Source organism: Phocoena sinus, chromosome 17 (assembly GCF_008692025.1).
Source record: "Phocoena sinus isolate mPhoSin1 chromosome 17, mPhoSin1.pri, whole genome shotgun sequence".
NCBI lineage: Eukaryota > Metazoa > Chordata > Mammalia > Artiodactyla > Phocoenidae > Phocoena > Phocoena sinus.
In genome coordinates, this window is record NC_045779.1 from 3,311,209 (window position 1) to 3,455,387 (window position 144,179).

A 144,179-nucleotide genomic window follows, 5' to 3' on the forward strand; every position below is an offset into this window, starting at 1 on the left:
TGTATGTGTTCATTTAACACAGTGACTCTGTCCTGGAAATAGACGCTAGCAAATATTACCCTTGAGAACATTCACTTCCAGTTACTTTATAACTGGCTGGCATTTTCCAATATAAGGTTCACTATTTGGCCTCTCATATTACGTTAAGTGCACACAAGGGATGCACTCACGTGCTCTGCTCAGAACCAGCCTGCATCCCTCACCAGGGGTCCAGGAAAGAAGACAAACGTGCTCTGCACTACTGCTCAATACTAGTCCCTGAATACTTACAACCAGGCAGCCATCACTTAATGAAAACTGGACTTTAAAATCACCTTAATAGTTGGGAAAGTAGAACTTTTTAAACAAAAAGTAAAGCAAGCATCAATATCTAAATAAAAATAACAAAATGTGATACATGATTAATAACAAGAAACTTTATTGAATTAACAAATTTAAAAATGGATCACTTAATTTAAAAGTGGGACTATTTTAATTTTATCCTTATTAAATTCATTCTTTCAAAAATGCACGTCATTTTTCAAATGATAAAAGGTTACTCTGTGACCTGACGAAGTAGAGGTGGGATGGTACCACTGGGCCAATTCCTCTATGTGGGGTCTGAACATGGACTTTTAGATGTTGTTTTCTCTATTATATCAAACTGACCTGCAGTAAGCAGTGGAGAAGAGGGAGCGAAGGGGAGTGCAAAGCAGGTACTCAGACCTCTCTACAGAGGTTTGAGAGCGCAGACAGAGCACAATGAAATGTGGACTTTGTAACAGTGGCCTTAAGATGTGCTAGACCAAGTGTGAAAATCATTTTTTCTTATTCCTAACAAAACAGATGGCACACACTTAACTGTAAGGTCCTTCCTGCAAATAAGCTGCATTACAGCCCACGTATTAGTCTGTTCCACAACCTCATTCTTGTGTGACAGAAAGAGAGTCAGGACAGAAATGTGCTCCATTAGTCTCCATACGGAAAGGCCACAGCGTTAATGACTTATATAAACCTTAAAGTCCTCGGTCAGCACAGATTTCCAAATCAAAGTTAAGTCATGAACTGTTTATAAGAACAACACTATCCTAAAATGCTAATGTTTTCTTCCCAGTATGTCTTCCTACAAAACGAAAAAACGGTCAAAAGTTTTCATTCTTTGCCTGAGCTGGGATTTAGGAAAAGCCTACTAGACTACAACAATGTTCTGCAAAAGTAAAATACACTACAAAGTCAAACAGGTAAATAAACAACAAACCAAACTGATTTCAACAAAGTCAAGTCATGTTTCCAAAAGTAAAATCTATTACGAACAAGTAATAAACATGTACAAGAAATTACAAGAAATGAGGATCACAGTTAGTTACAAATGCAAAATAATAACTAATTATCCCAGACTTGTGAACATAATAATTAAAATCAATTTCATATGCTAGTTGAAATATTATGTACAATTTAGATAAGCTGGTCAAGTATTATCTGAATACACACCATGTTTGATAAACTTATAATTACATTACCTCTTCTCCTCTTTTAATATTTGCAGGTACATGCCAATATAGGAAAAAAATGTAATTTCCATTTGTGTATTAACTGAGAAGAATAACATTTTTACTGTGTATGTTTCAGACTGTAAAAAAGTTAAGGTACATTTTCCTTTAAGAAGGAAAAAAAAAAGGTAAAAATAAACTGCCAAAAGTTTAATATCAACTTACTTATAAAAGTGGAAAAAAAAAAGTTTTGAAACAGATACCATACAATTATCATGTGGTCTCCTTACTGCTCTGAAACTACAGAAGGCATTTAAGGAAGGGATCCTATGTCAAAAACAGAGACTAACCCAAGGGATATATGTTACTTTAAAAATCTGATTTGCAGGAAAACTAGTTGGTTGGCCTAGTCTTAAAGCTAATTACAAAATCCATTTTCTTAATGGTCCAGGTGTTTTGCCAATTCTTCCAACTCAACAGAACTGTCAAAAAAGAAGAAATATTTTGTGAGACCTTTAAATACAGACAATGGGGTGTATCCCTTCCCACATTTAACACAGCATACACCTTAAATTGCTAAAGAAGGAGGCATTTCTAAAAAAGATGCTGTGTTTTCCAGACATGAATAGTCACCTATATTAAGTGTTTGGCTCTTCCAACTTAGAATTACTAGGAATACATAAATAAACAGTATAAAATATTTTCTTAAGTACCTCTCTCCTTAATTTCAGGTTAAAAAAATTAATTCCAAATTTGAACTTCTAGAGTAAGCCACCGAAGGCATCAGCTTTCTACATTAAATTGACTTTTCTTAAATCCAACAGAACTGTCAGCACTTAAGCAGCCAATTGCCTGTATTCAATACAAACTGCAATATACCCAGTCGTCATCATCATCATCATCATCTTTATCATCACGAGGCATCATGTAAACAAATCCAAGAGCCCTCTGGAAAAGCCAGATTTGCCCAACAGGACTGAGAAAAATGAACATCCCTCTCTTAGACCAATTAAAAAACCTGCCAACTCAGGAAGGGAGACACTGTTTCAAGCCATGAAGACACTCTCAATACCATTAATCTCCCGGCCCAGAACAAATCTTTGTAATAAAATGTGTACTGTCCTCAAGCCCAGAGAGAGTGCCGAGAGCCAAAGTCTCACACTATACTCGTGAAGGATATTCTCCCATTGTCTGCCTTTTAATTCACTTCTGATTTTCAGAAAATGCTTTAAACTATATGAATAATTCAAAATAAGCATTAGACTAAAAAGTCTAATGTAAGTATAACTTAAAAAAGAAAAGAATCTTACACAAATTTCACAAAAGCTAATAAAAACAGCCAGCATTTTTGGTGCACCAACAATGACCAGGCACTTTAAATATATTATTTCTACCACTCACCACACCCTGTAACGTGGGTCATGAGAACATCACGGTTTGGTAACACTAAGTGGCAAAGCAGTTCAAAGCCTGTTTGGCTCCAGGGAATATCTTCCTACCGTGTGAGCCCCCCGAGTCCCACACTCCTAGTATCCCCACCTCTGTCTCAGGTATGATGTGTAATTCTTCTCTCAATTTTAACTTATATTTCTGTGGCTCACAAAAATCACTCAAGAATGAATCATTCAAATAACCTAACTTGCCTGTGTGGGGCTAATTCAAGAGAACACAGGCCGTACAAAGGAAGGCTTAGTGGAAAGCCTACGAAACCACGGCGGTGCTCATCTGGATTTCCTAAAATAAACACTAAAACCATCGGGCTGGATTTCAGCAAGGCAGAGTAGTTTTTCCAGAACCAAAGTCTATAAAGACAAGCCATACACTTGTGCAGGTTTTCCGGAAGAACAAGAGTGGAAGCAGCTGGCTGGATACAGTAGATACAGGACTGTGACGCTGTAATGCACAGTTAAGATTCAATCCTGTCATTTCTGCAGCAAGACGACATGAAGGTTGGCAAATTAAGTCAACCTCTTTATTTCTAGTAGGACGGCAAACAGTACGTTCCACGACAGACGCCAGCCACGGCCTTGCCCAGCACTGGGCAGCGTTAGCACGTGCACACGCCGGGGCATCCAGGCAGCCCCCGAAGCAGACCCGAAGAGACCAGCCCATGGAGAACCACCCCATGTAAACAGGTGAGACGGGAACCCCAGGAAGCATGTACCTTCCACCGGTTTCCACACTCGTTGCAGACAACAAACGTTGTCATCGGTTCATCAGCACTCCGCGTTTGGACCTGCAGCAAAGTTGGGTGAAAAATACTACTTTTCACAATACTACAAAAAGTCCAACCTAATTAAGAACGGTACCACAGTAAAATGTATAAGAGCTCGAAACAAGCTCAGATAAGCGAAATAATGTCAAACAAACACACGTTTCCAAACTTCATTTTTCTAAGTCCTTGTCTTTTCATCTTTTATCTGTTCATCTAAAGGCACACATTATACTACTGATAAATGGCTAATAAATATGAAAATTTTTCATCATAACTAAGAAGCACAGAAATGTTAATTAAAAGACATATCAATTTTCTCTTACAAATTAGCAAGGATGTAAAAATTACAAAAATATTTCATTATGACAAATATAAACTGCCACCAACCTTTCTAAGTCAGGCAGCAACAAGAGCCTTAAATACCCATCTTCTGTGACCTAGGAACTTGATATCTGATCTATCATAAGATGGTAATTAGAAACACAAATAAAGATCTGTGTGCAGCTCAACATCACTAATCATTGGGGAAATGCAAATTAAAACCACAAGAAAATATCACCTCACACCTGTTAGAATGGCTATTATCAAAAAGACAAGAAAAAGCAAGTTGTCAAGGGTGTGGAGAAAAGGGAACCCTTGTGCACTGCTGGTGAGAATGTAAGTTGGTGTGGCCGCTGTGGAAAATGGTGTGGAGGTTGCTCAAAAAATTAAAAACAGAGCTACCATACAATCCAGCAATTCTGCATCTTGGTACACAGCTGAAGGAAATGAAATCAGTATATCAAAGAGATTATCTACACCCATGTTCTCTGCAGAATTATTCACAATAGCCAAGACATGGAAACAACCTAAATGTCCTTCAACAGATAAACGGATAAAGAAAAAAATGGCATAAATTCACGATGGAATATTATTCAGCCATAAAAAAGAAGGAAATCCTGCCATTTGAGACAACATCGATAAACCTGGAAGGCATTATGTTAAATGAAATATGCCAAACAGAGAGACAAATACTGTATGACATCACTTATATGTGGCATCTTAAAAAAAAAAAAAGCTGAATTCACAGAAACAGAATAGATGGGAGGACATGGGAAGATGTAGATCAAAGGGTATAAACTTTCAGTTATAAGAAGAATAAGTTCTGAGGATCTAACATACAGCATGGGGACTATTTTGTTAGTGTAGATCTTAAGCATTCTCACCAAAAAAAAAAAAAGAAAGAAAGAAAGAAAATGTGAGGTGATGGATGTGTTAATTATCTTGATCTTGGTAAGCATTCCATGACGTATGCGTATATCAAAGCATCATATTGTACACTTTAAATAAATACAATTATATTTGTCAATTATTTTTCAATAAAGTTGGGAGGGGAGATCTGTGTACAAGGATGTTTGAAGAGTATAAATTGTGTAATAACACAAACACTGGAAACAACCTGAGCATCCAATAGGGAAATAATGAGATAAGTTAGAGTCTACCCATCTGATGGAATATTATACAGCTATTAAGATGTTTATAAAGGTTTAAAAAAACAAACAAAGGAAAATGCTTACACAAAGTGAGGAAAAGTATATAAAACAGTTTACAGTATTTAGCTGCAACTAGGTTTTTAAAAAATCCACAAAATACTACAAGCACCAAAATATAGATCATTGCCCTCTCTGGACGGCAGATTAATGAGTGATTTTAAATTTCTTGTTCATACTTTTCTGTATTTTCAAAATTTTCTATAAATAGGTATACTTACAGAATAACAAATAAACTAAACATTATTTTTATAAAGTGCTTAATTTTCTGTCAATCAAAAAATGCAACCCCCTAAGTCTCTCTAGTAACCGGAAACAATTAGTTGTTCTTTAAAGGGAAAATTTTGAATTTAGTGGATTACAGACATAGCACAGCCTATTTAGCAAATGAAATTAATGACAGTGAGAAAAAGTTTTTTCACATATGCACATACAATCAAAACAACTATAACACAGCTCTTTTCAGCGGTTCGAGAACAAAAAGGAAAGTCAGTCACATCATATATGATGTGATAAATGAAGATAAAAGCCATCAATATGTTGCAAAAAAGGAATAAATATCTGGAAACCAGTCAAGCTAAAAGTACCCAGGCTCCGAGTGAGGGAGAGCAAAGAACTTTCCCTAAACTACATGATCCTGCCAAATAAAAAGAATTGTAGCCTGTTTAGACACTAACCAATAATCCACTGCTTTTTAGCTTAGAGAAAAAAAACATGGCCATTTTATTAAATTCTATAATATTTAATCAATTTCGGTTTGTACAGCTTTCACAGTAACAATTCCTATGGAAGTGTAACTATTTCAACTTATTTTCAATTAACTGGAATCTGCTAGTATTAAGAATGCACTGTTATACTTAAGAGATATCTCCTCTCAAAAAATATCAAAACACTGGTAATTATCTTTACTACTTGTTTTGAAATAGGAGTTGCAAGCATTCTTAGTATGAAAATAAGAATCTATAAACAATCACAAACCTGTGTGTAAGTGCAGTTCTTCTTCTTGCATTTGCCACATGTGAACAAGTCCGTCTGGGTCCCACCTGTCTTGGCCATCTGATGCTCTCTGATGGCTTCTTTGGTCAAGTTTTTCCGCATCTCTTTGAGCTCATCACTGGCCATCTCCTGTTCGGAAGGTGGCAATACCACTCAGTTACGGGCATCTTCTATACATATGTGGAATGCTTTTTACACTCCCTTAGTTTAATACTAACAAGATCAAAATCAACTTTTAAAGTCTTAAAAGTGAAAAATTAATATTTTTCCTCAAAGAACTCATAAGAGTTTGCTTACTCTTAAAATTTTTTCAAATACTTATAAGTCTGCATGTGAAAACTGGATTTAATTACTGCTCAAAGGCTTATAAACAATGTAAGCCTGTAGCAATGAGCACCTCTAGTATCCAGACTATGGTCTCTACTATTGCACCCACCCCCCAACTACCGACAAAGGAACCAGAGGCCTCTGGAGGAATGTCTCGTTCCAGTTCTGAGTCAAGAAAAGCACAAGATAAGTCAGAGTCATCTTGTGCCAGAAAGCACGGAAACTACCTGACTACTTTGAGTGAGTCACACGGACAGAGGAGCTACATGCAGGAGCTCCCACTGGCCAGAGAGGATGATTTCTTCAGCCAACAATATGACTTACGGAAAAGACCAATCCCCACTGGATAAATAAGAAGTCACAAGTCCGTGACGACACTTAAAAAAAGAGAGCACAAACATTTGCAAGAATGGCAACAAAAGCCCCCACTGGCAGTTAGTAGGGCGCCAACTCCTCCTTCTGATAACTGTTAGCCAAAAGGAAAGAATTACACATTCACCCTGCCTTTCCTGTTCTAACCAACAGTGTAACCAAGAGCCTTCAACTCAGGGAAAGTGCTTATCAAAGAAATCTAGCTAATAAATGTGAAAGGAATGACACAATTTCAGAAATCTCTATTTTGCAACTCCTAATGAAATCACCAATTCAGTGGATGAACACACAGATGAAAGGCTGATGGAGAACTTTACAACGGAGGGATCAGACTGTCACTACACAAACCCCTGATCAATTTCCGCACCCTAAGAGTAGAGCAACAAGACATGTGTCTCCTGATGTGATGCAATATGAAATAAGAAGGACCACTGATGAAATATTTATGCAGGAAAAGTTAAACCTGCATGTAACCAAGCCTATAGAACTAGCTTCCAGTTCACAGAAAATGAAGGGGACAGAAAAGTTAAATAACATCATGAGGAAGAAACAGGCAATTCATACTGTGAGATATACAAGAGAAAAACTGGTCTCTTCAACAGGTTAATGTTATGAAAAATAGGGGGCAGGAGAAGAAAATGCTTTAGAATTAAATATGTACACACAAAATCTTAAGAGACCAAACTTAAGGTAACATCTAGACTTTGGATCCTGATACAAAATAAATGAACAATCGAACATAATATGAACATGAACTAGGTATCAGATATACCAAGGAATTATCATTAGATTTGTTACATGTCATGATGACAGTGTAGTTACATAAGAAAAGTATCATATTTTTAAAGATATCTCTCAAGGACAGAAAGGTAAAAGGATATAATGTCTGGAATTTGCTTGAAAATAATTCAGGGGAGGGCTTCCCTGATGGCGCAGTGGTTGAGAATCCACCTGCCAAAGCAGGGGACACGGGTTCGAGCCCTGGTCCAGGAAGATCCCACATGCCGTGGAGCAACTAAGCCCGTGCGCCACAACTACTGAGCCTGTACTCTAGAGCCCATGAGCCACAACTACTGAGCCCGTGTGCCGCAACTACTGAAGCCCACGTGCCTAGAGCCCGTGCTCTGCAGCAAGAGAAGCCACAACAATGAGAAGCCCACGCACCGCAATGAAGAGTAGCCCCTGCTCTCCCCAACTAGAGAAAGCCTGTGCAGAAACGAAGACCCAACATAGCCAAAAATAAATAAATTTATTAAAAATAAATCAATAAATCCTGGATGTCATTTCTAAAAAAATAATAGTGATAATAATAATTCAGGGGAAAAGAAAGAAAACAAAAAAAGGGATAGATGAAGAAGGTGACTAGTTATTGAAAATACTTGAACCTTAGGTGATGGATATATAGGATTTCATTATACTTTGTTCTCTACTTTGCGACAGTTTTAAATTATTTTAATGAGGTTTTAAAAAATGAATTTTAAAAATATAACAATTTTTATTAGCTATATAGAAAGACAAATTCACTGTCTTGGATGCTTAGTCAGATAGTGAGACTGCAGACACACTGCAGCTATTATCTACGAACAGCTACATCTATAAATAGCAGACAATGAATTCCATTTTCTCCACCATTTTCTAAATAAATATAAGGAATAGTCAATAAGATATAACCAACTTTATAGTATTTAACCATGAAAAGAGCTTAGAGGTTACAAAGTCTGTTTGCAATTAGAGATTTGACCCTTTGATTCTAAATGGATCTACAATAAGTAAAAAACACTTTTGTTTTTAGACAATAATTGATTAAGGCAATCACCCAAAGATCACGGCACAGTTGTGAAAGGAACAAAATACTGAGGCCAACAGATTCAATCACCTTAAGTATTTGTCTGGTATACTGTATATATAAGTATATTAGAATAGCTAATAACAATTTATTAATATGTAGTATTTATACAGTACTTTATGATTTAAATAGACTTTACACTTGATATCATGGAATACTGTCATAGAAATGTACAAATATACTCACCTCTGCCGTCATTCTAGCAAATAAGTCAGGAGGAATATTCCCACACAGCACATTTTTCCTTAAATTTGGATTCTTAGCATCCTTAAGATTTGATATCCTACTTCGTACTCTATTTTTGTATTTCATGTCCGTATTCCTTATTTCTTGATAGATAGGTACTAGGCCATTAAGGAAAAAAAGGTTAAGTTATAAAGGTAAGATAACTTTTTCCTATTCTGCCCCAATGAGAATTCCTGAAATTTCTAAGCAGTGTTTCCAATTTAGATTAAGTTAACAATAAGGCACTGTTTCTGCCTGATTTCTTGATCTGTAACTGGCAAAAAATAGTGATCATACTTTCATGCTATGAATGAGCAATACTTTCTCAATGTTTAAAGCCAAGCAAGACACAAAGTAAAAGGGTTTCAAAATGTAACTCAGATATGCAATCTGAGTGAGAAAACTTGAGAATTAAGAGCTTGAACTTACATATGCTTTCCCTTGCCCAAATCTGCATTCTACCAAGGATCCTAAAAGTCTCAAGAAGACTACACAGGGACTTCCCCGGTTGGCACAGTGGTTAAGAATCTGCCTGCCAAGTCAGGGGACATGGGTTCGATCCCTGGCCCAGGACGATCCCACATGCCGTGGAGCAACTAAGCCCGTGAGCCACAACTACTGCACCTGCGCTCTAGAGCCCGCGAGCCACAACTACTGAGCCCGTGTGCCACAACTACTGAAGCCTGCGCACCTAGAGCCCATGCTCCGCAACAAGAGAAGCCACTGCAATGAGAAGCCTGCACGCTGCAACGAAGAGTAGCCCCCGCTCGCCGCAACTAAAGAAAGCCCACGCGCAGCAATGAAGACCCAACGCAGTCAAAAATAAATAAGTAAGGGCTTCCCTGGCGGCACAGTGGTTAAGAATCCGCCTGCCAAGTCAGGGGACACAGATTCGATCCCTGGCCTGGGAAGATCCCACATGTCACGGAGCAACTAAGCCCGTGAGCCACAACTAGAGCCTGTGCTCTAGAGCCCGCGAGCCACAACTACTGAAGCCCACGGCACCTAGAGCCCATGCTCCACACCAAGAGAAGCCACCGCAATGAGAAGCCTGTGCACCGCAACGAAGACCCAACACAGCCAAAAATAAAAATAAATAAATTTATTTAAAAAATCAAATCAAATCAAAAAAAAAAGGCTACACAGCACCCTGGAGGGCCTTCTGAGAGAAAATCTTTCACAGTAGCCCTGAGGGATCATTTCCTCCTTGGCTCAGCAAGAAGCTAGTTTAGCAGGTGGCTTTCTCAAGAGAACAGGCAACAGCAGGGGCCCGGCTCCAGAGCAGCTCCCTTTCTAACAAGGCCATTTCCTCAACCAGGACAGTTCCGCAGTCACACTGTCACCTAGATATTCCCTGTTCTCTGGACCCACGTGTAAGACCCCTCCCTCTCCCAGAGCCCTTCCCAAGGCCCCCAGCATGAACACACTCCTGTCCAGGATAATGAGCTCAGGGGATTGTATACGCTTTGCTGAGTACCCCCAAAGATGAAACCCTACTTCCCATTTACTAGCATGTGTGTTTTCCATGCCCTTCTGCACTTCAACTGAGATGCTACGTTCTCAATTTGCAAGGCAGAAAAATAAAAATACTATCAGTACTATGTGTTTTACTTTTGAATGACAGGAAAACAAGAATAATAAAATGACATGGATAGCCCTCCCCTTTCCCATCAAAACAATCAAGATAGAAACTGAAGAATAAAACTTTGAATTCTTTACAGGAAGAAAAAATAATCTAGCGGATTTCTTAAAACAATTATGAATATATACGCAAAGGATATCTTCCTCGATTTGAGATCCTAATTCTTCCTCATCAGCTCCAATAGCGATGTAGTCATCTAAACACAGGCACAGAGAATTGTCATGAAAAAGTGATTATAACACATTAAAAGAAAATTTCAATACAGGGTCAGTTAAACTGTATTCCTATTTCTTCAACCCCACTTGCCCTGTACAAAGAATCCTTTCAGTTTAGTTTCATTAGAGTCTTGTCTCTCTACTACCCACTATGCTCCTCCTCTGGATTCACCTAATGTCCAAAGGGCTCCTGCATGGATGACTCCTTATCCCTCAGGAGTGGGGAAGTAATGCATCCAGCAGGCAACTCCTCACTTCACAACTCCATAAATTCTCGTTGCTCCAGCAGAGAGTAGAGAAAGTTATAAAGAACTGTCTTGTCTCCTGTGACTCAGGCTTCAATGCCAAGAAACCATTCATTTCATCTGCCAGTCACATATATGGACAAAATCAGAAGACTCCTATGCAAATATTAAAAGGGATAGAAGGAAATAAAAAGAAACTAGGAAAAAAAAGAAAAAATATATAAAGAGACAGTAAAGGAATCAGAGTAGAAAGGGCAGAATAAGGAGAAAACTAGGTCATACTAACTGTGGTTCAGTACGATAGAAAAGAGAAGGGATGAATTTGTATAGAAGGGTAAATATTTCTATACATGAAACTTTTAAAAGCAAAATTTTACATAAGAATGAGTACCTCCATGTTAAATTAAAGCTCCCATATACAACTCAAGATCTCTTTTCCACTTTAAAAAAAGTAGGAAATGAAATTATGAATATAAAACTTACTATATGTCATACTAACATTTAACAATGGGACCCAAATACAGTATTGTTAACTCCCAATCTTGAGGGTAGAGTACTTAGTTTGCAGATTAAACGTGAGGAGAAAAAAGATTGCGAAGAAAAGCTTAAATTACTACAAATCAGGGGAAACATCCACATATTAGAAGGAACCTATTTCTCAGAAATACACAGTAATAAGCAGAGGTCCAGTTTGCACCCTCCTCTCTGCCATCAGTAACTCCCATCACAGCAAGCCCTCCCTGAGCTGGGCATTGGCGAGCAGCTATCATCAGGATCCCACCGGGAGGACAGAAACAAGGAGGTGGACAGGGCGGCAGTGGCAGCGGTCAAATGACTGACCACCGAAACTCACGAGACGTACGCAAAACTCACCTCCCGTTCGGAGAGCCGCAGCGAGCATCTCCCTACACTTTAACCGCACAGAATCAGAAGTGCTTGGTGCCCGAGGAAAAGATGAAACGTAAGTGTCTCGGGCATTTGTCTCATCCTTTCTGCTGCTTACGTTGCCACTGGAGCTACTGAAGTACACGTACACGCACACACACACACCAAAAAGAAGTCAGGAAAACTCTCTTAAAGTGAACATCGTTACTATCACTCTCTAAAAACAAAAATTGGGGGCGTAAATATATGAAACTGTATTTCAGTGACTTACATGAAAAAAAAATTGCCTGCATATAGATTAAAAAGAAGTTAAAATTTTAGTAAAGATGACACAAATCTCATGTCTTTTATTTTTTTTTAACCTTGATCATCTTTTTAAACATTAAACAATATTTTTCATACAGAAAATACACATTACAGCTCAATACAACAACTGCAAAGCAAGGATCTTGGTTATAACAGGGGTAAGGGGATGGCACCAGAAAATATGACCGCTCTCGACCAAAAACAGAGGGGAAAATGCTTGAAAAACCCTGTTGCAACTAGACAACCAGGGAGGTTTACACATACAACACCCACTTCAGGATAAAAACCACGTGTAGTGAGAAGTAGTTGTGAAAATACAACAATGTCTCTTAATTTCTCCCCAGAAACATCAATTCAATCAGGACAGTTGAGCAATTTTTCCAGTCAACCTAATCATTTCCACTACTTCTGATTAACTTCTTACATTAGATTCTTAGCAAAATACCTTGCTGACTGGTTTCAGCTAACTTTATCCCAGTGCAGATTTCTGCCACAAACCTTTCCAGATGAAGCCAGCCCTCCACCCCACGGATGTGAGTGGCCGCGCTCGCAGACAGCCCACGTGGGCAGGGCGGCCGCTCTGCAGGCCTTCAGAGTCCTGCGGCCCGTCTCCCAGAGTGCCGTCTACACACAGGTCTGTGTCTCCCGCCACCAGCCCGAGCTTCTCACGGGCAAAGGTGAGCATTCACTCAGTTCACTCCTCTCTGTGCACCGGGGCACAGCACCCAGCTTTCAGCGCACACCAATGAGCACGCCCGGTTTACAAACGCCACTCTCGGCTCCTTCAAGGACGAGCTCACTCTGTATCCGTGGCCCAATGCCTCGCTCACCCCTGGGAGCTGCCAGGAGGACGATGGGCCTTCTCTCCCCTCACGTCACCACCTCTGGCGCCACTTCTGACATTCTAAGCAGCTAACCGCACCACTTTCTCCTTAAATCCTTACACCAAGGCGTAAAACCCTTCTCACCTGCAACTCACTTAGATCTAACCTTCTATCTTCCTTTAGATGATACCTCAGACTCATTTCTCCAATATTTTACAATTTTTCTTCACTGTTTGAATGAGTGAGAGTGTGTGAGAGTGTGTGTGTGTTTGTGTGTGTGTGTGTGTGTGTATGGAGATACCAATCACTTACCTCGTCAGACTTTGTACAAAATAATCCTATGCTTTTGTAGAAAGGCTCTATCCCTAAACTTCAATTACTTAAAACTGATGAAAATATACTAAGAACTTACGCCTCCTTCAATGTCTATTTAAAATATTTGTCTATACCTTTATATATTATATTCAAGGCATTAAATCATTCATTACTTTGAATGTAACACAACTGAAAGCATGTGTTAAAAAAATCCATAAATTATGGCTTGTACTTTTCAAAAATATCAAGGTCATGAAAGACAATGACAGACTGAAGCATTACTCTAGATTAAAGGAGCCAGATATGATAACCAAATGCAATGTGACCCGAGATGATATTTTGGGAAATTATTTTTCCTTTGCAACAAAAGATATTATTGGGACACATGGTAAAATATGAATAAGGTCTGCAGATCAGTAAAAAGTATCATATTAATGTTAATGTTCAGATATTGATATCTGTATTGTGTCTATCTGTGAGAAAATGTCCTTGTTCTTAGAAAAGACACATTGATGTATTTAGCATTTAGGGGTATAAAGGGCATAATGTCTGTAAAGTATTCTTGTCTGGTTCAAAATAAAACTCGTGTGTATATTCATTTATACACACATATGCAAATACATATATAAATATCACTGGGGCAATTTCAGAGTTCTCTGAACTATTCATACCATTTTCTAAAAGCCCAAAATTATCTCAAAATAGTTAGAAAAAAACTGAATAAATTTTATTAACAACTGGTGTTTAACTCTATCTTTAGCTTACCTTTTTTTATCATCAAGTTAGTTAGTACTTCTACATAAAAAAACAGTGTAGGGGATATTAATCACAGCTGATTAATAAAAAATGAGGAGTACATTACCAATCTGGGGAAAATATTGAGAAGTAAATGGAGTTAAAGTAGGTGGCCTAAAATGTGCGTGTGTGAGAATCACCTGAAGGGCTTGTTAAAACACGTGGCTGACACCACCACCAGAAACCCTGGTTCTGTAATTCCAGGGTAGAGCCCAAGAATCTGCTTTTCACAAAGCTGCCAGGTTTGCTCCTGGGGACCACCCTTTGAGAAGTACTGCTCTAAGTCAAAGTCAAGCCTCCCAAGAACAGAGGGTATGTATTTAATCTACTGAATACTAGGCACATCCCTGATCACGTCAGCATGGGGACACGGCACAGTTCACTGCATGTCACAGGAAAGAATAAATGCAAAGGCCTCTTAAGTGGCAAAGGAATAACTTGAACTCTTCATTACTGAACACGTTTTAAGTTCTTACAACAAACAGCTAAATTGGGAAGGAAAACAGAACCATGAAGAGGAGAAACAGATTCAGGGACAAAAATATCTAAAACAGAAATGTGGCAAATGAAGTAACCACATGAACCCTAGTCACCTAGTCAGTCCCCCCACTACCACCTCTCCCAGTGCCACCCCAGGGCCCACCCAACTACACTCGCCAAGTGCAATGTAAATCATTTCTCTTTTATGTAGTATCTTCTAACTCTCTTTTAAATTTCCAAGAAATCTTATAAGAAACCTTAGATATTTGGCTATATACATTTATACTGATTCCGTGTGATTGGAAAAAAGAAAGAGGAGTACAGACATGGGATCAGAAGACCATGGAGGAAGTGACAGTCAAATAAAACTATGATCTTCAACATAAATGAGTTTCCATAAAGTGAAATACCTTTCTTCTCTTGCTTCAGGGCTATTCTGTGATGTAACTGCAGTATCTTTTTTCTTTTCTTCAGAGTCTTTATCTGTTGATGGTCCATCTGAAAATTTATGAAATTCCTAAGTTGTTAGCACTTGTTTAAACAAAACAAGACAAAACAAAACATGGGACTGCTACATGTTATCAAGCTATTTATGCAACCAAAAAAATCCCCACTAAAATCCTAAGTTTTTAACAAGTAAATGAAGTTTATGCAAGCTACTCTATTAGCATATGTACATGGGTGCTCAGTCGGCATTCCCAAATAAACTCCTTCATCTGGTGGGAACCATAAATTCATACGCCAGTGGTAACATAAAAGGGAGAAAATTATTCAGAACAAGGGAAGGAAGGAATATGGCAAAACATTAGCACTATCATTTAAAATACTGAAAGTGCAAAGCATATACAGCTATATCGTTTTGATAATTTTTCATGAAGTCAAAAAATTTGAGGTGGTACTCAAAATACAAATAAATATTTCAGGGATAGTAAACAAAGAACATTTTCATAGAATATACTTCAGAATTATTAGTTAGGCCTACCCAGCACCTCCTCTACCTTAAAGAATCTGTAAACTAATACAGATTATTAATACTAATAGAGCACAAAGCTTTAAGACTTAAGGAAGTGAGCAATTAGGCATGGGGAAATAAAGTACGTAAAATAGGCTGGGTCAAGGCAATACTTCAGCACTGAAAAGAAACATTCATGTTTAAATCAACCAAAACAGCCTTGAAGCTAGGTTCAGAAAATGTTTGGATCTACTGTGTAACCCACTTTGATCTACATTTTGATCCCTACATGAGCTACATAAATAAGAACTACATAAATAATTCCATTCTCCACATCCCTCTGTATAGAATACAGAAGAACAACATCCAACTGTGTGGCAGGACCACCTAGGCAACTCTAAGCATGACCTCGTGCTCAAGCTCCCATCCTAAACCATTCCATCCAAATCTCTGGCGGTGAGGCATGAGCGTCACCAGATGACCTAATACACCAACCTGGATGACAGTGACTGACCGAGAATGGTCCCAATCACAATTCTAGAACTTCACTTGTAAATGTTAGGGTGACCAAACCTGAAACACAATTCAAGTCCCTATGACACACATCAGTTCTCATACACCAATTTTATTGCCCCTTTTATTCTATAATTCCCCTGGAAGGCCTAAAGATGCTACAGTATTGTGAGGTAAAAAACAAAGATCAATAATGACATTACAGAATATAGCAAGGACTAAGACGTATTCCCAAAGTTAACAGGTAGAAAGCTTCGTAAAGGTGATATAACCAGGTGATACTGTCTAACAAGCGTCCAGTGATGGTGGGGGAGCAGTAAAGCAGCTCTAGTGCAGTGTGTACTGGGGTAGTCCTCTGAGAAGGCAGGATAGTAGAGGTATGACCAGTCTTAAAAACATTCCTACTCTGCAAACAGAGTGCCGTGGGTAATAGAGCAGAACCCCGGGGAAGTGCTCCAGCGCTGGGCTCAGACTGTCTGCAGATCACATCCCACCCTGGCTACTCACTACCAATCCAGCTGCGCACAAGGTGCCTATCTCTCAGTGCCTCGGCTGCCTCATCACAAAATGCAGGTTACAATAGCACCGAGCACACCGGATCATCAGGAGAACTAAACGCACTAATACAGGTCAATGCTTGGCATATCTTTTTTTTTTTTTTTTTTTTTGCGGTACGCAGGCCTCTCACCGTTGTGGCCTCTCCTGTTGCAGAGCACAGGCTCCGGACGCGCAGGCTCAGCGGGCCATGGATCACGGGCCCAGCCGCTCCACGGCATGTGGGATCTTCCCGGACCGGGGCACGAACCCGTGTCCCCTGCATCGGCAGGCGGACTCTCAACCACTGCGCCACCAGGGAAGCCCAATGCTTGGCATATCTTAAGTATTCAAAACTGTGCTACCTGGAAGCAGTAGCTCTTCCAGAAATCTAGCTAACAATCTAAAGAAAAAGTTTTAAGCAGAGAGAGATTCATCACCCAGTAGATTATTCTAAAGCCAATAAAAATGAGCTATGATGATGGAAAAATACAAAAAAATTCCACTAAAAAGACAATAAGGGCAGACACATACACACTCACATGCACCACTGTGTGCACAAAGACACATCTCTTTTGAACCACTGGAAAATGAGTAGCAGATACTATGCTCCCTTATCCCTGAATACCTCACTATGAATTCCCTAAGAATAAAGAAATTCATGTATATAACCACAGTAAGTAGATCCAGCAATGATACAAGATTGTTTACCTACCCACTGACCTTATAAAATTCCGCCAATTATCCCAATAACGATCTTTATAGCAATGTTTCCTTCTGGTTAGGAATCCAATACAGGATCATATATTACATTAGTTTTCTTAAGATTAGACTTTCTAAATTTTATAGGCTTTACAATTTTTGGTTCCTAGTTTCCAAGTTCTTGTAAGTAACAAGTCTTTTATTATTACTATTGCTGTCTATGAAATTTTAAAAGCTTCGCTTTTTCTATTTTCTCTTCCATATAAGGCTGATAACTGCTAGGGAAATGGCTCATTCCAGGGCTGGGTTAGATAAGTCCAACATATTTTGTGATGCCAGAATGTCAGAAAGAGATTAAAAAAAAAAAAAAAACACACACAACTGAAGGGAGCTTGTCAAAGGGACACAGGAACCAGTTTGAAGGGGTGCCCACTGGTCAAAGCTGGGACAATATAAATACCAAAATAAATATGAACAGTAATGGATTATAATCCATTATATAGAATAAGAATCCACGTGCCCACACTAATAATAGAAAAAGAACTGGGAGGTAAAAGGAGGGTTCTTTCTTATAGAATGATAACGTATAAATACTGAAGAAGTAGAAAAGCTAGAAAATCATAACTTTGCAACTGTCACTGTAAAGGGTGGTTACGGCAACAATCAGTGGGTACTAACCGGGGCTGGGGGTCCGATGGGGAACAAGACGGTTTCAGGGTCTTAAAGTGACCACCACAGAACTCCTACTAGACACAAGAGGAAAAATCATAAACGATGCAGTGCACACCTCGGCTGGGTCTCAACCTTAACACCACCCTGCCTCTGCACGTGATACCTGGGAAAGACACAACACACGTATGCAGTACCTCAACTGTGGATGTGCAACCAGATCTAGTCATGAGAAAATGCCAGATAAACCCCAAATAAGGACATGTTATTAAAAACAAAGCAGGGAATTCGCTGGCGGTCCAGTGGTTAGGACTCCGCAATTTCACTGCCATGGGCTCGGGTTCAATCCCTGGTCAGGGAACTAAGATCTCACAAGCTGTGCTGTGCAGCCCCAAAAAACAAAACAAACAAAGAAACAAAAACCCACACACAACAACAAAGGGGGGAGGGGGGAGGGGCATGCGTTCTTCAAAAGTCAATGTACCAGAAGAACTATTCCACATTGGCAGACTAGATTACATGGCCCTGGACTGGGTCCTGTTCTGGAGGAGAGAAAAGCTGGAAGGGTCATTACTGGGACAACTGACAAAACTGCAACATGCACTGCAGAGTAACGTACTGCATCAATGTTAAATTTCCTGAATTTCCTGTATTATGATTACATAAGAAAATAAACTTGTTCCAAGAACACACACACTTAAGTATTAAAGAGTAAGTAAAGCATGACAGAGGCAACCTATTCACAAATGGTTCAGAAAAAATATGTGTGAGAGTATATACATACAGAGGAGAGAGAATATGACAAAACAAATACGGCAAATGTTAAAAATTAATGATCTAGAAAAAGGACACGTCGAGTTATTTTTATTATTCTTGCAAATTTTCTGTAAGTTAGAAAACTATTTCAAAAACCTTTTCCGTAAGTGTCACACCTTCCCCCTGGAGGAAAATTTTCTTCTTAAAGAGGCAATTCAGTTGTAAATGTTGAAAAACAAGAAAGCTAAATCTGACTAGTTTAAAAAGTAGAACCCTCAAGGAAGTCAGACTAAAGCCGCCTCCCATACTATAGGGCACTGATTTCAAAACATCTATATTCATTAAGAGAAAAAAAATACAACCACCCAATGTCTGAAGAAACCAGAACATCATAAATGTATGTAATGGAAGATCGATTATACCTAATAACTTTTTCCAGGATTTGATGAGGGACTTTGCTAAAGATGTAACTTCTTCATCTGTGCTCTGCTTGCGAATAGCATTCACTGACATTCCGATTCTTGTGGACTGCAAGGCAATGACAAAAAAATACGTATAAGCGATTTTATTTCAGGCAATTCATTGTTTCCTTTTCTTCTTTCCCAGATGCCTGTTTCCATTTTAGAACAGAAAAAAAAATCAATTATCTGAATTCTTTTAGTAGCAGACTGTAGACTTAAGACACAGACGTCTTCAACTCAAACATTAGATGCATCAAGGTTCTCATCACTGAGACCTGCAAGCATGTAACCTGCTACTAAAGTAAGGCTGGTTAACTAGCACAACGAAATCAGTCTTTCCCACAAGAGAAGAACAGAAGATAAAGTGTCTGTGTTTGTACACAAGGCAGGCTGATGCAACCACGGCTAACACACGCACTTTGCTTCTCTACATTCTCCTACAGATTACTCTGTACACCGCCTGTTGCAACTTGTAAGGACCCCCAAACAAATACCACCACCCATAGAGGTTTAAACACCAGCACATAATCACAGATATTAAGAATGGATGTCACAGAACACAGATAATTTGACTGTGGCAACACTACATGCCCAGGGTTATGCTGGGAGCGTCCATATTCATTACCCTTCCTAACAGCCCTTTAAAGTCGAGATCATTATCCCTATTTTTAAAGATGAACAGACTAGAAGTATCAATAAATAACTGCCCAGCATCACACCACTACTAACTGGCAAAACTGGATTTTAATCCAGGTCTGTTACCTCCAAAGTCCATGCTCTTTCCAACACATCAACGGTTTTCAAAATTTCAAATTGTACTTAAAGAACACAAAGGCAATGACAGGCCAATTATGGATGATAAATTAAAAATGGTAAATTTAGGGGCTTCCCTGGTGGCAGAGTGGTTGAGAATCTGCCTGCCAATGCAGGGGACATGGGTTCGAGCCCTGGTCTGGGAAGATCCCACATGCCACGGAGCAACTAAGCCCGTGTGCCACAGCCACTGAGCCTGCGCGTCTGGAGCCTGTGCTCCTCAACAACAGAAGGTCGCGACAGCGAGAGGCCCGCGCACCGCGATGAAGAGTGGCCCCCGCTCGCCGCAACTAGAGAAAGCCCTCCCACAGAAACGAAGACCCAACACAGCCAAAAATAAATAAATTTATAAAAAAAAAAAAAAAAAAAGGTAAATTTAGTAAGTTCAGGTTGTAGAAAGTAGACAATCTTTCAAAATATGGATATGGAAGAACAAAATAGTTAGTGAGAAAATAAAAAGAGAAGGGAACCCCTGCTATAAACTTTAAGGCCGAGAAATAAATGGGTCCTTAAGATTTCCTTTTAAATTATTCAAAGTACTCAACAAAGAGAATCGGGACAGTTGCTCAAGAGTCTAGAATATGTGTCTGGCTGGAGTGCTGTGTGTTCTCTCTTCGAGAGCTGAGCAAGGCGGATGAAGGTGCCACAGCAGAGAGACACAGGGGACTCATGACTCTAAAACTCCAAGATGATTTGAGATTAGTGTTTTGGGGATTTTTTTTCCCACAGAAAGTGGCTTCTTTCTTGTAGAAAATAATATGTTCTTAGAACTCCTTACAGTGAAGAAAAGACTTTTAGAACTTTAGAATGTTTTAGAACTTCTCTAAAGCACTACTTTGTTAGCTGGTGTGGCAGGCACTTCAATGTAGAAAACCTTCCAGAGGCAGGCGGCACAGCTCAGTCTCGTGGTCTCTGAGCTGCCCCACAGGATGCTGCGAACGTGCTGACTGCTACCGCCCTGATGCCTGTGGCACCCCTCCTTCGACAGCGCCTGACCCCTGCCTAGAAGAAAACCCAATTTTGGCATGAGTGGAGGAAATAACTTGAGTCACTAATACAGTTCTGGAGCTTGGGATCAACATGGATTGGCAAAGAAAATGGGACTTTAGGAGGTGGTCAGAGGCGAGCAAAGGTATAAGGAGATTATGAACAAACCGTGTGCTGTAGAGTGACTGCTTTTTAATTATCACATAACGTTCTGATCACTAAAGAGACCAAACCTAAGCTCTGCTTAAAACCTAAGAAAACCCATAAGGAGAACACAGGGATCTGTAATAAACATGCTCACCTAAGGGAGGGATTGTCCAGTCAAGAATAATGAGAAACGAGGCTGTGGAGGTAGAGTGAAACACTAAGATTATTTGAGTAAGTTTGTTTCTTCCTTTTAGGAGGTATTTTGGGAAGAGCAGAAGAAAGTAGAAAGAGGAAAGGCCTATGAAGCTATCCGACAACACTGCTCTAGGATATAAACTCAGCTACACAGCAGAATCTACATCTGTTTCACAGGCATCTCAAAACCCAATGGATCCAAAATTATCCTTTATCTCTTTACCCTTCCACCTTTATTTCCTTCTCATCCCAACCTCACCACATTAGGTTTTCCTGAATTTTGCTTTACTGTAAAATGGCACCATCTACCCAGTCACCACGGCAGACACCTCAGTCATCCTAAACTCCACCTTCTCCTTCACCCCCCCATCTGGTTGGCTACCAATTCTTGTAGGTTGTCCCTCAATAACAAGTACCCCTTCTCTCCGCTCCTACTGCTACGCCCTTAGTTCAGGCCCTCATCACTGCTCCCTGAGCACCTGCGTCAGTCAACAAGCTTCCTGATTCTTCCTCCCTGCAAACCTGGGCACGCACTCCCCCGCCCCCTGCCGCCGGGCAGGATGCTCTCAGGACCGCAGCTGCAGCCTGCATGCCAGCCAGCCTGTGTCTTCAACCCTGCATCAGACTTCCTCCACCTGAACAGGTCGCACTGCTTCCACATCCTGCTTTCTCTGCTGGAATACCCTTCCCGGTCCTATCTGCCTAGGGAGAACCTATTCATGTTTTGAAACTCAGTTTACACTTTATCACCATATGAAGGCTTTCCTGAGCCTCCCAGGTTAAGGAATCAGATTAAGAAGTAAACTTCTTTGTGCTTCTTTCTTGCCCTACCTATAACAAACACAATAAATCCCCCACATACAAACCTTCAAGTTGCGAACTTGCAAAGATGCGAACGGGTGTTCGCATGTCCAATCACATAAGTTAGTTCTATTTGAGGAGGCACTGTTAGTTTTTGAGGCACAGGACCCAAACGCAGAATGGTACACGAAGGTTGCAGAGGCCGTTCAGAATGCAATCCAGTGCTACCATGTCATCTATGATGAGAAAAAAAGAGCTACTACCCAGACACCACTGGACCGTTTTTTCAAGAGGGTAGATAGACTCGAATCCAGCAAGGAACCAGAACCTGTGCCATCAGCATCAGGCATGAGTGAAATGGCAGGTCGCCCTCCGTCTGCTATTGCTGACGACCCTTCAGCTCTACCATCGCCCGCCTCCTCTCCTTCCTCCAGTCAGTAACTCTTCCTGCCTGTTCACTTGATGCCAGCCCCTGGATGCCAGCTGTTATACCGTGCTACTGTACTTTCCAAGGTACTGTACTGTAAGATTAAAAATGTTTTCTTTATTTTTTGTTTGTTTTTTAATGTATTATTTGTGTGGAACGTATTATAAACCTATTACCGTACAGTACGATATAGCCGATTGTATTGGTTGGGGACCTAGGCTAACTCTGTGGGACTTACAAACAAATTACACTTATGAATGAGCTCTTGGAACAGAACTCGTTCGTATGTAGGGGACTTACTGTAAATCCTATACAGACGTCTATCTGGGCAACTATACCTTTCTGTTTGTTTACATGGCAGTTTTCCTCTACTAGACTTGAAGCTCAATGAGGGGGAAAGACCATATTTTATTCATCTTTATAACCCCAACACAATTTCTAATCCTAATAAAAACTCAAATGTTTGTTATATAAATACATAAACTTTCCAAGGAATGAAGCATATAAAAAAATCCAAAGTGTGTTATAAATGATAATCCTACCCAAACTCCACAGCCTCTATAAAACTACCCATCTCTTAAACAAACGCTGAGGTTACTGTTGTTTTCCATGTGGCTATCCCCACACAGAACTGCTGGGATAAGGCCACATCTAGGTGGTAAGGTACGGACACAAACTCAAGGTTATTCTCAGAGCTGATTTGCCAGAGCTGCTGATCCTTGGACAGGATATCTGAACTGAGAAGACAGGACTTAATGACTTGCTTCCCTTCTCCTTCTTGGTTCTATTCTTAGAGGAGGCATTCTTAACCTTTTTCCCACCATGGATCCCTTTGGTAAACTGAAGCTTAAGGACTCCCCCTCAGAATGCTTTTTAAATGGATTAAATAAAATACATAGGATTACAAAGAAAAGCAGTTATATAAAGTTACAAAATGTTTTCTTAAATGTGATACAGTAATATATGTGCTCCTTTATTGAAACATTTAAATAAGATCTAGCGTAACATATAAGAGCTACCATGATAACGGGCAAAAACACGCCTCAGTATATCTGAGGTTAAAATATCTGTGATTTCTTTCAGTTAGTCATAAATACTAATTCAACTGTGGTTTACTGCCTTCATAATTGAAAGAAATGCTCAATTTCAGTTAGATATTAGTGAAAACACATATGATTTTTTTTCCTCAACCACGTACACACCCCTGTCACCCTTCCCTAAATTCTGACTTAATGGAATGGAAATATCAAAGGCGGCACTCATGGATAATAAGAAATGTGTAGTAGAAAATAGCCAGATTCATCTCACAATTCAGCTTCCTTTTTAACATTGTGACTTGTGTTAAAGTTGTATTTTTATGTTTTAGTCCTGCTGCAACATTAAGACTTGAGTAATGACTCTACACAATGACGACCAGACACCCGACTGTGCACAGGGCAGGCCGGCGCTGAGAGAGGGAGAAGAGCGAGCGACCCTTGCACCCTCACCCTCAGGCCAGCTTCACGCAGCACAGCTGGCGACCGCAGATCCAGAAAGGGAAATCTGGGGAGATCAAGTCAGGGCCAAGAGTCCAACTTCCTTTCATAGTGAGTTTCACTCCCACTATCAACCTCGGAGGGTATGTTTTATTCTTCCTGAGAAAGGCAACATTTTTCTATAATGGTAACTTAGTAGACTACTGATTTACGTTACCATCTCAAAAAAACAAGTTAATAATGTTTCACCATAACAGGAAAATACAAAAATACCTATTCAAAAATTATGATACATATTAACACATACCTGTAATAATTCCAAGGTCATGGGAATATTCTTAAGCTCCTTCAGTAAATCCAATGCTCCAGCCTGTAAAATAAAATAATTTCAAACTGAATTTCCCAGATAGTAAAGCTAGGAGTAACTACAGATCTAAATTTATATTTTCCTATCCACAATTCACTACGGCTCACTTATTCATGTGAGGAGAATGGTATATAGATATATAGATGAGAGAGAGAAAGAGTTTTCCAAACAGGGGTTGCAACTCACTAGAGGATCATAAAAATGCATTTACTGGGTTATAACCCACACCTAAGTGTTGTTTTGTGAAAGTTTACTTTCACCAGTATTTGTCTATATGTGCCCCAATTACAAATATAAAACGTTTCTTACTGTGGTGGTACAACACACCCCAAAATTCATGGAGGGCAGCTGCCTGGGGACGTGGGAATGGCGGCAGTGGGGAGGGTCCCCAAAATGCCGCAGCACCTCCAGCATTCCCGAGGGGCATCACTTCCCTGGAATTCTCACGAGGCCCCTGTACCTCGCTGCTCAGTCACAAGAACACTGCTGTCTACCTGATTCTTGCAAAGCAGTGAAAAGCAAATTCTAAAAGGAAATCCAGTTAATATCTGCGTTAAGCTCGCAGGCCTGTCCACTGCCAGGTGCCACCTAGAATCAAAGGCTCCCACGTAGCTGAGGAAGACGGAACAAACCTGGAAGCTTTATGGAGAGCGCTAAGGTTAAAAGGGGAGAAGCAACAGCGCCACCTGCAGCTTGTGGCCAACGTTCCAATCTGATATTCACTCCCATCGGCCATATTTCAGCTCCTCTAATACACCCACTTAATCAGTCATATTTCGTTTAGTCTAATAGTGACTTAATGTACTATATTTGGACAAATCATTATTCTACATACTACTAACAAAAAAACTATTAAACTACGGTAAACTTTTTTATCACCTCTTTTTACTTTCACAATTCCTTCAGACTTGGAATTTTTATCATGTATCACCGTTTACATACAGAAAAAGAAAAATATAATCAAAATTGGCTAAGGCAGTTCTAAAACTATGTCTCACTCAGAGTCTAATGCTTATAAACTGTTCACTGACTCAGATTCAATAATATGTCTTTAGCCCACAAGGAGTTGTTATCAAAACACTAGTAACGCAACACTTCACACAAGAATCCATAAAAGAGCTCAGAGCCACTAGCTCTCTGTGGGCACTGAGGTGCACGTGGGGCTCACTGCCTTCGCCCCCGCTTCTCTGCTACCATTTGGTCCCTCGAGGGTCGAAGAGCACTCCACTACTTTCTCAGATTTGCTTCCAAGCCACTGACACCCGTTCCGCAAATGTCGATGCTGGGTTTGATGCTCTGCCTGTGAAAGTACATCCCAACGGCCATCTGGCCAGCAACATGTGTAACTCATTCTGCTTTCTGAAATGTTAAAATATGAAAACTAGCACCCTACAAACCCGTGAAACACAGCACACCCAGGGAAAACAGAAAGCCCTGCAACACATCCCTCATATGCACCCTAAAGGAAGAAACAAGCATGGAACCTCATGGTATCAGTATATTTCTTAAATTTAAAATCAAGCAGAGGTTTCCAGTCAGATAACTTTTCCATTTAAAGTCGACAGACTTGGCTGTAGAGAATAAAACAGTATTGACTCTTCTTCTGGCCACAAACAGAGACATCATTTTAATTTAACCCAGTACCTCATAAATAAAAACTTAAGTTCAAAAGAAATTACGAAACAGACTATTATGAAGGATGTTAATGATCCACTGCTTACAGATTCCTTCTGATCATAAAATTCTATAATTTTTCTTTAGAGGCAACTAAAAATAGTAAAACATTAGAGTTGTTAAAAAATAAAACACTGGGCTTCCCTGGTGGTGCAGTGGTTGAGAGTCTGCCTGCCGATGCAGGGGACACGGGTTTGTGACCCGGTCCAGGAGGATCCCACATGCTGTGGAGCGGCTGGGCCTGTGAGCCATGGCCGCTGAGCCTGCGCGTCCGGAGCCTGTGCTCCGCAACGGGAGAGGCCACAACAGTGAGAGGCCCACGTACAGCAAAAAAAAAAATAATAATAATAAAAATAAAACACTGACTTTAAATTTACTATTAATTACGAATTTCTATAGGCATGACATTTTTGTGAGCGAGTATCTTCAATCCCGTATCTGCACATCTCCAAACCAAAATCCTTCGAAAACCAAAAGACTTCTCATTTCTCACAGATTTTCAGTAAACTCACTTGGCAGCAACATCTCAACAGTTGCATAAAGCTATTTATGTTCTACTTATCCCACTTAATGCGAAAATGCTGCATTTCACTACAGAAATGCTAATATCTGATTACTGGGAACTTCCCAGATCTCATTGAGGATATTATGAAATATATGATGTTTGTACTATATCATCTTTATAAACCTGAAAAATTTGGAATTCTCAAATATATCAGACTCTAAAGGTTTTGATTGCGAGATTGTGGGCCTGTATCCTTATCTACCATAGATGTTTTTCTTCTACCCATGTCTCCATGGTCTTTCTGAACGATTTCTGACCTAGGATCAATTAAAAAGGAAGACAGGACTTCCCTGGTGGCGCAGTGGTTGAGAGTCTGCCTGCCAACACAGGGGACACAGGTTCGAGCCCTGGTCTGGGAAGATCCCACATGCCGCGGAGCAACTAAGCCCGTGCACCACAACTACTGAGCCTGCGCTCTAGAGCCCACGAGACACAACTACTGAGCCCGCGTGCCTAGAGCCTGTGCTCCGCAGCAAGAGAAGCCACCGCAACGGGAAGCCCATGCACAGAAACGAAGAGTAGCCCCCGCTCGCCGGAACTAGAGAAAGCCCACGCGCAGCAATGAAGACCCAACGCAGCCAAAAATAAACAAATAAATAAATTTATAAAAAAAGAAATAAACAACTATGATGATCTGTGTGAGTGAAAAGCGCAAAAAAGAGATGATCGTATATTAATTCGGTGACAAAAGCTTTTGAGTGTCACTGTGTGCCAAGCGCTGTGTTAAACACTTTACATGCAGTATCTCATTTCATCTTTACAGTAAGCCCTACGGAAGAAGGGAATCTTATCGTCCCCGTTTTACAGAGGAAATTAAAGCCCAGGTAAGTTAAGAAACTTGCACAAGGTCACATGATTACTAACTTGAAAAGGTGAGATTTACCCCATTCTGTCAAAGGACACTTATTGCCTCTCAACAAACACCCAACTAGCACCATATGCCAAGCTATGCTCTGTGTTGAGGACACAGCAATGTGCACAACAGAAACCCTTTCTGACCTCAGCGAATTCAAAAATAGGCAGAAACCTTTGAGCATCTACTTCAAACCCTCAATTACACAAGAAAAAAACCTTAAACTCAGAGAAGGTAAGTGACTTGCCCAAGGCCACACTGATGGGTAATGTAAAGGGACAAGAATCCAGTTTCCTGACCCTTACACCACTGCTCTTTCCATTCTATAACCCCTCCCCCAACCCCCGTGGCAGTTCCGCTCTGTGAACTCCGATGAACAGCATTATCAAACAGTCCGCAATCATCACCTGCCTCTAAAGGTCAAGTCTACTAGATTGCAACATCTCCTACAGACAATGATGCAAGAGAAAGAAAGATCCTACCTTAACTTCCAGAGTCAAATTTAGTTCATAGTACTGGCTAAAAAATAAATAGCCACCACACTACCATGTTACATAGGTGGTACTTCTACTTGTTATCAGAAAGAAGTACTTTTATAAAATATGGTATACTGAAAACCCAGCATATACAAGACTGTACAGGATACAAAACTTCTCTTCAAAGAGATGTAAGAGAGAAGGAGCAACATGGAATATACAGTTAAGAACACGGGCTATACATATATGGTTGATCTAGATTCAAATCCATGTTCTGTCATTTCCAAATTATAAGATATTGGAACTGTTACTTGGCCTTCTCAAGCTTCAGCTTCTTTATATGTACATGAGCATAATACGCCAACCCTGAGTAGTTAAAATGGTCAAATGAGGTAATGTAACACATATGAAGTTATCAAATTAGAGTGCCTAAGACAAAGGAGATGGTTGATAAGAGGTATAAAAGATACAAAAAATTATCTGTTTCTACCATAACAATATTCTCAAAAAGCCATAAAGCCAGCATTTTAAGAGAGCATTATTTAAGCTCAATCAACTCAAAAACAATTCTTACTAAGAATTATGATGAGATTTTAAGGTCTAAAAAATTAAGATGCTACTTATTTTTTTAAAAAGGAAACAAATTATAAATATTTGAGTTACAGCTCAGCAACATCACTATAAACTAGGAAATATAAATTTACTATGTCGCCTCAAATTTGTAGTTATTCTACACCAAAAGCACAAGCAACGAAAGAAAAAAATATATAAAATCAACTTCATAAAAATTAAAAGCTTGTGGGAATTCCCTGGCAGTCCAGTGGTTAAGACTCAGTGCTTTCACTGCAGTGGCCTGGGTTCAATCCCTGGTGAGGGAATGAAGATCCTGCAAGCCACGCAGCGTGGCCAAAAAATGAATAAATAAAAATTTTAAAATAAAAGCTTTTATTTTTATTTTATTAAAGTATATTAGTGGTTGGGGTAGATATGGTGACGACATAATGGGTTACTTAATGGACAGTTTCTATCTGGAGTGATGAAAATGTTCTAAAATTAGATAGTGGTGATAGCTGCACAAATCTGCAAATATATTAAAAACCACTGAATTGTGTACTTTAAATGGGTGAACTGTAATGTACAGCTAAATAAAGCTGTTATAAAAGATTGTGCAGTCATTCTAAATTTCGATTTATGCTAATTAAGCTAACCCTGATATGGAAACCAAAGTTTTCTTCCTAACCCAGGTAATAAAGACTTAGAAATGTACATATTTCAGGTATCCCTGCTCCTAGGAAATTCTAACACCTAGTTTCAGTTTCTTTCTCTGCAATTTAATTCTACTCAGCCCTAAGCCTTCAGTGCAGAAAAAATACACAAACCTCAACACCCCACAAAATGTGTCTGTGAGCTTGAAAATTCTACGCTCTCACCTGACTCCTCTTTCTACAGACTAGTGCTATAAATCCTTTACAAAGATAACCCAGAAGGTTTTTTAGCCTTTACCATATCCTAGGCACTGCCAAGAATTTCATATTCATCTAATCTTTACTAAACTATCTCCAATTCACTACCAAGAAAAACATTTTAGAGATGTTAAGAAACTTGCCTAAGACCACTCAGCTAAAGTTCAGAAGAGCCAGGATTTGAACCAAGATTAGGAGTCAAAGACTTGCTTATTGATAAAGTCAAAATGACAAGAAAAAAGCTATGTAAAAAACAGCTAACACCCTGGGGCTTCCCTGGTGGCGCAGTGGTTAAGAATCCACCTGCCAATGCAGGGGACACGGGTTCGATCCTGGTCCGGGAGGATCTCACATGCCGCGGAGCAACTAAGCCCATGCGCCACAACTACTGAGCCTGCACTCTGGAGCCCACAAGCCACAACTACTGAGCCTGTGCTCTAGAGCCTGCAAGCCACAACTACTGAGCCCGCAAACCACAACTACTGAGCCTGTGCTCTAGAGCCCGCGAGCCACAAGTACTGAAGCCCACATGCCTAGAGCCTGTGCTCCGCAACAAAAGAAGCCACTGTAGTGAGAAGCCCACACACCGCAACGAAGAACAGCCCCCGCTCGCCGCAACTAGAGAAAGCCCGCGTGCAGCAACAAAGACCCAACGCAGCCAAAAATGAATAAATAAATTTTTAAAAAAACATTATTTAAAAAAAAAAAGCTAATATCTGAAAATTTGGCACTAATTCACATGGTTCATCATGGCCTCAAAACGTGTACTGTTTAAGATCAAGTACACACGTGGGGCAACACCCTGGGCAGTACCAGGTCAAGATATTGTTGGGGTATTTAGGGAAACCCGTCTGCCCCACGACAGCAAGTGCCCTGGTCGTACAGTTGTACCCAGAGAAGGTTCAGATACAGATGCAAGGTCTTCTAGAGATGCTGTAGTTGAACAGAGTAGTACTGGCTTTGAAGCAAAATAGATTTAGATTCACATCTTCATTTGGCCTCTTTGTAGCTATTAGGCTTAAGACAATTAACTTTCTAAATACTTCATTTCCTCATTTTTAGAATGGAGATAATGCTTATCTCAATAAACTGTCAGGAATAAATGAGATAAGGTAGGTAACTTAGTAGAATGCCTAGCTCAGAGTAATAGCTCAATAAATGGTAGCTGTTTTATTATTACTTAAAAGTGACACCTACGGTTTTATTAAAACAATATCTAATAACAGCACTTAAACTTCAATTCATAGGACAACTATTACTTTTCAAGCAAAGTTTACTTTTTCACAGTATCAAAATAATATAAAAATTAACTCAGAGAAAATCTGGAAACCACACACACAAAAAAGAGAAACAAATCTGCCATAATCCTAAAATGCCCAGAATGACTTCTGTTAAATTACTGAACACTTAAAAAGCTATTTATGGGCTGCTGATGTGCTCTGGAGGGCAGGGAGGGAGAGTCATTCAGACCATTTCCCTTTCTCTATCTCATTTGCCTATATGAATTTCTGTAAGACAGGAAAAGAGAGAAGGAATAAAAAGTAAAAGAGCCAGTCAATTTTCCCTTTCTCTTGGGGGGGCAAGTTTTTACATTGAAGTTTTGCACTACTAGAAACGTAAGATTTGAGAAGAACAATGAGCCTGGAGGACTATCTTGGAGCTTATCCTCATTCTCCTGCGGGCGCATTATGTGTTTATAATTTGAGAACTGCACACAAATACAAAGTGGTCTTCTCCATACTTGCTCACTAAGGAATTCCTCATTTCTAGGAAACATCTATTTCAAGGAAAGGAAACAAACAAAAACACCTAGTGCACTATATGATTAAAAGGTACACGTTTTATAGCCTGAGTTCGAGAAAAAAATTACCCAAGTAACAGCCTTTTTCCCTAGGAGCCAGCTTCTACTAGGGGAGTCCAGGGTTCTCTAGGCAAAGAAAAAAAACTTGCCAGTTTAACCGGAATAACAGAAACGTTCAGCCAATCAAATACACAGAACTCATCACTTGTAGTGAGGAATGAAAGGCCTGTATCAACAGAAAAAATAAATGGCACAGGCAACGTCTGGAACAGAAAACAAACAGGAAATACTTAAAAAAGCCAAAATTGCAAATACTGATTAACAGGGTATGAAATTACATGCTGGGCAATGCACCTGCTAAAGGAAAAGAGGAGCCGACTACGTCTGAAGTCTTAAGAATTCAGTGTTTAACACGACTTCTGCATGCTGCCCAGCAGAAAACTCGGGTCCCGGCTTAATCCACAATGCACACTTCATTTAAGGAGGTGAACTGCTTCGTCTGATTCAGTTTCTTATTCTGTAAAATGAATGCAACACAGCTGTCGTGAGTCCCCAAAGAACTCTGCACAGATGCTTTGTAACTCCAAAGTGCTGTGCAAATCAGAGCGGCCCTTTTCTCCTTCACATTGGTTTGACTTAGAATTCCAGAAGTTTAGCCGAAAATAGACGACTCGGAAGCAAGGGGCTGCAAGTGGCCCACACAGGTGGACAGAAATGCAGGAACTGGAGCACCTCATACAAACCCCAAGAGAACACGTTCACATGAACACGTTATCAGTCACAGAAAACGCCGCTGGTATCAACCGTAAACCACTTAGAGAGGACCAGCAACGACGTGGGTCCAAATCCAGCCAGCAGCACAGCCTCGCCAGCGCGAGTGCCTTCAACACAGCTCCTCGCACGCCGCGGCCTACCAAGATCCACTTGGTCAAAAAAGTTTAGCAACTTGCCAAGCACACTGGCATAGTTTACCTTCTTTTAATTGCTAAGCAAACATGCAGGGTGTCTGAGACAATCAAGGGAATGTTCAGCCTTCTTCAGGAATAAGATCCAGGAAATTCACATTCTGCTTTAACAGTTTCGCGTCTAAAACTGATCGCAGACCTCTGTCTGATGTTGGTTTCTCGATGCTGGCCAATGAGCCCGGAAGAGAGAACGAGTTCTTTCAAACAGGGAGGGCTCTCTGCACTCTTCAGCTAAACCGACGAGGCTTTACCACCGTGACGTTTAAAATAATGAGGAGCATTATTGCCTCGATGGAGTTTACCAGGCTGCGCTAATCACGAGGGGCCTCGGGCGCCCAGGGCGGGTCCCAGCGCCGGTGGCCGCGGGACCGGACGCCCTCCCCGGGGGCCCCCCAGGACCCCTGCCCGGGACGCGGCCGCGGGACAGGACGCCCCCCCAGAACCCCTGCCCGGGACGCGGCCGCGAGACAGGACGCCCCCCCCCACAGAACCCCTGCCCGGGACGCAGCAGTGGGACAGGACGCCCCCCAAGAACCCCTGCCCGGGACGCGGCCGCGGGACACGAAGCCCCCCGCCCAGGACCCTCTCCCCAGAGCGCGGGCCTCGCCGCCGTCACGCGGCCCCCGCCGCGCTCACCGCGGGCCGGGAGCCCCCTCAGGCCGACTGGCCCCCGCCCGCCGCCCGGCCTCCCTCCGGCCCGCGCCGCCCGCCGCGCTCACCGCGTTCTTCTTCTGCACCATCTTGTCCATCTTCTTGGCAATGCGGACCACCTCGTCCTCCATGGCTCCGGCAGCCCTGCCCCGCGCCGGGCCGCGGGGGACGGGAAGCGAGCGGAGCTGGCGGGGCGGCGGGTGAGCCCAGGCGTCGGCGAGGGCCCTCAGCAGGCCTGACCGAGGCGCTTCCTCACTCACGGAGCCCGCGGCAGCGGCGGCAGCGGCTGAGGAGGCGGCGCTCCTCCCCCGCAGGCAGAGCCAATCGAGCTCCGCGCGCGCCGAGCAGGGGCCTCCAATCGACAGCGGACCAGCTGGGCAACGAGTCCTCCGGGCCGCAGGGCTTCGCCGGCTGTCGTGAAAGTGGGCGGGCGGCGCGGCCGAGCTTTGCGCGCGCTCCCTCTAGCCCCGCCCAGCCCGCCCAGCAGACCCCACCCCCTGTCCCCAGTCCCCCGGTCCCCCTTCCCCGGGCTGTGGCGCCCGCAGAGAGCCCCGGGGCGCCGAGCCCGGCGGCTTTGGACGCTGGAACATGGGCGGCTTTTGCAGTCAGTCGGAACCCCAGCATTTTCCCCGCCGTCGACGGCTGCCTGGAAATCAGATTCCCCATCCCCCTAAATAGACCTTTATCGTAGGAATGTGACCATTGTAAGCGCTTCCTCTTTAAAGTCGTTTGTAAGCGCCGTAAAGCCGGAGACCCAATCTTGTTTGTTTCCTGACTCAGAATGTTGGCCGCAGTACCTTGAATACAGTTGAATAATAGTTGACAGGAACGTTCTCATCAAAGAAGTTAATAAAGGCATCTCGCCTGCTCTGAAGGTCAGTGAGGAAGTTGACGTCCTAAAGAGTTATGACTAACAACATAAAGCCAAGGTAGAAAATTGAAGTTATCAGTACTGGAGAGTATAGGCTCCTTCAATAGGTCTTTGCCCAATTAACGCCCTTGACTACCATCTCGTGCAGTTTGCTGACCTATCCCCACACCCAATTTAACCATCATTAGTCAAAATTCACCACCTAATAATGTTTTTTCTATACTATGATGTAAGGTTTTGTTCTACCTCAGTTATTTGGGGGAAAGAGTAACTTGAACCATGTCCCTTTTTCTTTATTTCATTTATTTCTTTTCATCTTAAAATTGTCTTTTTATTATTGATTCCCAACTTAAATTGCAGTAAAAATATACGATTGCAGAGTTACTGGTTCTAAGGTATTTATTGAGATTTGTTTTATCAATTTTTAGAAATATTCTATGTGTCCTGAAAAAGAATGTGTATTCTATAACGGCAGATGTGAAGTTCTATATGGGCCAATTAGCCCGAAATTAATTTTATTGTTCAAATACTTATACCTCAGTTTGTTGTCCACTTGATGCATCAGTTAATAATGAGTATGTACAAATCGCCATTTATGTTTGTAGATTTGTACATTTACTCTAATAATTGTCATTTTTGTTTTTTTCCAAAGAATCAGCTTACTATACTTTCACTGTGGTAAAATACACATAACATTGTCAAATGACAAAACTGAAACAATTTAGTGATGAATCTGATGTGCTTTATCCAAAGGAAAACAATCCATGGATTGGGGAGTACCTTGCCTCACAAGCAGTGGTGCACTTTTCCAGGGGTGTTGGGGGCAAGGGTTAGTTTTATAGAGCTTACAAAAGGCAACCTGGAAACACTTAATTTTGTTAAAATGGCAATGATAAATCTTCATGACCTTGGATTTCGCAATGGTTTTATAGGTATGACACCAAAAGTACAAGCAACAAAAGGAAACAGATAAACTGGACTTTGATAAAATTAAATAGGTTTGCACATCAAAGATTGCTATCAAGAGGAGAAAAGACAGCCCACCAAATGGGAAACAATATTTGCAAATCATATCTGATAAGAACCTAGTGTCCTGGACATATAAAGCAGTCTTAAAACTCAACAACAAAAAGACAACCTGGTTAAAAGTTGGGCGAAGGACTAGACATTTCTCCAGATGTATAAATGGCCAACAAGCACATTAAAATATTCTCAACACAATCAGTTAATAGGGAAATGCAAATTAAAGCTGCACGAGATACCATTTCACATTCACTAGGATGGTTAGAATAAAAGTATGGATAAAAACAAGTGTTGACAAGGATGTGGAGATAGTGGAACCGTAGTACAAATCTGGTGGGAATGGCATCAAAATTTGGGTGGGGGGAGAGATTTGCCATCGTTCCTTCAAATATTCTTGCTGCCTCTCTCTTCTCTCCTAGGACTCCATATACTTGATGGGTTCCCACAGTTCTCTTAGGCTCTGTTCATCTTACATATGTAAGATGTAACCATTGGAGAAAACTGGGTGAAGTGTACACAGGACCTTTCTGTACTATCTTCATAATTCCCTGTCAATCTATGAATGCTTCAAAAGAAAAGTTGTGGGTTTCTTATATACAATGGTAGGGATGATAGAAGTTGAAATATTCTATGGTTCTCCTATTTTCGGAAAGTAGATGAGAAATAGTCATTCCATTTAAATATTCACAACGTAAGGCTAACTAAAAAAGAATACAACGATATGTAGCTTCCAAACTTGTAGGGGTGGGGATGAAATAAAGCTCAATTTTTCTGCATCCTCACTAGCATTTGGCATTGACATTATTTTTTATTTTAGCTGTTCTAATAAGTATATAGTGATATTTCATTTTGGTTTTTTCACTTCCCTAATGGTTTAGCGATGTTGAATGTATTTTCATCTGCTCGATTACCATCCGTGTAGCCTCTTCAGTGAGTATCTCTTCATGTTTTTTTGCCTATTTTCTAATTGGATTTTTTTTAACTGTTGAGTTTTGAGAGTTCTTTATATATTATAGGTACTGGATATGTGGGTATGTGGTTTGTAGATATTTTCTCCCAATCTTAATTTGTCTTTTCATCCTCTTAACAGGGTCTTTGAAAGAGCCAAAGTTTTAGATTTTGAGGAAGTCCAATTAATTTTTTTCTTTGAGGTATTATACTTTTGCTGTCTTATTTAGAAACACTTCAAGCCCTAGATCCTGAAGATTTTCTACTGGGTTTTCTTCTATAAGTTTTGTATTTGATGTTTAAGTCTATGATTCATTTTAAATTAACTTCTGTATAAGGTATAAGGTTTAGTTCAAGGTTCACTTCTTTGGCTTTGGATGTCCAATTGCTTCAGCACCATTTGTTGAAAGACTATCATTCCTTCGTTTAATTGCTTTTGTACCTTTGTCCAAAACCATTTGGCTGTGCTTGTGTGGGGCTATTTCTGCTTTATTTTGTTCATCTATGTGTCTCTCTCTGCCAATAACACATAGTTTCGATTTCTGTCACTGTATAGTAAGTCTTGAAATCCAATGGGTTTCTTCCACTTTCTTCTTTTTCAATACTGTTTAATCTATTCTGGTTCCTTTGCCTTTCCATATAAATTTTAGAAAATCTTGTGTATAGTTACAAGAATCTTGCTGGGAGGCTGAGAGGTATTGCATTAACTTTTCTATCCATTTGGGGAGAAGTAACATCTTTACTATATTGAGTCCTCCAATCCATGAACACGATGTTTGTCTCCATTTATTTACATCTTCTTTGATGTCTTTCATCAACATTTTATAGTTGTCAGCCTCCAAATCCTGAACATTTCTTAGGTTTACACTTAGGTACTCTTTTTTCCTTTGGGGCAATTATAAGTAGTACTGTATTTTATATTTTGGGTTTCACATGTTCGTTGCTAGTATATAAAGTACAACTGATTTGGGCAGGTACTTCATTTTTATCGTGTTTCAGCTCCCAAGTTAGTATTAGTTTCACGCAGTCGGTTTTGTTTAGTTACCCAAATGTTTACCACTCTTTCCCCATTCTTTGCATCTCTCCTTTCCTCTGGCTCATTTTTCTTCTGAAAGAACACCTTTTAACAGTTCTGTCAGTATTCTTTTTCTCATACACTTTCTATGTCAAAGTGGTTTTCTTTTGCCCTCACTGTGAAATGAGTTGACCTCTGTAGAAGTTCCCAATCGTCCTTTTCTCTCCCACTTTGATGTTATTCCATTACCTTCTGACCTATGGTGGTGTTTTTCTTAAGTGTTCTGTGTGACAGTGAAAGCAGGCTCTCTCTGGTTGCTATTAAGATCTTTTTCTATGGTATTCAGTTTTGCTTTGCACCATGAAATGTCTCTTTAGAGACTTAGTAGTTTATTTATACTGTTAGTAACATTTTTCTTCCTGAGTTTGAGATTTCTTACCTTTCCTGAAGTCTGGAAAAATGTCAGTCATTTTATCTTCATGTATTGCTTCTCTCCCATTCTCCTCTCTCCTGCAACTTCCATTAAACTTTATATTGGACCTCTTAATTTTACTTTTCTAGTCTCTTACCCTTCCCTTTTGCTTGCTGGGATTTCTCCTGAGTAAATTCCTCAGAGCTTTCTTTCATACACAATTTCACATACACACACGTCTGTTGTGTCTAATATGCAGGGTTTTTTTAAAATATTTATTTATTTGACTGTGCCACGTCTTAGCTGCGGCATGCAGGATCTTTAGTTGCAGCATGTGGGATCTAATTCCCTGACCAGAGATCGAACCCAGGCCCCCATAGTGGGAGTGTGGAGTCTTAACCCCTGGACCACCAGGGAAGTCCCTAGTATGCAGTTTAATTCATCCATTTGAATATTTTTTGTAGGTCAGATATTACAACTCAAAATCTGAAGAACAAGGAGTATGGGGTTTCAGCTTGGGAAGTTGATAAAGTTCTGGAGGTGGATGGTGGTGACCGTTGCACAACAATGTGGATGTAATGAATGCCACTGAACTGTATAATTTTAAAGTAGTTAAAACTGTAAATTTTGTTATATTTTATCACAGTAAAAAATCTGAAGAATAAAAAAAGCACATCCGGGCTTCCCTGGTGGCGCAGTGGTTGAGAATCCACCTGCCGATGCAGGGGACGCGGGTTCGTGCCCCGATCCGGGAAGATCCCACATGCCACGGAGCGGCTGGGCCCGTGAGTCATGGCCGCTGAGCCTGCGCGTCTGGAGCCTGTCCTCCGCAACGGGAGAGGCCACAGCAGTGAGAGGCCTGTGTACCGCAAAAAAAAAAAAAAACACATCCAAGGCTGGCCTTCTCCCCTCCTTTCCTTACCTGCCTCATCCTCTCCCCCATCCATAACCACTTTTATTAGGTTCTTCTTTGCATCCTTCTCGCATCTGAGGTTTTCTTTTAATGCAAAGTCTAGCCAAGTCAAATATATGGTCTTATTTCCTCCCCTTTGTTTTTTACCTTATTTCTTCATCAATAATGTATTCTGAATCCTTCCCAAATTAATACAGAGCATCCTCTGTATTAATTCTTTTTTTATAGCAGTGTAACAATCCATTGTGTAGGCGGAGGGTAGTTTATTTAGCTGGTCCACTTTTATCCCACGTTGGGTTGTTTCAAATATTTTACCATCATAAATAATGCTTCTCCATTAAGATTTTTCACTTGAGTGGTTATTTTTCACTTCTAGACGTTTTCTTTTTCAAAGCTGCATTTTCTTTCTTTCTTCTTCTTTTTTATATATTTATTTATTTATTTTTGGCTGTGTTGGGTCTTCATTGCTGCGGGCGGGCTTTCTCTAGTTGCGGCGAGCGGGAGCTACTCTTGGTTGCGGTGCGCGGGCTTCTCATTGCGGTGGCTTCTCTTGTGGCGGAGCGCGGGCTCTAGGCACGCGGGCTTCAGTAGTTGTGGCACGTGGGCTCAATAGCTGTGGCGCACGGGCTTAGTTGCTCCGTGGCATGTGGGATCTTCCCGGACCAGGGCTCGAACCCGAGTCCCCTGCATGGGCAGGCGGATTCTTAACCACTGCGCCAGCAGGGAAGTCCCCAAAGCTGCATTTTCTGATACTGTGTCCTTCTCACTTGTCTGCTCTTTTCTCTGGCTGGTTAACTCTCTCATAGCATCTATCCTTTTAAAGTTCCTGAGAGCCCAACGATCCCTTTACCTCTTGTGTCATCTCGTGTTCCCGTGTAGGCAGTTCTCTCATAGGCTTCATCCTTTGGGGGTGCTGAGCTCACTTTTGGCAGGGCTAAATTAACCAGCCTGGGTTGAGAATGTCACTCTCCATAAAGCATCTGTTTGGGGACTTCCCTGGTGGCACAGTGGTTAAGAATCCACCTGCCAAGGCAGGGGACAGGGGTTCGAGAGCCCTGGTCCGGGAAGATCCCACATGCCACGGAGCAACTAAGCCCGTGTGCCACAACTACTGAGCCTGCGCTCTAGAGCCCGTGAGCCACAACTACTGAGCCCACACGCCACAACTACGGAGCCCACATGCCTAGAGCCCATGCAGCGAGATAAGTCACCGCAATGAGAAGCCTGCCTAAATAAATAAATAAACAAATAAAAAGAATCTGTTTGCCTCTTCCAGGTGCCCGAGGGTCAGAGCCAGTCTGAGGAAATTCTTTTTTTTTTTTTTTTTTTGCCTTGTCTTGCAGCATGCTGGATCTTAATTCCCCGATCAGGGATCGAACCCAAGCCCAGCAGTGAAAGTGCCGAGGCCTAACCACTGCACTGCCAGGGAAGTCCCCAAGGAAATTGTTGATATTAACTTAGAAGCTTATGTGTTTCCAGGCCACATTAATAGTACACATTCAAAATCCAAATATCTACGAGGACAAGCTTCTGGTTAAACAAATTCAAGTGAAGAACTCCCTTCTCTCTCATTCCGAGCCCAAGCCAAAATAGACAAGCTTTCCCATCACTTCCTGGCAGTCAGACTTTTTTCCAGTTCATACGACAAAGAGCGCAGCCCTTAAAAGGGTGAGTTATTTCTGAGACCCCAAGTCAAGTGTGCCGTGTGGGTTTTAGGTCCCTTTTGAGTTCCCTCTAGGTACCGCAGGATGCAATTTCTTTAGGGCAAGCTGATTTTTACCCTAGTTTATTTAGCATTTCTAGGTGTTTTGAATTATATGAAACATAAGTTTGTGCTGTATTTATTTAGTTATTCATTTATTTATGTTTAGAAGCATTTAAATTACCTCACAGGGGCACAGGGCAAGGCAGGGGACCACAGAGTAATTAAGGCACATCATTTTGAACCCTGGCTCTTACACATAATAGCTCTGTGACCACAGGCAAACAGTTCATCTCTCCAGGGATCAGTTTCCTCTTCTGTAAAATGAAGCTAAGGTTGATGTGAAGGTTATATGAGTAAAGGACAGTACAGTGCCTGCCTGGAATATATTAAGTACTTAACGAATAAACAAATTTTCACTTTTTAGTAAATTTTACGAATAAAATGGTATGTTGTTAGGAGGGCGTCGTGTATCTACTTCTAAAAAGTAGCAATAAGGACTTCAGCAGTAGGCAAACCTCCCAATGACTCACATACATAGACACCGTCGTTACCTGTCGAGACGTAAACAATACCATGCTCTGACCGCATCTGATTGTGAACCAAGAGTTTCAAAAGGATGATGAAATCAAAGATTATCACGTGAAATATGATGCTGCTGTAAAGAAGGATGAATGTAAAAAAGAGCTGAAGCTGACGAGAGCATTACAGTACAGAACTCTCTTACCACGAGGGCTACCCCAAAATGGAACAAGCAGCCTCACAAAAAGGGGAGCTGCCACTTTATTCAAAAGCAGAAGCTGAAGGACTGCTTAAGAGGCAGAACAGACGGGACTCCTTCCTGGGAAGAGTTAGAAATCAGCAGTGAGATAAAAGGAGAAGAAACTACTTGGATAACTGATTTATGACACGAATTTTTAAAAATCCCATGAATACTACATGGAAGGAAAAGACAGAGCGAAACACCAAACTTCTTAAATAGGTTAGGAACACTGAAAATCAAACTGAAGATTTGTTCAGCCTGTTAATAACACTGAGGAATAGGAAGCCTGGGCCCCGCCTGGAGAGAGCCAGGCGGGGGCCACACCACCATCAAACTTCCCTCTCAATGTGTGTTCCTGGGATTACACGGTCGCTTTCCTCCTTTTCCTTACAGACAGCCATTCCAAGGAAACGCAGATGTTAAAAATCATATTCCAAAGAGCCAGTCACAGAAAAGTCAGAATTACATTTTATTTCACATTGATAGAAACTGTGAAAAAGATTTACATCTTCCCACGTTACAGCACATTTCAATGGAATATATTTCTTGCCATAAATTAGATCTTGCTGATTTGTGTAAGTGAAACAACAGTTTACATTCTTCAAGATAAAAGCAAAATGACTTAGTAAATGATTGTTTAAAAACTGTAAATCCAGACACAAACGTATGGCTTCATTATTAACGTCCTACACTGTCCATACGAAATCATTTCCATCATCAAGTAGCCCCCATTTATAAAGATGCGCTCCTAACAGTGTTCTAGTCGGTTGGAATACAGCAGAAAAATTAACAACAGTCCAGAAATATCGGGCGTACATTTTTGCTACATGTTAAACTGGGTGGTAACTACACCATATGTACTGAGTTCTGACTAACTTTTATTACCCATAAACTTGTTTTCAAATAATGTTAACCAATAATCTGAAAAATCTATTTAAAATCAAATAATTGCTACTTTCATGTTTGCACAGAAACTAACTTAAAAAGATCCTCTCTGACTACAGTGAAAATTGCAAATAAGTCCACTGGCAGATAAAAGTAAAGCAAATTTTTCAAATGGATTGTTCATTTCCTACAGCGATCGGTTTCAAACATATGTGCAAAATAAGTAAACTAAAACTCTACGCTGAGGAGAATCCTCTTAGAGCAAATCACCTTGGAAATTACGGTTCGTAAGATCAGTCTTAAATATTTCGGAACATACTAGAATGTGACCTAATTACTCTTTCAGTTAATTACAGAAAAATACAACCACAGAATTATCCTCGTTACCTGTAACTCTGCAGGCCTAAGCTGCAGACAAAGGTCCAGTTTAAGAAGTAGTGTAGAAACTTTGAAGGGATGCCTGGCTTCTTTCTACAAGTATGAATACACTTTCAGTGCCATCACGTCTGTGATTCAGAATGTCAAATTACAGCACGTACTGACAGCAGACGTCCATGGCAAGTAGGCAATACTTGGTCTGTTATGAAGGATAAAAAAGAAGAAAGAACACTTTTCTCTTCTAGAGAGGAAAAAAGAGTATTAAATAGAAATTATATTGAGGAAAGAGAAACCTGGTCCCCAAAATAAGAGGGCCATTAATTGAAGACAGCAATATTTCTTTTTATTGACACTTAGAAGCATTATCCCTATTATTAGGAATAATGTAATAACACCTCATTCTTATTATGCATTATAATCATTAAGTACATATGAACACATATATAAAAATACAGATACTGCATGGTGACTAAGTAATTTGGGAATAAGTCCAGAGTCTTAAGTCACAGCACGCATAGACTTTTTATGTCTTAACTGCTCATTTATACCTGAACAGGTTTTCATTAAGCATACTAATAATTTTCAAGTGATGTAATAAAAAATCTGGTTACGGTATTTTATTATTTTGCTGAATTACATATGAGAGAAAGAAGCTAGCTGCTTCACCTATTTTAATACTAATATATTCTGGATCATGTTATACAAATACATACATAGAAACTTAAAAGATCGTAAATTTCCCATGAGGAGATTTATTTAGTCTGTGTCATTGGTGTGTATTTGCAAAACATTTTAACACTGCAAACATCAGAGGTTTCAAGATCGGGCACAGAAAAAACTTTATACTCTATGACAATGATGCTGGTGTGCGCTGCTCCACAAGGCCTCTTAGTGACGTCAATCAATAGGAGGTAGGAGTTTATCGATGAACTGCTTGATATCCATCATTTCCTGTTTGGAATAAAGGGATTATTAATATGCAGTTACACAAATCAGAAATTAAATACCACTAACTAAAACCACATTTTTACTACAATTATATAAAAAGTGGTGAAAAAGAAATGAGGCACCGATAGAAATTAGAAAACATTTCCCACAATTATTATCGTAATTCAATGATCACTCTCACGTATTATGAAGTCCTATGAAAATGGTCTGCATTTGCACTGCTTGAACAAAATAAAGCACTGGGGGTGGCGGGGGGAGAGGAAGGGGGTCTAAAAGTGACAATAACTACACAGAGAAGACTTGGTATGTACACAACTGCCATCAACCAAGTGTCCGTGCCCAGCTTCTAACACTCCCTCATTAGAATGAGATGCGAAATCAACAGTACCAGATGCTTTGTGCCTTTCCAAAGGATTCACACACAACCAGCCAGCTGAGGCTGAGGGGAGCAGGTCCCCAGGGCAGGCCTGGAGAGACGCAGAGGTGAATCCACCACAGAGGAAACTGCTCGACACCTCCCGCGTGTGGCCCAGCTTTCTCACTTCCCTCAAACACATCTCCTGCTGCCACCGCTAGACCCACACAGGAGCACGCAGGAACCTTCACCCGCATCGCCTCCTCACTCGGGAAAGAAGGCACGGCACGGCGGTGGCCTGTCTCACCCGCCGTGTGGCCCCCACTGCGACCCCACCTCCTCCAGCCCCATCTCCTGTCCCTTCCTGCCCCGAACCGTCCGTCCAGTGTTCTCCAGTGCGGTGAACAGTCTCATCCACACACACACAGCCGCCTGCGTCTGCCCCTTGAAGCCTCAATGTGCTGACTCAGAGGCACCGAGTCTGGAGTCCTGGCATCTGTGTGTTTGTTAAGCTCCGGGGGGCGGGGGCGGGGTGCTTTGAAAATCACTGCTCTGGACCTTCAGCCCCTCCCTCCTGGTACCCGGCGTGTCACCCTTTCTGGATTCAATGCATCATCAGGGGCTCAACTATGTTCTCAGTAATGCCTAGAATCCCAGGTTCCCCGTCTTTCTGGATAAGTCATATTACTACCTGCCTTCTCTGTCCCAAAGCAAATGATTTCGCCAGGCTGACAGGTGCAAAAAATGTTAACTTGGACTGTCTCAATGCTTAGCAATTGATTTTTATTCTAGTCCTTTTCAAGCCTCCAAACCTATCCTGACAACCCTCATTCTTACGATCACCCGTCTCAGTTTTTCAGAGCACTTTTAAAAAACTTCTAATATAACACATATCACATTCTGCTTTCTAAATAGTTACTTGGATAGATATCCTTCTCCCTATTCAAAATTTTCATTTTAAGTAAACTACTTTAGATTTTAACAAAGAAATGATTTTATTTGTCCTTGAATTATTTACAGTGTTTACATGTCATAAGAAATTAGTGAATGTCTGTTGAATTAAGTTGCATAAACTTTGATCTAAGTCCTACTAACCTATGGTTCAATGTGAATTCATTAATTAACTTCTTTAAATCCCCAAGCAGTCAAATGTTATTTATCTTAAAAATATCACATGCAAACAGTTGCAGACGTGTCCCTATAAGCACTGCTTCCAAACACTTACCTGTTGACATGAACTGTGCATCATGCCTCCATAGGTTTTGAAGGTTACATTGGCTGGATTTACCAATGTCTTTAGCCTTTCAGCAGTAAGAGAACCAAACATTAGGGGAACTAAAGGATCCGAATCTCCATGGCACTGAAGAATAGAAATGTCTCTATTCACGCCACTGATAGGACCCTGCAGAGAACAGAACAGGACTATAGGGTCATTTATCCAAGCGTGTGGCGCGTTATGCTCGGCACATACAGGTGCTTTTGCTCACGCGATAGGTTATCTTTGGCCACAGAAATAAAATTCCTCCCATCCTTATACCCCCCCATCTCTTTATTTAGACTTTTATAGGACATATGATTACCCTGCCTTGTACTGTATGTTTTCCTAATGAATCAGTTCCTTGAAACACATCGTATCCTAATCATATGTTCGGGTGGCTGGACACAAGAAGTATGTTTTAGCTGAGTCATGTTCTTTGCAGCTCTTATTTGATTCTTCCATTTTATTTTTTTTTAAGAATGTGTATTTAATTACTTACTTAATTAATTAATTTTTATTTTTGTCCGCGTTGGGTCTTCGCTGCTGCATGCGGGCTTTCTCTAGTTGCAGCGAGCGCACGGGCTTAGCTGCTCCGCGGCACGTGGGATCTTCCTGGACCAGGGACTGAACCCGTGTCCCCTGCATTGGCAGGCGGATTCTTAACCACTGCGCCACCAGGGAAGTCCCTCTTATTTGATTTGAATAAGAAAGTTAATAAACAGCACTTACTATGTGCAAGACACCAAAGGGTTACTATATAGTGATAAGAAAAACCCCCTAGGTTTAAGGATGAATTTGAAAATAAAATAACGCCCGCATCCCCCATGTGTACTATATATTGCTTTATACTGTTGAGTATTTAGAAATTATATTCTACACTAGAATTCTGCCACCAAGCAATGAACATACTGGGCATTCAAAAACATCATTTCTATGTGTAAAGAATAGCCCTAATTTTGATATGTATCTTAAAATGTACCAAAGACTTCAAATACAGAATTTATGACAGTAAGGACTTGCTTCCTCCTTCCCTCTCCCTCCCTTTCTTCCTTTCTCTTTTTAAGGGCTCATTTCTTATTCTATTCCATGCAACCCACGGTAGAGACAGTGTGGTATACAGGTAAAGCCTAGCGATAGTACATCACAGAAGTCTACGGCAGTTCTTTTTAAAAACGGATGACTGATGTAGACTACGGGCCTTGAGTGACACTGACGTGTCACGGTAGGTTCACTGGTTATAACAAATGCCTCCTGTGCTGTGGGATGCTGATGGGGGAGCTGTGCGTGGACAGGGACGCAGGTATATGGACACCTTCTGTACTTGCTGCTCAATTTGTTGTGAACCTGAAACTGCTTTAAAAAAATTAAATTTATTAATAATCATAACGTGACGGTGTCCTGAACATCATCTGCCATCCCTCAGCTCAGTGATGCCGCGCTGCAGGCATGGGTCAGGCACCTGTGGAAAGGAAGCCCGCAGGGGCAGCCAGCAGCTGAGAGCGGTGACGCCGGCCAGCTTCTGCTGTGTGGTCAGTGCCGTGTACAGAGATAAAGCTCCTCCCTGGAAAGACAACACGGAAAGTCAGCGGGACACAACTTCTGCCGGCAGCAACGGGACTGATTCTTGTTATCAACACCATTCATAAAAAAATTGAAGCGGGTGGCTGATGCCCAATACAATAGGCAAACTGGTAGAAATACATGCACGCCCCGCCGCGTCCACAGGACCTGACTCTCCACGGTGAAGACCGTCGTGAGACCACAGCGACTGCCCAACCAGCCAACAGCAGAGCCCGCTGCTGCCCTGACAATGCCGTACGGAAGTTCCGAACTTATAGTTACTATTTTCTTTGTTTTGGCTGCACCATGCATCATGTGGGATCTTAGTTCCCCAACCGGGGATCCAACCCACACCCCCTGCAGTGGGAGCGCGGAGTCTTAAGCAGTGGACCACAAGGGAAGTCCCCTAGAGTAACTATCTCCTCCTCAGCAAACACGCAGGACCAAAATCTGGTCTTAAACTGGTATTACTTTCCAAAACAAGAACTCACGAGAAGAAGCCCACGGCGGACACCTCTGGAGCACTGGCCGCCGGCTCACAACACCCGTATGCTGGGGCCTGCGTGCCCTCTGACCCGTGCTGTAACCAAGACTGACTCTGCTCCCCTCCCAAGGACGACCCCACCGTCTACTCAAGAACGGGAACCACTGAGGGATCCTTGAACATGGGGTGAGGCTGAAGCACCCCCGACCCAGGGACCAGGACAGATGCAGTGGCGGTCAGGAAGCTGCCGGCACAGCCCCTGTGCTGGGGTCGCTTTGTGGGAGTCCCTACCCTGATCTCACCCCACCGGGATTACAGGGAAGTCTGCAGGGCTCGACCACTGGGAATCTGTGACAAACAGAGGGAAGGAATTCTCCTGTCTTCGACCTTTTTATTCCATTGCTCATCTGCTCCTGGGAAGGGGACTTACACCTGCGTTTAGGCAGAGTTTCGTTCAGAGAGGTACAGAGTGTTAACTCAGGCCTAACTGCATGTGTACTAGTTACTTTAGAAAAATACATTCCAGGTTCCAATCAGTTTCCTTAAAAAATTGACTTTCAAGACATAATCTATAGGGTGAAGGCTATCACCGAAGAGAGAAAACTAAAAAAGGAAAAGAGCATGACTCTCTAATTAATCAATCATTATTTCTGGTCCATTCAAACTTAATTCAGCATTAACAGTAAGCAATGTATCAGATTCTATAACATCTTCTAAAAACAGGACTCCTCCATAGAAAAACGATTGAAACTACAGACTTCTAGATAAATATACTGATGACGCTGACATATCACCCAAACTTTTATCTTACCTGAGAAAATCCTCCCAAAATAATTCTGTTAGAAGGAATGCCATTCTTCACCTCTTGGTCTATCAAAGCTTTTACTAAAAATAACATAAAAGTTAAATCACCAATACTTTCCAAGTTAAGCCCACTGATATAATTTAAATAGGAAAAAAATTAATAACAGAAAAGCACAAAGTACATTAAAGGTCAAAACAAGTGAAAAACTTGGAGCACTCTATTAAAATACAAAACTAGAATGGATTTTCAAAAACTCAGATTTTGTAGCTGTTACTTAAACTATTCAATTATTTGTTGCATAATCTGTAAACAAGTTTTTTCTCTCATCAACAGATGGATACGGATAGTCCTTTATCCATGGTCCATTCTGCTCATATACATTTTACAGTTCTTTCTCTTCAATGAACCATAGGCATTTGTACCTAAAAGCTGTTATTTTAAAATCGTAGGTAGTTAAGTAGTTTACATGGTTTGTGACTGACGGTGTTTAAACAGTTCACTATATTATTTAAAAAAAAAGAAAAGAAGACACAGTATACTTTTCCCTATAGCCAATAAACAATGCGGGAGAAAAATCAAATGAATTCTTTTGTTTCTGCAAAATACTCTGACGTGCATCATTAACTGTTTTACTTGATTAACTCCTAGAATTTCCTTTTTCTTTATAATACTATGTTTTTGATAACTGCACCTTTTATAAATTTATCTCCTCTCATTTTTGACATATGTGTAAGTTTCATCTTCTTAAGATGAAACTTGCCAACTCTATGTTTCCTTTTTACCAAAAACCTGCTTTTATTAGAACACTGCAAAAACCCCAAAGTCCAAATTAAACGTTTTTTTCTTTTTGTATAAATTTAGTTCTTAGTTAGAATAGGCTGAAAAGCAAGGGGTACCCTGATGAGTGTGTGGAAAACGGGCTAGAGTAGAGGAGAGGAGTAGAGAGGTGAAAGCCTTGTTGAGAAGCCTGAGGCTTTATTGAGGGGGAACCGCAGGGCCTGGGCGGGAAAGGAGACGCAGGTGGGCAGCAGCAGCCCTGCACTGGAGAGGGGAAGGGAGCTGGGGCCACTTTCCCTCCGTTTCAAATGGCTTCACTCCTCTGGTTACACCAAGCGCTGAGATAAAGTTAAACCAGGTATGGTGACCGCAGTCAGCTGTGGAGTGACGGGTCCTGATTCCAAGCCCTGGACGCACCCCAAGCTCTTTCTTCTTTGTTCACGGGCACATCTTCCCGGCCCCAAATGGAGACACCCCTCATTCCTAACTCTGGGTCTCAACCCGATTCTCTCCAATCAGACATCACGTCAGACACGAAGAATGCCATGGGCCAACCCTACCCGGGGAAGGGACTTTCACCCTGCAACCCACTGGGCCTGGCCGTCTGCTCCACAAGGCCCACCCTCCCTATGTTCCCGGGGTCTGACAACCCACCCCCAGACCCGACATGAGCTCTATTATATGTTGACAAAACCCTAGCTCTAGGAGTGTAGCTTTGATCCACTTTTCGATGGTCCTAAAAGTCAGTGTCCTTGGTTTGACATTCCTTAATATCCAATATGTTTTGAATGCATCTTCCCTGTCTTAAAGTTAAGAGTTCTTCTAAAAAATAAAAAGATTTTTAAAAAGGAACCTACCTACCGGTTTTGGTTTTTAAACGAGTTTTGAAAATTTCCAACAAATGTAAAAATAGGAAGACCGTGCAGGGTTCCCTGGGTACCTATCACCTCACGTCTGTAACGAACACCTCACAGCCAGGCCTGTTGCATCGAGGCCACCACGTCATCACCCAGGTCATGAGGGAGGCCGGCCTGGCCACCACGCTGTCTACTTGTCAATGTTGCAGTACATACGGGTCAAAGACACACGTGCTTCTGGGCATGGGCTAAAACCAGACCTCTCCCGATAAGTTAGTGTTCTTTATGCTTTCACCCCACAAGTAAGCGGGGTTACCATGTTCATAAGCGAGGACATGACTGGAGACCCTGCAAAGCAGAGCTCATACCATTACAGGAGTGCCCAGTGAGATGATTTATAGGAATCGCCTGGCAGGTCCAGTAGTGTTCGAGCAGGGGCCCCTCACTAAAACTAACCATTACCATAATTTTCATTATATATCATGACATCATTTGTAGCCTTATCTATGTCCTTATTTCAAATCTCTTTAATGACCATAACTGGCCACAGCCATCAAACATGCTGCGAATTTCTCCACTGGCCTATGTCAATCAAAGCAAAACGACGCATCCGACAGCACTCAAGCCTGACAAGTGCCGTTCCTCCCCACATGCCTCACCTTCACGGGCCATAATTAACGAGTCAAACAAGACAGTGAGCCGTCAGAAAGGAAGGACAGCACCACCTGCGTTTAGATAGTATGTACTATTTCATCAACAACAATAGCACGACTGAATCTACTATAAAACTTCCCTTACTTACCACGTTCTGCTGCCTGTTTAACTCCAGTTTCATCTTCCTGTGAATCCGGTGAGAGCCCAATGATGTCAAACCTGGAAAATAAGGCAAAATTCTAAAAGATTCCACATGCCACAACTAAGACCCGGCGCGGCCAAAATAAATAAATATTAAAAACAAAAAACAAAAAAACTGTCTCTGGAGGCCAAACGGTCAACTTAAATGCGTGAATGTGACATCCTGTAAGTTTCCCTCACACCAACTAGATACAGATTGTATTAAAAAGTCACAGTACCACATAATTTTAAGGTAGAAACACCTGGAGAATGACCTAGTCCAACCTGACACCTGACAGGAGTCTCAAACCACAGCCCTAAGATCTTTGGAATAAACTCCAGCCCCTCACTTCCCTCCTAGTGCATCGTAAGTCAGCCGTCCGGAAAGAGCTACTTCACCACGGCACCTGCGCACGCACGGCCCACACCTACTGCACACAGGCCACCTCCATCCACATTCTGCAAAACCCGTCACCACGCACTGCAGCGACCTCAAACAGGAGGCTGGGCGGCCCTCCTTTGGCCCCGACTACCTCGCTACCCGCTCGGTGCTTCCACTATGGTCTCGAGCAACGTGAGGTAGAAACTTTGCTTCTGGATAGGAATTCTGCCAGAGAGGGAAGGTGGAAGAATCAAAGGTCAAGGTAGGCAGGAACCTGTAAAAGTTGCCAAGCAATGTCCAGCAGATAAAAACGAAGGTGCAGGGTGGGTCAGAGGTGAGTGGGAACAAGCAGAGGACAAGGTGGCGACAGGCTGGAGTCCCCACGAGGCCTCAACAGGCAGTGCAGAGACGGGGGAGCAAACTCACAGGGGGAACAACTACGCTCGACAGTCAGGTCTGAAGTAAGCGCCTTCAGAGATGGAACAGTTCCAGACGACAAAGCCCAGGGGATGCTGTGGGTGCCTGAAGCTGAGAGAGGAAAACGTCAGCGGAAAGAGAAGAGTCCAGGAAGTGACAAGCCGGTCAAGGCTTGTGAATGGGTCACTGACATTGGATGCCATAGTCACCTGAAAGGTAAGACGGTGGCAGGAGCTAGAGGGGAAAGGGAAATAGGAATCAGGTGTCAAAGTCATCAGTTTTGAACAGACCTGACGGCAGAGTCTCAGAGCAGCAGGAAGAAAGCATGGTCTGTAAGTGGCTCAGAGAACAAAGAACCGACTGTAAAGCATACAGGGAATGCCTGACATCATGAATGTCTTAAGAGGGCTCAACAGGAATTGCTTTCCTTAAAAACTGGCCAGCTCTCCAGGAAGGCAAGAAGGTGGGAGGTGGAGAGGCCGCGGCTTCACCAGGGTGGATGCCACACGGGCGCACGAACACGTTTGGGTACTGAAATCAACAAAGGTTTATCAAGCAGTGAGAGGTGCTCTCTGCGGTATCTCTATCCACCCACTCTCTCCTGTTTCTCTACCTGTTGGTGCAGCTCCTTAAGCTCCTTAAGATTTACCCCAAATCTAACATATAAAGCCTGAAATAGTCGAATAAAGGTTAAATTTATATAACTTTGCAACTTAAAAATAATTAAAAATTGCTATACGCAAAAGCACTTCTGATTTTAAAAAAAAGTATAAGTAAGAAGTTCTTATTGAATAAGTGAAGTCTTACTTACCAAGAAGGCATGGCCATGTTCATATTTAATGTTACAGGCATAACCGGTCTACATGGGGAAGAAAAAGAAAAGGAAAAATAAGTATAGTATACCAAAGTACAAAACCTGATAAATTCCATCAACTGAAGATGATTACTTGAGGCTCTCACAAAGTTGAATGCTACAATTTGAATAGATGAGCTGCTTCACTGCACGTACACCTGCACAATTCTGTTCTCCACGCCCTCCAAATGGTTCTCAAGACAGAGCCGCAGCTGGAAGGGACTAAGCTTGGCGAATAAACAACATCTTCCTTCTTCAACATCTTTATTTGATACTTTCAAACCAGACACGAGAAGGAAAACAGTAACCAAGACAGATGGAAATTTCTGAGACTCTGACTAAGGGCCTAAGGATACAAGCAACTTACTGCACAGGAATGGTGGCATCAATTCCCATAGGCTCAAATTACATTTTTGCTTATTTTCTAGTTCTTAGCTATGTACCTGCTTGTTTAAGAGACCTCTAAATAAATAAGGGAAATATAAGTCTTGCCTAAGTGTCCATTATACCCAACTCAATTCTGTGATGAAAAACTTGCTGGACAACCTGAATGCAGCTAGGTACAAAAGGAAAGAAAAACAAATACACTCTAACTACATCTCACCACCATCCTCCTGACTCATGAAACAAGTTTACCTTAGAGGTCACAAAATCTTAGCAAAATTTCCATGAAAACATAAACTTCCCTAGGTTGGGAAATAGCCTTAAACTAAATTCAATCTTGGAGCCAATAACAGTGTAGCAGAAATTCCAACACCATCAAGAATTCTGTCTTGCAGACACAGAGAACAGACTTGAGGACACAGGTGGGAAGGGGAGGCTGGGACATAGTGAGAGAGTGGCATGGACATATATACACTACCAAATGTAAAATAGATAGCTAGCGGGAAGCAGCCGCATAGCACAGGGAGATCAGCTCGGTGCTTTGTCACCACCTAGAGGGGTGGGATAGAGAGGGTGGGAGGGAGACGCAAGAGGGAGGGGATATGGGGACATATGTATACGTATAGCTGATTCACTTTGTTATAAAGCAGAAACTAACACACCATTTTAAAGCAATTATACTCCAATAAAGACAAAAAAAAAAAAAAAGAATTCTGTCTCTGGCATGAGTCAGATTAATAAGGACACCGCAACCCCTTCAGGATAAAAAGAGGGGGGATGTTTTCTTACATAATCTCGTATTTTTCCTCTTTCACATTTATCGACTCTGCTGCTACGACCACTTCCAAGGATGAATTACTAAGCTATCAGCATGTATCTCACCCCACCTGTTTCTCCATGGCTACTGCTTCTCAGCACACTTTGACCTAAGACTTGTTCATCTTAGTGATTTTCTGAGTTTGCTCAAAACTTACTAGTTTCTTTCTGACACAAACAAATGTCTTCAGAATTCAAAACCAAACCTAACAGTCTCCAGAGTCTGTGCTCTTTCCACGCTGCATCACATTGCCTCTAACTGATCAAATTTAGGCGTGTTTTCAAGGTAGTAGAGATTTCTCCCGAACCTGATAGGTAAATCCCCTTCAGAGACAGCTCATGGATGTCCTGAGAACTTAACAGGCACTTGTACGTCTACAAAAATTTTTCTGGCTGTGAGTTCAACTGATCTCCAAGAGAGCATTATTTTAAATTTCTCAACAAAAAAGATAAGAAAAAAATTCAACGTAACCAGGACACATTTTAGTTTCATGGAACTTACTAATCTTTATTTTGAAGCTGAACATTTAAAAGATAAAAATTAATTATATTCAAATGCTTTGCTGGAAAAGTAAAGCTATCACGATTGTTCCTCTCCAGACTCTGAATCCCAAGCCTGAAAACTGAAAATACTTACGCGTGCGGGCAGATATATTTGATGTGGGCGCTTCTGATAGCCGCAAAGGCTTCTGCCCACCCATGCCTGGTGGAGAAACCATATGAATAACGCCATTAGATATTGCTTTAAATTCCAGTAAGTTAATAACAGAAGAGTAAATCTGTGAGGGTAAATTTCAACCCCTTAAAAGACCACTACCAACCTAGAAACAACCCAAAGCTTATGATTTCAGCTTCACCTGCGGATAAAAACGATCTCTCGTGATTCCTGAAGAGCAGTGTTTTCTCTTGCATATACTTCACTGGACTTTATAATTTATAAAATACATTTTTTAATCTCTTTATAACTTCCCAACAATGTGCCTAACAAAGTAGGCAAGACAGATGATATAATTCATTTTATATGAAGAAAAAATTCTCAGAGGAGTAAAGTAAAGCAGCTGTCTGATATTTCTCCATGCTTACTACACCATTAAAAATAACAACCTTATGGGGCTTCCCTGGTGGCGCAGTGGTGAAGAATCTGCCTGCCAATGCAGGGGACGCGGGTTCAAGCCCTGGTCCGGGAAGATCCCACATGCCACGGAACAACTAAGCCCGTGCGCCACAACTACTGAGCCTGTGCTCTAGAGCCCGCGAGCCACAACTACTGAGCCCACGTGCCGCAACTACTGAAGCCCAGCACGCCTGGAGGCCATGCTCCACAACAAGAGAAGCCACTGCAATGAGAAACCCACACACCGCAAGGAAGAATAGCCCCCGCTCGCCACAACTAGAGAAAGCCCGCGCACAGCAACGAAGACCTAACGCAGCCAAAAAAAGTTGAAAAAATAACTTTAATTAACATTCTCTCCTTATGCATATATGTACATATATATGTTCAAAACAGAATATGAGACGTCATCAAAATCCTTCTGGCCAGAAATAAACAGTTAATCTTTCTACATATTTCCTTCCAACTTTTTCCATGCATATCACTTGAGAAATAGATACAGATTTCACAAGAATGGGATCATACTATACATACATACAGCTCCCTGTGTCTTTACACTTGACATTACACCTGATACTTTCCACATATTACCTCTATTAGAGGGTAAAATAAAGGTAACTTAAGACCTTTTTGGATTAAGTAGTTTTGAAATAAATGTTAAATGCTTCTCTATTAACTACTTCTCTATTCTAATCCGCCTTCCCCCAAAGTGTTAAGGAAATACAGAAAAATTAATAACATTTTGAACATTAACACTTATGTAACACTGCTCTGAGTCAGGCACTATTCTTTAAGTCATATATGGGTGCATGCATGTGCGCATGTGTGTTTCCATGTGGGTTCGTGTGTGTGTGTATGTGAGACTTTAGTGTGAAAAGTACAAAACATGTTGAAAGAAATGAAAGAAGATCCATATAATGGACATCCTGCGCTCTGGAAGACTTAATATTCTTCAGATGGAAGTGCTCCCCAAATGGACCACAGTCAATGCAATCTCTACGAGAACCACAGCTGGCTTTGCAGAAACTGACAAGCTAACTCTAAAATTCATTTGGACACTCAAGAGACCCAGAATAGCCGATCTTGAAAAAAAAATATTGTTGGAGGACTCACACTTCCCAATTTCAAGTTACTACAAAGCAACAGTAATAAAGATTGTGACACTGAAAAGACATACAAATCAATGAAATAGATTTGAGAATACAGAAATAAACCCTCACATTTATGGCCAGTTTATTTCTGAACAGGGTGCTGAAACAAATCAATGGGGAAGGAATAGTCTTTTCAACAAAAGTAACTGGAATAAGTGGAAACCCACATGCAACAGGATGAAGCTAGACTCCTACCTCACACCATGTACAAAAATTAACTCAATATAGCAAAGACCTAAACGCAGGAGATCAAACTATAAAACTCCCAGAAGAAAACATGCGAAAATCTTTGTGACCTTGGACGTGGCAAAGGTTTTTTAGACGTGAAGACAAAAGCACAAGCAACAAAGGAAAATACTTTAGTAAGTAATAAACGAGTAGGAATCTTGGGTTCTAGCCCCAACTCTGTCTCTATCTAGAAGTGTGGCCTCAAACAGTTCATTCAGTCCAGTGGTTTTCGAAAATGTGGTGCCGTCTGGGAACTTGTTAAAAAGTCTGAGTACACTGGTTCCTCGATTCCAGCCCAACACCACAGAGTTTTTCCTAGTCGTCCCCCTCCCCGTATTCGTAATTCCGCGAGAAACCTGGCTTCAGCTCTGGCAGCTCTGGGCCAGCAGTGCAGGTTGGGACCTGCCTCCCCACAGGTGCCCCACCCATAGTCATGTTTCTTGCGTGGGAACACCCCCTCCCCTCACAGCTGACCGTGACACCGGAAAGCACAGCTCTGACGAAGGGGAGCGGGGAAGGAGAAAGCCAGGCCCTCTTCATGGAAACCCCTCCCTCCCCTCCGTATATTCCAGGCGTCGCTGGTCTGTATTGCCCACCTGTGTGAGATTTTTCTAGGCCACATTGTGAAAGTTTACAAAACAGAGTTTCAAAGGCAGAAGTGGTTAAGTGGGTCAGATCTTACTGAGAGGTCAAATAAGGAGAGGATTGAAAATAATACTGTAGACTGTCAACAAATAAATACCAAATGAAGGAATTTTTTAAAAGAGCATTATTTGGCAACCATCACAATAATAGATCCAGACAGCAATCGTTAATGGGTGCTAAATCCACAGGTGAAAAATTGGTGAGAAACAGATATTTTCATAAAATCCAAGTCTCTCCCCACAAAACACTTTTTAAGTGCAATTATATTTATTAATTTTACTGTGGAGAAACCTGGCAGACACTACCTTAACCAGATAATGAAACACAGTATCATCAACAAAGGCGCAAAAATCAACACAGTGTGGTCCCAGGACCACCACGGCAACCTCTGCAGTGTCCCTGCCGAAAGGGAGAAGTCATATAAACCCAAACTGAGGGACATCCTACCTAGGAACTGGCCCATAGGGGAAGAGTGTCAAGGTCACCAAAGACAAGAAAATGGACTGCTCAGGACTGAAGGAGCCTCAGGAGACGTGACAGCTCAATCTAACTTGAGATCCTGACCCATAAAGGACACCACTGGGTCAACCCAGGGAAACGCAAGTGGGGCTGGTGGATGTGATGGTAGCTTCAGATCAGTGTTAACGGCCTGATTGACGGTTACACCATGGCTACGTGGCCATGTCCTTGTACTTACAAAATACACACTGAAGCTCTATGGAGTCATGAGGCAACATGTCTGCAACTTATTCTCAAGCGTGTGAGAAATGTTAACAACTGCGTAATCTGAGTGACAGGTAGAAGGACCTCTAAATACTATTTCTGCAACTTTCATGTAAATTTGAAGTTATTTTAAAAGTAGTAGTTAAAAATTTTACATGACAACACACCGAGGGAATGTAACTCTCGAAGTAAATCTATGAGTCCAAACTACACAAGTGGGGAGGGGCAAGCTAATAGACATCAAAGGAGTGGCAGGATTAAAAAATCACATCACAGTAACAACCTACTCCAGCAAGAATCATCCACAGACGCGAAAAATATCAGGTGAAAGTCTGATGTACGATTTGCATCTCCCCACGACTCACTCTACCTACACAGGGAGAATAGGTGCCTTAGAGAGACGCAGAGGAAGAAAGAGACCACCTTTATCACGTGATCCAGGTCGGCATCAGTAGTGGAAGGGACGGTCCCACCTGCCTCCTGACGTGATGCAATGAACAGGCCGTACCATATACATGGTGTTCGTATCAAAAATGCACAAGCTGAACGTCATCGTGAGGAAATGTCAAATAAACCTAAATGGAGAGACCAGCCTGATCCCTGCAGAAACGTCCATGTCACGAAGGCCAAAGAAGAGCCGAGGGACTGTTCCAGATTAAAAGAGACTGAAGAGCTACAGCAGCTCAGCGCAGTGCGGCTGGGATGGAAGTGCAGGCGGACGGGATTACTGCAAAGGACACGACTGGGGCAGCTGCCAAGGTCTGGTAGACGACAGACTAGACCGGATAACAATGTTAAATGGCGCTGAATCTCCTGAATTTGGTAATTTTCTGTGGTTATGTAAGAGACTCTGCTTGTTCTGAGGAGATACATGTTGAAGTCTGGAAATAAAGAATCATGGCATCGGCAATTTATTCTCCCAAGTTTTGGCAAACACAGTAGCATATTCGATAGAGATCAGTGAATCTGAGTAGAAGGTTTTAAGGAATCTGTTTTATTCTTGCAACCCTTCTATAAATTTGAAAGCATTTCAAAATAAAACAGTTTTAAAAGGCTATCAAAAATAAATATGTATCTCTGGGTTGTTCAACTGTTTTTCACTCTCTTCTCAAGCATATTTGTATTTGAATTTTTTTTTACAAGACAAATGTAACATTTTCATAATCATAAGACAAGCTGTTTTTATTTTGGAAGGAAAACTGATCTTATGCAATATAGTTTGCACTAACACATTTTATTATACATGTTATGCATAGAAACAATTTTGTGGTCAGATGTGTTTCCTGCAGAACTTTCCAGAGCTTTAAACATGCTAGTGCATACCCAGTAAATCTTCTAGAGGAGAATATGCCGTATCATATTTCCTAGACACTAAGATAAAATCTAAGTGGCACCACTGACAAAAAGCCTTTTATATATAAAAAAAAAATCACCACCACAATAAACACACATATCGTAAGATGAATACCCATCTCAGTAACATAAAAATGTGGGGGAAATGACATATTAGAATTGAGAAAATATAGAATTATACAGGGTCCCCCAATCTTATTTGGCCATCAGAGACTTTTCATGAGAACACAGACTGCAAGACCCAAGCTCCCAGACAGCACACCTTGGCTGGTCCTGCAAAAAAAGAACCTTAACCAAGAAAGGCAAAGCTGCCCATTTTCATAGCTGAGTCGCTTAATCCCTATCATCCTCTACGGTAACCTGACAAAAGAACTTTAGTGCTCCAAAAAGTAACTCAAACATTGAATTGCCACTTGTCAGATCGGCTGGTTCTGAATTTCGTCATGTGCTCATGGAAGCAATCTAGCGTCAGCTTTCTTTGGTGCCATCCCCCAAAGTAAATACTGTCAGAACTGGAGACCTCTAATTCTCTATATAAACTTAATTCTTAGTCAAGATGTCATGGCTGCTCTTGGTGTTTTGTTTTTTTTTTTTTTTTTTTTTTGCGGTACGCGGGCCTCTCACTGCTGTGGCCTCTCCCGTCGCGGAGCACAGGCCCCGGACGCACAGGCTCAGCGGCCATGGCTCACGGGCCCAGCCGCTCCGCGGCATGTGGGATCCTCCCGGACCGGGGCACGAACCCGCGTCCCCTGCATCGGCAGGCGGACTCTCAACCACTGCGCCACGTGGGAAGCCCCGCTCTTGGTGTTTTTAATCTCACATTGTTCATTTTTTTCATCACTTTCACTCTTAACTTTGGTCTAAAGAATCTGGCTAAACTGGGGTCCACAGAGAATCTGTCTACAACTGAAGATTTTACCCCCGGACTGATTCTTCAGACCCTGAACCTCTCTTTATTGGGAAAGTTACAGGTGAGCTAGATCCTCCCTGGGTCTCAGCATCAAGAAGGGTTTGGTGATAAAACAGAGCTCCTCTAAAACCTCTGTTTAGAAAAATAAATAAATAGTAAAGTAAGTCTGTCCTTTTCATAGGACTACCTGATGGCCAGAAACAGTCCTATAACCTTTCCCATAACTCCATGCAAGGCATGTGTCATGTACCTCTACTTGGAAGGCATAAAAGGATATTAGGAATCACTTTCAAGAATTAATCTGGCCCAGTGCCTCCTTGCAAAGATTTAATAGTTTCTTGGCTATCTTATCAAAATTTATCTTCACTTTTCCTCTAATTCTTCAATTTTGTAACAATGTTATAACAATAATTTGATCGAAGTTTCAAACAGATAACAACTGATTTAAATTTTAAAAAGCTCTCAATATAGAAAGAGACTGAGTGAAAGATAAACCATGTGGCTACAGTTAGCACAACAGAATGTGTTTGATAAGCCTCCAAACAAATCTTTGAGCTGCATTCCCTGCCCTTCAGCTGATGTTTTTCTTTTAAGGGAACATCGGAGCTCTCATTCAGAATGTTCACATTGCTATTATCTCACTTATCAAAATCAACTAGTTCTTCTCAACCTGCCCTGAAATTTTACCTCCTCCGGAAAGCTGTCACTTGCATCTCTACAAACATACCATCCATCTCTGGTATCCACTACCCACGGCAACTCAAGGAGGAGTTTGCAGTTTTAATATGTTCCAGACAGAGGAGGTGAAGAATCACAAAACAAGAGGATGAGGGGAAAATTCTGGGGGTTTTCAAAAAAAGAAAGGATTCTATCTCATGACTGGACTGTACGAAATATGACTATCAATCTATTTTTATACAATCCTAGAATTCTTTGCTCATGTAGAGTGGCATGACCCGTTTCATTAGGGTACTAACAATGGTACCTACCCTGTGTCTCCCAATCCATGAAGGAAAATCACCTAGAACGGAAGAGGAACAATGAGTAAGCAATGCCTAAATAAACCCAGCGGAATGTTACACACTCCAGCGCCCCAGTTAAGGTGGAGGCCGGAATCACAGAACACTACCTTCAGCAAGTTAATCAATCTCTACAGACCTCGCGTAAGGGGCAAAAGCACTTAACGTCTCTCGGTGCAGCTCCTAAGATAATTAACGTGGCATTTTAGCACTTAAAGAGGTCCCAGTTAGACAGGCTTCTGGGCAAATGATCACATTCCAAGAAAAATCGTTTTGTCCCTTTCAGGTCAAACCATGAAAGTTCTCACGCGTACAGTAGAATTTCTCCATCCCAAAAGGGAGCTTTCCGGCGGCTAAAAGTAAGTTTGAGATCCTCACGCACAAGTTTCCTAAGGAACAGCACCTCTGATCGAAAAGGACACTAAATCTTCAAACTTCTTTAACTGAGGACAGGGGTGCAAGGTGACACAATCAAGGCATCTCCCTCATGCACAGACAAGGCAGCAACGTGCTCCAGAGCCACCTGGAGTTGGGGCGCCGTCCACTCAAGCGGGTGCCTCCGGGGTCCCGGGGCGGATCCGCGCGCAGGGCCCGGGGGATGCGGGGCCGGGAGCCCTGGGCCTCGGAGCCGCCCGCCCGCCCGCCGCGACCCCGCCCCCTCCGCACACAGCCCGGCCGGGCGGCGCCCACCACCGCGCCCGACCCCCCCCGGACCGCACGTCCCGTCCCAGCCCCGGCCCGCCGCCCACCGGCCCGCGACGCGACCCCTCGCGAGGCCCCCAGCGCCGTACTCACCACGGCGGTGGCCTTCCGGACGGCGGGCACGATGGCGGGCAGCGGAGCCGACATGTTATTGCCGCACATACACCAGCTCCACCGACCGCGCGTCGGAAGCGGAAGGCGGAGCGGGCGCCTGGCCGCTGCCCAAGGGGGTGCATGCGCCGAGTCCGGCCCGCCCACGGGCGCGCGCTCAGGCGCGTGCGCGCCCGCGCCGCGCCGTCCCCCGCCCCGCCCCGCCCCGCCGCGCCCCGCCGGTCGCCCCGCGCGTCAGTGCCCGGCCGCCCGACGCCGCGCTGGCCGCGGCAGAGGGCGGCCCGAGCTGACCTCCGGTCCGCGGGCCGCGCGTGCTCAGTGCGGGCGGCCGGTCTGGGGGGCGGGGCCGCGCGGTCACTCCCGACCCCACTCACTTGCAAAGGTCGGGAAGGACTGGACTTGGGGAGCAGCTTCTGCGGTATTTCCACTGGGGGCTGCACAGGTGTGTAGTTTGGGGGCCCGCGCCTCGCCTCCTTTAAACTGCAACTGGAGAGGGAAGCACTCAGTTGTCACCGAGTTTCCACAATTTGCTGATTGGTGGCTCTGGAGGTCCTACTGATTTTGGCCCCAGAACACATGACCCCATTCTACAGCGGTGGCCCGATGCCCATCAAATACCTGGGAGGATCTGGGAGGGGCGGAGATGGACACACCTAAAGGCAAAATGCCCTGACCTTCGGAGGGTTACAGTTGACCACTGGAGAAAACACACAGTGAGAGCTGTGGTTCCGTTTTATTTGGGGACTCACTGAGGGCTATGCCCAGGGACACCTCCTCTCAGCGCTGAGGACGTGCTCTGAAAAGGTGGGGCGGGGGGCGAGGTCAGTGGGTAGATGATTTTGGTCCAAGTGTGCATGCAGTCAAGCACGTGTCTCCCTAGAAGGTTGCTGCTAGTCAGAAGAGATTTAATGGTTTTAGTGCTTTTCTGAATGTGGGAAGATGCAAGAGTTTGGGTTCATAAGAATTTTCACCTGCAAGTATCTAATTATCTGAAGTCCTGTTCTGCCAGTTTTCCCCAGAGCACAGGGTACCTCATCCTGATCTCAGCCCTGAACTCCTTTCTGGAGGTGTTGAAGGTCAGCGACTGCAGTGGCTACTGACTTCACCCTTGTAGAACCAGGTGGCAAACGACAGTTTTTAGTTGTCACAATCTAGTGGAGAAACTTAGAGGATATATACAATCTGTTAAAAGGAGGATAACAGGCCCAAAATGGAGTCACTTGTGCTAAGCCCACATCATCCCCAAACTGAAACTTACTACCTAAACTTATTCCAGTTTCAATCTCTGGCAGGATGTAACCTTAAAGTCAGTCTGGAATTTCCTAGTCGGCGCTAGTGAGTTAATCAGCCTGTCTAGACCCCTTCCATCCCCCAAAGAAAAATGAAGTAATCTGCTCTTTCCTCGTTGCCACCCTCTTTCTGCCTTTAAAAGTCTTCTGTTTGTGCGGCTCCCCGGAGCTCCTCTCTACTTTCTGGATGGGGTGCTGCCCCATTCATGAATCGTTGCATAAAGCCAATTAGATTTTTTTATTTATTCTGTTGAGTTTTGTTTTTTAACAATCCTTAGGGAGTCCAGTGTAAGGGAAGGGGAAGCTAGTGAACAAAGATCTTAAAAACAGAAACAAAACAACAAAATCTCCACTTTAATTATATGATAGCCAGAATGCTTGAAGTTTGGGGGTCTTATTCATACTCTCTTTTATTTTTTCCCCAATCATTCTTATACTGGATCTGAGTGCTGATAATTTTGTGGGCTCTCAAAAATGTTAAGTTGGTGCTGATTTCTCCAAAATAAAAAGGCTATTGGGATTTTCATTGAAATTCTCATGAAGCTACAGACCAATTTGAGGACATCTGACAACTGAGTCTTCTGATCCAAGAACTAGTGTGAATTTTTAGGTAATCTTGGATTTCTATCAGTAATGTTTTATTTATTTATTTTTAAAGTGTTTCTTTGTTTTTATAAATTTTTATTTATTTATGGCTGCGTTGGGTCTTCGTTGCTGTGCGTGGGCTTTCTCTAGTTGTGGCAAGTGGGGGCTACTCTTCGTTGTGGTTCGTGGGCTTCTCATTGCGGTGGCTTCTCTTGTTGCAGAGCAAGCACGGGCTCTAGGCGCGCGGGCTTCAGTAGTTGTGGCTCGCGGGCTCTAGAGCTCAGGATCAGTAGTTGTGGCGCACGGGCTTAGTTGCTTCACGGCATGTGGCATCTTCCCGGACCAGGGCCTGAACCCGTATCCCCTTCATTGGCAGGCAGATTCTTAACCTCTGTGCCACCAGGGAAGCCCTCTGTTAGTAATGTTTTATACTTTTCATTGTATAGGCTGGAATACCTTTTGTCAAATTTATGCCTAGAAAATCCATATTTTATGCAATTGTAAATGGTATTTCAAATTTCAATTTAATTATTTATTGCTAGATACAGGAATTTAATTTTTGCATACTGGCCTTGTATCTGAAATCTTGCTATACTCAAGTTTTAGTAGCTTTTTTTTTTTGGTGGATTTTTAGGCAATTATATACTTGAAAATAATTTCCATGTATCTGTGTATTTCCCAAATTTCTTTCACAAGTTCCACTGTGGTCAGAAAACATACTTTGTATGACTTCAGATTTTCAGTTCTATTGAGACAGGTTTTATATCGCAGCATATGGTCTATTTTGGAGACTGTTCCATGTGCATTTGAGAAGAATATGTATTCTGCTGTTGTTGGGCAGAGTGTTTGATAGATGTCTATTATGTCCGGCTAGTTTTTAATGTCATTCAAGTGTTCTATAACTTCATCAGTCTTCTGCCTATTTATTCTGTCAATTTTTGAATGAGGGGAATTCAAGTCCCCAACTCTTATTGTTGAATTGTCTATTGTTTTCTTTAGATTCTGTCAGTTTTTGCTTCCTGTTAACAATTTTTATCTTAAAATCTATTTTTTCAGATATTAGCATAGCTGCTCCAGCTCTCTTATTGTTGCTGTTTATCTTTTTCCATCCTTTTACTTTGACAGCTTTATTGAGATATAATTTACAAATCATACAATTCATCCATTAAAGTGTACAATTCAATGATTTTTGGTACATTACATCATTAATTTTGTAATTGTAGTGAAATGTATTTAACATAAAATTTGCCATTTTTGCCATTTTAAAGTGTATAATTCAGTAGCATTAATTGCATTTAAAATGTTGTGCAAACTTCACCACTGTTTCCAAAACTTTTTCATCACTCCAAACAGAAACTCTGTAACTGTTAAGCAACACTCTCCATTCCACCCTCTCCCTAACCCTTTGTAATGTCTAATCTTTCTGTCTCTATGAATTTGTTTATTCCAGATATTTTATGTAAGTGGATTCATACAATATTTGTCCTTTTGTATCTCACTTATTTCATTTAGCATAATGTTTTCAAGGTTCTTCCATGTTGTGGCATGTATCATATCTTCATTCCCTTTTATGATTGAATAAAATACCTTTGCAGGTGTACACTACTTTTTGTTTATCCATTCGTCTGTTGAGGGACACTTGGGTTGTTTCCACCTTTTGGTTTTTGTGAATAATGCTTCAATGAACATTGGCATACAAATATCTGTCTGACCTCCTGCTTTCAGTTCCTTTGGACATATACCATCAGCTTTCAGCATTTGACCATGATGTGTCTGGGTGTAGACCTCCTTTCAGTCATGCTAAGAGTTTATTGAGCCTCTTGGATACGTAATGTTTCTCATAGTGTTTGGGAAGTTTTCAACCACTATATAGTCGATATTTTTCTGCTCCCCTCCCTCCTTTCCTTCAGTTACTTCCATTACACAAATGCTGGTATGCCTAATGGTGTCCCACAATTCTGTAAGGCCCTGCTCAGTCTTCTTCATTCTTTTCCTCTGTTCCTCAGATTGCGTAACCTCCATCAATCTGTATTTAAGTTCTCTGACTCTTCCATCTTTCAGTTCAAACTTACTGTTGTGCCCCTGTAGTGAATGATTGTCCAGTCACACCCTTGATGTTCCCTCCAGAATACTCTTTCTCATTTTTTGTAATATAGAAAGGCTGAGAAATTTCCAAATCTCTTTTCGTTCCTTTTTCTAACATGCCCCTCAAAACTCTCCCAGCCTCTACCCATTAACCAGTTCTAAAGTCACTTCCACAATTTTAGATGTTTGTTAGAGCAGTGCCCCAATTCCTGGTACCAAAATCTCTATTAGTTTGCTAGGGCTACCATGACAAAGGACCACAGACTGGGTGGATTAACAGACAAATTAATTTGTTCACAGTTCTGGAGGTGAGGTGTCTAAGATCGAGGAGTCGGCAGGGCTGGTTTCCTCTGAGGCCGCTCTCTGTGACTTGTAGGTGACTGTCTTCTCCCCATGTCTTCACAGTCTTCCCTCTATACAGATTGGCTCTGATTTGGGACGCGGGTATAAATCTGAGAATTTATAAACCATTTAAGATCACCTTGGGAGAACATCTGCATAGAAACAATAAATTTCAACATTTAGAGGTCAGATAGTGTAGGAGGAGACAGTAAAAGTGAGAGAGGTCAGCCAGGATGGAAGAAAGAAACCAGAAATGTGGGCTATCCGGAAATCGAACAAGGAAAATATTTCAAGTGGGGGTGGCCAACTGCTTTGAGTGCTGCTAAGAACTCACTTTAGAAGATAATTTCTATTTTTTAGCTTTATTGAGGTATAATTAATATATACAAATTGTACATATTTAATGAGTTTGGACATATGCTTACACTTGTGATACCATCACCACAATCATGGTAATAAACATTCCATCACCTCTTAAAGATTTCTTGTGTCCCCTTGCTTTGTTTCTTGTGATAAGAACGTTTAACATAAAATTTATCATCTTGGGACTTCCCTGGTGGTCCAGTGGTTAAGAATCTGCCTGCCGATGCAGGGGATGTGGGTTTGATCCCTGGTCGGGGAACTAGGATCCCACATGCCTCGGGGCAACTAAGCCCGCGAGCCACAACTACTGAGCCCACGAGCCACAACTAGAGAGGCTGCATGCCACAACAAAAGATCCCGCATGCTCCATCAAAGATTCCGCATGCCGCAGCTAAGACCTGACGCAGCCTATAAATAAATAAATATATTTTTAAAAAAGATTTACCTTCTTAAGTTTTTAAGCACACACCACATTGCTAACTATAGGCACAATGTTGTAATGTTATAGATCTCTAGACCTTATAGATCCCTAGATCATATAGATCCCTAGATAGCATTCACTCTGCATACCTGGAACTTTACACCCAGTCACCAACAACTCTCCATTTACCCCACTCCTAATCCCTAGCAATCACCAATTTATTTTCCACTTATATGAGTTTGACTATTTGATACATGATATAGGTGGAATCAAGCAGCACTTGTCTTTCTGTGACTGACATTTCATTCAACATAACATCTTCCATGTCTATCCATGTTGTCACAAATGGTACAATTTCCTTAAATTTTAAATTGGAATAATATTTAATTTTAGGTCTATCCCTTATTTTCTTTATCCATTTGTCTGTCGATGCACATGGGTTGTTTCCATGTCTTGGCTACTGTGAATAATGCTGCAGTAAACATGGAAGTGCAAATATCTCTTCGAGATCCTAATTTCAGTTCTTTTGAATATATACCCAGGAGTGGGCTTGCCGGATAACGTAGCTCTATTTAAAAAAAAATTTTTTTAATTAAAAAATTGTTTTTGGCTGCACTGTGCGGCACACAGGCTCTTAGTTCCCCCACCAGGGATTGAACCCACGCCCCCTGCAGTGGAAGTGCAGAGTCTTAACCACTGGACTGCCAGGGAAGTCCCCTATTTTTACCTTTTTGAGGCACCTCCATACTGTTTTCCAAAGAGGCTGCACCATTTTACTTTTTTTTTTTTTTGCGGTACGCGGGCCTCTCACTATTGTGGCCTCTCCCGTTGCGGAGCACAGGCTCCGGACGCGCAGACTCAGCGGCCATGGCTCACAGGCCCAGCCGCTCCGTGGCATGTGGGATCTTCCTGGACCGGGGCACGAACCCATGTACCCTGCATCGGCAGGCGAACTCTCAACCACTGCGCCACCAGGGGAGCCCCACCATTTTACATTTTTATATTCTGATTAGCAGTACAAGGAGAGATTGATAATGTAGGAAAGAAAGGGGATATGAAAACTACAAAATTCTTAAGCAGGTGGGAGGAGTCCAGATCACAGGTGGAAAGACTGACCATTAGCAGGAGAAAAGCCACTTCCTTCTCTTTAATGGGATATAGAGGATGAATGCTGTTCTAGGGAAGGACTGTACATTTACTGGTGGGATATGGAAGAAATTCTCCATCTCATGACTCCTTTTTCTAAAGTATAAAGGAAAATCATTGACAGAGAGAGAGAGGGAAAGTAGATACAAAATAGTCATCATTGAGAGTGAAAAAGTAAGTTTTCTAGAACACTGAGGTAGGATGACCAATTTAAGGTTTATGGCCATGAATTTAAAGTCTATCGACCTGAAAGCCAGTTCTCTGGGGCCTGAAAAGAGGGAAATACTGAAAACTGGTCTAGAAAGAGCAAATACAGTCATTGTAGCTTCTTATTTACACTAAATGATGATTTAAAGTGTACAGGTATATTGATAATCCATGACAATGGATTAAATTGTCAGTAAATTGTTAGTAAATAGACAGCTAACAGAAGTTGGAAATGAGAAGGGGCAAAGGAGTGACAGGGGAGGCTTGTCAGTATCTTCATCTTAGAGGAAGGAGCTCATATATACTTCTGAAACTTGACCATCCAAGAAGTAGTTCTTATATTATTTAAATCACACAGTTTACCATGAGAGAAAATACTAGAAAGAAGTAGTTTAATATAGATCTTCAGCTATCATAAAACAAGTGAATGAATATACGATGTCAAAAGTTGATAAAAAACAATTAGTGTAGGGAAATTTTAATTTGTAAATATGGAGGCAATCACCAGAAGAAATGAAAACAGAAAGTTAAAAGTGATTGCCTATGAAGATCTCCTGCTTCTCAGTGTAGGCGCTTTTGTACAACTGCATTTTTTTCGTAACAAATGAATGCATTATGTACTATGATAAAATCAAAACAAAAATTATCTAGGTGTGAATGAAGACCTTTGAGTCAGGACCAACCTTTGATAAAACTAGGTAATTTTTTTGAAGGTGACATTTATTTTCAACCCTTTTCATGCTCTCTTCTCTCTCAATATTTGTTGTTTCCCAGTATCAAAGCCATTCACTTCTTTCCCGCCCTTGACTTCCTTCCTTCCTTCACTAAGAAAAATCACATCTCCAGTTTTTTTTACTCAACTTTGATCTTCACAAAATTAGCCTATTCTTGGTCCCATTCTAAAAATGACTTGTCAGTAATAACTGAATCACTGAAATTCCTTTCCTCCTCCTGTTCCCATCCCTGCCAAAATATTATTTAATGTGTGACCTCATTTAGGGAGATGAGATGGGAGACTTTTATGTGCATGCTTTTGTCTTGTTGTTTTTTAATCAGAAACAGTTGAGTTGATATTTTTCAAAATTTATTATTGTTTTATTTATTTATTTTTGGCTGAGTTCGGTCTTCGTTGCTACGTGCAGGCTTTCTCCAGTTGCACAGAGCATGGGCTACTCTTTCTTGCGGTGTGCAGGCTTCTCACTGCAGTGGCTTCTCTTGTTGTGGAGCACGGCTTTCAGTAGTTGTGGCTCGCGGGGCCCTAGAGCGCAGGCTCAATAGTTGTGGCACGCGGGCTTAGTTGCTCCGCGGCATGTGGGATCTTCCCCGACCAGGGTTTGAACCCATGTCCCCTGTATTGGCAGGTGGACTCTCAACCACTGCACCACCAGGGAAGTCCTGATGTGACTCTTCATTTCATAGTGTATTATCATTATGGTTCATACACAGTACCTTGTGTGATGAATTTATCCCCTTTTATTTTCATCCCCAACTCCCATTCTTACATCCTTGAAAATTTTTATTTTAATTAATTAGCTAAAAGGAATCAATCTATATTGACAGACTGTCAAAGCACTGGGATAGGTGGAGGAAGATTATTTGGGAGTGTATGAGAAGGAGGGCCTTCCCAATGGACTTCAAATTATAGCATCTTTATAGGGTTCACTTCATTCTTTTATATAATGACTCAGTAGTCACTATTGACCAGGGCTGGAGTCAGGATGACTCTTAAATAGTTGCTGAGATGTTTTCTTATTACAAGGTCTCCTTAATGTGATTTAAACAGGGTCTAGGACAACACCGCAAGCATGTGGGTGCTTAATAAATATAATCCTGCAATGATAATGATGATGTAAAACTTCTGTAGGCTTAAAGATCGATGACTTATTCACCATACGCCCTTAATTTACATTCTTACAACACAGATGAGACTCATCAAATTATTTTAACTGTTTTATATGCTTGGTCAACATGTTGCATATGGGCTAAACAAATATGTAGCCTACAATTATTACTTCCACTATCATTAACTGATGTCCACCAATAACATTACATAACGTATACAACAAAAAGCATCTACTTCACAGAAGTGCAGCACACTGTTTTATATTTCCTGTATCTCATTTATTCAATAAAATTTTTTTTCGATGATAAAAAATATTATTGGAACTAACACTCATCTAGAGCTCATTACTTAGTGAAAACAATGATTTTCTAGATAGGGGGAAAACTATGTATCTTTCTGTAGATTAGGACACATTTTGCAATTTTCTTCCCAGAAGTATGAAATTTCTAACAGAAAGATGATTAAATATATTGAATTGAAAACCCTTAAAGGCAGGAACTAGCTTCTATTTTTTTCACTATATTTCTTTTTACACTTCTAAATAGTATGGACTTTTATCTTCATATTGTTTTATAGAACTCACATATTTGTATTTCTCTTGTAGTGCTATTTGTTCTACAAAAGGCCTGATTTTTTTTTTAACTTTTCAAAAATACTCATTCTTGGGGAATTCCCTGGTGGTCCAGCGGTTAGGACTCCACGCTTTCATTGCCAAGGGCCCGGGTTTGATCCCTGGTCGGGGAACTAAGATCCCACAAGTGCGTGGTGCAGCCAAAATAATAATAATAATAATAATTCTTGGAAAATCTCCCCTACTAGATTTCAAACAATCTGGGAGAAGATCCTGTTTGACTTCATCCATGTATATTTTTCAGTAACAAGTTCAGTGTCTCGCTCATAAATATTGCTCAAATAAAGGAATGAATGCAACTTTTTCTTTCTGTGTTTTTTGTGGGTTTTTTTGCCAGGTCACGGGGCTTGTGGGATCTTAGTTCCATGACCAGGGATAGAACTCGGCCCCAGCAGTGAAAGCACAGAGTCCTAACTACTGGACCACCAGGAAGTCCCCTCTGTAGTTTTTCACACTTGATTTAAAATAACTTCAAAAATGTTTAAACAGAGTAGTTGCCCTCCAAAAATTTATTTCCACCTTCACTATTTGTGATCACCAGTAGGGATGAGCAGAACAACCCCCCAGCAAGACAGTGAAACATAAAAAGAACAATAAAAGAAAGTTAAAGAAAAGAGCATGGTCCATATTATACTCACTTAAGACAAAAATAGGGAAGCCGATACTTTTGAGTGAAAATATTGTTATGTATTTTGTGCTGCAGATATTCAACTTTATATTATAAAAAATACTACTTATGTAATAGGAGGCAAAGTGTGAATCCTGGCTCTGCTGCTTGCTATGAGACGTCGTTCAAGCTACCACCCTTGTCAAGTCCGAAAGGTAGTAACATCTACCCCACGAGGGGTTGTTCAGTTGATGAATCGAATGAGGGTGACTCAGCACGCGACTGACACATAGCCAAGCGCTCAGCGTGGCTCCTTCCGTATTAACAGCAAGTGAAGTTAGCATGTCTGTGACTTGGTCAAAGCAACACAGACGCACTCGGACAGGATGCAGAGTTTGCGTCCTATTCACGGGTTGGTACCAGCCAGACACTGTAATAGCTCGACCCTGAGTATTATTTTCGAATCTCAGGGTTGCCAGCTAAAAGTCGGAACTTGCCATCTGCCTCTACAAGGATGAAGTCGGTAGCCACTGCAGCCGCTGTCCTCCGACACCGCTTGAAAAGACTTGAGGGCTGAGATCAGGAGTAAGGCGCACTTTGCTCTGGGAAAACTGGCAGAACAGGTTTTCAGATAGTCAGGCATTTTCAGAAGATTTTATGAGCCCAAATTCTGGCATCTCCTTGTATCTAGAAGGGCACTAGAATCATTAACCAGCAGCAAGCCTCTGCCATCATGGGTGCTTGATGACACTACCTCCCTTCACGTAAATCACACATATACTGACCTTCTCCGGAGCAGTTCCTCGGAGCTGAGGGGCTATCTCCCATGCTATAGCCCACACCTTGCCCCAAATAACAATTAACCCACAACTCTCCGTTGTGCAATTCTTTTCAGAGGACAGGGCGTATAACTGGCTCAGCTCCAAGCCGGTACTTCGGCGCCCAGGGTATCTTATTCTGGGCCCCACGTGGAGCTCGGAGAAGACCCTGCGCCTCTAAGGACCAGGCTGGGAGACATATCAGGCCAGTGACTCCAAGCCCTCTAACGCACACACCGTTTTCAACGCGTGCTTTGTGCGGCGAAAGAGAACGCAGCACATTCCGAACCAAGGTCAAGGCACGACCTCTCAAAATAGGATCCCATCCCCAACGAACTAAACATAAAGCCGGCGCACCACGAAGATTACACCCTCGTACACCTGCCGCCACCGCGAAAGCACCCGGCTCCCGGCATGCCCCGCGGCTGGCGGCGCGGCGCGCCTGCAGCACGACAGGGGCGGGGCCTCGGCCGTAAAGCAGTGCCGGAAATTACGTGCGCTGGCGGTCCGGCGTCCTTGCGGTTTGGCGGGCGCGCCGGTCATGGCCGGCCCGGTGAGGGGCGGAGGGCCCCAGGCCTTGGACCTGCTGCGGGCCCTTCCTCGTGTGAGCCTGGCTAACCTGAGGCCGAACCCGGGCTCCAGGAAACCGGTAAGGCTGCGGGCGGCGCGGGGGCCCTCGGGGTCGCGGGTCCAGAGGCGCTGGGGGAACCAGGGGCCCCTGAGCCCCTCTGCTTAGGTGACGCGGGAAAACCTGCCCACGTGGTCCCAGTTCTCTGTAAGGTTCAGGTTTAGAGGCTTAATTACGTTAATTAGGGCGGGGGAGCGAGGTCGCAGGAAGTACAAATGATTGTCTCATTTAAAATTGGGTTTAACATGGAGTGCTTTTCCATCATACCATATCTTCATGGGAAAGATTTATTACATTTGATGTCTCTTCTGCAAATCATTGAATATAGCTAGAAAAGCTGTCATGGACATACTGTCACTTTAAAAATCAATTTGTTGCTTTCCTGAAGTGACAGGATGTAAAGTAAGAAAAATATTTTTCTTATAAGTTGGTATTTAAATAAAACGCTATATATGGGTAACAATGGCATATTGACAATTAATTCCAAAATAAATGCGCTTGCGTATCATGCAAACTTTGCTTGTTGTGGATGTTTAATTCTACAATTTTTTTCAGTTCCAACCTGTCACAGTCTCCTTTTTTTCATCTCATTCTTGGAACTTTCCCTTTGAAACACAACTTGGAGTTTGGTTGCAAGAATTAGCTACATCTTCGGAGGCAGAGTTGCTCATGTGGAGTGTTTGGACTTCAGAGCAGCTAGGATGGTGCCTGGCACGTAGTGGGCTTGGCTAGTCCTGCTTGGTTGGATGAATGAAGGACGTAACCAAAAGATACAGTGCAAAGGTGAAATGCAATTTTTAAAAGTGCATCTGTAGATCATAAAACATTCTTCTTTCCTTACAGGGAAGACGACCAAGAGGTCAGAGAAGAGGTAGGAAATGTGGCAGAGGCCACAAGGGAGAACGACAGAGAGGAACCCGGCCCCGGCTGGGCTTTGAGGGAGGCCAGACTCCATTTTACCTTCGAATCCCAAAATATGGGTTTAATGAAGGACATAGGTAAGTTCGCTTTTCTTCTTAGTGTAAAATACTTAATTCTCACTGAGAGTTACCTAAAACTAGGTTGGTAGAAATTTAAATCCACTTTGAGGCAAACTTTCATTGCTGTTTCTCTGAACCATTTTTGGTAATGAAGTTTAGCCTGAATTGGGGAAAAAGCCAGACATTGCACTGACTTGCAAAATGGAGATAATGGTGCCTGCTCGCAAGGTTTAGGGCGATTACGTATATAAAATCTGACTCATTGTCGTCACCCAATAAATGGTAATCACCATTACTTTGAGTTCCATTAATGTATAATTTACAGTGGGTTAAATATTTATTTATTTGTCTAAATGAGTGAAGTAGATGCCTAGGCAAATAATTTGGTGAAACAAAGTAAGTACTTACTGGTTTTGTTTCATTGCCCCCAAATCAAGGAATATTACATGTTTATGCCATACTCAGGGGTTTTATTTTGTTAAACCATATAAATTGATGGAGGAAAACCCAGGACAAAACTCTGAGTTGATCTGGAGATCTTGCTGGAAGGTAAGTCTGGCTGAGTTTTCCAACTACTGTTACTTTCTTGTGTAGCTTCAGACGCCAGTATCAGCCTTTGAGTCTCAACAGGCTGCAGTACCTTATTGATTTGGGTCGAGTTGATCCTACACAACCTATTGATTTAACCCAACTTGTCAATGGGAGAGGCGTGACCATCCAGCCATCTAAAAGGGATTATGGTGTCCAGCTGGTAGAGGAGGTAAGTCTGAATTAGATTGTTTTTGGAGTTACATAGATGGCTATTTCTGATTTCCACATAATCGACACCCTGCCTGCTTTATTTTTATCCCTTTTGAGTTGTCATAAACATTATGTAGTGGCGATCGTGTTATACTCGTGGTTTTAGAAAGCTGCATGCTGTTGGTGGTGGGAGGCAGGGGCGGCTCTGTTCCCTGGTCCTGGGATGTTCTTCTCCTGTGTACCCATTCGTACTTCTCCCTCACTCTGTTTGGTTCTCTGTTCAAATGTCATCCTAGTAGGAAGATGTTTTTGACATTCTTTATAAAGGAACATTCATACCCTTATACCTGACCGTCTGCCTTATTCTGCCCAAAGGATTTTTCTTTGAGTGTATGAACACCTGACACTTATTACCAAGTAATGCATTTATTTTTCATTGTTTTTCCTCATTGTGATGTCAGTTCTTTGAGAGCAGGTACTTTGATACATTGCTGTATTTACAACATTGGAAATATTGGCTTGTGATAGTCACTCAGTATTTATGGAGGACAGAAATGAATCAAATCCAGTTCTAATTGTAGGGAAGCGGTTTTCTATTTGTAGGAGTTGGCCAGGAGTTTCATAAGCAAATAAACTTGTAGATTGTTAATCAAACTACCTGTTTCTTGCATGTCAGTAATACGATATTGCTGTGTAAGTAACTTAGTGTCCACTAGAGGGGAGCATTGTTTATGGGAAAACCTTTTAGATTCCTTTGAAAAAGTACACTTGTGGATAAAAGTTTTCCAAATAAAATGATTCGAAGAGAGAATATCAAATACACCATTAAACCTCAGTATTCTACTTGAGGCGTATAAGGGAACACAATTGTAGATTAACATATGGAAAAACCCATGACCTCACCAGACGTTAACGCACATCCCAGTGGCTTTCAGGCATGTGTCTATTAAACGAGCAAAAATCATTCTGAAATCTACAGCAGCACATTGGTTGAATAAGTACAGTTATACATTATTTACAGCTCTGTAAACTGCTTGCCCTTTCTGGATTCCAGGTTTGTAGTAAATGTGGGTAATAAGACTCTTCTGCTCTTTCAGCACATTACCAATCTGGGAACAGAAGTCCTAAGGAAAAACACAATAAAAGAAACCTGATTGATACAATGAAATGCTAAATATTCTTCTTATAACACTGAAAATGCTGGAACTAACCCCAATGCCCAAGGATGGGGAAGTGGTTAAGCAATCTGTGGAATAGTAATTAGAAATCTCAAATAATATGGCAAGACTTTGTTTCATTGAGTCAAGAGTGCCATTGACTGTAAAAATGCCTACCAGTATCATAGATGGGAAGAATGTGAGAAAATGTGTCTTAGAATTGATGGAATATTTTGAAATTGGGAGCCAGCTTGTTTCGCCACACCGGAATAGCAAAAAAAACTTTTATTACTGCAAAAAGAATGGTAGTGCCACCATCTTTTTATTTTGTCAGAATCTGTTCTGAAATTAGAGTAAAATGTAGCACATCCTAATGGAAGTGCCCAGACAGGACTTTAAAAAGTTGAGTACTATTTTTATTTTTGTTGTTGTCTCTGCCCCTTTCCCTAGAGGGGCCCCTCCCAAGCTCAGATACTTTGTTCTTTTGCTGGCTCGAGCCCTCTTGCCCCCCTCTTTAACCAGCTCTTGGCCTCTTGCTTACTTATGGGTCAGGAAGGTAAGTTTTTATCTGTGTCACGCGGCATAATGTGGTTAGGAACGAGGGCGCTGGGACTAGACTCCCCCTGGCTTTGTGATCTTGGGCAAGTTGCTCAACCTCTCTGTGTTTCCGTCTATGTGTTGCCGTCTATGACATTGGTGTGGCAGTGATTCTGTTGGTTTAGAGTTGTCTTGAGGATTAAACAATCTGCTGTTACTGAAGTAATGGGAATGTGTATTTATGTTGGTGCCCGCCAAATGCATAAAATGGAATTCTAGTCATCCCTGCTCATAGGGAATGAAAATTGGTAAAACAAGTTGGCCTAAAAAAACGTGGAAGAATTTGGTGTTTGATAGGACCTCAAAGCAGCGGTATTTAAAGTAGGAATAGCTGTCATGTTGCAGGCCCTTTAGAGGAGAAAACACAGTGTAGAAGGGAAGCTCATGTAATTAATTCACTTGTAGCCAAGCCGTCTCCTCACAGACCTTGTTTTGACGGGTGACAGGGTGCTGACACCTTTAAGGCAAAAGTTAATATTGAAGTACAGCTGGCTTCAGAGCTGGCCATCGCTGCGATCGAGAAGAACGGGGGTGTCGTCACGACGGCCTTCTACGACCCTCGAAGCCTGGGTAAGCTTGTTGCCTCGGGGTCGCGTGCTGACTGCCACACGAGGGTTTGACTTGCTCTGCAGCCCCCTTGGCTTCCTGTTTGAGGGGTTTCTACTACTGGTGTGGCTGGTGGCGCTCCGCCTTCTCATACACCTCAGCCAGTGTGTCATAAAAAGGTTTTGTTATTTAAAACATGGGGCTTCAGTATGCTATTTCCCACGTTTAGAAATTCACTCGCTGTTGGTGATGCAGGAGTAACTTTGACTTTCAAGATGCAGACTTTTGAAAGTCAAGTGTTTCCATTTGCTTACTTAAGACAAACCTGTTTAATAAAAAAAAAAAGTTTTGGGAATTAAGTTTTCCTCTTGGAAATATTTAAAAATTAATAATTAAAAGAATACCATTATTAAGAGAAAATCATTATGTATATAGGCAGTATTTGCATCTCTCTCTTTCTATTTAAACATTTTTTTTAGAAATACTGTGCAAACCTATTCCATTCTTTCTCCGTGGACAACCCATTCCCAAGCGAATGCTCCCCCCTGAGGCACTGGTAACCTATTACACTGATGCAAGGAATCGTGGTTACTTGGCGGATCCTGCTGAATTTCCTGAAGCGAGACTGGAGCTCGCCAAGAAGTATGGTTATATCTTACCTGATATCACGAAAGACGAACTCTTCCAAATGCTCAGCACTCGAAAAGATCCAAGGCAGATTTTCTTTGGTCTTGCTCCGGGGTGGGTAGTGAATATGGCAGATAAGAAAATCCTCAAACCTACGGATGAGAATCTCCTCAAGTACTACAGCTCCTGAGTTCCTTCCAAGAGAGCAGATGGTAAAAGAGCACCAGAAAGGGACCGAAACACGTGTGTTTCCCGTTGCATTTGCTTAATTTGTAATTCTGCAGATGTTGGTGTTTTCTGTGTAATCATCTCTCTCTTTCTTATCTAAATTAAAATAAAAATATAGTAAGCAAGGACTGCATAGAGGATCTGGTGGATCTTTGTGCTTCTGTCTCCGTTCTGAGCTCCCTGGTTCTCTGCCCAAGGAAAAGTGTAACTCTTAGTCAGTTTCCGGCTGAGTCTTCCATCATCTTTCCATCCAGGTCTTGTCTTACTGTTGCAAATCAGAGTGAACGTGCAAGTGGGATGGGATTGCTTTGTTGGCTGCTTGGTCAGGGTCAGAGGGCTGCTAATGAACTGGTGAGCCTCTTACTCGGTAGCCGCGAGGAGGCGCTGCTGCCCAGTGTCAAGACAGCAAGCCTACAGCTTGGGATGATTAAGATGTGCGGCGTGAGTTGAAGGGTTAAGACTGGTGAGTAGCTGCTAAGCAGTTCAATGTTTGCTAGCAAAATTGAGACCAGAACTCCAAGGGAATTCATTTTCTCAACTCAGAGTAGACAGAAATGATCAAGCCAGTATCACTTTTTTTCCTTGAAGAAGGTAAATGTTCTAATTCTAATTGATATGATTTTGCTTATAGACTTTGGAAACCTTTGTTTTTCAGTCATTTTAAATGCTTTTGAAAAAATGGTCAATGATTATATAAGCCATAAAACAACTGGTCATGTGAAAGTTAAACTCAGTTAATTTTAAAGGTTCAGCGGTCAGTAAGTCTGTTGTATCTAAGCACGTGAAAGTTTAATTTATCCTGATGCAATTAAATCTTGAATAATTCATGATAATTCTTCAACAGTAGAAATAAAATGATTCCTGCTTGTTTATTTTATGAAAATAAAAAAATTTAAAAACCTAAACAGTGCATTATTTTGTTACCTTATCTACCTCAAATATAGCTGAGCTAAGATTACGTTTATAAAGTAATTTAAGTACGAAGAGTGTATTTCAGTTTTTATCCAGGATTATTTAGTTTGGCTTGTTATTAAACCATTTCTTAGTACCCAGAACTTATAAGAATCACTACTAGCCCCATCTTCTCGGATAGTCACCTGTGAATTTCAGAGGATGGGCAACAGTTTAAAAACATGTTTTTATTTTTCAGAGACACAAGTGACAGGTGTTTTTGAGGGAGAGTGATGATAAAGCACCAGAAACCATCTACTTTTTTCTGTGCCTCTTTTTCTAAACATTTTGGCCATAAAGCCATCTTACATTTCCTATGCTAGGTATCTAAAAAGTTTTATTTGAATATTGTATATAGAAGAAGAGAGATGGTAGCAAAGAAGAATTCCAAGGTGCAGAGAAAACGTGTTTTTATTGACGATTACAGTGACTAAGAGTCAGGAATAGAATACATTTTCATTTTTTAAAATCACGGGGAAAAGTCCCAAAAAACTTTCTATCATTATAAAAGTAGTCCATGCTTGTTTTGAAGTTATGTAATATTGAAGTCTAAAAAGTAGAAGTCCATGTTCTCTTACTGTTGCCCATCCCTGACCTACTACCACTGTTTAGTTTGTTTGGAGTCTCTTTTCTTTTTTTGAATCAAAAAGGCATAGCCTGCAGGGGGCTTCCCTGGTGGCGCAGTGGTGAAGAATCCACCTACCAATGCAGGGGACACGGGTTCAAGCCCTGGTCCGGGAAGATCCCACATGCCATGGAGCAACTAAGCCCATGTGCCACAACTACCGAGCCTGCACTCTAGAGCCCGCAAGCCACAACTACTGAGCCCACGAGCCACCACTGCTGAGCCCACGTGCCACAACTACTGAAGCCTGCGTGCATAGAGCCCGTGCTCCACAAGAGAAGCCACTGCAGTGAGAAGCCTGCACACCGCACCGGAGAGTAGCCCCCGCTCGCCGCAACTAGAGAAAACCCACGCGCAGCAACGAAGACCCAACTCAGCCAAAAATAAGTAAAATAAATTAAAAAAAAAAAAAGGCATAGATTGCAAATAAAGGCAGTGACCTTACTTCTTATTGTTACATCTAATACTGTTTCAAAGGCACTTTCCGTTAGGGAAAACTACGCCCTATTCTTAAGCCATTGCTATAGGATCCATTAGGCAAGTCACTTCACCTTTCCCAACTGTAAAGTGCAGTGACCCATAATCTTTGTATATTACAAGCTCAAATACCATGACGATTGAGGTGTTGCCTTGGTGCTGAGGAAAGCTGCTTTGACCTCAACCTATTTGCACAGAAATGAACTTCCTTACATTTAAACACATCCTGTCCTGTGTCCGGCCTGAAGCAGGAGACAAGCCTGAGAGACCGCTCATTTTCTGTGCAGAGTGCCAGCCTCGCTCTGGGTGGGTTACTGCCCCCCGGACGTGCTGCTAGAGGTTCTGCTTTGTGGTTCACTTTGCAGTTGTGTTGGAGGGGCCGGGGTCGCCTCGACAGACAGTTCTTCACGGGAAATGAGGGGGCAGTTAGTTGCGTGAAGGTGGATGACGGGGTCTCCTCGCCTTGCAGTCCCAGGATGTACTCGTGAGGCCCTTACGAGGGTCCCCGTGCCACGTAAATGACTCAACTACCCTGAGGAGCAGTGAGGGTGGAAAAGGAGGTGGGAGATGGCAGACGTCAGACTCGCTGAAGTTGGTCGTCTTGGGGGCCTGCAGGTGAAAGGAAGTCCGGATAGAATGATAAAGGGAAGAGTGAAAACAGGAAGCAGCTGCCTGGTGACGTGTCACCCTCAGGGCGCAGGGGCTTAGTCACAAACAGCTGTATCCTGGGCTGAATCGAATAAGCGTGCAGATCATTCTTGGCCAAAACAGGCACGTTCCACAAAATCCGTCCATTCTGCTTTATGAAGCCAGTCCTAAAATCACTGCATAGCAGGGAGACTCAAGCTGAATCATGTAACAGTGCCCGGTGCTGCTGGTCATTTCCAAGGATGAAGAGTTCACATCACCTGGAGATCAAAGTAGAAAAGCCAGACACCCTCCGTCTGGGTTCCAGTCCTTTCCTGGTGTGTGGCTTCAGCCTGTTTTCAGTGTACGTGGCCTGTGTGGGTCCAAGACCAGAGAAGCTTGAGTTGATATGCATTGGGAAAGATCTTTTCATGCCTGGAAGTAGTAACTGGATTTCCTCGGTTTATTTTCCTTTTTGAATGTTACTTTATTCTTTGGAACGTGGAGCGTCTCTGCGAGGGCGGAGAAAACGCCAGCCAGCAGCAGAGGGACCCAGCTCCGCGTGTGTCAGAGAACGAAGCATGCTCCCTGACTTTAGTTAGTGCAGATTCTGGTGGCCGCGTCTGGGAGGCTTTGCTGCAGACAGTGTGCCAGGCGTGGCATGATCTTGCACGTGTAAACTTCAGTGCTGCTTCAGGCCCCGATGGCAGCCGGATGACCTGGGGTGCATCCTTTAACTGCAACACCCTCTCCTGTGGTTGGGGGCTCACTGGGTTACCAGGGAGAGGCTCCAGGCACGGAGGCCAATTTGCAGAATTGCCAGGAGAGTTCCCCTGGGCTCAGAGGCCGGTACTAGCTGTGTGACTGTTATTTAACCTCTCCGAGCCTCGGTTTCACCATCTGAAAAAAGGGGGATAATGACAGATCCTAACGCATCCAGTGATGATGGGGATTGAAAGACTTCAGTATTTGTGAAGCACTTAACCACTGTGCCTGACACAGAAGTGCCACTGAGTGTTCGTGAATTAAGCATCTTATGTGGTCCACCTAGTATGTGGTGGCTGTTCCATAAATGTTATTTCCTTTCCGCCTTAAGATTTTCATACAGTCTGTGGTCAGTATCTTGTCAATGAAAAGAAAGGCATGCTAAACTTTATTATTTTAATCAGGATCTGCTGAGAAAGGACATTTTGAGATGATCATATGGTTTTTATCCTTCAGTTTGTTAATATGGTGTATCACATTGATTGATTTGCATATATCCTTGCATCCCTGGGATAAATCCCACTTGATCATGGTGTACGATCCTTTTAATGTGCTGTTGGATTCTGTTTGCTAGTATTTTGTTGAGGATTTCTGCATCTATAGTTATCAGTGATATTGGTCTGTAATTTTTTTTTTTCTTTGCGGTACACCGGCCTCTCACTGTTGTGGCCTCTCCCGTTGCAGAGCACAGGCTCTGGACGCGCAGGCTCAGCGGCCATGGCTCACGGGCCCAGCCGCTCCGCGGCATGTGGGATCTTCCCGGACTGGGGCACAAACCCGTGTCCCCTGCATCGGCAGGCAGATTCTCAACCACTGCGCCGTGTGCACTTGAGAAGAAAGTGTAATCTGCTGTTTTCAGATGGACTGTCCTATAAATATCAATTAAATCTGTCTGGTCTGTTGTGTCATTTAAAGCTTGCGTTTCCTTGTTAATTTTCTGTCTGGATGATCTGTCCATTGGTGTAAGTGAGGTGTTAAAGTCCCCCACTATTATTGTGTTACTTTCAGTTTCCTTTTTTATAGCTGTTAGCATTTGCCTTATGTATTGAGGTGCTCATATGTTGGGTGCATATTTATTTATTTAAAAAATTTAATTTTATTTATTTGTTTTTGGCTGTGTTGGGCCTTCTTTGCTGCACACGGACTTTCTCTAGTTGTGGCGAGCGGGGGCTACTCTTCCTTGCAGTGCACGGGCTTCTCATTGCAGTGGCTTTTCTTGTTGCGGAGCACTGGCTCTAGGTGCACGGGCTTCAGTAGTTGCAGCACACGGGCTCAATAGTTGTGGTGCATGGGCTTAGTTGCTCTGTGGCATGTGGGATCTTCCCAGACCAGGGCTTGAACCTATGTCCCCTGCATTGGCCGACGGATTCTTAACCACTGCGCCACCAAGGAAGCCCAGGTCCTCTGCTTTGACAAATGGAGTGAGGGACCTGCAGAAGACTTTCCAACTCTATAAAGAATTGGAAAGAGAATTCTCCTTTTTTCTACAAGTGAGGAAGCACAGGCTTTCAACTAGACACACACACACACACACACACACACACACACACACACGCATGCGCGCGCCCCTTAGCCATCAGAAATGAGGCAAGACTGCCACCTACTGACCACATGTGAGCACTTCGTGGGAATTTCCAGGTGTGATCTTGGTCCCACTTAATTAGGATTGTTAATTATTCATGATTTATACATTCAACAAACCCGAAGTGCTCACACAGCAGGCCCAACACCAGGCACTGGGGCTACTAAAGTCAGAAAGGCAGAGTGATCACCTTACACGCACCAGTAGAAGGGAATGGGGAAGCAAGTGAAGGAGAAACTGAATCCCAGAGCAGTAGGTGCTGCAGGTAACCTGCTCCCAAGACTTTAGTTCACCTTTAATTTTAAAGGAAGCGGAAGCTGCCTCTGGGCACGGCAAACCCAAGTTCTTCCTTGGTGGCCGCCGGTGACAGGAGGAGGAGGAGGAAATCAAAGCCAAAGTAGTAACAATGGTTTTACACTGATTTACACTTAGCTCCCCCAGAAACCTGTGAAGTGGCTTGCCAGGTTTCCAAAAACGACATTTATAGCACATTAATAGCACCGCCTAGCGTGTTAAGGACACAGAAGAGATAAACTCTCACTTTCTGAGACTTTATATTAACATACACATTTGAAAACCAGCTGCAGACTATTTAAGAAAGAGACGCCCCAGGAGGTGTGCGCTCAGGAACTAGCATTACCTGTGGTGGCAAAGTGGTTTAAAGGAAGAGATTTTGAATGAGATGGTCCTGCGTGTGTGTCCTGAGTGGGCTGCTGACCCAGGAGGGCTGTTAAAGCTCAAAGCTTCAGCAGCTTCTCTTGTGAGATGGCAAGGTCCATCTTGTGAGATGGCAAGGTCCCTCCTCAGATGGCTGTGGTGCTGGGTGTGAGAGGGAAGGTGTACGTCATCGGCAAGTCTGGGCACAATGGGGGTCCAAGAAGCGGGAGCACTTGTTATTGTGTGAAGAGATTGTATGGACGGCTTCGGGGAAGAGGGTCCCCATAACACAGATTTCTCTCCTCGTGCAGCAGAATCTCGGAGCACACACAGCCGGGGCTCCCTGCATCTGCCACCTGTCATTGCATGCCCACCTGCTTTAGTCTCTCACCTGGAGAACTCACCTCCCTAGACCAACGGGCTGGGCACCTGCTGTAATTTAGCCAATGCCAGCTGCCAGGGAGATGAAATAGGACATGGAAAGGCTGCTCTTAGAACTGTTCACAGTAAGGCAGTGGGCAAGGGAATACGTGAGCATGTTCTTAGATGTTGTACTTACAAAATAAGGGTTGAACATTAAAGGGAATTCACGTAGGGCAATTGGTTTTTCTGCAATTAGTAATCAACATCACCAGCCCAACTAATATAGTGCCCCTTGTAGAAAAGGGGGAAAACAAGTCTGACTTACGAACTTTTAACATCTAAAAGGGTCTTCACATCTAATTACAACCTTCTATTTAGACAACTAGACTTATCATCAAATTCATGGAAATTCCATGACCGAGCAGCATTTGTATCCCCAGGAAGCTTGTTAGAAATACAGAGTTTCAGTCCTCACCTCTCACCTGAGTAAGAATCTGCGTTTTAACAAGGTCACGGATAATTTCTGTACACGGTCAAGTTTGAGAAGCACTGGTACCGTTTATGGAGCTTGCGTGTTGCAGTACAGCACCTAGGGCACTAGGTGGAGCCATTCCCCCAGGTTTCTTATACTTCAGGGTGCATTTAGAACCACAGCTGTAAATCGTTTTTTGCAATAAAGTTCTTTTCCTCCCCTGGAATAACATTTTGCTCTTTAAACAAAGAGAAAACAAAGAACATAACAAAAAATGTTATATACAACGTATAAAGTTGTATTTGATGAATGATTGTGGAGAAGGAATATCTTTAAATTTCTCTATTAAGGTCTAAAATATTTTAGAAAGACTAGAACAATGATTGTTCTAAAAGTCCAGGCAAATATTTGAAAGTGATATGACATTATTTGTATTATAGCTTGGGATGGAGCTACAATAAAAATAGGTATATTAAATTGAAGAACTTTGGCTTTGAACTACAGGCGCGCGCGCCTGTGTATGTGTAGTTTATTTCAAGAAGTCCATCCATTAAAGAAGTGACATAAATAAGCCATGATGAACCTTTAACCCGTGAAACCTCATCATCAAAGACTTCTAGTCAAGGTCACTGGTAAAAATGAACTTCCTGCTTCTTTTCTTTAGAATAAACAAAGAAATCTATAAATTCAGACTCCAGCCTTACTAGCTACGGGGAGCTCTGCCAGCACTGGCAGCTCAGCCCTTTGGGGAGGGTGAGACCTGTGGTAGCTCCTCGGAGCTCTGGCTTCTCCACCTCCAGGTTTCAGGAGCGGGATCCTTGGAGAGAGTTTCCCAGTTTCTGTGGGGCCCGACTGCACTGGAGAATTCAGGGGACCTTTTCTACCAGTGCCTGGTCCCCCATCCATCCCAGCAGATACTCCCCCTCTAAGCTGCTGTTGTAAGATACAGATGAGGACGGCTCAAACAACCTGACAGAGAAACAAGAAATTCAGAGAAGTAGTTCATAAGCGCGTGAAATCTGCACCACCTCACCAATGATGAGATAAAAGCCAAAGGATCCGGGGCCGGTGAGCCTCTTTTCCTCCTTAATGGGACTGCATTTGGACACAGCCTTTGAGGGTGCAGCTGGATGGTATTTGTCAAAATACAAAATACGCGTATTTTTAGGCTCAAAGCCACACTGTAAGCCAGAAATGGTGCTGGAACACTAGAAGCCTGACATCCTGGCCTGCAAATGCAGAGGGAAGGCAAGTGCCCCTCCTCCGCTTCCTTTTCCTGGGCGCCTGCCACCCAGGCCTGCCTGCGCTGCTTATTCTCCTCTTACAGGTAAAACCCGAAGAGCTTTGGTCCCTGTAGCCAATGACTTGCCAAGTCAGGATTTCACATATTCTTCAGGTATTTCCCTTAGAAACACCGAAGCAAACGCAAGGGGGAGGGACCGATGGTGGTGAAGGGTTAAAGGTCTTATATTTTTCACCGGCACCCCCCCCCCCCCCCCCCCCCCCCCCCCGGTCATTCATGCAGTGGGGACTGGCCTTTGTTCCACTCGCTCCTCCGACGGCCCCTCCCTGGGGAGAGCCCTTCCCATCCCCCGCCCCACTCTCACACGTGGGAAAGGTGTGTGAGCTGTCACGGTCCGAGATAGAATTCAGTGTTCCCAAGCCCCGACATCACACAAAAGAGAACCAGCGAGGCCGTTCTGGGCTCCCAAGAACACGGGGTAATCACCGAGTTAAGCTTAAATAATTAGAGATGGAAAAAGTAGGAAAAAACAGTTATTTAGGCACCTGCACTGAACCACAAGGAACGTCCCTTCCTTGCTGGGGCTTCTTTGAGCCGTTCTGAGTGCTGGCTGCCGGTCATGCACGTTGAGCTTCGTCCCGAGGACACGGGCTACCTGCAGGGCTGAGGAAACCAGGTTCACTTCTCTGTCCGTCTCCTGGTAGCTCCCACCCCGATCTCAGATTTCTTTGAAAGCACGCAAATGGTAGAGCAGTCAGCTCATCGTACCTTGTCTTCCGGCCACACTGCTCAACCTGCAAAACTCAGAGGAAAAGGCTCATCTTTGTAAAACATTCATAATTTGCTACAAGCATTTCTTTTTTTTTAAATTGAAATATAGTTGATTTACAATGTTGTGTTAGTTTCAGGTGTACAGCAAAGTGAGTCAGTTATATGTGTGTGTGTGTATATATATATACAATTCTTTTTCAGATTCTTTTTCCTTAGAGGTTATTACAAAATATTGAGTATAGTTCCCTGTGGCTACAAGTGTTTATTCAAAGCAGAAAAGAACTGATGTTTATTGAGTGCTGACAATGTACTGCAACTAGGTTCCCTATAGAAATGAACTCCAGGTCGTGACCACCTGCTGGGCCCCAGGCAGGAACGTCTGTCCTTCCTGGGACCTGAGGCACAGCCCGCCCAGCGTCTGGAATCCGGCGTGGTCACCAGGCCTGTCTTGCTGCACACGCTTGCTTGTCTTCCTGGTGGTGTGGAGGGTACACAAACCTCGCTGTCTCAGGCAACAAACGTGTTGAGGGTCACTTGGAAAGGACCGTGTCTGTGCCCTGAAAGCTCAGCACCCCCGGGGGAGGTCAAGAAAGCAACACTCGGAGGAGGGGTGTCTGAGGCTTGACGCAAGTCCAGGAGAAGATGGTGCAGAAATGCTTTGCAGAGGGGCTTCCCTGGTGGCGCAGTGCTTAGGAATCCACCTGCCCGTGCAGGGGACACGGGTTCCATCCCCGGTCCGGGAAGATCCCACATGCCACGGAGGAACTAATCCCATGTGCCACAACTATTGTGCCTGCACTCTAGAGCCTGTGAGCCACAACTACTGAGCCCACGTACCACAACTACTGAGCCCACGTACCACAACTACTGAAGCCCGCATGCCTAGAGCCTATGCTCCGCAACAAGAGAAGCCACTGCGGTGAGAGGCCAGTGCACCGCAACGGAGAGTAGTCCCCGCTCAATGCAACTAGAGAAAGCCCGCGCACAGCAACGAAGACCCATGCAGCCAAAAAATAAATAACTAACTAATTAAAAACCAAAAAAAACCCCAAAAACAACAAAAAAAGAAACGCTTTGCAGAAATGCTGCCGGTGGCTGGTGCCTGGGGTGACAATGACCAGACCAACAGGCCGTTCGGAAGGAGATCTGGGCTCCAAATTGAGAAAGGTCTGGAAGTATCCTAAATTATTTTTCCTTTTTATGTACGTATAAGACTGCCATGGTAAAAACCTGCATCTGAGAAGATCTAAGAAGGATTTTTTACCAAATGTAAAATAAAAAATTGGAGTGGTGAGAAAGCGCTGCATCATAGTTTAACCGGCAGCGTTTTTCTCCTTCTTAGTGGCTCGTAAAATAGCACATCTTACAGTTGACAACATTTTAGGCTTGTTGAAATACGGTGTTTTAGGTTGATTTCACATACGAGGAACTGAGGCGCAGAGAGGTTAAGCGACATGCTCAAGGCTGCACAGCCGGTTGCTGCTAAGATGTGGACAAAACAGGCCGCCTCTGGGCAGCCCCCCGCGCCGCGGGGTGTGGGTCTTGGCTGTGGTTTTGGTTTGCCTCCTGCTGCCCGGCTTGCCTTTGTTCCTGCCGTTTTCTGAACCCGGGTCTCCACTGAGCGGTTCACTGCACACGTCTCTGCCGGCATCCGCCCGGGTCAGCTTCTCTTGCTGATGGAAACGCCTTGAAATGGCGGCTGCTGTGGATTCACCAGGACTGACCGGACCCTGAGGGCACAGGGAGTGAGAACTGGGCTAAACGGGCTCCTTTGCATTTGTCTTTTCTTCTTCAAGTTCTGCCTCTTGGTGATGCCCTCCGGCCTCCCGTATTTCCCCGCTGAAATGCAACCCTTGCGTTTTCTGTACCTTCTCTTCACGAGTAGCTGGATGCCATTGGGTGTTCGCAAAAGTTCCTGCCATCACGGTACCCAGACCGGACTGTGTACCTTGAGAGCACTCTGAGTGTTCCTCTGTAGTGATGCAGACACTTGTAAGTTTATTGTTTGTAATTATGCGTTTGCTGTCTGGCTTCCCCATTAGGCTAAGGTCACAGGCATAGGGGTTTGGGCTGTCTTAGGCCTGGTACCAGGTAAGCGCTCAGAAACCATATTACTGAGCTGAAATTTCAGAGCCTGAGGGCCTCTGAGGCCCTCTGATCATATAGTGCTGGTGTACAGATGCAGGAGCAGGTGGAGGTCCGGGGAGAGGATGTGCCCCGTTCTCCGTCACCACGGGGGAGGGGCTGGCAGCGCCGGGACCCAGACGTCTTCGCTCCCAGTTCCTAGTGCCGTCCGCCAGGCCTGGGTCTCTGTCTGGGACCCACTGTATATGTCCTTCCTGAATATTCTATAGAGAAGAAGTCAGCGCCAATTTATTACAGCTACACAAATGTGTCTGTAAACGGTATTTTGCGGTGGTTCAGCCGTGGGTTGGGGATTGACGAGGAGGAAGCTGAACAGTGGGCGAGTCGAGGGGGAGCCCAGGCATCCCGCGTGGAGTGATACTGAGTAACAAGAAAACGCAGCCCGGGCTGCGGAAGCTGCCGCCACACGTGGCCGCAGTAGCTCCTCAGGAGCGGGGAGCCAGGCGTACCTCTTTACCCCGTTCCCCAAGCCTCAGAATATGCGCTTTGCTCCTTCAGCAGGGACCGTGCTGTCTGGGCCGGCGGTGGGGAGTGACGGGGCGTTGCTGGATGCAGGGACCCAGCTCTAAGACATCTCTGATTCAGCCCCTGTTTGGATAAGGCTGGAACCTGAAATCCCCTCCCGGGGCCTTCCCTGGCGGTCCAGTGGTTAAGACTTCGCACTCCCGCTGCAGTGGGCGCGGGTTCGATCCCCCGTCGGTCAGGGAACTAAGATCCCGCATGCCTCGCAGCGCGGTCTAAAATATAAATAACTAAATGAAATCCCTTCCTGTATGGTACCTGCAACATCCTTTCCCTAGACCAGGTTCCTGGAACCACCTTCCTCGGGCGGGTGTGCCCCCCTGCGAAAAATGGCAGCTTGACCAGAGCACGCTGGACTAGGGGGGCGGGGAGCCCGGGTCACCCACACTGTGGTCTGGAAAGGAGTCGTGCGTCCAGTCCTCAGATGGGGTCAGCGGAAGTGACGTCAAAGGCAAACTGCATTGTGCCTCAGACAAGGTGTGTGAGGGGCCCACCCTTTGCTACAATGGCCTGCCTGTAATTCCAGTCACACCGAAGGAGGAGAAGAGAGGGGCTCGGAGCTCTTGTCTGACACCTGGGACCCTTTAGGAGGACTGTGAGAATGCAGCCACACCAAGACAAAGGGGTGCAGTAAAGATTCGTGCCCGTGCTTGCCGTTGGCCACACTGGCTTCCCACTTGACCTGAGGGGCCTGGGTTCGGGGGATGCTCTGGACAGGAGCTCCAGGACGCGGGTGAGGACAGCTGCCCCAGATGCTGTCACCTTCTTACGGAAAGACGGGAAGGACTCTGGGTGTGTGTGTGTGTGTGTGTGGGAGAGAGAGAGAGAGAGAGAGAGAGAGAGAGAGAGAGAGAGAGTGAGAGGGAGAGAGAGCCACAGAGACCAGGAAAACACAAGCCTAATCGAACCATCAAGTCCTATTTTACAAGAAGGACAGGAGCTTATTAGCTACCGAGGGGATTAACTGTACGGATGGGAAACATTAACCACTGGAAGCAAGTGGTAGCGGGGAGTCCAAGCTACAAGCTAGGGGGAGGGACAGGCAGGTGTGTTCTCAGGAGTCCTTGCCAAGCGCGTGGCTCATTACAAAGACCCTCAGAAGGGCTGAAGCTAACCTTCAGCGTTGACGGGTCCCTCTTCTCTCGTGCTAGACAACTAGTCAGTGCGTCGCGGTTTCCTTACTTACAAACGGCGCTCCGCGCAGCCTCTAAGCGTGAGGTTTTGCGGATGAGGATCCATGACACTTTCACACACAAAGGCTAATCGAGGTGAAGAGAGCAGTCTTTGGAAGAGAGAAGAGGAAACACCACCCTCTGGCCTGCGGTGCCGCCTCCGTTGGTGGTAGGCGTCTGGACCACAGAGGAAGCTGCAGCAAGTATGCTGGCTGCCCCTGCCCTGGACCACCGTCTCCCAATCCGTAGAGGATGGCCTGTGTCTTCCGTGGATGCCCGCCCTGATGGTTCATCCCCTCGTGGTCCTGGCTTCATTCTTAGTGACTCTTCTGCATGCTGGCTGTTGAGATAGGGCTGGAGACATAAAGCCTCGTGTACAGAGGCCTCGGCCTCCCCCCACACCATGCTCCCAGGTCTCCCGTGGAGCACAGCAAGCGGCCCTGCTCCTCTCCCTTAAGATGCTAAAGGAGCTTAGAGTCATTTGACGGACCGCAAACTATTTGCTTTATAAAAGCCCTTTGTTCGGACTTCCCTGGTGGCACAGTGGTTAAGAATCCACCTGCCAATGCTGGGGGCACAGGTTCGAGCCCTGGTCCGGGAAGATCCCATGTGCCGCGGAGCAACTAAGCCCGTGCGCTACAAATACTGAGCCTGCGCTCTAGAGCCCACGAGCCACAACTACTGAGCCCGTGAGCTACAACTACTGAAGCCTGCGTGCCTAGAGCCTGTGCTCAGCAGCAAGAGAAGCCACCGCAAGGAGAAGCCCGTGCACTGCAGTGAAGAGTAGCCCCCACTCGCTGCAACTAGAGAAAGCCTGCGTGCAGCAACAAAGACCCAACGCAGCCGAAAATAAATAAATTTTAAAAACCCTATGTTCTCTTAAAATCCTTTCTGGGTAAAGCTTTTTTGTCACTGGTTTTTATGATGCTGCTGATGTACTCGGAACCCAGAGGCCAGTTCACTTTCCAAAAAGATAATCTCTTAGAAATGGTTCTATTTCTTTCTCCGGCTGTTTGGTGTCAAGATGACAAGTGGCTCGTAGGTGTGGGGTCTGTGTAGGAAGTCTCCGGCATGGCCACGCTGAGAATGTTTATTGTAGAAAACAGGGAGCTTTTGCCCTGTGAGGTCACCTCCTCCGAGCCACCAGTGACTTTCTGATATTCTATCACAGGAAATTCCTGGTGGGCCACAAAAGCACTCTTCCGAGTGCAGCTGCAGAGAGAGAGAACATAATTGCTGCATTGGACAGTAAGGTCTGGGGACCCGGGTTCAGGGATGGCCAGCACCTGGGCCCTGTGAAATACAAACTAGGAGGCTCTTTGTACAATCTCAACATAATCCAAGGAACAAAGGTCAGCTGACCTCTCATTGTAACACATTTCATGCAGAGAAAAAGGTACAAGAGGATGTGTTTTGTGTCCCAGTGCTGCAGTGGGGAATTATATTTAGATTGGGTTTCTTTGAGGCTCTAGTAACTGCCCACCTCCACCTCCATCTTTTAGCCAACACTTGCTGTTAATTATCCACATCTCAGCTTAATAGTTTGGGCAAGAGAGTGGCGTGTCTGAAGCGTCAGATTTTGAATGGAAAACTGTCTTACACCAGTGATCCTGGACCCAGAACATTACCACGTGCCAGTACTTTACAGTCTTTCTCTGAAGCCTCAGTTCCCTGCGTGACACAGGCCAAATCCCTTGATTTTCTGGGTCTCGGTTCCCTCATCTGTAAATAAGAGAGAGTCATGCATCTTGAAGGCCTCTTCCTGTTAAGATCCTGGGATTCTAGACTATTATGTATAAAATAGATAACCAACAAGGACCTACTGTATAACACACAGAACTATACTCAGTAGTTTGTAATAACCTATAAGGGAAAAGAATCTGGAAAAAAAATGTATGTAGAACTGAATCACTGTGGTGTACACCTGAAACTAACACAGCATTGTAAATCAACTATACTTCAATAAAAATAAATAAATTCATTAAAAAAAGAAAAAGATCCTGGGATTCCAGGCCTTTCCATATCTCTTCCTAGCAGAGGAGCAGACATGTTGGTCATGCTGGCGGGTGAGGAGGCTGAACCCCATTCTTCTGGGTCCCGCCAGGACTTGAGAATGTTCCCATGCATGTGCTTTTCCCTGGAACACCGTGCCTCTGACGGTGGTGCACCTATTAGAAGGAGGAACACCAGCCTGGAAGGACACTCATGTTGAATTAGAGCTTGACTTCTCTGAAGTAATTACAACCCCTTATTTGAGGTTGTTTCTGGGCTCCTTGAAGACCACTTCAATAGTGATTTTTTTCTGGAGTCCCGTGGAACAAACAAACGTAGGCTCTGCATTAAATCTTGAATATCTTCTACAATACGGTTTGAGTGCCTCCAGTGGGCCAAGTAGCTTGAGCTGGTCCACCTTGAGGGCCAAAACTTCATGTGATATTTTTGAGGTGCTGTCATAGGACTGGCCAGGAGAACTTAAAATGTGCCCACGATTCTCTCTGCAAGTCGGATGGAAGGCTGAGTTAGGGCATGAACTGGAGGGGCCAAGGCCATGCCAGAGTCGGGAAGCAGTGAGTCCAGGGTCTCTGTGGCCTCTGCTGGCAGCCTGGGCTTTTGAGCCACCACTGGCAGCTGCTCCTCACCTCCTAGCAGCCACAACAATTCATGGAAATTAATAAATGCATTTATTGGGAGAGGTCATGGGTAAAACAGGAAAATCAGTCCCCCCGCTTCCCAGACAAATACTCCAGGATCGAGTTTCAATAGAAACCAGTAGCCTCCTTCACAGCACTGAGTATTAATAGCAAGCAGAAGCAGTTCAAGTTCTTAGGTAGTTCAGCAAGGTTAAGTATGCTTCTTGTGTTAGTTTAGTCAACAAATGCGTTTGGAGGAGGTTTGTCTCACAAAATACCAGGTACTAGAAATTCTGGAATATGAGGGGACTGCGTTAATGAGCCTGACTGTCCTCCCCTCAGGCTGTGGTCAGAGAGAAACAGGATTATTTTTGCTCAAAATTGACATAGAGTTCAATAGGGTGAGACTAGGGTGAGAAGGGTCTTTTCAACGAATGGTGCCGGAAAAATGGATATCCACATGCCGAAGAGTGAAATCCAACCCCTTCCTTATATCACACAAAACTAACTCAAAATAGATCATAGGCCTAAATGTCAGAGCTAAAGCTATTACAGTTTTAGAAGAAAACATGAGAGTAAATTTCTGTGACCTTGGATTAGTCAGTGGCTCTTCAGATATGACACCAAAAGCATAAGCAACCAAAGAAAAAATAGGTGAATTTGACTATATCAACATTTAAACTTTTGTGCTGCAAATGATATACCAAGAAAGTGAGAAGATAACCCACAAAATGGGAGAAAGCATTTAGAAATCACATATCTGATGGGAAAGTGGTATCCAGAATATATAAAGAACTCTTCCAAGTCAACAAAGAGGTGTTACAGAATTTTTTAAATGGACAGAAATTTTTAAATGGGCAAAGGATTTGAATAGCTATTTCTCTAGAGAAGATATACAAATGGCCAATAAGCACGTGAAAAGATGTTGGACATCATTAGCGTCCCATTAGGGAAAAGCGAATCAAAACCACAAAGAAAGGGACTTCCCTGGCGATCTAGTGGTTAAGACTCGGCGCTTCCACTGCAGGTGGCGTGGGTTCGATCCCTGGTCATGGAACTAAGACTTCACGTGCCATGCCGCAAGACCAAAAAAAAAAAAAACCCACAAAGGAATACCACTTCAAACCCACTAGGATAACTATAACCAAAAGACAACAATAAGAAGTGTTGGCCAAGAGATGGAAAAAATGGAACCCTCCTAGATTGCTAGTGGGAATGTAAACTGGTGCAGCTGGTAAGAAAAGCAGTTTGACAGTTCATCAAGATATTACACAGAGTTACTATATGTTTCCTCTTGTACGTGCCCAAGAAAATTGAAAACACATATCCATACATAAACTTGTACGCAAAGGTACACAGCAGCGTTATTCATAATAGCCGAAACATGAAAACAACCCGTGTGCATTAATTAATGAATGGATACACACCACGTGGTGTATCCAAGTGTGGTGTACAGTGGATATTATTTGGCCATAAAACAGAATGACGTGCTGATACCTCCTACACCAGGGGTCGCCAGCCCCTGGGCCGCAGACCGGTACCGATCCTCGGCCTGTTAGGAGCCGGGCCGCACAGCAGGAGATGAGCGGCGGGCGCGCGCGAGTGAAGCTTCATCTGCCGCCCCCACTCCGCTCCCCACCGCTCGCATTACTGCCTGAACCATCCCCCCGTCCCCTGTCGGTGGAAAAATTGTCTTCCACAAACCGGTCCCTGGTGCCGAAAATGTTGGGGACCACTGCCCTACACCATGGATGAACCACGAACGCGCCGAGCTGCGTGAGTGAAGCTGGGCACAAAAGGCCACGTACTGCGTGATCTCATTATGTGCACTGTCCAAAATAGGCAGGTCTAGAGAAAGAAGGTAAACTGGTGGTTTTCTCAGGCTGGATCAGTGACTAGTTGGAGAAAAGACTGCTAATGGGTTTTGATATTTGGAGAGATGGGATTATCCTAAACTCAGACCATAGCTCTGTGAATAAACTACCATGTATATTTCACATGGGGGTAAATTATATCCGAATCCATCTTTAGAAGAATTGACGTGTAGGGAGGTAGGTAGGTAGGTAGGTGATGAGACGTTGTGATGTAGCTGCTGGCTCTGGGCCTGCTGCACCCCACGCCCCCCTTTCTCCTCCTCTCAGATCCTGAACCCAGGCCGCCAAAGAGAGGCCTTTTCCCACTGGACTGTGACAAGGGGAGGGGGCTCCCCTACTCCCTCCTCCTACTCATCTGAGTCCCACAGACAGAAAAGAAGTCCCTCAGGCTGCTTTTGGTTATGGAGAAAATAAAAATATGGTAAATCACACCGAAAAAACTTATATACAGATTAGCATGGCTTTCTCTGCAGGGCTTAAAAGATGGCTTTTAGGTCCTCCTAGAGTCTTTTTAAAGTATAAATATTTTCACATTACAGATGCGACACTCTGTGGCACGCTGTGTAGTCCTTTCCCTGTCATGTATTCACAGTACGTACATACGTATTGAATGTACGCTTTATTTTTGCTGTTCCATTCTTCTCTTTCAGAATCTTAGTCCCTTTGTTCCTCATTAATGTGATTTACTCTGGAATCCTTGTTAATCACAGCTGGTGGGGGAACCATGAGGACACACCTCGTAGGGTTTCTTGCAGAGTGTGGTGGGACCCAGCTCCGTCAGCTGACCTCTGACCCCACCTCCGCATCACACAGGGGACACGCTGCCCGGGGCTGCTCCCAGGGGTTCTAAGGCCTGTGCCTGGGATGCCTGGGATGGGCCCCTTTGGTGCGAGGACTCCCTGTCAGCCTCGCTGAACCTTTTCCAGAACTATCCTTCAGTCTCCCAGACTTCAACCGTCCTCACAAAACAGGGACCACATCACGTGGGACACGGCTCTTGATCGCCCCTGGCAGATGGACCGCGCTGCACCCTGGAACCTCTCAGGGCTGTCAGTGCCATTGACACATTTTTGGGTTACGATGTCATCCGATTCTGAGCGCGGCCTCTGCCAGCGCCCCACAGCCCGTGAGACAGCCCTGCGTCTGTGTTTGGCTTTCTGGACCATTTGCATCCTGACAATGGTGAGCCTTTTATCGCAAAAGGCTTGACAGTCAAGTATTTGATGGAACTTCGAGCTCTACGCCACTCACAGGCATCCAGTGTGGCTAAGCATGGAAACAGCTTCCTGCAAAATTGACTGGAAACAATATGGGACTCTACGCCCTCACCTGTTCCTGGCCCACATGCCTGAGGGAGAGGGTCCGGTCGCTGGATCAGGCAGTCCCCAGGAAGGAACTGTCTTCTCTCGGCGGCCTCCAGGGCAATGATCAGGATGAACAAGGTGGGGTGATCATTAAGACCTGGGAAGGGGTTCTCCTACTTGCAAACTGAGGACTTAGCCTCCATCGTTTTAGTGATGCTGGCAGAAGGCATGAACCCGCTGGGTCAGAGACCAAGGACATGGCCACTCATGGCAGTAGCGGTTGGTCAGAGTCCCGCAAGCCTTCCCCACAGAGCAGCGTGGTGAGGGGCGGGTGGAAGCTGTGCGTGTAGGGGTCGCATCCGTGAAAGGAACCCCAAGTTTAAGGAGCCCCGAATCTTTAATAGTGGACAACAAGCCTGCGTGCTCCTTGCCCTGGAGGGAAATGTTATTACCCCGAAAAGTTAACACAGCTGCCCCTGGATCTGGAGCGAGAGATTGCCTCTACCCTCCAAGGTTGTTTGCTGGACAGACCTTCTGGAAGAAGGGTCTAAAACAGAGAGCCAGTGCCTTTGCTCATAAGGCATGTAGCAAAGCACCCCAGGGGACTGTCTCAGTAGGTATTGAGACCTATTTTGAACATTTGGGGATTCTGTCCTTATGAAAGCTGGGTATGATGCTCCTTTCTTTCACCTAAAGGTAGCTTTGGCTGGCCTGGAGGTGCACTCTCTGGGGGCAGCCCAGGCAAAGGGAGGCCTTGAACTTCCTTCTGGTTCAGCCACGTGGATTCTCTCGTTGGGTTAACGTGGCCCTAGATCATGAAGATAATGACCACATGCTTGAGGACCCTTTTTCCCAATTCCTCCTACCGTGGCCTGTCTGGGGACTAAGGGCTGTGGTGGACTGAATGGTGTCCTCCTCCCCGCGGTTCATATGCTGAAGTTCTAACCCCTGGTGTCAATATATTTTTAGATATGGCCTTGAGGGAGTTGAATGAGGTAAATGAGGTCATAAGGGTGGGTCCTAATCCAATAGGACTGATGTCTTATAAGAAGAGGAAGAGACACCAGACCTCTCTCTCTCTCTGCACAAGCACAGAGGAAAGGCCATGTAAAGACATATTGAAAAGGCATCTGTCTGCAAGCCTAGAAGAGAGGCCTCTCTAGAAACCAACCCTGGCACCTTGATCTGACTTCCCAGCTTCCAGAACTAGGAGAAAATAAATGTCTGTTGTATAAGCCCCCCAGTCTGTGGTATTTTTTTACGGCAGCTCATGCTAATAAATGTGTTCGCTGTCCATTTTATAAACATGCCCTGGACTTCCCTGGTGGCGCAGTGGTTAAGAATCCTCCTGCCAATGCAGGGGACACGAGTTCGAGCCCTGGTCTGGGAAGGTCCCACATGCCGCGGAGCAGCTAAGCCCGTGCGCCACAACTACTGAGCCTGCACTCTAGAGCCCACGAGCCACAACTACCGAGCCCACGTGCCACAGCTACTGAAGCCTGCGTGCCTAGAGCCTGTGCTCCGCAACAAGAGAAGCCACCTCAATGAGAAGCCCGCGCACCGCAACGAAGCGTAGCCCCTGCTCGCCGCAACTAGAGAAAGCCCACTCACAGCAACGAAGACCCAACGCAGCCAAAAATAAATAAATAAAATAATTTAATTAAAAAGAACATAAAAACATGCCCTGTTCGTCTTGCACTTGACCCTCCCAGAGAAAGGTCTTGGTGAGAGGAGGGGAACATTTAGACCAGAGGTGAAGTTATAGGTGCCAGGCCGGCCACACCGATTTTGCGCCAGTAGAGGGACAGCACCTCGCAGGCACCTGGGGCGGGGACCGTGGACTTCAGGACTTGCGGGGGCTTGAGGGACATCAATGATCGTTTTCGGAGCCTTTCTCAAAAAGGAAAATGGCCTAGTGCAGCTCCTTTACACTGTCAGGAGGGAATCAAATTTGAGACTGATTGGGTCTGCCATCCTCCTCCAGGTGACTTTGACCATGAGTGCTCACTCTTTACTGAGAAACCTACTGGAAGCGGCAGTGGGGGGCCCTCACATGCAGAAACAAAAGCATCCTGCTGACACCACTGGATGACCCCACCCCCGCCCTCTCCGTAGCCACGGCTCCACTGTTTTGCCGGCTGAATGGATACCGCTGCTTGGGTGGTGTATCCAAACAGGACAGGTTGCAGGGGATGCCCTTCCTAAAAGCAAGGACTGGACTCAATTTTTCAGACTGAACTGGGACCCACAGACCTACCAGCTGGCTCAGATGCTGCGTCATTGGCGTTGTCCGTCTTGTCACAGAAACCCGGGGTGTGGGTCTCATTGAATGGCCCCAACAATCGTGAACTTCTCTCCAGGGGCATGGCGTGCGCTCCCAGTACTGTATGTCTAGTCTGGAAGCCAGGGGTTAATCTGCCTTTCTTAGGAAGACACAGGGACCTGATCCCTAGGAGTGGTCCTGGGAGGCCTGCAAGTATTTAAGAAAATACTACCCGGAGATCACATAACACTCGGACAGCCGTGGAGCCCTCCCCCAAGGCGGCGGTACCTTGGTTCTCAAGGGAGCGCCGTGGAGGGATGTTGGCTTCTTATTTATGTGCCCCTGTGAGCAGTTTCTCCTACAGTGGAAAGCATCCGATTAGAAAAGGTGGTGTGGAATCTGCCCCTGATTTTAGCTGAAGCAGTCAGTGATACGACCTCATCCTTGAAAGCCAGTTAGGTCGGTCTAAACTCATTGGTCAGGGTTGTTACGGCTGATAGAAAGCCCTAGACATCCTCCTCCTGTACCTGGATTAATGCCTTGGGCCAAGTTGAAAGAGCAACACAGAAAGTTAAGGAAAAACCCACTTGGATTTCTCTAAGGCAGACCCTGATGGTTTGTGAGATTTGTTCAGCTCGTTGGATCCAGGACCCTGGGGGGCATGGTTGGGGTCAGTACTGCAGGCTGGCCTCACCCTACTGCTCGGACCCTGGGAGGCAGTAGCCTTAACTAAGTGCCATGAGACTACTTGAGGGGGTGTGGTCCCAGCCTCTGTTAGTCAGATAAATTGGAGTGGATGACAGTGGTATTTTTATAGGAGTGTCTACTAGGAACCAAGATGGTGCAGAAATGAGGGGTGGGTATTGTCTGGAAATAATTCTCTGTGGGTCTCCTGAGTTCCTGTAAGTCATGCCAGCAGAAGTACTGACTTACTGGATTTTACTCTGAGTAAGAGCGAGAAGCAGTTGGAAGGTTTGGGCGTGATGAGATTTACGCTTTGGCAGGACGGCTCTGGAACCAGTCCTGAGAGATGAGTAAGGGGGCAAAGGAGAACGCCAGGTGGCCATTTGGGGGCTCAGCCTGGGTGTCGGGATGGACCTTTCAAGAGGTGGTTGGACTATGTATTTTGAAGGTAGAACAAGCAGAATTTGTTGATGGATTAGATGGGAGTGTTCGAGAGAGAAGCACAGCTGTCTTGTGGGATGGCCTGAGCTTTCAGTGCCGCGATGCTTGTGATTTGTCAACTAATATAAGTACTCAGTAAACAGCAGCCTCTCTGGGCACACGGTCCTCGTCTGCCTGGTGCCAGAGGAGGCATGTTACTGCCCCTGCCATTTGGTAACTGAGATGTCACTTTCCCCGGACGCCTTTCCTGATGCCTTTGGGCGGGCTAGGTGTCTTCCACGTGCACCCGCCATCCCCCCTCCTTTGCACGTGGCTGCTTGTAGCCGAGCCCCGTGGACTGTTACTACCACTTCTGTTCCTCTGCAGCCGGCCGGCCTCACCTCCCCTGTTCATTACTGAGCCCTCTGCACCCAGGACCACATGTGCAAGACAGCCAGCATTCAGCCCAGACTTGCTGACTATTGGTAACAGCTTGATAGTAATAATGTCGTGGGAAAAACGGTAGTTCCTTTATCTCAAGAATGGAGTTCGGCGTTCTGTCACGGGGGCTCCACTTACACTGAAGAGGCGGGGACAGGTAGCTCTTCTCCCTGGCTAGCTGTGGCCCAAATACGAAGGGCCAAAGACTCATGGCTCTTTTGGTATTCATTTTTATTTAAAAATATTTCAGTAAGATGTTATTTATCTTAATTACTAAGTTTTTTGGTGTCTCTGGGAAATGACTGTATTTTGTGCCCTGACGGTGCTTCACTCACGTCATCATTCCCCTGCTGGAGAGGCAGGTCAGTGACAAGGAAGGTGATGTGGGGTGTGGGTTTGGGGCGTGACATTTTTCTGAGTGTTCCATGGAGAGTTTTTTTGTTTGTTTTTTAATTTTTATTATTTTTTATTTTGGCCGTGCTGTGAGGCTTGTGGGATCTTAGTTCCCCGACCAGGGATTGAACCCGGGCACCCTACAGTGGAAGCGTGGACTCTTAACCACTGGACTGCCAGGGAAGTCCTGACAATCTTTTTTTTAAATATTCTTTTACATTATGGTTTGTCATAGACTGTTTTTTTAATATCTTTGTTGGAGTATAATTGCTTTACAATGGTGTGTTAGTTTAGTTTCTGCTTTATAACAGTGAATCAGCTATACATGTACATATATCCCCACATCTCCTCCCTCTTGCCTCTCCCTCCCACCCTCCCTATCCCACCCCTCTAGGTGGTCACAAAGCACCGAGCTGATCTCCCTGTGCTATGTGGCTGCTTCCCACTAGCTATCTATTTTACATTTGGTAGTGTATGTATAAGTCCATGTCACTCTCTCACTTCGTCCCAGCTTCCCCTTCCCCCTCCCCGTGTCCTCAAGTCCATTCTCTATGTCTGCGTCTTTATTCCTGTCCTGCCCCTAGGTTCTTCAGAACCAATTTTTTTTTTTAGATTCCATATATATGTGTTAGCATACGATATTTATTTTTCTCTTTCTGACTTACTTCACTCTGTATGTCATAGACTATTGAATATAGTTCCCTGTGCTATACAGTAGGACCTTGTTGTTTATCCATTCTGTATACAAAAGTTTACATCTGCTGACCTCAACCTCCCACTCCATCCCTCCCCACCCCCCTCCCACCTTGGTAACCACAAGTCTGTTCTCTGTGTCTGTGGGTCTGTTTCTGTTTTGTAGATTGGTTCATTTGTGTCATATTTTAGATTCCACATATAAGTGATGTCATACGATATTTGCCTTTCTCTTTTTGACTTTCTTCACTTAGTATGGCCGTCTCTAGTTGCATCCATGTTGCTGCAAATGGCATTATAAAATAGATTAATATTTCTTATCTCACAGGGAGATAAAGAGGCTAATCTGATACACATCTATATTTGTACATAGACCTATGTACAAATGCTCAGTATACTTTAGGTTCCCTCCCTTTGCCAAACTACTTGGAATTCAGGAAGGAGAAGCTGGCACTGTAATTAAGTTTGGAAGGTAGATCTGCTCATCAGCTTTAGGTACCCAGAGGGCCGGAGGGGGGCTGGGACACAGAGGCTAGCTACTATTTTTCTGAATCTCAGTGGCTGCCCACCCTGAGCCCACACGATATTAGATCTTCAAGCAGACACTGGGCAGGCGTCCCAGACCCCACAGATATCCTCAGGTCAAACAGGAAACTCCCTCCGGCCGTCGGGTAGGAGGGGGGAAAAGTGCTGAGTCATGACTTTGTTTCCTTCTGATTCTGTGTGGTTCTTATCGTGTCCTTCAGGAAACATTCCCACACCCAGCTATTAATAATGATGATGAAATGAAGTGTCTGACTCCATGGGACTCGATCCGGGGTGGAGGTGAGGGTCACCTGCCCGGCTGAGCTACCCCTGTATCAGTCCAGGAAGGAAGGGACCTCTCTGGAGATAGCAGGGCGCTTGCTGACAGGCCTCAGCTTCACGCAACGGTGCGACCCCGGCCTCCCCGAGGTCGCGGCCGGGCAGGAGTGTGGATGTTGTCATTGGCAGCTTTTCTCAACCATTTCCAAGATCCCTTAGTGGGCAGAGAGCCGGCAGAGAACCGGCCTCTACGGCCTCACAAAGCCCGGGATGCTGGCCCCATCGAATTGCAGGATGAAGTATTTGTTTAGATTAATAGGGAGCTACACTCACAGCCTCACAAGGTATGAAATGTCTTCCCGGGGGACTTGCTCTAACCCTTTATTCCCTCATCCCCCTTTTCCGTTAAAGCACGAGATTTCACTGATGCAGGCCCGTCCCTTCCTGTCCTCCTCCTCCTGTCCTCAGGTCTCCTCCGTGGGCCTAACCAGGGCTGACAAGTGGGAATGGTGTCAGATAATGATTTCTGTTTGGTGCCTAGAACTTTCCAGAAATTATGGTCACTCGAGTGAATCACAAGAGAGACGTTGATTCTATTTTTCCTCTCAAGAGGGCAAGGACAGTTATGGCCCTGCCTCTCTGAATAGGTTTTCTTAGGCAATTGCGTTATTGGCTTCAGAAGCTCATTCTTTTACCCACAGCCTGAGTGGAAAACTTCACTCAGGTGATGGGATATATATTTTGCTCTTATTGCCCAACAAATTCAGATCTCATTGACATAAGGGAAAGTTCATTTCACCTATTTTTGGTCCCTTCGCCTGATCGAATTCATACTTGAGGAGTTTTAGCAACAGAATTTAATTTCCAGCGTTGAGATCAGGTTGATGATTAACTCAAGGAACCCAGGAAGAATTCCGGTTGCAACCGGTTACCACAAATAGAGGCGTCAAGCTTACTAGAGCAATAAACCCGGGGCAGTCACTCCACGCCCACACCTGCACCGCTTCCCACGGCAGCCGGAGCCGCATGTGGCTCTTTAAATTTAAACTAAAATTAGGTAAAACTAAAGAGTCAGTTTCTCTGTCGCGCCAGGCACTTTTCATGTGCTCACCGGCTCCATGGGGCTTGTAGCACCTGCATCACGCGGGCAGACACGGAACCTTCCCACCGTCGTGGAAAGTTCTCCGGGACAGAGCTGGTCCAGGCTGTTCCGTCACTGACATCAGATGAGGTGGCACGTACGCCATGAAGGGCAGCACACGCATGTCGCTTGTAATTAGGGCGGACGTAGACGGGATTCCAGATTTCCTAGACAGAAGTGTGATGGGATAATGTGGCTCTCGGGTGCACGTCTGAGCGTTTTACAAGTCGGCTCTCTTTGTCCCGCTATCATCCGCAGTGCTGAGCACCCACGTTTCCTGGGAGAAAGGGGAGGAAATCCCTGTCATTGTAGCTCCCGGATTCCCAGGTGGTCCTCAAACAACCAGCAACCCCCTTTATAAGCCTCCGGGGCTTCTTTCCATCCAACCCTGAGCCTCATGTTCTATGGCGGCACAGAGCCTGTGGGGGGCACGCAGCTGTGCTCCCCCCAGCCCCACCCCACGGTCATCCCCACAAGTTGCAGTGGAGATGGTACTGCAAGGGAAGGGCTCCCACCTGACTCTCACCTGTGTCACATCTTAGCTGTGTGACTCTGCCAAGTTCTTTCACTTCCTTGAAGCAAAGCTTTTGCTTTTGTTTCCTTTAATTTGTGTAAATGGGGATAAGACATTCCCTCGGCAGGACGGTGGTAAGAACTGATGGAGCTAATGGGCATGAGATGCTCAGCACAGCCCCGCACACGGGATCCAGCACATTAGGGCTGCGATGAGCAGCGGCTGTATGGACCCAAGAGCTGTCCTCAGTTCTGGGAGAAACAATGCTTTTCTTTCTCCTGTAAAACGATGTAAGACGCTCAGATACTTTGTTGTCCAGGTTTAGATCTGTCTAAACATCTGTGGGATGTGGCTGAGCAGCGTCAAGTAAATGTGCCAGCGACAGTATGTGTTTCTGTAAACGCTGTTGACCGTCTACCTGACAGCCAACCTTCCCCCCTTTTTCCTTTGGTAACAGAATCCAGATTTTGTTTCAGTGTCTGGTGTCCAGGGCTCCCTCCCCAGGCCCAGAGGGTTGAATCTTGATTGGTTCAAGTGCTCAGGTTAATATTATTTGTCTTGCCGGTGACGTAATTCTGAGAAGTGAGACTCAGAGAAAGTGTGGGGGAGAGGCAGATCCAAGGATGATTTTCTGTCCATAAACATGAAGGAAAGACACATGGAGACACTGGACCCTGTTCTTTCACCCAATGTGCCGTGTGTAGTGACTGGAGCTATTGCCCTCTTGTGCCTGTGAGGGGACAGACCTGAGGACAAGGCCAGCGTGCCTGGGTGGCAGCGGGGAAGAAGGAAAGACCCTAGTCCAGAAGGACATCTCAGCTGTTACGTTAACCAACCCTACAATCACCCTATTTCTAGAGTTCTTAGTTAAACCAAATTAAAAGTGGGAATTTTCTATTATTTGCTGCTGACAGCAGCCTAAGTGACACATAATACAAATAACCAATACGTTTGCACTTTTAGTTACATGTGTCTTATATTCCAGACTCAACCCTGTGTCCTTCATCCTTGTACAATCTCATGGCATCCATCTCAGGGTCCTGCATGTAGTGAGCACTTACCACGTAGTTGTTCAATGAACACGGACGTGAAATACGGCCCCTGAGGTTCCAGACGACTTCCAACAGACCGTCCACCCCAAGACAGCAATAGGGATGGTTGGTGGGGAGGCCAGGCTGAAGGTGATTACTTGGATGGATTCTACCTCGTCCTATTCTATGTGGTGTATCACCCTTCTAGGAACTCTGACTTTGACTCTTTCCACATCGTTTAGCCCTCACATCCCAAGCGTTGCCAAGCTCTGGTCGTATTACTTTGGCCTTTCAGCTTATCCAGGGTAATCAGGTTTTAGGGGAGAACTGGCTTACACTGTCCAAGCAAGTGAAATGGGTCTGACACAGAAAGGCCATGTAATTTTTTCTAATGGGAGCTGTGTCTTTTCAGGAGGGAAGTTTATTAGGGAAACGAAAGCAGGACAAAAAGGCTGCCTGGCGCATGGGTGGAGACAGAAAACGAAGGAGCCCTCTTGATGGACAGTCCCCTGGCTGCCGGCTCCTGGTCTGGGTGGCCCCTTCGACCCCACTGCCCCCTTCTCGCCACGTCCCCCTGCAGCTGCCCCCCGGGCCCCCCTCACTGGGGGTGTGGCTACAAGAAGACGTGAAGCGTCCTCGGTGGACTCCGGGCTTTCTTTTCAATTAGTGATCATTTCTGATGATCCCCACGTGTATCCTCACTCTTCTCACAACGTCAGCGTCTCGAAGGCTGTGTGTTGGCCACGCAACAGGCTCCCCCCGACCGAGCATCATCCCCGTCCACCGTTCTTACCTGTGGCTCCTGGGCAGTGAAAGTGCCGGGCGGCTGAGCTCCCCAGTAGGGTGGTCGCCGGGGAGAAAGATTCAGTAGGGACGGATGATTTTCTGTGGGGCGTGAGGGTTCGTGTAAAGTTGTGAAGAGCTGTGTGGTTCTTTATCCCAAGCCCTGTGTCCTTATCCCTGGCCGGCAGCTTTCCGGGTTCCTGCTCTCATCTGAAAAAGGGAAGCAGAGTTTTCAAGATGAAATCTCACTGGGATGCTGTAAGTGATTCCATCTTTGTAGCAAGAGATTTGGACTCCTTCATCCAGATTAGAGAAGAAAGAAATGAGTGAGAGAAAAAAAGAAAACGTACCCAGGAGGGGAGTAACAGAGAATACAGGTCAGGAAAGAGAGCTTAGTGATGGAAAAATGGAAAAAGAAGACAAACTAATTAGTTAATGTATAAAATAGATAATCAGCAAGGACCTACTGTATAGCACAGGGTACTCTACTCAATATTCTGTAACAACCTATATGGGGAAGAATCTGAAAAAGAATGAAAATATGTATATGTATAAATGAATCACTTTGCTGTACACCTGAAACTAACACAACATTGTAAATCAACTATACTGTAATATAAAATAAAATTTTAGAAAATTAAAAAAAGAAAGTACTTAGAGGCTTAAAAACAAGAAAGAAATAACCGCAACACTGAGAGCAAAGAAAATTCACTTATAAAAAGAAAATAGGGCTTCCCTGGTGGCGCAGTGGTTGAGAGTCCGCCTGCCCATGCAGGGGACGCGGGTTCGTGCCCCGGACCGGGAAGATCCCACATGCCGCGGAGCGGCTGGGCCCGTGAGCCATGGCCGCTGGGCCTGCGCGTCCGGAGCCTGTGCCCCGCAACGGGAGAGGCCACAACAGTGAGAGGCCCGCATACCGCAAAAAAAAAAAAAAAAAAAAAAAAAAAGAAAATAAAAATGATCCATGAAATAGAAAAAGAAAAACAACTCGGTATAAACCAAAGTGAAGAAAATTGTGGTATAAAAGAAGGCTGACATATGTCAACCTGACCACTTTTACTAGAATAAAAGTACATTTTCAGCATGCATTTTAAGCATTTAACTTTTTTGCTGATACTATAAATATAGTGAAATAGCTTCCTTGATGTTACAAATGACGGTTGCCTGCTATGCCTTTCGCCGTCCTTTTCTTCACAGAACCTAGAATATCAGAAGTGAAAGAGGCTTGGAGAATATCTAATGTTTGATCACTTTGGAGGGAAGGAAACCTCAGTCTGAAGAAGTAGCTTGTCCAGGTGGTGTGGCTGGGTGACACAGGAGAGCCAGGACTTGACCTTCCCCGAGGGGAGGCTCCCAGCTACTCTGGTGGCCGCCAGGCTCCCCCTTTCCCTCTAGCCTCCCAAGTTTCAGACCTTTTCCTGTGCCCCTACCTAGTAAAATGTATTTGGCCTGAGGCTCATTCTTATTGCACCTTATGAATTTAAATTAGTATTAAAATTACTAAAGAAGTAATACTCTAACGTGAATATACATCAGTATGGAAACAGTTACTAAATAATTAACATTGTAACATATTACAACTTCATAGCTAATATTTATAGAAATTTCACTACGGGCTGGGTATTATGTTCAATGTTTTACATGTATTGACTCATTTAATCCTTAAATGAGTAACAATATAACATGGTAATGATGGAATTATTGACAACTTAGCTAATATTTATAGAAATTTTACAACGTGCCAGGTATTGTGCTCTTATGGGTTGAACTGTGTCCCCACAAAATGCATATGTTGAAGTCCTGACCCTCAGCACCTCAGAATGTGACCTTATTGGGCAATAGAGTTGTTGCAGATGTGATTAACTAAGATGAGGTCGCTAGGGTAGGTCCTAATCCGATATGACTGGCATCCTTCTAGGGAGGGCAAATTTGGACACAGAGACAGACACACATACAGGGAAGAGCAAGTGAAGAGCCACAGGGAGAAATGGCACCTGCAAACCCAGAAGAGAAGGCTGGATCCTTCCCTTGTGGTGCTCAGAAGGAACCAACCCTAAGAATGCTGGATTGTGGACTCCGGCCTCCAGCACTGTGATACAGTAAATGTCTGTTGTTTAAGCCACCCAGTTTGTGATGTTCTGTTACAGCAGCCCTTGCAAACTAATATAGTACTAAGAGTTTTACAGGTATTAACTCATGTAATCCTTACCATCAAACCTATGATGACATCCATACTGAAGACTGACAGGGAAAAGTTAGATACCGGTAGAAGGAAGCAGTCAACCTAATCCATAATGCGGAAGAGTCCACAAGATAAATGATACACTTTCTCCAACAAAGCAATGTTTTGATTTAAATGGAGAGAGAGAGAGAGAGAGAGAGAGAGAGAGAGAGAACTGTTACAGAATAAACATGGCTTAAGATACATAGTAACCATGTTCAGTGTTTGGAGCTTATTAGCATTCTGAATTAATAAACCAACTGTAAAAGTACATCTTTGAGACAACCAGGGAAATTGGCTATGGACTAGATATTAGATGATGTTAAAGAATTATTGTCAATTTTGCTGGGTGTGACATGGCACAGCATGGTGGTGATGTTAGAAAATGTGTAACCTAATTAGCCAGAGATGGGAAAAAGCCTTGATACCTGGGATTTGGTTTAAAGGAATTCAGAAAAAAATATTTGGGACTAGGCGATGCCCTAATTTCCATAGTTCATTCTGCTGTTCCCTCTACCATTAAAAGTATGTTTGAAAATGTCCATAATAAAGAGGAAAAAAAAGTTATGGGATTCTACTATTGCTGTTTTGCAGATGAGGAAACTGAGGCTAGGAGAGGTTGTTTCTTTTTTTAATTAATTAATTTATGGCTGCGTTGGGTCTTCATTGCTGCGCGCGGGCTTTCTCTAGTTGTGGCGAGCAGGGGCTAGTCTTCGTTGCGGTGCACATGCTTCTCATTGCAATGGCTTCTCTTGTTGTGGAGCACGGGCTGTAGGTGCGCGGGCTTCAGTAGTTGTGGCATGCAGGCTCAGTAGTTGTGGCTCACGGACTCTAGAGCGCTGGCTCAGTAGTTGTGGCGCACAGGCTTAGTTGCTCCGCAGCATGTGGGATCTTCATGGACCAGGGCTCGAACCTGTGTCCCCTTCATTGGCAGGTGGATTCTTAACCACTATGCCACCAGGGAAGTCCCTAGGAGAGGTTTTGTAAGCGGCTTGGAAGAGCTGAGCTGTGACCCGTCAGTCTGGCCCCAGAGTGTAATTCCAAACAGGTATTTAAAAGTATTAATATTTAATGACAACGTGGTAAATATTTCCTATCCATTCAACACCAGTCTTCTGAGATGTGCCTCCCTATCTGGGTATATCCCCATTGGGTACGTGGGGACAAGCATCCCCATTTCAGAGGTGGAAGCAGACGTCAGAGGTGATTTGTGAAAGGTCACATTTTCACCAAGATGTGGAATCCAGATTTCTTGACTTCTGGTCAAATGCCAACACCAGATCGTGTGGCCCGAGTGCTTTGCGTGTAAGAGGAAGGAGTTAGGGCTAGGATTTCTGGATTGCGGTCCCCTGTGGATGCTTCCCCTTGGTCAGGTCACTTACTTCTGTTATGGGCCTCAGGTGTCCAGCGTATGAAATGGGGAGAAGGGCCTCCACTCCCATGCCTTGCCCACGGTGCCAGCCCTCAGGTGCTGAGACCTACAAACATGCAAATAGAATGACCCACCGGAAAAGAGGGTGGTGAAGAGCAAAGACGCCGGCCTTTCCTCTTTAAGCTGGATCACTTATCAGGTGGTGTACAGAGGAAAATGTGGTTAACGGCTTCAGAAAAAGACCATTTAATGTGGAGGCAAAATGGGGCTTCGGGAGGTTCCCACAATTGCCAAATCATCAGATTTACACTCCTAAAATTTCAGCCTGAGATAAGAGTCAGGGCATCCCTGGGCGACTTTCTCCTGGCACTGTTGTGGATTGTGGATGGTACCCTTTTAGCCCCAACTTCTCAGAAGCAGCCTGTGTTATCCATCAGGGCCTGTCCATCCAGTTCAAGTTCACGGTGATAAATCTCGAGGCCTCGGAGGGTCCTCACAAAGGTGGGTGTGGTCTGCTGATAGCATGCATGATTAAGTGCTTTCCTGTGTCAAATATAGCCGTAATATACCACAAACAGGCAGTCGAGTTTTATACAAACTGATCTGGCCGCTATCAGCTGCTCTGACATTTTATACTAATACTTAAAATAAATCTAGAAACAGGAAAGAAAGTACAGAATTATTGTTTCAAGCGGGCTGTGCGAGCTTATCTTCAAAGTGGCAGAGCTTCTATTGTGTTCAGAGGACGGCTCACTCCACTGGCGTAAAGGTTAGTGGCCGCGGCCGGTTCCCACGTGAGAGCTGGCCCAGGGCTCCATCGTTTTCCTTTCCTTCGTGCTCACCTGGGGACCTCTCAGTGTACCTGGAAGCGACAAATACTGTTTAGAAACTATTTAGAATTTCTCCTTAAAATCAGCCAAACCATCGTGATGCTGAGGGTCCTACGTAAACCTTGGTCTTGACCTCTACATCTTTGCATGTGTGTGTTTCCTGGAAACAAAAGGAAGCTTGTGCTAGTCTGGATTTTCTTTTTGGAATGAGAGGCTGAGGGAGAAGTGTCCCATGAAATTAGGTTTAAAAATCCTAATTTTTTCGAAGAGAACGTAGAAATCATCTCTCTCATCCAGTAATTCTCAGCTCCTGCAATGCATTGGAACCGCTGGGGGAGCTTTTTAGAAATATTGATCCCAAGGACCTACGACCAGAATCCATTTTAAGAGTTCTGGAAATTTCTAGGGGCATTGATGTGTTTAAAAATCTCCCCAAGGGAGTCTAACAGGCAAAAGGGTAGAGAAATACTCCTTATTCCAATGGCTCATGAGACAGAGTGGCATCCGAGGCTCAAAAACGAGGGGCAGCTGGGGTCCCACAGAAAGCATGAGGACAGAGCCGGGCCGGGACGCAGCGCTTTTCTCACTTTGTTCTGTGCTATAATTTATCAATACCCTTAACTGAAATAAATCTAAGAATGGATTGAATGCTAAATACTTAGTTTGCAACCTTGGGGCTGGGTTTCTTCCTCATAGCTTTATTTCATAGTTCAAATTTCTTTTTTATTGTAGACATATCATAGGACTTTATTTTTATTTTATCATTTCTGGAAACTCCTTTATTTCTCGGTCCCTCCTTCGTCTCTCATAACAGTTTTGTGTAGATTTAAATTATGAAAGACTTCAGAAGGCGGACGCTGTTCTTCACTCTGTAAAATCGAACCAATAATTAAAAATAACATAGCAGAGAGGACAGAGTGGAGCTGAGTTAAGCTGGGTGGCTACGTTGAGGACCACTTCTGATTTTATTTGTTTGAATAAGAAAGCTTATTACTGCACACATTAACGTCCTCATTTTTGGTGAATATTTTCAAAATTATTTTCTACGTAGTAAAAAATACTTGGTATTTTTTAGCAGTGTAGTATTTGATTATGGAAATTATACTTCCAGGGTTTTCTGGGATAGTCCTATTTTAAATACCCTATCTTGGGAATTCCCTGGCGGTCCAGTGGTTAGGACTCTGTGCTCTCACTGCCGAGGGCCCAGGTTCAATCCCTGCTCAGGGAACTAAGACCCCACAAGCCACGTGGCACGGCCAAGATAAGTAAGTAAGTAGGTAAATAAATAAACACTCTATCTTTAGAGTCACATAAAAAGTGGAAAGGACTTAGAAATTTCAGTAGTTTGGTATCCAGGTCATGTCCCTGAGATCATACTTGAAGTGTGAAAAACTCATGGTCAGCACACGTGTTCCAGTTTCTGGCGTGGAAAAGATGGTCACCCTGTAGATACTTCCGTGATGCGGGTGGAGCCTGTTCGGGGCCCTAAGACTGAGGTGTGGGGCACTGCTCTCCTGCAGATGAGGATCCTTCTCACCTGTGTGGAGCAAGGACTCCCGGGTCCAGGGCGACAGCGCGGCGTGGAGGCCCCAGAGCTGCTGGCCCCGTGAGCCTGTCCAGCTGGCACGTCTGAAAAGCAGCAGGAGAAGCCCAGGAGGCTGCTTTGGGTGGTCAAGACCCGTCCCCGCTCTCCGTCCCCTTTGGGCATGTAGCCCCCCGCCCCCTGACTCTTCCCGTATCACTCGCTCTGCTGTCTCCGCCCCCGCCCTGTATGCTCTGGGTCCTTACCGTGTCCGGAGTCAGGCCTGACACCGCCTTCTGCTGTCGGGTATCGCAGCAGCCTCTTCACTGCTGTCCTGCTTCACCGTTGTCCTCTCTCTGTTCCTTATTCTCCTGTAGCACCTGGTCACGCTCCTCTCATACTTAAGAACCAGGAGATTCATCTAAGACCCCACCATTTCCTCCACACACTTTCCAACACCAGCCCTCGGCCTCACCCCCGGCCCTTCTTTGAGTTCACCCTCTACACCCCAGGATCTCAGAAGTAGCTGCACTAGGGATCACAGATACCTGCGTTCTGACCCCAGAGGCCCTGTTCATTAATCTGAGGGTCAAACGTGAGCCTGGGGACTGTCCTGCGCCCCCCCAGGTGACTGCAACGGGCAGCCGAGTTGGAGGAACCTCCGCTCAGAGCCTGTGAGCTGCTCCCCTGGCCTTTGCACAGGCTGCTCCCTCGGTGTGAATGTCCCCTCCCACCCTCGTCTCTTGGCCACCTGTCCACAACTTCCTCGCAAGAGGAGGCTATCAGAGAGTTCAGTGTGAGCGGCTGGGCAGGGCGGCCAACGGGAGATTCAAGGGAGATTCCACACTGAGAGGGCCAACAGATCATCATTTTGTAAGAATATGAGAGGAAGGGCGTTATGTGGAGAAGGGCCCTCCCTCCTGGAAAATGGGCTTTGTCTCTTAATTCTGGCTGGCTGTGCTTCCAGGCCACGTCTTATAATACAAAGGAAGATTAGAAACGAGATTCTTTGGGGAGCTCGGAGGCCATTCCATTTGTGAACTTCTGTGTCCTCTACAAATTCTTCTCATAGCCTACTTGCTTATGCGCGACTCTCTCCCACCACTGGGTGTTCCAGCGAGAGGGGTCCTCAGGCCCCCAGGTCTGATTTGCCTCATTGAGGGGGAGCAATGGAGGCAGGGAGGGGTTGTTAAAACATCTTCAGGAACTGTACCAGTCACAAGCATCACGCCCCAAAGATAGGATTGCAAATTGGCTTGGACCGCCCTGTTCTCTTTGTACAAATAGGGAGCGATTCAGTTGATTAAAGCAGCTTGAAACTGATCATTTCCTCCTCTGACCATCTAATGATATTTCACACTCTTCCTCCCCTCACGAGCATCTTGGACATTTTCTTCTTCTGATCCATGCAAAACCTTACGGACTTGACTTTAGAAGACTATAGAGGAAATTTAAACAGAAGCCCAAGTTCACGGAAATACAGGACAATCTTAGGTCGATCCCAGTCCCAGCCCCACTGTGTGCACCCTGATCAGACGAGATGCTGTTCAGATCGCTGAGTTTAGTTCCCGGGAGTGACAGTAAAGAACACGCCGTCTGGATTCATCTGTGCCAGCTGCACTGTGGACTAGTGAGTGACCTGAGCACATTCTAGCCTGTCGACCCCAGTTTCCGCTCTCAGAAGTGGGTATGATACCCAGAGTTAGGTATGAGGTTTAACCCGGTGGTGCCTCGTGAAGAACTTACCCGGCGCTTGGTAATAAATGTAACTTGAAGAAAGCGATTAGGATTTTGTTTTTCCTGGCAGAGCCTTCATCTGGGCATCATTGCACCACTTTCTTTAAATAGATTAGACTAAGTAGTTCTCATGAGTTAAAGGTGATACAGGAAAGAAAGAAGGCCCCCTGCCCAAGGTCAAGTCCTGGTGTCACAAGGGGCCATCTGTACCTGACCAACACAATCCTCAGAACAGGCATCTTACACCTAGGTCCCTCAGGAGGAGATAGATTTCAGGCCACAGAGGGGCCCCGGGTCACACAGCTGGTTTTGAGGCAGGGCTGGGATGAGCTTTCCGGGTACCCTGTTACCCACACACCTGGCTTCCAAACTGCGTCGGGCGTGGCTTCCTTGATCACCCAGACCAGGGGCTAATTTATCCCATTGCACCGTTTACCATCTCATGGTGCCTGAATTAACCGGATGTTGAAGCACTTATCACTTCTGAAAGGGCAAATTGGTAACAAAAATATAGGAGAACTTTTTCGTAAGGACACCTTTAATGTGCCACGACATAACAGCTACCCCTTGAAGATCAGGTGTGACTTGCAGAGGGAAAGGGGGAGGACTGACGTGGAGGGGTAGGAACCTCTCCTATATGCCTGGGAAATGAAGCATTGCACAGTTATTTCCAAAGAATGGACTTGCAAAGTTACAGGGTTTAACTAAACAGACACTCAAGCTTCTAACTGGACAAGAGAGAAATACTGAATTTTATAACTCCGTGGCCCTCAGGTATGGTGGAGGATGATGTCTCTGTCCTGTGTACGGAGAGGGTAAAGGGGCTTGTAATCAAGTCATTGCTTAGTAAGCAGCACCATCAGAGCTGGAGAAATCCTAAAGCTACTAGGAAAATATTTCCCAAAAAAGAGAAGAATTCACCAAAAGAAAGACTTGAGGAACTGTGAGACGTTTAGGGCTGATGATATATGTACCAGCATTGTCCCTCCCTGCCCCCCACCCCAAGTTTTTCTTCTTTTAATTAACTCACAAATAAGAAGCCCTGGATGACAAACTGGGTCACCCGCCCACCTATGATTTTTACGCAATCTCAGACCAGGTTTTAATGCCACTTGTCTTTAATCACCCCATCACACTGACAGAGTCCTTGTACGTGGAATCTTGGGTCTAGCAGCCATGAGCCTCAGGTGTAATGCAGACCTCACCTGCGAGGTGAGTGTAGCTCAGGCGGTCACACTGACCAAACCAGGCACCTCCTCAGCCTGAATGTCACCAAATGCCTTTGAGGTTTCTCACGCAGACGGAGGGGCCTGGGTGGCATAGTGATGACATTGTTCAGGGATAGAGGTGGATTTCTCTCTGGGTCTAGGGGATTGCTTTGCTGTGACACCACCTGGAGGGCCAGGACAATGCTTAATAAAGCTTAGACCTGCAGCCGTAAACTGGACAGAACCTAAACAGATAACCTGTGGGAAGATCCTTCACCTGAGTTTCTCAGTACCTGTGGGGAAGTCACTGTGAGATTAGAAAATGTAATTACATCTGATAAAGTGACTGCTGAGACTTTGTTTGAAGAGGGGGCTTTATCAGACCCATTGTGTGAAGGTTAATGGAGGTGCGGCGGATCTCCTGCCACTGCTCTCTCACCTCCGACAGATGAAATCTCATCATATTAGAATGTTTGGAAAGTAGCTCAACAGTCCTTAGGGCTCCACACGTTCTGGTTGACTCCATTTGGTCTCAGCTGGCCGTGGAGCCCCGCGATCTGAACCCGCATTGCTGTGTGATTCTTCTACCTATGCCAGATCCAGTGGACTGGTCCAGGTTCTCTCCCCACTCCCAGCTCCTCCGCACCTAAGCATGTGCCTTGCAGAGGACTGGCTTTGTTATCTCACTGCTCTGTGTCTCTGATTCTCTCCCCCACTAAGATGGAAAGGCCCTTAAAGACAGGCATGCGCTGACTTTGTATTCCCAGAGCCTAGCACAGATTTTGTTTTGTGAGAGTCAATCCCCACATGATTGCTGACCTGAACTCAACCTGCTCGGAGAAATCTTGGGTTTTCCCGTTGGTGGATATTGGAAAGGCGGGTGAGGGTTGAGTGGACCAGAGGAATCCGTGAGGACCCCTCTCCTGCCCCTGCTCCTACGGGCGTGTTTACTATTTACTAAACCCCAGGGTTAGGGGAGGGGGGGATGGGTGGGTGGGCAGAAGCAGAAGAGAAAATCCACTTCGTGAAAGGCCACTGTTTACTCCATGTTGACTGGATGGACTCCTCTAAACTCCTCACTTCACAGATGGGGAAACAACTCACAGGAAGGATTATCACTTAATGTACTTCTTTCTACAACGACCTTCGTGACAAAGGTTCCAGGTGACATCAAGTCACCCACACCCCCTAAGTATTCACTGAGGCTGGTGAATAGGACAAGGCTTACCTATAGATAAAATACATATTTCCCTTCTTTTACAATCAGGTAGGAAAAAGGATAACACTCTAATGAATCAGAGGATTGGGTTTTAGATCTAAAGAACTGGACCCAGAGAGTCTTAAAAATACATAGCGTAGCTAAACACATAAAAAGCAGACGCTTTAAGTTAAGAAGATCAAAACACGACTTAGAAAATGTCACCTACATCTCTTTCATCCAAAACTAGGTTTGATCAATGTCCTGTTAGGAGAAATGCGGGTTATGGTTTGTGTCCCAAACCTCCTCCACCCTCAGCCTATTTCCACCTTTTCCACCGAGCTTCAACCTAACGGGCTCCCCGCTAAGCCCGAGTAAGTTGTCGGTCCTCCGGGCACCCTGACCCCCGTGGAGGAAAGGAGGAAATACAGCTTCTGCAAATACGGAAAGCAGTTCTCAACTAGTTCTCAGTGTGAGTGGTGGGGGAGTGCGGTCAGTGCTTGGAAGAGGCACACTTGAGCGTGCAAGCCCAACCCCCAGCCTTCCCTCAGTGTTTGTTAATCAACCCAAAAGACACATAACTTATTTTTATAAAGCACTTCCACCTACATTAGGTCTCTTTGTATCCTTGTGAGGACACTAGGACAGTCATCACCCCCATCTTATAGTTGGGGGAAGGGATGCAACAGAGAGTTGGAGCAGCAGGCCTGTGGCCGCCCAGGGCAGGCAGCGTCAGAGCTGGGATGCTTTCCTTGCGCATCCACGCCACAGGCTCCTTGACCAGATAGAATAGTATATTTTAGACTCTGTAACTCACCCCTTTTCAAAGGAATCAGCCTAAGAGACCCCCAGCCTCTTCTTCCTGTTCACCCCACGTCCAGCAGGGGTCTTGTACCAAAGCCCATCTCTACCAGGATCCTCCGAGCCAGATAGGAAGGAAAAGACAAAGGTACGACCCCGGAGCACATGGCAATGGCAGCATTTTCCCTTCTTTGAAACATCTTGGTTTTCATTTCTTTGCTTCTCTGTAGAAACCATCAGCAAGCAATGCAAAACCTCCCCATTAGAAGCCAGCACCTTCCCCATCTGGGAGGTGAGATAGGAAATAGATGATTTCCAGGGAATTTTCCATCATTCCAGTGCCTCCTTATTAAACATCTCCAGTTGGCTGGTTATCCAGTCCTTGTGCGTTTGTGGCGAGATGTCACGTGACCCAGAAATCTGGGGCAACAAGAACACTCTTTCGCCTTAGGGGTTGTTTCAGTGCAGGGATTTTAAAATCCTCTTGGTACTAATTCCCATTCCAGGCTTATTTAAAGCAAAGCAGTCTCTTGCAATTGAAGTTGGTCTTCAAATTCCCTTTAAAATGAACGTATCAACCCACCCCCTGATTTGTATAAAGCCCTTAAGAACATCTTCCGTCTGTGTGAAGCATCCTCATGGTTCCACCTTCCGTCTGTGTGAAGCATCCTCATGGTTCCACAGGTGGCCTTGCAGATGGGTAGTAGGGTCGGCAGTTCTAGAGATAGTTCTCCCCTTGTTATCTCTGGAAATATGTGCTCTAGTCTTTACACTTAATAAAGTCAGAGCAAGGTGAGAGATTTACAGTGTCCTCCAAGCGGATCAAGGAGCCTGGAAACCATCCTTACTTACGTGGCCAGCAGCATGGCAACACAGGCAGTGAGAGCAGAGCCATCCTCGGGGTACAGTCCGCGAGACTGAAAGTGAAGGCAGAGATCTGGAAAACTCGCATTTAACCAACTTGTCTTTGCATGGCCACAATGGGACATTGTTAGGCCTGGGTTCCATGAAACAATGGGCTTCGATAGGACATAAGACCCATTCAGAAGGACAGCTACATCCTATCCCTTCAGGCAGTCCGAGTGCCCTTTCAGTTTGTTCTGGCTGCACACAATGTATGTGTAACAGATTATTTGTCCTAATTCTCTTCCTGCCCTCCCTCCCCCATTACTTTACTTCTGCTCCAGACTTCCAGTGAGTCCAGGGTGGTTTTTCTCTCTGGAAGTGCTGGGTCATGGTCATGGGACCCTACCGCTGAAATACCAGCAGCCTTGCTTTTCCTGGTCATTTAAAAACGAGATGAGCACATTGCATGAATGGGTTCTAAGGACAGGTCGGTTAGAATGTGTTTGTACCCCAGTTTCTCCAAGTGTGAAATCAGCTCCCAGGTCAAATTCCTGGCTGTACCTAAAAAAGAACGAAATAATGCCATTTGCACCAACATGAACGGACTAAGAGATTGTCATACTGAGTGAAGTAAGTCAAATATCATATGATAAGACAAATATCGTATAATATTGCCTATATGTGGAATCCAAAAAAATGGTACAAATGAACCGATTTACAAAACAAACAGAATCACAGATGTAGAAAACAAACCTATGGTTACTGGGGGGAAAGGGGTGGGGGAGGGATAAATTGGGAGATTGGGATTGACATATATACACTACTCTATAAAATAGATAACTAATAAGGACCTACTGTATAGCACAGATAGCTCTTCTCAATACTCTGTAATGACCTATATGGGAAAAGAATCTCAAAAAGAGTAGATATATGTATATGTGTAACTGATTCGCTTTGCTGTACAACACAACATTGTACATCAACTATACTCCAATATAAATTTTTTAAAAACCAGCCAAACAAACAAACAAAAATCCTGGCTATAATCAGATGAAGAATCTACTATTTAGTAACAAAGGGTCATTCTCATTTTTATAGGGGAATGCATGACAAATATAAAGCATCAAAGCCTCCATAATTTTTGCAAAGAATATCATCTACTAAAGAGAAAAATGAAAAAGAATAAAACTGTGGTCATAAAGAGGCCTGTTGTAGCATAAACCTGAATATAATATTCACATCCAATATTGTAAAACTTTTACATGGTGGCCTATTCTGGAGCTATTTTATAGGATAATGTGAGATCTGTGCTGGTAAATGAATAATGTCACATAAAAAAGTAGGATGTAAATAGTTTTATCCTTGCCGGAAACTATGAGAAACCATGTCTGCAGGTGGGCAAAGACTGCAGGATAACAGCTAAAAACAAAAATAGTCACAGAAGGGAGGAGAATTATGGCTCTTTAAAATCTTTATTTTTAACATTTTAAATCATTTTATCAAGAAAAACGTTCCAGGGCTTCCCTGGTGGCTCAGTGGTTGGGAGTCCGCCTGCCGATGCAGGGGACGCGGGTTCGTGCCCCGGTCCGGGAAGATCCCACATGCCGCGGAGCGGCTGGGCCCGTGAGCCATGGCCGCTGAGCCTGCATGTCTGGAGCCTGTGATCCACAACGGGAGAGGCCACAACGGTGAGAGGCCCACAAACCGCAAAAACAAACAAACAAAAAAACGTTCCAATGATAAGAGGACAATTCGTGTGGGGGTGATAATTTGTTCAAAGGGTCTGGAATCCAGTTCATTGCCCGGGATACTTTGCTTTAGTCTTGCAAGTTACATTTGCCTCCGCCATATTCCGAGCGATGGCCAGGACAGTGGGCCACATCCTGACTTTGAGTCATCACCCAGGACTCCTGGAATGCACAGTGAGGCGTCCCAGAAGGAGGATTACCTTTCCTCCTTCCTGTGAAGTTGTTACAAGGGGAAAGGAGAAAATTAACAGGAGTCGGTCCATCCAGATAACGCCCTACGAGTGTTATCTCCAATCCAATGAGTATTAGATATTCATTTTCCGAGAAGGGGAAAATGGGATTCAGATGTTAATTAAATACTCAAGGTCACTCAGTGAGCAAATAGATATGGCAAGAATTTGAGCCCAAGTCTGGGCTGCAAAGGCCACATTCTTCCCATGATACGACCATGCTGTTTGCAAAGAGCACACCTTCCTCTGTCCCAAAGGCAATGCAACTCCATTAGACCAGAGAGGACTCTGAACATCACGTGCCCTGGCCGGGAGGGCAGTGCCAGCCTGGGTAATGATCAAGGGCGCTGCTACACTAAGCACTTTCGTGTATATTCTCGACCTTCACCACACAGCCAGCCCCATCTTACCGCACAAGCGGAGGCTTAGAGAGGTTAGCAACTTGTGCTGGGTTACACAGGATTTGAATGTCTGGCCCCAGAATATCAGAAGTGCTAAAAAGAAATACCAGTAAAACACATTTTCTGCATTTCTCAGATCTAAGGCAAATCAGAGGAGAAAGATATAATCAAGAAACATAAAATAAATAAATGAATACAAAGACTTCCTTCCTTTTTATCTCTAGTTCATCAAAGAAGGTGTTAAAGGGTGGATTCTCTGAGGGAAGTGCCTGAAACTTATCAGGGAGATAAGGTAAGGGCGGCTTTCCTTGGGGTTGAAGCTCACCTCCTCCCAGCAAGCCCAGTACCTCCTAGAAATGCACAGTTAGCACCCCCATCTCCTCCCTGGGAAAACCCAATTCCCTCATTTCTATCCTCCTGTAGCTCTTACCCCTTTAATGCAGAATGCTTTGTCTTATTTTTGTTATTTTTTAAAATTTATTCTATTGAGTATAGTTGATTTACAATGTTGTGTTGATTTCTGCTTACAGCAGAGTGATTTAGTTACACACACACACACACACACACACACACACACACACATTCTTTTTCGTATTCTTTTCCATTATGGTTTATCACAGGGTATTGAATATAGTTCCCTGTGCTCTACAGTAGGACCTTGTTTATCCATTCTGTATGTAATACTGAGAGTTTGCATCTGCTAATCCCAAACCCCCAATGCATCCCTCCCCCACCCCCTCCCCCCTGGCAACCACAAGTCTGTTCTCCATGTCTGTGAGACTGTTTCTGTTTTGTAAGTAAGTTCATTTGTATCATATTTAAATCCCACCAGGAAGTAATACCATATTGTATTTGTCTTTCGCTGTCTGACTTGACTTCGCTCAGTGTGATTATCTCTAGGTTCATCCATGTTGCCTTATTTTTTTCATTTTTTGGCTGAGTAATATTGCATTGTATGTTTTACTTTTTTTTTTTTTGTATGTTGTACTTTTAAATGAAAAGAACTGGCCATCTGTGGCAGAGCCAGCAGCCTTGTGGTCATGCCAGCCCCCGGTTTTCTGAGGCAGATGACAGGGCTGCCCAGGACATTTGAGGTGTGAAGGCTGACGACCCAGCCCATCCCACTTCTAGGCTATGCAGTAAGAAAGCCTCACCCAAGGGGTCTACACGCGGACGCTCAGGCAGTAAACATCATTCGGCAAAGCGAGTAGAAGTGGCCTCACCTCGCCTTGTGTGAAAAGACCGCTCGAGGGACACGCAGCATTCCAGCAATTTCGAGCAGAGGGCAGCATACTGAGTCCTGGGCCAAATTTTTGTAAATGGAGTTTTATTGAAACAGCTACACTCATTCATTTAGGTGCTGCCCGTGACTGCTTTCCAGCTATGACGGCAGAGCTGAGTAATCTCAGCGGACTCTGTGACCCACCAAGATAAAATACTTACTGTCTGGCCCTTTACTGCAAAAGCTTGCTGGCCTCTCCTTGAGGGGCTGCATTTGGAACCTTTCTGGTTGGTACTAAGCAATCAGAAATCCTCCTAAAGCAAAGGTGAGGCACAGACCCCCCGCAGGGACCTATAGCCTTGGGGGCCTTTCTGAAGGATGCTGGTGACAAGCTTCAGTATCGTTAGTCCCTGTTCATGCAAGGATGGGCAGTGTCTAAACCTTAAAAAAATTTTATGATAAAATGCACATAACATAAAGGTTACATTTTAAACCATTTTTAAGTGCACGGTTCGGTGGCATTAAGTGCATTCATACGGCTGTACAACCATCACCACCATGCACCTCCAGAACGTTTTCATCTTTCCAAACTGAAAGTCCCAACATTTTACACCAGTTCTCCTGTCTTGAATGTTTTAGCCAGTAAGAGCCCACTTCTCACATTCATTATGATAATTAGTAAGTCACTGGTGTTGGCAACAAATACCCATTTTTGATGGTCAGGATGCCAAAAAGCATAGCCTTAGTGCCAGCTGGGATCTGCGGGACAGAAGGCTGGAAGCTGCCTCTGGGTGGTGTCTAGGATGTGCAGCTAGTGGACGGCCCCTGGGGCATGCATTCCTGATCACACGTGCGGGAATTCAAGCTGAAACTAGCTGGCCCACACACTTGCACACTGAAATAATTTAAAGTAAGTCACTGACGCCACTACAACCAGCACAAAGAGTGATCCTGGATGCCGAGTAGGGGCTCAGTAAGTATTTACTCGGCAGAAAATAATGGAAAGAATGAACAAGAGGGGAGAAATTGGCTGTCGTGAGTCACAGTCTTAGGAATCTGACACTTGGCATTTTGTGGTTCTGTCTTTCAGGAACACGGTGCTTTTCATATTCTCCCAACACTGATAAGAACAATGGTCTTGGACTGGACATTGCCTAGGGGTGTCCCCAAGTCCTGCTTTCCTAGAATTCTCATGTACAGTCACCGCCCGTCTCTCCTGCCCACCCAGCTTCCTTGATCCCCGGTCATTTCTCGGATTTCCAGCAGAGCTGAGTGCACAGGAGGATGGGATCACTTCCCCCGGTCTCCAGCACAGACGCGCCACGGAGCAGTGGCCAGGGTGTGAGCTCCGCTGGAAGTTAAGATGCGCTGAATGGTCGCTCTCTCCCCTGGTCCCTTTCCCCTGATGGAAGACATTTTCACACATCGAGGTATGGGGAAGTCATTCTGGCTTATACATGACTTAACTTAAGCTCAGTGCTAACAAACTAGGGAGCGTGTTTGTGGCCTTTTAAACGTGCATCGTACATCTGCTTTAACCATTAAAGAAAAGAATGCATTTAAAAGTCAAAATGGAGTAACTGTGGTTCAGGCATCCAGAATGGAGCCTGGTGGTCATCATGGATGTGGCTTCAGATACGTTGTTCGTGCGTCACTGAGGACTTGAATTTTGAACTGTATCAAACTCAAGGACACCACCAGCCGTTTTCAGAGCACTATCTGGGGACAGCTGCCAGCTGCCACCTCAGGGTCTCCAGGTCTCCCCTGAGTGTGCAGCCACTTCAGACCCCACCCGATCCTTGCTTAACAAGCACCCTCACTTCTTCCCAGCTCCCATTATAATTCTTGAGAAACAACTTACGTTGCCTAATTCTGCGGTTTTTGCCTTTATAAGCTCGCCCCATTTTGTAGCCGGGCAGGACACAGTTCAGGTGCTTCTTGAATCTGTGTCTCCTGGGCTATAGGCCTCATTTTGGCTCAGACCAAACTCTTTTCTATTCCTTTGGTAGATTGCTTATTGATTATTTCCATCGACACCCCCAAATCTGGCCAGAGGCCCCGGGGAAAGGGGGAAGTGAGGAGAGCTGTGTGTGCGCTTTTACACTGTGGATGGTATTGGGGGGGGGGGTGGATTTATGGTTGGAGGAGGGGAACCAGTGGCTGCACGAGGCCTGAAAAAGCACGAGGGTGGGGACTTCCCTGGCAGTCCAGTGGACTTGGTGCTTTCACTTCAGGGGGCCCAGGTTTAATGCCTGGTTGGGTAACTAAGGTCCCACAAGCCACAAGGCATGGCCCAAAAATAAAAAAAGACCCCACCAGGGTGGACACTCCCACAAGCAGATGGAGAGATCTAGGAGCTAAGGGGTGCGCAGAGGTGTGCCAGAGCGGCCAATCATGCACTCTCTAGAGGCAGAGGTTTGAATAAGCCTGTTGGAAGTTGGAAGGGACTAGGGAAATTTACTGGAATGGAGTTGGTCTGGGGACGCAGGCAGGAAGGTGGCAGTGACAGGGGACATTGTATGTAAATGTGGATCGGCAGGTGGGTCACTGCCCTGGATGTTGGGTGCCCACCCTCCGCCCCCTTCCTTCACCGCCTGGGGCCTCGCGGGTCCTGTGAGGGCAAACTCTTTGTTTTTCTTTAACCACAATATTCACTAGGGCAGAACTCTGGTTCTCGGGCAGAGTTAGACTCACTGGCTAGCCGTGGGCTCGCATCCTCCTGTCTTATGATCAGGACTCTGGGATGAGAGTGAGTGATTTTTTTTAAATATTAATTTTAACATGAATTAACTTGAGATTTACCTTGTCTTCAGCGTTTGATCCTCTGGGCTATGGTTGGTTCCTGGACTTGCCTGTCCACACCATCACAGCTCTTAGGCGACTTGGATTCATATAATCATCTACCTCTCTGTCCTCCGATAATCACCTCAAGTTTCCCCTCCCTTTGACTTAAGTTGGGGAGGAGAGACAGAGGGCGAGAGAGAGGATGGTGTGTGATGGGAACCAAGTTTTTGGCATGTCTCTTTAAAATCGAGTTGAATATTAACATTGACTTCTGACATGGAAGTATTTATATTCATTATGATATTAAAATTAATGGCTAGTTATACTTTTTTTGTTTGTTGCTGAAAGCTACAGAGAAGCCGACAAGACCGTTCCGGCATGTTTGTATTATAACTCTCTTTTGGGCAGTTGCTGTTACAGATTAGTGAGGTAAACCAGCTGGGTCAGCTGATGTCCCTTTTTATTTTTTCTTGTTTAAAAAGTAAAAGCTGGAGAAAAGAGCTGGCTACCTCTGAGGCTGTTTAGATCCTGTGCATTTTTTTCTGGAAAACATCTTCATTGTTCAGGGTGAGAAGTTGAAGGTTTATTTTTGTGCATCTCTGTTTTTAGCTGCAGATCAGCCTTGCTGGCTCACGGTGGAAGCCCCTTTGTATGAAACATCCCTTATTGCATCGGTCCCTTGAGCATAGCACGGGCCAAATCATTATTCCTAATAGGCTGGTTGATGTTGGGGGAGAGGAAACATCTTGATACATCCCTGAGATGTGTTATGTCAGAGAAAGTGTGTCACAGATCCTCGACAGCTCACGCAAGGGCACCGGGAGGGGCGCAATGCCAGGGGCCTGGCATTCCAGCTCACTTGCCCGGGGACTGTTGTCCATCACATCTCATTACCCAACTGTGTCCACTTGGGTGCCATTTTCTCAAAGACACTTACGCAGTGGTATTTTGTAACGACGTCAATTCTTTTCCTGTCTGACCTAGAAGATTACAGTGACTCAACGCTGGCTGGTCAACCTTAAAGATTAAATCGAGGACATTGGCTTAATGATTTTAACAGCTTAGTGTAAAGGATTTCCCAAGTATGAGAATCATGGTATCAAATATGATTGGGAATTTTATTCAATCTTAAAGAGAAAGTAAGTAGCACGGCTGAAGGCATACTTAATGATTGTATTTCTTAAAGAACAAGCTTCACATTTTAAACATTTTAAACAGAAATAAGGATATAAGAGTCTTAGGAAGAATCAACATATGCTACATTTGTAAAACGCTCTACTATGTATTGTATGTTGACAACTGTGCCAGAATCTTTACTATTCTATGATGATGATAATTATTTCCTGAGTTGAATTCCTTTGGGTAAAACTTTTATTTGTTCCAGTTCAGTGTTTTTCAAATGTTCATATGCTTAGGAGTCTCAGGGGAGCTTCGTCATAATACAGATCCCTGGGCTATGTCCTCAGACCTCAGTAGGTCTGGGCAGCTGGTTGTCGAGCCCCAGGCTACCTTGCCAAGGTGTATCTGAGTACTGGGTGTAGCACTCAGGTCAGATGGATGGAAGGACTAGGGTGAAAGGTAGCCTCCTCCTTGCCTCATAGAATGTGGTTTCCCTCAAATTTAGCAAAGTCTTATCCTTTTTCTTTGAGGAGAATCAGGTCAAATGATTTTATTTTTAAAATACTGGGTATAGACTCTATGGATGAACAGAGAAGTAATACAAATGTTGACAATACAGAAATTCCTTTTCCTTTGGGATTTATTTTTCCTGCTGCTTTTTTGGGAAGGCAACAATCATTTGAAGCTTCTTGAGAACGTTAGGTAAGATGACTGATTCCATCCTCTGTGCCTTCTGAGTCCTAACCAACTGCCTACTGGACTTGGATACTCACAGGAACCATAAACTTGATGTACATAAAAGTAGGTGTACTGTCAAAATCCCAATGGCATTTTTTGCATAAATAGAAGAAAACAAAAAACAAAATTAATATGGAATCAGATGACCCCAAATACCAAAAATTTTTTTGAAAAAGAAGAACAAATTTGGAGGACTCAGACTTCCTGGATTCAAAACATGTTACAAAGCCATAGTAATCAAAACAGTGCAGTACTGGAATAAAGATGGACAAATAGACTGATGGAATAGAATAGACAGCCCAGAAATAAACCCTTGTGTATATGGTCAAATGTCTTTGACAAAGCTGCCAAGATCATTCAATTGAGAAAGGATGATATCTCCAACAAATGGTGATGGGAAAACTGGATGTCTTCATGCAAAAGAATGCAGTTGAACCCTTTTCTTACATCAAATAAAAAAAATTAACTCAAAATAAATAGAAGATCTAAACATAAGACCCAAAACTATAAAACTTCTAGAAGAAAACTTGGGGGAAATCTTAATGACATTGGATTTGCCAATGATTTCTTTGATATGACACCAAAACAACAAAAGCAAAATAGACAAATGGGACTACATCAAACTTTAAAACTTTTGTGCATCCAAGGACACTATCAACAGAGTGAAGAGGCTGCCTGTGGAATGGGGGAAATATTTGTGTTGAGCCAGCTCAGCCCAGCAAGTGGAGGGCTGAGAGACACAGAACCTTTATTGGAGGTCAGCGTGGAGTACACAAGAAAAAGGCTTTGGTGCGTGTGAAGGTCACTAGGTCACAGGGGGGGTAAGAAAGGAATTTGAGGCAGAGAGCAGCCTTATCACACTGATGCACCTGGTCACCTGGGCTGAGTGTTCACAGCTTGTTTGTGGAGTTGTTGAGGCAGCAGGAAAGTATGAAATTCAAGAGTTTACAATATAATTTGCAAATCATATATCCAATAAGGGGTTAATATCCAGAATATATAAGGAATTCCTACAACTCAACAACAAAAAAAATCAAATAACAAGATTAAAAAATGGGCAAAAGACTTGAATAGGTATATTTCCAAAGAAGATATACAAATGGCCGAAAAACATTTGAAAAGATGCTCAACATCACTAATGATCAGAGAAATGCAAATGAAAACGTGAGATATCACCACACACCAATTAGTATGACTACTATTTAAAAAAAAAAAAAGCCTAGAAAATAGCAAGTGTTGGTAAGGATGTGGAGAAATTGGAAACCTTGTACACTGTTCGTGGGATTGTGAAATGGTGCAGCCACTATAGAAAACAGTGTGGCAGCTCCTCAGAATGTTAAATTGAACTGCGATATGAGCCAATAATCATATTTCTGGGTACATACCCAAAGTAATTGAAGGTAGGGTCTTGAAGAGATATTTGCACACCCACGCTCATAGGAGCACTTTTCATAGCAACCAAGAGGTGGAAGCAACCCAGATGTTTATTGATGGATGAATGGAAAAACAAATGTGGTATGCCCATACAATGGAATATAATTCAGCCTTAAAAAGGAAGGAAATTCTCTTGCATGCTACAACATGGATGAAACGTGGGGACATTATGCTATGGGAAATGAGCCGATTGCAAAAAGACAAGTGCTGTACAGTTCCACTCATATGAGGTACTTAGAGTATCAGATTCATAGAGACAGGAAGTAGAATGGTGGTTGCTAAGGGATGGGGGTGAGGAGAGGAAGAGTTACTGTTTAATGGACAGAGTTTCAGTTTTGCAAGATGAGAATGTTCTGGAGACGGATGGTGATGATGGTTGCACAACAGGTGAATGTACTTAACACCACTGAACTATATACTTAAAAATAATTTCGATGTTAAAAAGAAAAACAAACTAGGTGTATCGTTTTCCCTCTGGGACCTCCTTCTACTCTGCATCATGGGGATTCTTCGTTGCAGGTCAGCAAAACTAACTCTAAGCGATGTTGGTAGAAAGGGAATTGACTACACATATAGCGTGTTTAACTGATCGCCAGGTGCCCAGCTTTTCATATCCTAACACATCACATCAGAAACCACCTCACAGTGGATGCGTTTGTAGTGGATGAGGTAGGCGCTGCCCACATGCTCTGTCAGGTTCATCTCTCAGAGTGCTGACAGAGGACAGCTCTCAGCTGGGGTCTGCCTGCCTCACCCTATGCTCAGTGACTAGTCTACGTGGGGTTCAAAGCTCTGCCCCCCACCTTCACGCGGGCAGACTCTGTAGGGCCATCCGCCGCTGGGCTCCCTGTGGGGCTGGTGTATCTCCGCGGCACTCCTTCACTTGTCCCTATTGTTCTGGGGAGCCTTCCCCAGTCAACCTTCTGCCCTCAGATCTCCTCAGAGGCTTTTTTCCTGGGGCACCTGGCCTGAGACAGCATGTCACCATTTGATTGAGAGTCTCTTTTTCTTTCTTAATGTTCCATAAAATAAAGGTGTGACTTACCACCGATGGCATCTTAGAGTCCATAAAATAAGCTGGGAGTTAGCCAAGTGCAAGAGTGGGAGAGGTGGAGAAACAGGGAGCTGGTGGAGACCGGGTCTCAAAAGGCCTTGGACGCCATGCTGCTGAGTGGAGACTTTGTCTTGAAGGAACAATCTGTCTGGTTGAGGGATGGATGGAAGAGGGGAAAGGACAAGGGTTGGGTCAGAGGAAGCGGAACCAGCAGCTGAAGGAGCGCGCTGCCGGGGGTGGTGAGGACTGAAGGTACACAGGGTCCTTACAGAGGTGGAATCCGTGAGATCCGGCGATGCTAATGACCGTGCAGATTTCTGGGAAGGGAAGACTCTGGCTTGGGGACCACATCTCAACAAGCCCAGGATGTGATTGCCTACAGGGTGCACCATGATTTTATATGCCGCTGACAAAGAGAAACAATGTTCCCAATTCACCTGTGAATTGCGAGATGTATACCACTCTCAGGTATGTCCTAAGTGAAAAAGTGTTCCTGTTAGAATTGAGAAAACACAGTACTTGTTCTCTCTTTCAAGTCAGCTGGGAAGTTTTCCTGCTTCCCTAAGACTGAGTGAGGCCCCCTCTGGGTGCTCTTGTAGCAGGTGGTATGCTCAGTCTTATTGTATTAGTCCTGTTAATCTTTTTTGAACTTCATGAGCCAACATCCACGAAAGCCTAAGCTGTGATTGGCTCTCTTCAGGAGTCAGGGATTCAGCAAACGGAAACAGGAAAAACCCCGACTGGATGGCCCACAGCTGTCTTGCTGTCTCTTGTCCAGTCGACCTTGGCCTCCTCCGCAGAGTATCGCTGCAGACCCAGCAGCTGGTGTGGCTCCTGACACGTGCCGGGTAGGATAAATGCTTGCTGTGAGAATGAATGAACGCATTAAAGGGCTTTTCCCTTGTAGCGACGGGTCCAGTAACCCACCCTGAACCAGACCTTTATCTGCTCGCCATTCTCTGAGTTATTCCTGATTTTGTCTTTGCTCGGCTCCCACCTTAGTCTTGAACACTCACCCCTTTTCTCTCCCCAAAGCCTAACCATACGAATACCCACTTCAGATCCCCGTTTCTCCTGGAGCTTTTCTTGATTGCGATTGTTCACAGAGATTCATTTCTTACCTCCTGTAACAGTTAAAACTGGCGCCATCTAACTTCTGATGTCTCATTTATCATGATGAAATCGTTTATTTCTCGCCTCTTAATCACATGGGAAGTTCTTCATGGGTGGGAATTCTCTAACATATTTATAAATTCTTTTGCCTAAACACAGTCTATGGCAGATAGAAAATGGAAGTAGCTTGGTGAACCAATGAATGGAGGTTAATTTACTGGAAGGGGTGGGAAGTGTTCCTGAGGCTTTTTGAGTGGGGGAATAAAAACCAAACGAGGCCAGGTGATAGACAAAAAGTCATTTATTGACTTCAATTTTTATGAAAGTCATGATCTATGTAGCCTCAAAACAGTGCTCAGAGGATGACACTGACAAATAGCAGTCTCCTACCTTTCTTTACCCCTGGTTCCACTCCCCAGGGATGACTTCTTTCAATTCTTTCAACTAATTTTTTTCCCTAAGAAACCTCCAGATTTCTAAATTACACGCTTCTATGTTGTTACTTCTTGATGGATCCGTTTGGTACACATGTTTCTCTTATACTAGGGGCCTACGTTCCCTTTTTTCTTGGTTCATTCCCTTGTTTTACTGAAGGACATTTTCCAATAGCATCCTAAGAAGGTCTAGATGAGAATGCTTCTTTTTTTAAATTAAGACTGTTGTTTAGAGTGGGTTTTTTTTTAATTATTTTTTTGGCTGTGTTGGGTCTTCGTTGCTGCACGTGGGCTTTCTCTAGTTGCGGTGAGCAGGGGCTACTCTTCATTGTGGTGCACAGAGCACGGGCTCTAGGCGTGCGGGCTTCAGTAGTTGCAGCACACAGGCTTCAGTAGTTGTAGCTTGCAGGCTCTAGAGCACAGGATCAGTAGTTGTGGCGCACGGGCTTAGTTGCTCTGCGGCATGTGGGATCTTCCCGGACCAGGGCTCGAACCCGTGTCCCCTGCATTGGCAGACGGATTCTTAACCACTGCACCACCAGGGAAGCCCCTAGAGCAGTTTTAAGTTTATAGCAATATTGAGGTGAAAGTACTGAGATTTCTTGTATAACCCCTGTCCCCTCCACATGCATAACCTCCCCCAATATCCGTCCCCCCACCAGAGGTACATCTGTTACAGTTGATGAACCTACACTGACACATCACAATCACCCAAAGTTCATGGTATCCATGGTCTCTTCCTTCTTTAATCCTTTTCATATCATACATGGGATATCTGACAAAAAATGTATATATTCCCTTCTCTCTTCGAGGATATTAATTATGGTTTCTTCTGCTCTCTGCATTGTCTTTTAATCTTCCTTTCCTCCTGTCACTCCTCTGTTTGTTTTGGTCTTGGTGACGAATATGTTCCATTGACCCCACCAGCCTACACTGAACGTCATACAGAGTCTCTGCTTTTTGCCACGGAGGTGGCATCAGTAGGTTTCTCTGCCCTTGAGCTTCTGTTTAGGCTTGGCCTGTGGGAGACTCGGACAAAGGAGCGTGAGTTGAGGGACTGATTCCCCCAGGCTCCACCCACCCGCTGGGGAAGCCGAGATTCTTCTCCCAAAGGCCACAGCTCCAGAGCAGTGGCCTCTCCAAACAGCTACATTCTCCAGATCCTAGCAACCCCTCGCTCCTACTGAGCCACCTGTGGGCACTGCCTACTTTTGTCAACTGTCACCCCATTAAATTTCCTTTAAATGTCGAAGTTTGAGTGTGCCATCTGTTTCCTTCCAGAACTGTAACAGATGCGGTGTTTTTCATGACGATTTCTTGAAATGCACACTTTGGCCATCGCTTCACAGCTAAGAGTGAGGCAGTGAGATGCTGATGGGAAGACCCGCTGTATTGTCGGGGCTTGTCACCCGGTGGACTTCATGTAAGGAAATACCAGCCTCCTTCCACCGTGTCTTCAGAAATCGCTGAGCTTTCTTGACTGCTTTTATCTCTTTCTCTCCTTCTTTCTATAATTTTGGGTCAATACTTTTAAAAAAAATTCCTTTACTGTCATTTTGACAGGGTTTTAGAAAAGAGATGGATGTGTATAAATGACATTTTTAGGAACAGCCAAAGGAAAAAAAAAGGAATTGTTTTTCTTTGTAAGCAAAGCAAGAGGCAGTAGAGCCTGCTGGTTCAGAGCCTGCATCCAGCTCTGTGGCTTCATTTCCTCCCCTGTGAAAAAGAGAAGAGTGTAAGTAAGCATTTTCTTCGGAGAATTTCCGGGAAGATCCAATTAGTTACTATTATCAAGTGCTTCAAAAAATACATGGTACATAGCACTACCTGTGAAGGACAGTGTAGCACATTTGCTTTAAAAAGGTTCTGTTAGTGAAACGGTTGCTAGCAATAGGACCCAGGTACAGGATTCTGAGATTCCTCAAAGCTCCACTGGAAGCTGGTTCTACCAGGAGCTGGGGTTTGGCCAACTCAGTGTCAGAGGTCATCCGGGGTCAGAGCATGGAGCTTTCAAACGTTGGCCGGGAGCAGCAAGAGGAAGGTGGGCAGAAACGTTCTGCTGCCCTTCCCCGGGGCAGGCACGGCGGAGAGGGAAGTAGGGGCTTGGGAGCCGGCAGCCTTCTCTGGTCCCACCAGGTGTTCTCACGCTGCTGGCTTAGGCCCAGGCTGGCACACACAGTGTAGGCAGCACTGCCACCTGGAAGGGTAGGAATCTTCACAGAATGCCCTAGAAGAGCTCACCCAAGAGACCAACTGTAGGAACAGGAAGCAACTATGCACTTGCAAGGTCTCCTGCGTAAAGCAGTACTGTTAAAAACACAGAAAGAGGCTTTAGAGAAGGTCGGTCCACTTACGTTTACGCCGTGCTGAGCATCTGAGATAAGCCAGGGATGTCTTAAGAAACAGATACAAAACCCACTTAGAGTCCTCAGAGCAGTAGGTGAGTCACTGGAAACGTGGCCTGCTGCGCTTATAAAAACCCTGGCCTCTCTAATTGTCCTACTCATTTGTCCAAGAAATATTTCCTGAGCGCTAACTGTATGAAAGGCAGTGTGACAATGTCACGAAGAAAAATCAAGCCCCATCTTTCCCCCTAGGGGCTTCCCATGTAAATGAGACATTTGCAAAAATCACAAAATCCAGGTAACAGATGATGAGCCATAGTTAACTGATGTAGAATTTAGTGGAAGAAGAGATAACTGTGAACTGAGCCGATCTGTAAGAATGTGGGAGAGATGGGACCCAACCTGGGTTCTGGCCTTTCTACTTCTGTATCCTGGTGGCTGTCTCATCCTCCCCTTGGGCTATATGCCGCGTCCAGGTCCCCCTATCTCTCCCTCCAGGCCCTACAGCAGCTCATCCCTTGCCTTGGAATGCTTTTTCTCCTGCCCTTTCCTTGGGTGGCTGACACTGGGTGCCACCCACCTAACCTTCCAGTTTCAGCTTCAAGGCCAACTTCTCTGGGGGCCTCTCTGACCACCCGGGACTTGCTAAGGGACGTTTCCCCCTTCTTGTAATAACTGAGCAGCTGCCAGACAAAGTATTTGCATCTTTATTCAATTCAATTAAAACAGGCGTGCGTGGTATATTATGTAACAGTCACCGTACACACACGATCTTAGGCAGCGTGGGGTAATTCTGGATATGACGATGCTCAACTCTTGGCAAACCATGCACGGTGCCAGGGATGCCCGGTATAGATTGAGTCTCCTAGACAGAAGGGTCATGTTTGACACATTCTTCCAGCATCCCTGCCCACCCCCGCCTTCCTCAGCTCGCTGTCTTGATCAGCCGGATGTCTCGCTGGACGGCGGGCTCCATGTTGCAGGTCTGGTAGCAGCGTTCCCACAGTGTACCCGACACGGATGCGAGCTGCGGGCGCACAGGGAGGGAGGACCACCAAGGAAACGCATGCGTGCGTGTGCGTGTACGTGCGCGTGGATGTGTATGTGCGCGGGAGTGCGTGTGTCCACTGGGACAGGTCGAGTTCAGGTTTGTACCCCCGGGAGAAAGCGGCACAGCTGGCAGTGTCCCCGCTGGCGGCCATGGAAAGTGCGCAGGGACCGCAGCTCCGCGGACCAAGGCCCCACCTGGGCTTTAAAGGGCTCCCACCTCCGTCCTTGAGGAGCTGAGCGCGGCCTGGGGAACTGAGGTGGCAGCAGCGGCGGCAGCGTCACCGAGCTTGTTGCAGACTCCCGGACTCCACCCCAGACCGGCTGGAGCCTCTTCACACGCTCCCCAGGGGATCGGCGTGCACCTGCGGGTGGGAAACGCAAGGGCTCCCCAATTCCACGCACTTGACATTTTGCCCCAATACTCCTGACTGCAACACTCCCAATGTTTTCAAGTGATGAACTTTTCATAGCCTCTTGCAAATTGTTGAAAAAGAGAAAAGGCTAAAAACAAGAAAATAGTTATCCTGCAGAGAGCGGAGACCTTTCTCAACACTGGCGGTGTCCTTGGAGGGGCTGCAGGGTGTAACCACGGCTAGGTCGAGTCCACGTTCAAGATTTCAGGATGTGGGCGTGCAGCAGCTGGTGACACAGAACGTGGCTTGAGGTACGTTCCAGCTCCATGAATTTTTTACATTAGCTTCAGTTCAGGTCAGAATCTTTCCTCATGAGAGTGAAATGTTTTATTTTAGAGGTAAAACATTAATTTTTCTCTAATAAATTTTTATTTAAGAGTCGTTTTAGATTTACAGAAATACTGTGAAAGGAATACAAGGAGTTCCTAGACATTCCATATCCAGTTTCACCCGTGTTAACATCATAACGTCCGTGTACATTTGTCATGATATTGTGACGTGAACGATGTGAATGACCCAATATTGATACATTATCACTAACTAAAGTCTACCCTTGGTTCATATTTCCCCAGTTTTCCCCCAGTGTCTTTATACCGTTCCAGGGTTGCATCCAGGATCTCATGCTACATTTAGTTGTTGTGTCTCCTCAGGCTGTCTTGGCCGTGTCAATTTCTCAGACTTTCCTTACTTTGGAACATATTAATTTTAAGAACTCTTTTATTTTTGGAAGACTCCTTATTCCTCTAGCAGAACAGAATCCTTCTGAGTCCATATAACACTTCCAGTCAGTTGTAAGAAAATAATTGCCTGGCTATGAGCTCCTTGAGGGTGGGTCTGACTTCTTGTAGTCAATCCACAACCCCAGAAATTAGCACTAGTCCTATTCCTGGCACAAACTGGTGCCCAGTACATGATGTAGCCAGTGCCTTGGTTTAGTTTTTATTATGTTCCCTACTAGGTATGTGCAGACTGGGGTTATAATGACCAGTGGGCTAAGGTCCATGCTCTTAAACATCTAGAGACAGAGGTAGAGACAATTAAGTAGATAAAAAATATTTTTATTTGGGAGCCTTGCTGGACCCACATGCAGAATTCATTGAGTGCGATAGTGATCATTTTTCTGGTGGCCCATGGGAGTTAAGCAGAGTCAGGAAGGCCTTTCAGGGAGAGCTGAATCTTTTTTTTTTTTTTAATATTTATTTATTTATTTGGCTGCGCTGGGCGCTGGGTCTTAGTTGCGGCATGTGGGATCCTTTAGTTGCAGCATGTGGGATCTTTTAGTTGCGGCATGTGGGATCTTTTAGTTGTAGCATGTGGGATCTAGTTCCCTGACCAGGGTCGAATCTGGGCCCCCTGCAATGGGAGTGCGGAGCCTTAGCCACTGGACCACCAGAGAAGTCCCAGAGCTGAATCTTGAAAGATGACTTGGTGTTCAGCCAGCAGAAATGGGCAGAGAAGTCTTGTATTAGTTTATTTTCATTTGCTTTGGTAACTGATATTTGCAATTATTTTGGTTTAGATTTGGAGACTGAATCTGCAGTTTCAAACTATCTGGTAACCTCTAGCTTTTTGAAAATTCATTTACTTTATGCCAAAATGTAACTTCCTGGTTAAATGAAGAAGGAAAAATTAAAAGTTGCCTTTTGAGTAGTGCTGTTTAATAGAACTTTCCATGACGATGAATATCTGTGCTGTGTCATACGGTAGCCACCAGCCACGCATGGCTACTGGGCACTTTTTTTTTTTTTTTTTTTTTTGCGGTACGCGGGCCTCTCACTGTCGTGGCCTCTCCCGTTGCGGAGCACAGGCTCCGGACGCGCACGCTCAGCGGCCATGGCTCACGGGCCCAGCCGCTCCGCGGCATGTGGGATCTTCCCGGACCGGGGCACGAACCCACGTCCCCTGCATCGGCAGGCCGACTCTCAACCACTGCGCCACCAGGGAAGCCCCTACTGGGCACTTTTAATGTGGCCAGCATTACTGAAGAACAATTCTAAATCGTATTAAATTTTAATTAATTTAAGTTTAAATAGCCACATATAACTGTTTCTATCATATTGGGCAGTGCAGCTTTAGGACACTAACAAAGATCTACTGGGCATCACAGTTTAACAAGACAACTGAATTCAGGGGGAAATTGGATTAAGAAGAGATGAGATGTAGTTTCTTTGAAATATTGAAGGTTTTTAATATCAAGGGGAATATGACCTGGACAAATATTATTTTCTATGTTCCCCAGGGTGTTTTGCCTAAGTGCCTAGAATCCTGCCAACTGTTGTATAAAAGACTTTTCTGTGAACAACCTGCTGTACAATTGGGAGGTGTTGTTTACATTGGACAATTCTGTTTGTTTTCCATTGAGGCATTTTATTTGCACATATGTGTTGCATCCCTAGAAAAGGAATCCCAGGATTTTCCCTCCTGTGTATGTTTGTCTTGCGTCTTCGTGGTCCACGATGCCCGCTGAGGTTGTTAGGACAGTGAAACCACACTGAAAAGATGGAAGCAGGTTGTTCTGCCATTTTTCTAGATCTTTGAGCCGCACATCAAATCTGGGGCTGATCGCGCCACACTTGTGTAACCTGCCCTTGAAGATCACAGCAGTTTTCCCAGCTCTGTGGTCATCAGTGATTTCAAATTTGCCAGTGTAACCACGTTTCACCATCACAGTTAGAAACCAGACGATGGTTTTGGAGCACAGCCTGATAAGAACCTGGCATCTGCCTCTCTTTTAGGAATTGTTGATGGTCTTGAGAGCATCAGCCAGGACATTCATGCCCACCGTTATGGCGGCATAGAAAGATGGTGGAGAGAGAGCTGGACGATTCTGATTATCCATCAGCACCAAGAGGTTTGCAAGTTGTAAATACTTGGCAATTTTAAAACATAGGTATGGATTAACATTGTCCAACAGACGTCTGTGAATGGCAATAGAAAATGCAGACATAATAGGGAGTAAGGAGAATGTAACAAGTACTTGCTGTTTGATGGCTTAAGGGGTTCAGAAGTCTCTCAACAAGAGAGGTACTCTTCTCGAGTTTTCCAGGCCTTTTAATAGGCTTTACCATTTTCAGTCTTATTCTTCTTCCCCGAGCAAGCTGATTTTGGCCTAAATCTTAGCAACTGTGGAGAAATTAGTGATTGTATGTTATCGTGTGTTGTGTACTTTATCCATACCCCTTTCTTACTTCAACAAATGATGGCGCTTTGGTTAATGTAGCTCGGTGGCCTCAACGTTGTTTTAAACTCTGTGCACTGGAGAGAAGCCAGGAGCACTTGTCTTCAGGTAAGACACACTCTCTGGGGCAGGTGTGGGGCGAGAGGGGAAGGGAGGAGGGGTGAGGAGAGGGGAGGGGGACTTCAGGAGGGAGTCCTAGGGAGAGGCCTCTTGCGAGAAGGAGAGGGACGCGATTTATATGGGCAGTTTCTTCAACTTTACAAAGGACTCACAAGATGTGTTCATACGTTTACCTTTACGGCCTTGGAGACACAGGCAGAAGAGGTTGCTTTGGGAAGAACTGTGTGGTTGGGCCGATCCGATAGGAAAAGGGACTGACTTTTCACAGTGTGCCTTGCCCTTCCCTTTGACTTCTGTTCTCTGTGCAAGTAGTATCTTTTCAAAACATAATTTCATTTAGAGTGATTAAATTTAAAACACAAGGAAACAGGAAAAGCTATTCCATCGTTAACATCTCTTGAATTACGCGATACGTATTCCAGTACATGGCCCACATTTCATTCCCTGTGGTTGGCATAGACTTACTTCCTCAAATGGATTTCTTTGAACCCAAGAGAAGTGTTCTCTGGAGCCATCTCTCAGGTTTCTCCTAAGCTAGAAGGTGCCATGAGGAGACCATCTCCCCTTCTCCCTGTGACCTTTCCCTAGCTTCACGGCCATCGTGCATGGTCTCATTTCCATGGCTATCTGATCCTGCGCTGGTTTCCCAGCTGGGTTACAGCTGGGATTGAACAATGGGCCTGCCCTGCCCTGTTAGCACTGCATCTTCATACAATGCCTCCCTGTTGGGACTTAACAACCTTTGGTGTGTAGGACACTTAGCAGATGCTCCCTAACTGTAGCTACCACCATACATACCAAGTCTGTTAACAGCACACGTTTCCAAATACTACATTTCCAATTTCTAAATTTTTAATTTATCGGAACTATAGTTGGTGCAACAGTATTTCCATAAAGTAAGAGTATCCGGACAGTGCTCTATTTTCTGTGCCTATTTTGTGAACTCTACTTCAAGTAGGCTTTTGATACATTTTTCACTTTACATTTACTAACTAAAAGGAAGCTAGCCGTATCCAGTGAAGGACTTTAAGATTTTATAATTTTGTAAAGAAAACAAGTGCTTCGGTAGACAGGATTATGACTAAGTAACGTCAAAATAATAAGGCTCGACTTTGGCAAAGAAATAATTTTCCCTAAACGTGGGAAATTTCTAATGAATAGTTTGTAAGAAACCAAAGCTGTGAATTTATACATAAAGATTCTGTTTGAATGAATCTCAACTATTTTACTTACAAGTTGAGAGTAAAGGTACCAGGGAAAAGAGGTTATTTTATTTTTTAATTAAAAAAAATTGAAGTATGGTTGCTGTACAATATTATATAAGTTACAGGTGTACAATATAGTGATTCACAATGTTTAAAGCTTATACTCCATTTATAGTTGTTATAAAATATTGGCTATATTCCCCGTGTGGTACAATATATCCTTTTTGTACCTAATAGTTGGTACCCCTTATTCCCCTATCCCTCTATAGTGATATATCCTTCCCCTCTCCCCACTGGTGACCACTAGTGTGTTCTCTATATCTGTGAGTCTGCTTCTTTTTTGTTATTTTCACTAGTTTGTTGTATTTTTTAGATTCCACATAAAAGTGATATGGAAAGAGGTTTTTATCTATCTATTTGTTTATTTAGGCCTCGCCTTGAGGCTTGTGTGGCTTGCGGAATCTTAGTTCCCCAACCAAGGATGGAACTGGGCCCCTGGCAGTGAAAGCGCTGAGTTCTAACCACTGGACTGCCGGGGCAGTCCCTAGAAAGAGGTTATTTTTAAAAGTGAAATCCGATTGTATGATTGTAAATTCAAAGAGGAAAACTGTTCCCCTCGAGAAATTCTGAGTTCGTACGTACAAGGAAGATAGATCTTAAGGTTTTCTTTCTGTTCTCCGAGCTTCCAGTCCTTGCGTCCGGCCAGACGTGCAGGGTGACTGAACTCTCATCTCCCGCTCCTGTCCAGTCGAGTCCAGTGGCTTTGCCGTGGTCCAGCGCTGCTCTCTCTAAACACTCTTAGTGTGCCACCCCCTCCTGCCCTGAACCAACTCTTCCCAAGTCCTCCCATAGCCTCTGGGCTTCAGTTGGGTCATTTGTCACTGTCCCCATGGCACGTAATGATTCCCTATTGTAGGACCGCGGGCAGTCCTCGCCCGGAGATCTGCCCTGTTTCTCCCCAGTCCCATTTCTAAAGTCCTGGCTCCACAGGCTCCCTCTGCCAAAGAGCTTTCCCTGATGGCAACAGCCCGCACTCACCCCCGCTCCGTGTCGCTCCTATAATACATGTGATCCGCCAGCACTTAGCTGCCGATTACGTGGTGTCAGAATATCTTTGTATCGTCTCTGGTATGTTCTGCCTTCCCCTTCCAAATAGATGGCACTGTCTCTGAGGGCAGACACAGTAGTTAAATTGCGACTATATTCCCGGTTACTTCTTGAATGTACTCGTTACATTGTAGCACTCAATGAATTTACTTTTGGGTACCTGTTTTTTCTTATTTTAAAAGTAATAGCAAACCCTTAGAATAAGTTCCTTAGCATGGGTTTACTGGATCAAAGTATATAAACTTGTTGCTGCCCTCCCCCAAAAAAGTAAAATTGATAATGACACATCACAGGACATTATGAGAAAAGAACAAGAGACAACACCCAGACAGCTACAGTCCTGCTACCAGTTTGTTTGGCTTCCTTGTCGGTTTTTTTTTTTTTAATTAATTAATTTTTTTACTGAAGTAGAGTTGATTTACAATGTTGTTTTAATTTCAGGTGTACAGCAAAGTGATTCAGATATATATATATACACACACACCTATATATATGAATATATATAGAATGAATATACATGAATATGTGTGTATATTCTTTTTCAGATTCTTTTCCCATATAGGTTATTACAAAACGCTGAGTGTAGTTCCCTGTGCTGTACAGTAGGTCCTTGTTGGGTATTATGTTAAATATATAGTACTCTGTATTTCCTTAGAGCGTTTTTCAAAAGCACCTTTTGATATTCTTGTCATCAGATATACATACAGCTTTTTGTCTTGCTTTTTTCATATAATATTTAAGGGAAGGAGTACTTTTGATTAAGAAAAACGCATTAATAAGATATTTGCTGACCACCTGCGACGTATAGGCATAGGAGGATAGGAGTATATTTGTTAGGAAGGGAGCGTCTGTCAATGTGCAGCGTTGTCCGTGTTGGAACTAAGAAGGCCTTGAGCAGTGAACAGGCTGTGAGATGATGCGGGCTGTCAGCACGGACTAGATGAGCAGCTGCTACGTGCTGGGCCCCTTCCAGGTGCTGGGATCTAGCATGAACCAATGGAAGGTGTGCATAGGGAGCCTGCCCTGCAGTGGGGAAACAGACATGAAACAGACAGATGGCCATGATCCGGCCATAGGAAATAAAGCAGAGTAAGGAGTTAGAGAGCAACGGGGCTGCTATTTGAGCTGATGGAAGGAGGGAGGGTAATGAATAGAGGGAGAGAGACCTCCAGGAAGAGGGAACGGCAGTGCCAAGGCCACAGGCCAGTGAGGCACAACATGGAGGCCAGCGTGGCTGGAGCTGTCTTCGGCCGTAGTTCTTTTTTTGTAAAGTCTATTTCTTTAAAAAAATTATTTACTTTATTTATTTTGGGCTGCGTTGGGTCTTCGTTGCTGCGCGCAGGCTTTCTCTAGTTGCGGTGAGCGGGGGCTACTCTTTGTTGCGGTGCTTGGGCTTCTCATTGCAGTGGTTTCTCCTGTTGTGGAGCACAGGCTCTAGGCGCGCGGGCTTCAGTAGTTGTGGCGCGTGGGCTCAGTAGTTGTGGCTCATGGGCTCTAGACCACAGGCTTAGTAGTTGTGGCGCACGGGCTTAGTTGCTCTACGGCGTGTGGGATCTTCCTGGACCAGGGCTCGAACCCACGTCCCCTGCATTGGCAGGCAGATTCTCAACCACTGTGCCACCAGGGAAGCCCCCAGCCCTAGTTCTGTTGAGACAGATGTTTAATTTGTTTAGTTTCAAGTAGATGCTTTATAGACAACAATATTTAATATAATATGATGAACATTCAGTGCTTTACATATATTATCTATAATTGTTAAAACAGCTACCAAGACTCGGTGTTTCATTTTGGTATTTATGGTACGATATATATAAATTAAAAAAAAGAAATAGTACTCCATATTGTTTATGAATAGAAACAATAGTTAAAGTGTAAAAACATGGACGGGGAAGATACATAATTACCAAATTCAGGTTAGTAGCTCCGTCTCGGGAGGGAGGGAAGGGAATGGGGTTGGGGGATGGGGAGTTTTCAAATGGATCTGTGATGCTCTATTTCTTTTTGTTAAGCTTGTGATATATAAATGTTACCGAATATTCGATTTTTTTTGCGGTATGCGGGCCTCTCACTGTTGTGGCCTCTCCCGTTGCGGGGCACAGGCTCCGGACGCGCAGGCTCAGCGGCCATAGCTCGTGGGCCTAGCCGCTCCACGGCATGTGGGATCTTCCCGGACCGGGGCACGAACCCATGTCCCCTGCATCGGCCGGCGGGCTCTCAACCACTGCGCCACCAGGGAAGCCCCTCGATTTTTGTTATTACTTTTGTGTGTTACATATATGTGTGTGTATATCACAGAGTTAGACTCAAAAACAATTCTAACTTCAAGCCAGCGCTCATTTTTGTTGCTTACTTCAAAATGAATAGCCCCTACCAAAGAAAAGCTCACAGTAAAAACTACCCCCCAGCCCACGCTCCCCGTACTCAGCAAGGTAGGCAATGAAAATGGTCTCCCAGATCCCATTTACAGAAGGAGAATCCTCTTCCTCTGAACCAGCCTGCCGTGTAAGAACGGCATATGACGAGGCATTGTGATCCCAGAATGCTGGGTGGTGGCCTTGCCCGTGAGCTAGTGCGTGGGGCATCACGGCTTGGGGAGGGCGAGTAAGCTGTTGCCCGCAGCGGCTGGGTCTGGGCGTGAGCCTGCCGCGCACCATCCCGGCCACGAGGGCGGCGGCCGCTCACACCAGAGCTGCTGTCTTTCCTTCAAGCCACTGCCCAGAAATTGTTAAGAGTATCAGCGACAGTGCCTCCGATTCTTGGGAAAACATCTTTATTCTCCAATAACATAAGGGTTTCTGAAAGAACGTTACATGACTGTCCTGTCTAAGGTATCTGCTCAGGGAAAGGGGAGCGGGGGGTGGTGGGATGAACTGGGAGATTGGGATTGACATGTATACACTAATATGTATAAAATAGATAACTAATAAGAGCCTGCTGTATAAAATAAAATAAAATAAAATTCAAAAAAATAAAGTATCTGCTCAGATACTTTAATTAGCAGCTCTCACATATACAGCCAATACAAAAACAGTCTTTGGTGCTCTAGGAACCTATAGAAGAGATAACATCACACCGAGAAATGCAGTTAAGTTGAAGCTTGAAAGAGATCGTATGAAAAGCATCTGGCTTCTGCCTTAACTTGTCCTAAGTTAAAGAAATAAACAAGCTATCTGAAGTAGCTGCCCCTAAGGCAGGCGAATAATAGACAGAAATAGGCTAAAATAATCATATGGTAGCTTGGATTTTTTTTTTTTTTTTTTTTTTTTTGAGAGGTATGTTTTCTTCAGTGGAAATTTTTAGGACTTCAAGCCCGGGAGGCAACATCTCAAGTAACCCTGAGAGAACTGGGTAGCTTGGATTTTTAATTTTATAAGATAAGCAGTGGATTTGCTACGTGTTTTTTTTTTAAAAGAGATTTCAGGATGGCAGAATATTATTAAAAGTTATTGCAGGGCTTCCCTGGTGGCGCAGTGGTTGCGAGTCCGCCTGCCGATGCAGGGGACGCGGGTTCGTGCCCCGGTCGGGGAGGATCCCACATGCCGCGGAGCGGCTGGGCCCGTGAGCCATGGCCGCTGAGCCTGCGCGTCCGGAGCCTGTGCTCCGCAACGGGAGAGGCCGCAGCAGTGAGAGGCCCGCGTACAGCATAAAAAAAAAAAAAAAAAAAAAAAAAAAAAAAAAAAAACTAATAATAAAAGTTATTGCAGGTGAGGAGTGGAGAGGGTGGGACAGTTATATTTCACTTTAAAAGTTCTCTTTTGGGCTTCCCTGGTAGCGCAGTGGTTGGGAGTCCGCCTGCCGATGCAGGGGACACGTGTTCGTGCCCCGGTCCGGGAAGATCCCACATGCCGCGGAGCGGCTGGGCCTGTGAGCCATGGCCGCTGAGCCCGCACGTCCGGAGCCTGTGCTCCGCAGCGGGAGAGGCCGCAACAGTGAGAGGCCCGCGTACAAAGTTCTCTTTTGCTTGAATTTTTATAAAATCACCATTTTTTTCTACAAATAGCTTTAAAGAGAGTGACTGAATCTCTTTTGTTAATGGAGAAAAACAACACGTCTTATGGTCACTTAAAACTTTAATTATTAAAACCATGTTTTAATTCTCAGAGTTACTTTGCCATATGTGTTTTATCCCCACATGAAGAAATTGGGGCACAAAACAGAAGATAATTTGTCTAAGGCACCACGTTGGTGATGAAGCCAGTACTGAGACTCGAGTCTCCTGTATCGTATTTTTTCTTTCTTTCTTTTTTTTGGGAAGCATAGTTGTTTTACAGTATTGTGTTAATTTCTCCTGCACAACAAAGTGACTCAGCTGTAAATATATATACATTTTCATATTCTTTTCCACTATGTTTTATCATAGGATATTGGATATAGTCCCCTGTGCTACGAGTCTCCTGTATTTTAGTTGAATTATATTTTCTTACTAGATTCTTCTGGTCTTCAGGTGCTAATTAAATTCTTCTCTGAGAAGAAAACAGCCATAGGAATCTGAAAGTTCCCAGAATTTTATCTGGAATGAACTCCCCTCACCTCAGTGTTCTGTTCAAATTTCAACTATATAAGTAAACTTTATTAATATATTTTCCTCCATGATTTGTTAAAATTTTCTTCTGTGTTTTCAAAACCAATTTCTGATTTGCCATTTATCATAACCAAGATGTAAAAGCAAAAAGATTTTCTTAGGACTCCAAGTTTTTTTTTAATAAAAGAATTTAAAAAGGCAAAACAAAACACAAAACTTTATAACTGAATCACATGTGATCCATATGTATTTTTTAAGATAAATTTATTTATTTATTTGTTTTTGGCTGCGTTGGGTGTTCGTTGCTGTGCATGGGCTTTCTCTAGTTGCGGCGAGCAGGGGCACATGTAATGCCTAAAACAGATAATACCAGGCATGTTTCTAAATGCTTGGTATATATTAATGTAATCAGTCCTCCCACCAAGCGTATGGGGCATCATTGCTCTCACTTTGTAGACGGGGTTAGGGGTGAGGGTTGCGCTGTGGCACAGAGTGACAAGGTGACGTGTCACCACCCACTGCCCGAGAGCTGCAGGGCTGGACTTGAACCCAGGCAGTCTGCCAGCTGTTCTGACCACTGTACTCTAGCATCTCTCTAGAAGGCAAAGCTCTGGGGTTTACAAAATCTCCGTTATTCCAGGTGATTCTCTAATAGTCATTTTCAAACTTTTCTTTGGGTTCACAATTTGGCCAGGATCACCTACGTTTGAGGGACCAGGTCTCCGGGCTGCAGTGATGTGCACCTCTGAGCACTCTGGATTTAAACAATGCTATTCTCCTTGTTCTCCTAGCCATTGGATGGTTTTTAGTTCCTTATTTATTCTCATTCACTCAGAAACCAAACTTGAAATGTACTAAGTGCGAGATGAAAAGAGTGTTTGGCGGGTTTCAAAATTCAGCCCAAGGCTCCTGCGAACGTGTAAGCTCAGAGTTTCCCTCCCACAGGTTCCCTGCAGCCCCTCCCCTCTGTTTAGAAAGCAGGTGATCCCAGTGAGGGCCCCATCAGATGCAGATTTCTGGTTCCAAGTTAAGGTGTTGTTTTCCTTTGCGCATTATCCATCACCCAGCCTTGAGCTATCTGGAAGGACCCTCCACCTCCAAAGAGAAGGCACTTCATTTTCACACCCACCTGGCTAGTGATGAAAGCAGGATAAGAGGTCCTTGAGGGATCAGATATCATGTGACAGACCTTTAGAACAAACATTAATGGAGGCCCTATTTTGTATAAGCAATTGCAAAGAGCAGTCTCCTCCCAATAAAGGGTGGCAGACATCTTAAATCCTGCTAATGAAGTTGAACAGTGAGAATTGGAACAAGGCTGGGGGGAGTGGGAGACGCTGGCTAGAGGAAGGTCAGTTTGCCCTGATTCCAAACAAATTTAGCATGCCTGTGAAGGAATTGCCCTTCGCTTTCCTCCACTGAGATGTCTGTAACCTGGCCCGTGGTATTCGGGTTATTCAGGCTAATGTGAATAACCTAAGGCTTTTGTTTAGAGCTTGCAAGTCACTGTGCTCAGTTTTCCAAAAGAAGTTTCCATCCTTGGCCTGGTTAAACCCCCCCTCCTCCCCGCCGCCGCCCCCCATGGCATCAGGCACTTGACAACATGGTGAGAACTCTTCAGGTCTTAAAAAGTCTCTGGTTGATCTGACCTGGGCTTAAAGAAGTCATTCATCATTCTTGGGAACGGTGGCATTGAGTCCAGGAAGACAGCCACAGGGGGCCTCAGGGGGCCTGCCCTCTGCTACCACCCCTGCTCCAGGCCTGGGCCGGCTGGTTCACTCCTGCAAATGTTAGGAAACGTGAACTATTAAAAATGCAGACCTGGAGGAATGGTCCCGGGATGTGACTCACTCTAGGTGACTTGTTTCAGTGGTGGTTCCCGTGGAAACCTGTCATATCTGTTCCAGCTCCAGTGATCCTTCTGCCCGGTGCCAGCTCCTGCCCCAGCACTTGGTGAGGCATGACCACCACCACTGGCCAGAGAGGGAAACCCAGGGGCTTCAGCCGTGCACAGGGCAGAGGTCCCAGATCTTGGAAGCTGGTTGCTTACTTTTAGGTGGGTTTTAATTTGCCCCAGTGAGAGGTTTCTTAGTTGTGTAGGGATTTGGGTATTTGCTAAAAAAAGAACTGCTGTCAATGTTGAGTGAACGAGTGTATGTGTGTGTGTGTGTGTGTGTGTGTGTGTGTTTGCTTTTTCCCAGCTCTGTAGTTCTCCCCAACTGCATCTTATTGATTCTCACCTGTTGTTGTTTGCTTGTTACTGTTTTGCTTGTTCAGGTTCATTTTTTCTCAGGGTTGATGTACCACCTATGTTCAATTGCAAGGCAAAAATTGGTATTGTGAACCTGAGTAAATCCTGAAACTGCTTTCAAATAGAAGTATTTCATGTTTACCACAAATGTTAATAGGACTTCTTTAGGTGGAAAAGAAATGCAGGTTTTAGTCTGCCAAATCTTGGGAATCACTGAATCGTGGAACTTTCTTTTTTTCCTCCCTTTCTGTTATTTAGTAAA

The 144,179-nt window shown here is 44.2% G+C and overlaps 3 protein-coding genes and 1 pseudogene across 8 annotated transcripts; 1 reads left to right on the forward strand and 3 right to left on the reverse strand.

The window, feature by feature from the left end:
* Positions 1-394: 394 nt before the first annotated feature.
* Positions 395-33,248, reverse strand: TCEA1 (transcription elongation factor A1). 4 transcript variants are annotated; one of them, XM_032610278.1, is made up of 10 exons: positions 33,002-33,246; positions 24,426-24,488; positions 19,235-19,340; positions 15,097-15,184; positions 11,955-12,100; positions 10,761-10,817; positions 8,941-9,095; positions 6,192-6,338; positions 3,634-3,705; positions 395-3,397 (listed from the first exon to the last, which is right to left on the reverse strand). In XM_032610278.1, exons 1-10 carry the CDS (start codon positions 33,062-33,064, stop codon positions 3,392-3,394), a joined length of 903 nt encoding a protein of 300 aa, XP_032466169.1. In that variant the 5' UTR covers positions 33,065-33,246; the 3' UTR covers positions 395-3,391. The 4 variants fall into 4 exon arrangements, with proteins under 4 accessions (XP_032466169.1, XP_032466168.1, XP_032466170.1 ...); XM_032610277.1 differs by having other exon boundaries at positions 395-1,951; positions 33,002-33,245; XM_032610279.1 differs by lacking the exon at positions 33,002-33,246 and adding an exon at positions 32,422-32,537 and having other exon boundaries at positions 395-1,951.
* A 7,777-nt stretch (positions 33,249-41,025) lies between these two features.
* Positions 41,026-60,679, reverse strand: LYPLA1 (lysophospholipase 1). 3 transcript variants are annotated; one of them, XM_032610196.1, is made up of 9 exons: positions 60,509-60,679; positions 59,684-59,715; positions 53,211-53,276; positions 51,332-51,379; positions 49,690-49,760; positions 47,260-47,333; positions 45,864-45,965; positions 44,372-44,548; positions 41,026-42,794 (listed from the first exon to the last, which is right to left on the reverse strand). In XM_032610196.1, the coding sequence occupies exons 1-9, from the start codon at positions 60,575-60,577 to the stop codon at positions 42,741-42,743; spliced, it is 693 nt and encodes a 230-aa protein (XP_032466087.1). In that variant the 5' UTR covers positions 60,578-60,679; the 3' UTR covers positions 41,026-42,740. The 3 variants fall into 3 exon arrangements, with proteins under 3 accessions (XP_032466087.1, XP_032466088.1, XP_032466086.1); XM_032610197.1 differs by lacking the exon at positions 53,211-53,276 and having other exon boundaries at positions 60,509-60,657; XM_032610195.1 differs by lacking the exon at positions 59,684-59,715 and having other exon boundaries at positions 60,509-60,650.
* Positions 60,680-71,353: 10,674 nt separating this feature from the next.
* MRPL15 (mitochondrial ribosomal protein L15) lies at positions 71,354-77,272 on the forward strand. The gene is made up of 5 exons (XM_032610357.1): positions 71,354-71,512; positions 72,335-72,489; positions 73,066-73,231; positions 75,413-75,536; positions 75,992-77,272. Exons 1-5 carry the CDS (start codon positions 71,405-71,407, stop codon positions 76,327-76,329), a joined length of 891 nt encoding a protein of 296 aa, XP_032466248.1. The 5' UTR covers positions 71,354-71,404; the 3' UTR covers positions 76,330-77,272.
* Positions 77,273-133,926: 56,654 nt separating this feature from the next.
* Positions 133,927-134,310, reverse strand: LOC116742582 (annotated as a pseudogene).
* Positions 134,311-144,179: the final 9,869 nt, after the last annotated feature.

What these genes read in the sequence shown, in the direction of transcription:
- LYPLA1 (XM_032610196.1), bottom strand. Translation starts at nt 60,577, where the DNA reads ATGTGCGGCAATAACATGTCGGCTCCGCTGCCCGCCATCGTGCCCGCC. An exon ending in AACATGGCCATGCCTTCTTG is followed by an intron (nt 49,761 to 51,331) that starts GTAAGTAAGACT and finishes CTTATTTTCCAG; the next exon opens with GTTTGACATCATTGGGCTCT. An exon ending in TAAACAGGCAGCAGAACGTG is followed by an intron (nt 47,334 to 49,689) that starts GTAAGTAAGGGA and finishes TGTTATTTTTAG; the next exon opens with TAAAAGCTTTGATAGACCAA.
- TCEA1 (XM_032610276.1), bottom strand. Translation starts at nt 33,064, where the DNA reads ATGGAGGACGAGGTGGTCCGCATTGCCAAGAAGATGGACAAGATGGTG. An exon ending in CCTGAAGCAAGAGAAGAAAG is followed by an intron (nt 12,101 to 15,096) that starts GTATTTCACTTT and finishes CGTGTACTTCAG; the next exon opens with TAGCTCCAGTGGCAACGTAA. An exon ending in TTGCTAGAATGACGGCAGAG is followed by an intron (nt 6,339 to 8,940) that starts GTGAGTATATTT and finishes CCTTCCGAACAG; the next exon opens with GAGATGGCCAGTGATGAGCT.
- MRPL15 (XM_032610357.1), top strand. Translation starts at nt 71,405, where the DNA reads ATGGCCGGCCCGGTGAGGGGCGGAGGGCCCCAGGCCTTGGACCTGCTG. An exon ending in ACCCGGGCTCCAGGAAACCG is followed by an intron (nt 71,513 to 72,334) that starts GTAAGGCTGCGG and finishes CTTTCCTTACAG; the next exon opens with GGAAGACGACCAAGAGGTCA. An exon ending in CTACGACCCTCGAAGCCTGG is followed by an intron (nt 75,537 to 75,991) that starts GTAAGCTTGTTG and finishes CATTTTTTTTAG; the next exon opens with AAATACTGTGCAAACCTATT.